The sequence below is a fragment of the Indicator indicator genome, chromosome 14, assembly GCF_027791375.1.
Source record: "Indicator indicator isolate 239-I01 chromosome 14, UM_Iind_1.1, whole genome shotgun sequence".
Lineage (NCBI taxonomy): Eukaryota > Metazoa > Chordata > Aves > Piciformes > Indicatoridae > Indicator > Indicator indicator.
Window position 1 is genome coordinate 2,735,871 of NC_072023.1, and position 140,482 is coordinate 2,876,352.

Genomic DNA, 140,482 nt, shown 5'->3' on the forward strand with positions numbered 1-140,482 from the left:
TTGTGGAGCTGCCTGTTGCTCCTTCCCTTTGGGACAGCTTTTATCCACCTCTATGATCACTTGGCATTTGTGCCTCCTCTCTTCTCCTCCCTCTCTACTCTGCCCTGGTGAGGCCACAGCTGGAGTATTGTGTCCTGATCTGGGCTCCCCAGCTCAAGAAGGACAGGGAACTACTGCTGAAAGAAAGGTGGGAGGGGACCCTTTAGGGTGTCAGGTAGTGACAGGACAGGGGGGAACGGAAAAAACTAGAAATGGGGAGATTCAGATTCGATGTTAGGAAGAAGTTTTTCACCAAAATTTGCTGGTGAGACACTGGCACAGGTTGCCCAGGGAGGTGGTGGAAGCCTCATCTCTGGAGGTGTTTAAGGCCAGGCTGCATGTGGCTCTGGGCAACCTGATCTAGTGTGAGGTGTCCCTGCCCACGGCAGGGGGGTTGGAACTGGATGATCCTTGAGGTCCCTTCCAACCCTACAAATCTATGATTCTACTGGAGAGAGTCCAGTGAAGGCTGTGAGGATGCTGAAGGGACTGGAACATCCAGGGTGCTGATTAAAAGCAAATCAAGTGTTTTTTCCCTCTAATTATGCAGCTGCAGAAAAGCAATAAATTCTCAAGAACTAAACTACTGACCTGGAGGGATTGTAAGAAGCAAGATCAAGAAGACTGTTGCTGTTCTTATTTATTTCCAAGCTGAGATCATCACATACTTCCATGATGATAAGCTGCTCAGGGCAGAGGCCACATCTCCTAGTGGTGTTGCACAGAGCACTGCAACTGATCCTGTCCCAAGAACTGGATTGGTGCCTAAGATTTATTTTGTCGCTGCCCTAAAGTGTAGCACAACTGATACTAGGATTAGAAGGAAGACTAAATGCAAGATGGAAGTATAGAACAATGCTATCTGAGTTCATCCTTATCTGTAGAGCAGCTGGGTTTGATAGAATCAAGATCCTCTTGAGACCTTGTTCCAGCTTAGCTTGTTGACTCTACCCTCTGCTCCTCCTTTTAACAAGACAATTTCCAAGAGGTCAGCTATAAAGATAAGAGCTTTCACCTCTGAAGAGACCCTGGAAACATAGAATCAGAAACTTTTCCAACTTTTGGGTTGGAAAAGACTTCTAAGATCATCAACTCCAACAATTAACACCACCATGGCCATCAGACCATGTCCCAGAGTGCCATGGCCACAGGTTTCTTGAACACCTCCAGGGATGGGGACTCCACCACCTCCCTGGGCAGCCTGTTTCTATCCCTGACCACTCTTGCAGCAAAGACATTTCTTCTCTTCTCCAACCAACCCTCCCCTGGCACAATTTCAGGCCATTTCCTCTCCTATCACCTGATACTAAGGAGAAGAGACCAAGCCCCACCTCACTGCAACCTCCTCTCAGGGAGCTGTAGAGAGCAATGAGGTCTCCCCTCAGCCTCCTCTTCTCCAGGCTGAACACCCCCAGTTGCCTCAGCTGCTCCTCCCCAGCACTGTTCTCCAGACCCTTCCCCAGCTTTGTTGCCCATCTCTGGACCTGCTCCAGCTCCTCAATGTCCTCCTTGTACTGAGTGGCCCAAAACTGAACCCAGGATTCGAGGTGTGGCCTCCCCAGTGCTGAGTACAGGGAGCTGGGTGAAACACTGCAAAAGAAATGAAGGTGAGTGCATGCTCAAGGTGGTGTTTTAAAAATGAAGATTTATGCCTTCTACTTTTGGTTAAGACATCCTGCCATTGTTGCATTTTCCTCCTCCACCTACTCTCATTGTGCCTGGATGAATACACATCCAATTAAAAATATCTCTCTCTGTGTATTTAAAAAAGACAATCCCCTGGTAATTGCACCTAAGGAACAAACACAGATGCTGGGGAGGTGGAGAAAAAACCTCCACAACATGCTGGGTTTTAATGCTCACTTCTACCTGCAATCCTTCAAGGCTCCACATTCCTGATAACAGTGTTGAAAAGGCAGAGAATTCATAACCTCACCTAAAGCCTGGTGTAGATGGTAAGAACAAGTTGTTTACAAGCCTGGCCTTGAACACCTACCTCCAGGGAGAGGACATCCACAACCTCCCTGGGCAACCTGTTCCAGTGTCTCACCACCCACACTGGAAAGAATTTCTTCCTAATCTCCAGTCTAAATCATAGAATCAAGAAGGTTGTAAGAGACCTCAAGGATCATCGAGTCCAACCTGTCACCCTACACATCTGCCCTCCTCAAGCTTCAGTCCATTCCCCCTCATTTTATACTCCAAGCCCTTGTAAAAAGTCCCTCCCCAGCTTTCTTGTAGCCCCCTTCAGGTAGTGGAAGGCTGCTCTAAGGTCTCCCCAGAGCCTTCTTTTCTCCAGGCTTAACAACCTCAACTTTCCCCAGTCTGTCCTCATAGGAGAGATGCTCCAGCCCTCTGATCATCTTTGTGACCTCCTCTAGACCCTCTCCAACAGATCCATGTCCTTCTCATCATGCAAGTTAAAGCTTCTATGAAGGTCACACCCCAACTATTTAACCTCCAAGCACCCAATCTAGCCACAAAGAAGATTAGACAGTAATTTTCAAGCTGTGCCCACCAGATTCTTCACCAGAAGCAGCACTTAAAACATGTGTATGAAGACCAGAGGCACACCACATACCTGGTCTTGCCTGCAGCTTTTAAACCATGTCTTAAAACCCACTTTTTCTTCCACACACCACACACACACCCCCCCTCCACTTATTGCCATGCAAGCAATTGTTGTGGTAACCTTTACAAATGATCCATAATAAAGAAGAGGTCCATGCAAGGCCTTCAACCATGGAAGATCTCTCCCAGAGATAAATACCACATCTTATGAGCTGGCTCACTGCCCAAGGTAGAAAGTGGAGCAGAGAGGATTAAGTTTAAACAGCAGAGTTGCTAAGGAATAGTTCCACAGCGTGAAATGAGAGAAAACAGAGTCAGGTTTAATGCTCCATTAAATTATTATTCAACCCAGCTCCTGTATTTCTTTTTTTTTTGTCCCTATCTCTTTCTTTCCCATAATTAAGAACAAAAATTTGGTTTAGGTGGTAGATTGAAACAAAAAAATAAAGGCACTGCGTGGATAAAAGCAAGAGTAGAACTGCAAAGGTTTTCATTCTGTGTCAGAGACTAAAATGTGGAAAAGGAAATATTTAAGTAGACAAAATAAATATTTAATAAAACCCACACACCCGTGACAAAGGATCAAACCAGCAGTGTCTGAAGGATGTCATCCACAGTTCCCTGGCTTAAACATGGCTAAACTCATGGAATGATAGAATGGCAGGGGATGGAAGGGACCTCTGGGGATCACTCAGTCCAATCCCCTTCCAAAGCAGGGTCACCTAGAGCAGGCTACTCACAGGAACACATCCAGGTGGGTTTGGAAAGTCTCCAGAGAAGGAGATTCTACAACCTCTCTGGGCAGCCTGCTCCAGGGCTCCAGCAGCCTCACAGCAAAATTTCTCCTCATACTGAGGTGGAGTTTCCTGGGTTCCAGTTTGTGTCCATTGTCCCTTGTCCTAGCACAGGACACCACTGCAAAGAGCCTGGCCCCTTCTTGACACCCACCCCTCAGATAGTTATGAACATTGCTCAGATCTCCTCTCAGCCTTCTCCTCTCCAGGCTAAGCAGCCCCAGGGCTCTCAGCCTGCCTTCATAGGTGAGATATTCACATCTCTTCATCAAGCTGACACCCTCCATTGGACTCTCTCCAGCAGATCCCTGTCCCTCTTGAACTGAGTAACCCAAAGCTGGGCTCAGTATTCCAGGTGTGGTCTCACACAAGAGAACCTCCCTGGACCTTCTGGACAGACTTTCCTTGATGCACCCCAGGATGCCATTGGCCTCCTTGGCCACAAGAGACACATTGGATAACTTGCTGTTCACCAGGACTCTAAGGTCCTTCTCTTTGGAGCTGCTTTTCCAGCAGGAGGACTCCTAACCTGTACTGCTGCATGGGGTTGTTCCTCCCCAGCTGCAGGACTCTGCACTTGTCCTTATTCAGGAGGTTCATCATCACAATGATTTCAGCAACAGCTGCTTGTAGTGGTGGTGTAAAAAGGCATGGGAAGAGAAATTCTATGGTTTTGACAGAAAGAGTAAAGCCACTTTGCTACAAACAAAGACTTTACTACACCAAGGGCTCAATCCAGATACAAAGTGAGTAAGGACCACTGCATAGCATACTGGTTACTGTGCCAAAAGTGCCTTGATCAGCATTCAATGAGCTGGGGAATGGGGGGAACCAAAAGAGTGAGAAAAGAAGTCTTCTGGACATCAGCTTTTAAAGTAACCAGAGGAATGACAGGTGAATGAAAAAACAAAACAAACCACACAATTCCTTTAAAATAAAAGCAGGAAGATCTTAAGAGCACCATAAGATTTCTAGCAGGTCAAACTACAAACTATTAGGACTGTGAGTAACAAACAATTAAAAGGGTTTTGTATCCAGCTTTAGAAGATAGCTAGTTCCACCTTTAGAACATTCAGTTCCACCTTTAGAACATTCAATTCCACCTTTAGAACATAGTTAGTTCCACCTTTAGAACATAGTTAGTTCCACCTTTAGAACATAGTTAGTTCCACCCTTAATTCCATTCTTTCAACATCTTTAGCTCCATCTTTAGAACACCTGAAAACATAAGTGTAGTGTTGCCTCCTCCTAGTCTACAACCAGTGGCATTTTGATGACTTTTTGATAAGTTCTGCAACCAAACAATGTAAAGAAAGTTGTTTTCTACAAAGATATCAAGGGATGATGTGTAAACTGAAATCACAGAGTGCATCAGGCTGGAAAGGACCCTCAAAGGTCATCTTGGCCAACCCCTCTGCAGTCAGCAGAGACATCTTCAACTAGAGCAGGTTGCTCAAGGCCACATCAAGTTTGATCTGGAATATCTCAAGGGATGGGAACTCCACCTCCTCTCTGGGTAACCTGTTCCAGTGTTTCACCACTCTCATTGTGAAAAGCTTCCTCCTAATGTCCAATCTCAATCCACGAAACATTGATAGCATTAGCATTATCAAGAGGAGTGTGGCCAGCAGGGCAAGAGAGAGGATTCTGCCCCTTGACTCCGCTCTGCTGAGACCCCACCTCAAATACTGCCTCCAGTGCTGGTGTCCCCAGCAGAAGGACACAGAGCTGTTGGAGTGAGTCCAGAGGAGGACCACAAGGTGATGCAAGGGCTGGAGAACCTCTGCTATGGGGACAAGCTGAGGGAGCTGGGGGTGTTCATTCTGGAGAAGGGAATGCTCCAGGAAGACATTGCAGTGGCCTTCCAGTACCTGAAGGGGGCTACAGGAGAGCTGGGGAGGGACTTTTGACTAGGGCTAGGAGTGGCAGGACAGAGGGAATGGATTGAAACTGAAAGAGGGCAGACTTAGACTGGAGATTAGGAAGAAAGTCTTTCCAGTGAGGGTGGTGAAGCACTGGAACAGGTTGCCCAGGGAGGCTGTGGATGTCCTCTCCCTGGAGGTGTTCAAGGCCAGGCTGGATGAGGCCTTGAGCAACTTGGGCTGGAGGAAGGCCCATGGCAGGGGGTTGGAACTGTATGGTCTTTGGGGTCCCTTCCAGCCCAAGCACTGTATGAATCCTGTTGAAAACCTGCACTTTTCTCACACCAAGCACTGCAATGCCTCTTGCTGCTTGCTCAGTGATATGCAGTCAGTTATTTCTCAGACCACTTTCCAGCTGCATCACACATTCCTAATCAAAACCAGCCTCCTGCCCTGGTCCTGCTGGCAGCTGATGAAGACTATTCACCATTCAATATCCTCTCAATCTCCTCCAGTCTTTTCAGAGCAGCAACCCTCTTTTTCTCAATATCTTTGATTTCTTTTGAGGACTTTTTAGGGGTCTCCTCTTTGTCCATATTGGCTTTCTCTGTTCGTTTCTTACTTTTGGAGTGTCCTTTATTGTCCTCAGCTGTTGCTTGAGTAGCTTTCTGCTCATTTTTGACTTTGTTCAAGTTTTGAAATGAGGTTTTTTTTCCTTCTGCTGCTGCAGTTGCAGTCCCTGTCCCAGTTCCACCTGCTGGAGGTGCTGATTGTTCTGTAGCACTGGATGATGCAATTTTACTTCTAACTATGCTTAGGTGACGTTGGATGTACTCCTCATGAGGTGCCAGTGCCAGTGTTTCAACCAAACACCTTTCTGCTTTTATTAAGTCTCTTTCTTCAAAGTAAACCACACACAGATTATGTTTGCCTTGGACATTGTTGGGATCCAGCTCCAAAATCCTTTCAAAACACCTTTTTGCTCCAACAATATCCTTCTTTTGGTTCATAAGGATGTCTCCTTTCAAAATCAAACCTTTGGTATGATCTGGGTAGTATCTCAGTAGGTCTTCTAGGACAGGCAAAGCCATCAACTCCTTTGCTGTCTGTGAGTAAAGCAGTGCCAGATTGAACAGAGCACTGCGGAAGTTTGCTTGTAACTTGATGGCTTTCTTCATCCAGGCTTCTGCTTCTGTGTCCTTTTTGTCATCCATGGCCAGCATTCCCAAATTGAAGTAGCCATTTGCATCCTGGGGTTCCTCTTTCACATAATGCAGCAGCCTCTGCCTAGCTTCAGGTCTGAGCCGAGCATCACCTAAAACGACAGAAAACAGATGGCAGTCAAGAGCTGCTCTGAAGGAGCTTCAGACCAGGCCTCTAAAATGCTCATTTCTAACACAAAATAAAAATGTAACATCTTGAAACACAACTGTGACAGGGAGAGAGGTTTAAATGCCACTTCTCATCACTGCTGTGTAAGAGCAGAACACCTAGAACCAGAGAACCTTGCTCACACAACGAAATGACTGCATCCATGGGCTGGGCTCAGTGGGATGAGTCTGAACAAAGCCAAGGGTTGGGTTCTGCACTTGGGTCACAACAACCCCATGAATGCTCCAGGCATGGGGCAGAGTGGCTGGAAATTGCCCAGCAGAAAAGGACATGGGGGTGCTGGTTGACAGCAGCTGAACCTGAGCCAGCAGTGTGCTCAGGTGGCCAAGAAGGCCACCAGCATAGTGGCAGTGGTGTGGCCAGCAGGACCAGGGAAGTGATCATGCCCCTGTGCTGGGCACTGGTGAGGCCACAGCTTAAGTACTGGGTTCAGTTTTGGGCCACCTCACTGCAAGAAGGACACTGAGGGGCTGGAGTGTGCCCAGAGAAGGGCAAAAAAGCTGGGGAAGGGTCTGGAGAACAGGGCTGGGGAAGAGCAGCTGAGGGACCTGGGGGTGTTTAGTGTGGAGAAAAGAAGGGTGAGGGGAGACCTCATTGCTCTCTACAGCTCCCTGAGAGGAGGCTGAAGTGAGGTGGGGATTGGTCTTTTCCCCCTAGTCTCAGGTGATAGAAGGAAAGGAAATGGCCTGAAATTGTGCCAGGGGAGGGTTAGGCTGGAGATTAGGAAGAATTTCTTTGCTGCAAGAGTGGTCAGAGATTGGAACAGGCTGCCCAGGGAGGTGGTGGAGTCCCCATCCCTGGAGGTGTTCAAGAAACCTGTGGCCATGGCACTCTGGGACATGGTCTGATGGCCATGGTGGTGTTGGGTTGACATTTGGACTCAGTGATCTTAGAGAGCTTTTCCAGCCCAAACAATTCTCTGATTCTACTTACAGTTGATTTGTAGCCAAAGTCAGCACCATTATTGCATTACCTGCTGAATTCTATTTAGGTACAAAAGGTGTCTCTACAGGTTTCAGAGAAGCTATTTTCCTGTATGGGTGAGCAAATGGAATGCAGGGCAGATGCCACTTCTGACAAAGCAGCTCTTAAAGGCACAAACTTGAGTGGAAGATCTCATTCTTTTAAAGACAGATTGAAAGAATTGAAAGAGACCACACAGGGTGACTTCAGGTCTTGCCAGGCTAAAATACCTTCTTACCAACACCCCCAGGTCCTTCTTCACTGAGCAGCTCTCCAGCCACTCTGCCCCAAGCCTGCAACGTTGTTGTGGCCCAAGGGCAGCACTCAACAACTGACCTCACTGAACCTCACACCGCTGATGATGCTATGAATTTCTGCTTCCCAAAGATAAAACAGCTGGTTAAAAACATTCAAATGCACTAAAATAAACTAGCCTGGATCCTATAAAAGCAAAGACAGAGAATGTACAGAAGGGACAAGCCACCAACCAGACTCCTGCATCAGCAGTGCTGAGTTGAAGAGGGCCAGCTTATGCGCTGGGTTGAGCTCAAGCGCTCGGTTGAAGTTCCTCAGGGCTTCTGCTGGGTCCTTCAGCTCAATGTAGACTATTGCCAGGTTGTACCACAGGTCTGCATTGCTTCTGTCTAGCTCCAGAGCTCTAAGATAAGCTTCCTTAGCTTTCAGAGGTTTGTTCATTTTCAGAAGCAGCTCTCCCCTGTTGAAGAATTAAGAGTTAACAGGTTCACAGATTGCATCGGGTTGGGAAGGGACCCCTCAAAGGGCATCTTGTGCAACCTCCCTGCAGGCACCAGGGACATCCCCAACTAGATCAGGCTGCCCAGGGCCACATTGAGTCTGATCTTGAATGTCTCCAGGGACAGGGCCTCAGCCACATCTCTGAGCAACCTGTTGCAGTGTCTCACCACTCTCACTGTAAAGAACTTTCTCCTGATGCCCAACTTAAATCTCCCCTGCTCCAGTTTCAAAACCATTGCCCCTCATCCTGTTACCACAGGCCCTTCTAAACAGTCCCTCCTCAGCCTTCCTGTAGGTCTCCTTCAGATATCAAAGTGTAGTTATAAGGTGTCCCTGGAGCTTACTAGACTGAACAGCCCCAACCCTCTCAGCCTGTCCCTGTAAGAGAGGTTCTCCAGCCCTCTGATCATCTTCATGGCCCTCCTCTGGACCCACTCCAGCAGGTCCACGTCCTAACCTTCAAGTTTTTTTTAGACTTCTGGTTTTTCTATAGTTTGCCCTCCTACAGACAGCAGATGTCAGCACAGTGTGGGTTTCTGTTTGGAACACAGAAGAGGTCCCTTCCAACTATTCTGTGGTTCTGTGACATTTAGTTCAAAACGATCAACCTCTAAAAATGACAGAAAGATACCTGCTGATGTAAGCCTGCTTGAAATCTGGCCTCATGCTGATCGCTTGGCGATACAACTGATCTGCTTCCTCCAGGCGAGATTCGTTGGCTCTGATTAAGTTTGCCAGGTTGATGTAAACATTCAGATGGTTAGGAGCAACCCTTGCTGCATATTTTTTACCTGGAATGATCTGTCAAAAAGAACGGGTGTAGCAAGTGAGTTAAAAAAAAGAGTAAAGAGATGAAAGGCATTCAGTAGAGATCTATTAAGTCGGCCCTGACTGTACACAACCTCCCCTTTTAAACACAGGCTTAGGAAAAAGGCTAACAACTTGAAAGGGTAGAGGAGGAAAAAAGAGGAGAAAACAGCAGGAATCTAGGTCTGAGGGAGTTCCCTCCTGTAGTGGTTGATAAAATGAAGTCACCAATTACCTGTGGCATCAGTGATTTAGCAATCATGTATGATTCTTCAGCTTCTTTAGTTTTGTTTAAGTTCTTGTAAGTTCTTCCTACGTTCATGTGGGCACCAATATCATCTGAAAAAAAAGAAAGCAATGACAGAATCTTTTTGCTTGGAAAAGACCTTTAAGGTCACTGAGTCCAACCATTATTTGACTCTGCTCCTAAACCATTTCCCTCAGAGCACACAGTTTATCATTAAGGCTGGAAAAGACCTCTAAAAATCATTAAGGTTGAGAAAAACCTCTAAGATCATCAAGTCCAACCTTCTACCCAACCCCTCCATGACCGTCAAATATCCAAACTTCCACCCAACCCCTCTACAACCACTTTCAAATGTCTAACCTTCTATCCAACCCCTCCATGACCACTTTCAAATATCAAACCTTCTACCCAACCCCTCTGCGACCGCTTTCAAATGTCCAACCTTCTACCCAACCCCTCTACGACCGCTTTCAAATGTCCAACCTTCTACCCAACACCTTCCAGAGAAGGGCAACAACGCTGGGGAAGGATCTAGAAAAAAAAACTCTTATGAGGAGCAGCTGAGGGAACTGGGGTGTTTAGTCTGGAGAAGAGAAGGCTATGGGGAGACCTCATTGCTCTCTACAACTCCCAGACAGGAGGTTGCAGTAAGGTAGAGCTTGGTCTCTTCTACCTAGGATCAGGTGATAGAAGGAGAAGAAACGGCCTGAAATTGTGCCAGGGAAGGGTTAGGTTGGAGATGAGGAAACATTTCTTTGCTGAAGGAGTGGTCAAGGATTGGAAGAGGCTGCCCAGGGAGGTGGTGGAGTCCCCATCCCTGGAGGTGTTCCAGAAGCGTGTGGCCATGGCACTTTGGGACATGATTTATTGGCCAGGGTGGTGTTGGGTTGATGGTTGGACTCTATGACCTTGGAGATCTTTCCCAACCCACACAATTCTATCATTCAATACTAGGAATGAGTAGAAGACCTTCAATAGCAACTAGTCCAAGCTGCTACCTGGTTGCACTTGTGTGGCTTGTATGAAGAACTGCAGAGCTCTTTCAAAATTCTTCTCGTTTTCTAGTGCATGCCCCACATTGTTCCACAGCTTGGCATTGTTCTTATTTACCTAAAACCAGCAAAAAAAGGCACCAAGTCACAAGGGATTAAGCTGAAATTACACAAGAGCTGCTTTCCACCCTGTCTTAAAGGTACAGGACAGATTTCACAGTCTCACAGTATATCAGAGGTTGGAAGGGACCTCAAGAGATCATCAGGTCCAACTCCCCTGCCAGAGCAGGAGCACTTAGGGTGATCCTAACCCCCTGGGCAGCCTGTTCCAGGGCTCTGTCACCCTCAGTGTAAAGAAGTTTCTCCTCATGCTGAGGTGAAATCTTCTTTGTTCAAGTTTGTACCCATTGTTCCTTGGCTTATCACTGTGAACCACCCAAAAGAGCCTGGCCCCCTCCACTTGACACCCACCCCTCACATATTGATAGACATTGATCAGATCCCCTCTCAGTCTGCTCTTCTCTTCATGCAAAGAGAAACATAACCTTGCATCCAGAATGATGACACTGAACTTGTTGCTGAGCATCTCTTTATTTTAGTTCTTTGGCCCTAAAAATACCAAAATGTTTTAACATCCATGAGGGGCTGTTGTACAAACTCTCCTAGCAGGCCATATGCACGTTGAAGAAATTCTTCTGTGCAGCAAAAATTTGGGTGATTTTTGTACTGAAGCATATTGTGCTTTCCTCCAGAACAGGGAAGACATTCAGCTGCTCTAAGACAAGATAAAGTGATCATTGTTTCTTGCACATTAATTCCCATCTGTGCATCAAAATACTTTTAAAGTGTTCCCCAGAGCAACTGATCAGATGGCACTGCTGCCAAGAGGGAGATGAAAGTGGCAGAACAAGCAAAACTTGGGGATCTGTGTGGCCAGCAGATGGACAGAGGAGATTCTGCCCCTCTGCTCTGCTCAGACCTCACCTGGAATAAAGTGTCCAGCTATGAGACCCCAACACAAGAAAGACATGGACCTGCTGGAGGGCCACAGAGATGATCAGAGGGCTGGAGCACCTCTGCTACAAGGACAGGCTGAAGGAGTTGGGTCTGTTCAGCCTGGAGAAGAGAAGGCTCTGGGGAGACCTTCTAACTACATTTCAGTGTCTGAAAAGTGCCCAAAGGAAGGCTGGGGAGGGACTGTGGAGAAGGACTTGTGGTGATGAGGTGAGGGACAATGGTTCGAAGCTGGAGCAGGGAAGATTGAGGTTGGACTTCAGGAAGAAGTTCTTCACAGTGAGAGTGGTGAGATACTGGAACAGGTTGCCCAGGGATGTGGTTGAGGCCCCATCCCTGGAGACATTCATGGTCAAACTTGATGGAACTCTGAGCAACCTGATCTAGTTGGAGGTGTTCCTGCTGACTGCAGAGGGGTTGGACAAGGTGATGTTTGATGATCCCTTCCAATCTGATGTAATCTGTGATTCTGTGACTTCTCTCCATATTTATCATGCTATTCTACAGCTTTCTGAGATGCTCAGCAACACCAACCTTCCCTTATCCTTCTCATGCAGAAATTACCTTTAGAGCTGACATAAACAGGGTGTACTCCGACTCCCAATCCCAGTTTCTGTGCAGTGTTTTTAAGGCATGAGTGAAGAGCACCACAGTCAAACAGACCCAGGAAAGTTTTCTTAGCACACTGTAAAATGAAAGAAAGATTTGTTATAAGCACACAAAGGAATTTGGATTTATACTGGAATAGACCTGCATCTGGGAAAGAACAACCCCAGGTACCACTACAGTCAAAGGGTTGTCCTGCCAGCGAGCAGCTCCATGAAGGAAGACCTTAGTGGGCAACCTATTCCAGACCAAAAATGGTTCTCTTCTATGAAGTGAAGACATCTGAGTTAAAGCAGTCATAGGCAACACCACCTTACCTTTTGTTGGATAACTTCTTCCATCCATGTGCTACCAAAATGCAGAATCCCATGCTAGGAACATAAAGCACTCGTTCTGCCACCACAAACCCCACAGGAAAGAAGAGGTTTGATGCAGGAATGAACGGCAGCACTATTAAGCAGAGTGCCTACAAAAGAGAGACAAATGAATTAGTAACCAAGGGTAGACTGAGAGGTCCCAAAACTGAACCCAGTATTTGAGGAAGGAGGCAGGCAGGGAGGGAGGTAGGGGGGCAAAAAGGGAGAGAGGGAGGGAGGAAAAAAAAAGGAGGGAGAAAGGGAGGAAAAGAGGGAGAGAGGAAGGAAAAAAAAGGAGGGAGGGAGCTTGGCTGAAAAATCTTAGTTTTTCCTTAGACTATATAAAACTACAGAAGAAAAGGCCTATGGAAGTCTTTTCTTTGTTCGTTCCAGCCCCAAAGGAGATGCATGCAGTACCTCTGTGACCAACCCACCTCACCCACTTCCACAAACCAAAAAGGCAAAGAGCAAACCACTGCAGCATTCATACCATCAACACAGTCTTGGAGGAATCCCCAGGATATCGGAGACTGAAGACAATCAAAGATCCCAGGAAGCAAAAGAAGGTAAGGGTGGCAACATTTCTAACATCTAACAAAGACTCCACCAGAGGAATAGTTCCCATTGTCCAGTCACAGCATAATTCTGAGGGGTTGAGTAGAAGCCAAGCATTCACAGGGAGGAGGTAGTTGAAAGTCAGCTGCCTTGCTGGGGATGGACTAACAGCAGCTGGGTTATCAAACCTAAAGCAAAGGAAAGGAGAAGGAGGAGCTTAATGGAAAAAAAAAAATACATGGTCTTGATCCACGCTGTGTTCAGAAACCAGCAAATTTCAGACTCATGGCTGGAACTGTCAGACATGTACAATATCCCAATGCTCCAGTGTTTGTCAGGTGTGAAACTTGGGAGCCATGCACCACGACTCAGCTGAGCCCAGGGCGGATGCTCCTCCAAGTGAACATCCCAAACCAGCTTCTTCATCAAGATCAGTCTGAAGAAACAGGATGGTTAACACCTGAAGTTGGATTCAGTGCTCAGGGCAAGTATTTATTTCTTGTATTTTTCCACTGCTCAAGATAAATTTTCACCTCTAACATTATTCATATACACTTCTCTTCAAACCTTTGCTTATCTTCAAATCAATGCTCTCTACACAGGACATGCCTAACACTAAGAAAACATTTTATATGTAGAAGAGGAAATATTGAGATGTTTGGAGTAGTCAGTCAAGGTTCCAACATATAGCCAATAAAAATACTTGAGCAATAAATCAATTTCTGAATTCCTAAGACAAACTAACAACCAGAAGCTTAAAACACAAATAAGGCCTACTCAGATAACTGAGTATTTGGCACATTGTTGTCAGCAAGTACTGAATGACAGCATTTGCCAACGGAATTGCTACACTCATTGCTTATCAATGTTCAATCAATAAACACTAAAGTTGACGCTTTATTCATTCAGACATCGTTTCAGAATCACAGAATGGTAGGGGTTGGAAGGGACATTTGAAGATTATCCAAGTCCAACTCCCCTGCCAATGGAAATTCACCTACAGAAGGTCACACAGGAACACTTCCAGCTGGGTTTGGAAAGTCTCCAGAGGTGGAGATTCCACCACCTCTTTGGGCAGCCTGCTCCTGTGCTCTGTCATCCTCATGTTTAGGTGGAACTTCTGATGTCCGAGTTTCTGCCCTTTGTCCTGTCCACTGGCATCACTGAGAAAAGCCTGGCCCCATCCTCCTGACCCCCACCCTGTAAGTATTGATCACCACTGATGAGATCCCTGCTCAGGCTGCTCTTTCCCAGACTTAACAACCCCAATTCTCTGTCTTTCCTCATCACAGAGATGTTCCAGTCCCCTCAGCATCTTTGTAGCCCTTTGCTGTACCCTCTCCAGTAAGTCCCTGTCTTTCTTGAACTGGGCAGCCCAGAACTGGACACAATACTCCAGATGTGGCCTCATGAGGGCAGAATAGAGAGGGAGGAAACTTTCTTTGTCCTGCTGGCAACACTCTTCTTGAGACCCTGGAATGCCAGGGTTGGCAGAAGGACATTAAGCCACATTTTACTTAGCAGTGCCTATAAACAAGAGACATTTGAGTATTACCTTGTAAACACTGGAAGCTGAGACTGGATAACCTGGACTCTGACAACAACAAGCAGCAGTGTGCTGAACATTAGGACTATGAGCTTCAAGAGTGTTTGGAGCATGGAGAAAGGAATACTGCCCTTGCCTCGAAGAATCTGTACAGCTGTGTCCAACAGCACTGGCAAAGTGTACTGCAAAAGAGAAAAGGGTTTGTAATCAGAGAGGGCACTCATTAATCCCTCAGAAAAATAGGAGCAGTCAAGCTTTTTTCTCTTGGTTTTCTGCAGATGCATGCTCCCATAGTTACAGAACTCAAGCTTCTCAGAGCCTTCATGACAACCCCCAATCATAGAATCATAGAATTGTTTTGGTTAGGAAAGACCTCTTGAGATCATAGAGTCCAACCACCAACCCAACACCTGAAGTAACAAAAAAAAAAATCAGTGCTGAAGTATGACATTTCCAAGTACTTCATGTCTCATTACAGGATTCTTGAGAAGAAATTTGTCTCATTACAGGATTCCTGAGGAAAAATTCAAAATTTTCAGCAGCTTACCCCTTGAGCAATAAAAACTTCATACACACAGCATATGCCCACCACTGTTATTCCTTGTTCCTTACACAGTGTTGCAACAGCTACCAGAAGCACAGTCACTGCAATTGGAGTCCACACTGCAAATGAAGGAGACATCACTGAAATATGTTCCATCTGACAGCAAAGCCAAAGATATATGAAGTAGAGGGTTTGGGCTCTTCATGTCTGAACATGCTGTGTTAGAGCATCACAGGATGGTAGGGGCTTGAAGGGACCTCTGAAGATCACTGAGTCCAGCCCCTCCCTCCATACCATATGAAGTCATATACAGGATCTAAAGTTGAGGAGAAAAGGGGCTGGGAGCTGCTGCTCCATAATTAGCTGGGTATCAGTTGGTGAGTGGTGAGAAAATGTGTTGTGCATCACCTGCTTTTTATTGTCTAATTCTGTAATAATGATAATAACAATAATAACAAAATGTAATAATAATAGTAACAATAATAATAGTATCAGTAATACTAGCAATATTAATATTAGTAACATTTATATTATTAATAATAATATTAATAATAATAACATTAATAATAATAATATCATAATCTTCCTTTTCTGTCGTATTAAATGTCTTTATGTCAACCCACAAGTTTGATTCTCCTCTCCATCCTGCTGGGGCTGAGAGGGAATGAGCAGCTTAATAGCTGGCTTGGCTTTAACCCATGGCACCAATGGGACCATTTTAAGAGATCAATAATCAGTGATACAGCAATTAACTGATGCTGTGTTTGACAATTATTTACCTATGGTATTATCTGGTCCTTTAGATTTTGTGTATGACAAAAAAGCAGCTAGAAAAAAGATAGATGATAAAAGCTCTGCTCTGCCCACAACTCCAGTGACCTGAGAAAGAAGGAAAAGCAAGATTATTTCAGTGACTGCTGCAGCCCTAGAATAATTCATGACAGGTACTCTCAGAACATGCATACACATCATCTGTAAACCAAGCTTCCAGCTCAATCTGTATTGAATTCAAGAACAGGATGACCCAGGTGGCTAATGTGCTCCTATCTATCACTATTCAAGACACTGAGAAATGCTGTACTTAGGAGACTAATTGGAAAGACTTAGAATTAAATACATTTTAATTATAAAAGATACAAAAAGTACCATCAAATGATACAGAAACTCAGAATGAGACCTGTTCTGGAGTTTTCACTCCAGTCTGAATCAGTTACTCAGCATCCAGGTCCCCAGTTCTAAAACCACAGAATGGCTCAGGTTGGAAGAGACCATCTACTGCAGCCCCCCATCACGGGCAGGGATGCCTCTAAACTAGACTCAGCTGCTCAAGGCTTCATCCAACCCAGCCTTGAACACTCCCAGGGAGGAAGCATCCACAGCCTCCTCGGGCAACCTGTTTCAGAGTCTCACCACCCTCATACTGAACAGCTTTCTAAATCCAGTCCAAACCTACTCTCCCTCAGCTTAAAACCATTCCCCCTTGGCTTATTGCTAGACACCCTTATGAAAAGTCCCTCTGCAGCCTTCCTGTAGGATCCCTTCAGGTACTGGAAGGCAGTCAGCAGGTCCCCCTGGAGTTTCCTCTACCCTGAACAACCCCAACAACCCCACCTCTCTCATTCTATTCTCATAGCAGCTGATTACTACCTTCTCTTTTCCACGTATAGAAACTTGCAGCTGTTTTGCCTTTTATCCATGTGCACAAGTGTCAGCTGCCAACTCTAGGAATTCTTTCTTGGTTGCACGTCAGGCAGAATTCTCAATACAAAGAGGATAGACTGCATTATTTCTCAAAAGGAGAAAGCTTAAACTGGAAAATGTGGGCTGAGAAGGAAGAAAACCCCTTGAGTGAGTCTTCACTGAGTAGCTAAGTCCAACAGCAAGGGGATTCCACTACAGCTGCACTTAAATCTCAGTCCCGAAGGGTTTGAAGTTCAGCACCAAGTTGTAGCACTCGCACAGTCCTCTGGCGCCCTCCTGTGGCTGTGTCAGACATTACAGACAACTACTGCGCAACTCACTGCCTTACACATGAAAGCTTTCAGTACACAAGGGTTTGTAAGATTTCCACAAGACCTTTTCTAACTCTGTTGCACAGTACTGAAAGCCACTGTGCAGCTGTTAATTCATGAGCAATCTGACAGTCCCAGTGTAAAATATTGAAATGAATGTGATAAAATTACCATTAACCACTAAGGTGAAGTCACCAGCAACTTGCTAATCCTCCTGTAAAGGTACTAACACATTTACTACAGAGAGCCAAAGCTAAACTTCAAAATTTAAACCATGGTTTTCCAAAGAAAGAGAAAAATAACTTAATTTCATTGGATTTTCTAACTCAATTTTACCCCCTCTTTTTTTTTTTTTTTGGGGGGAGGGGGTAGAAGGAATTGTGCTTTTGAGCACAAAAGAGAAGGAAAATGTTTAGATGTTCAACTTGTGCATTTTTACACATCACCAACTTCCAGCAAGGACATGTTAGCAGCTCAAATAATAGCCAGCTTGAAATCCCATGTTAGTTGTATTCTGCTCTTAAGAATCATGATGTTCCCCCTTGCTGATTTAATTCTAATCTGCTAAATCAGATAAATTAGATTGGTGATTAGGAAAAAATTCTTTCCAGTGAGGATGGTGAGACACTGGAACAGGCTGCACAAGGAGGTTGTGGATGTCCCCTCCCTGGAGGTGCCCAAGGCCAGGTTGGATGAGGCTTGAGCAGCCTGGGCTGGTGGGAGGTGTCCCTGCCCATGGCAGAAGGATTGGAACTGGATGAGCTTTAAGGTCCCTTCCAACCCAAACTATTCTATGAATCTATGAAATTGCAGGCTACTAAATTGCTACTGCCAAAGATTTGGCTGAAGAGAACCAGACAGAAAGATGAAAACTTTCTACTTAAACACAAGAGGAAAACAAGGAGAAAAAAAAAAAAACAAACAAAACATAAGAGCAAACCCTTCTAATTTTCTTAGTATCAAAAGACATCCTCCTTCTCCCCTCCCAAAAAAAATAATACCAACCCACATTAAAAGAACACCCACAAAACAAAACAAAAATAAAATGTGATTAACACCTCCAAAGATGACAAGGGTTTAAAGATTTTCTGGAAATCCTCTAGTATTTTAAGAATAAAAGAGACTGAGTGGGCTTTGTAACATGTGTGAGCTGGAACCTAGGAAATTTCATCTATGTGCTGCAGAAATAACAGCAGAGAATTCCACAGGGCTGCTTTATCAGTGTTTCTGAGCTAATGAATTGTGATCACAGGACTCATCTACTCCACAACAGTACAGGCCTGGTTGACTAGGCCAGAGCAGACTTGGGTGATTAGCTAGAGGGGAGTGCTCCCTGATTCTGGCAATGAATTAAAGGGGATTTGTTGTTATTTGCAAAACATGATACTGCATGAATCATCACTCAACACAAAAACCTACGTAAGCTAAAGGAGCTATCATGATAAAAGCCAATGTTGACAGCAGAGACCTAGGTTATTAAATAACTAAAGTAATGTTTCTCTAACTATTTTTCAGTAGCTGCATGGAATACCGAACTGCAACCACTAAAACCATACAAATGTAGGGGTGGGAAGGAACCTCTGGAGATTACTGAGTCCAACCCCCCTGGCCAAGACAGGATCACCTAGGGCAGCTCACACAATACATCCAGATGGGCCTTGAAAGCCTCAAGAGAAGAAGACTCCACAACCTCTCTGGGCAGCCTGCTCCAGGGCTCCAGCACCCTCACACCAAAGAAGTTTCTCCTCGTGGTGAGGTGGAACTTCCTGTGTGCAAGTTTGTGTCTATTGCTCCTTTCCCTATCACAGGACACCACTGAAAAGAGCCTGGTACCCACTCTTAAGGTATTTATAAATATTAACAAGATCTCCTCTCAGTCATCTCTTTAACCATTTTTCAGTAGCTGCATGGAACACCAAACAACTCCAAGCATTAAAAAAAAAAAAAAAAATCTATCACCACCACCACTCGTTGCAAAGGGCAGAGTAAACACAAATAAAACCTCCAAACCCCCCCCCCTGAAGTTTAAGGTTAATTCATACAGCTTGAAGACATTCAGCACATCGGAGCTATACCTACCGCTTCCGTATGTATTGGGTGCACTGCAAAGAGCAAGGATGCAATGACACTGCTCCTCTTGTCCAGAAAAAGCTTGCAGACCTTGAGGAAGACTATGCAAACCACCCCATGAAAGACCAGATTTAGGAAGTGGTAAGAAACTGCATTTAACTCGCTGAACAGGTAGTTTAAGCGGAAGGTGAGGACTGTAAGGGGACGGTAAGATTTATGGCTCCTCTCCTAAAAGAAAAGAAAAGATATCAGTCAGCCAGCATCAACTTCTAAAGGGATTTTTACTCAAAAAAATACCTTTCTGAAAAGATTCTTCCCCTCTCTTCTCAAGCATCTACCTTCAAAATACCTAAAAAGTCAGTAACAGGTAAGAAAACCCCAAAACTAATCTAGTCATGGATGTCCCCTCCCTGGAGGTGTTCAAGGCCAGGCTGGATGAGGCTTGGAGCAATCCGATCTAGTGGGAGGTGTCCCTGCCCACGGCATGGTGGTTGAAGTTGGATGATCTTTAAGGTCCCTTCCAACCCAAACCATTCTGTGACTGTGTGAAATGAAAATTCAATTTAAAATTAAAACGTTAGGCAGAGAAGTTAATTCTGACTGTGCTCTGTGATAGGACAAGAGGCAATAAACACAAATGGAACACAGGAAGTTCCACCTCAACATGAGGGGAAACTTCTTTGGTGTGAGGGTGCTGGAGCCCTGGAGCAGGCTGCCCAGAGAGGTTGTGGAGTCTCTCTCTGGAGAGATTCCAAACCCACCTGGACCTGCCCTAGGTGATCCTGCTTTGGCAGGGGGGCTGGACTCGATATTCAGAGGTCCCTTCCAACCCCTACCATTCTATGATTCTATTTTTCCTACTTCCACATAACATTAATGAATTGTTCAAGCATTTTGATTTCAATATTTGGGTCAGTATTTTATGAAATAAAAATCTGGTGTGCTCAGCTAAATGCATTATCTGCATCTTTCAGTGTATCTCTGTTGCTAGTTACTCTAGGCCAAAACTTCCTCACCCCTAAACTAACCTCCTCACCCCTAAAACTAACCTACTCACCCCTAAATAGTTCCTAAATCCTTTAGCCACTGCCATTCAATGATGTTTATGAACAACTTCAATGCCAGTGCAGCTTTTCACACAAAAACACAGCCACTCCACAAATATACTAAAACTGGATTCAACACCCATTCTCTAGCACCTAGCTTTGCTGTTTGAGCATCAGCTTTTCTTCCAGCAGTGAGAAACACAATCAGTGTCTGGTGTTAGGGGCAGACAATGGTCAGTTGTCCAATTTTGATATGGGAATTGGATAACACAGTGTCTTAAAGTGCAATACATGACTTCATTTTCTTACAAGTTGCTTCATTGAACAAAGGGAAAGAATATAAGCAACATCTGCCCTTGATATTATAGTACAAAACACTAACATCAGCAAATTTCATCAGAAACAAACTATCCTCTTGAAACCACGTTAGGGAAAAGTAAAAACCTCTCTGCAAAGTTTCTTCTACTATTTCCTAAATGCCTCAGCATTTCAGGAAGGTTACCTCAGACATTGGTGTGCCCCAGAAGTCATTCTGAAACAGATTTTTTAACGGAGTAGAAGGATGCAGATCTTTATTGTCCAAAATTGCTGAAACATCATCAAAAACAAAGCCACAAAAGAGACTGTTCCAGTAGCAGGCTGCCACCACACCAACTATTAGTGCTGCTTCCTTCAGGCTAACATCAGCCATCTTCTCTAAGAGTTTTCATGGACAAAAGCTGAAATAGGGAGGCAGAAACTTGAGTAGTGAAAAACTAAATTTGATGAATAAAGTTAAATTAAGACATTAAATACTTTAAAAGTTAATGACACTACCTATCTGTCCTCAAGTCTCACCCATCTTAAGACATTCTAGTGTTGAAACAAAATACTCTCCTTAAAGATTCTTTCCTTAGAGCCTTTACTTAAAGAGCCCTCATAGAAGCTGCCACATTCCATGTTTTACTAAATAAAGAAGGCTGGTGAGAAACTGCAGTGTAGTTTTTAGCAGAGAGTTATGCAAACTGGAAAACTAAGTTCTCTAGAACCCTGAATAATTTAACATAGTGACACTGAATGCTAAGTTGTCAAAATGTTAATTATTCATGGGTTTAAAGCTGGTTCTTAAAGCAAATAAAACAAATTTCAAACATTCTGAAGAATAAACAGGAAACTTTAAAGAATTTCATAAATCTAGGTGCTCAAGAACAGCTAAAGAAGGGCATTGGTGATAATAAAGAGCTGAACCTACCATTGAAGCTCACACTTTGCTCATTTGCATTCTTCAGAGTTTATGAAAAAGCCATTTTTTGCCTCAATTTTGCCCAGTTGCTCCAATGTCACTGAATGTTGATGAGATTCCTGTCTAAAGAAAACAAAGCATACAAAAAACGACACAAATCAACTTCAGTTTGCATTACTTTCTCTCATCTTCCATAAACATTCCTAAGCCATTGATGATTTCTTCAATAATACTGCATGGGTAACCTGATCAAAAGGTTTAATTACTATGCACTAGGTTTGAAAACACTCATTAGCCTTGGAAGAATAAAAAGGTAACTGCAGGCATTTCTTTTGAGCACTAGTTGACAGATTACTGCCAATTGTTGGGATTAAAGATACTGGAAAGCTGCAGAGAGCTGAACACTGACTCAGCTTTGAAGAAACCAGCTTTTAATGCTTGCTCTTCAATTAGATTTTGTAGGTTTTTATTTTTGCCTACACAGAATAGATGTCGAGGCAGCTACTAATCCTTTAATCCTAGGTAATTCTGATGCTTTCACAAGCCTCTCTTTGAATTTCTAGTCCTTCTTCCACCCAAAACTGTAATCTTACATCACCACTAACTGCGCTGTTCTCTGGCGGTCACATCTACCTACATGCCAACTGTTGGGCAAAAGCTGCTCTCACCTGAATGAAAGGGAACTCTTAGGCATAAAGAAATTAAGATTTTAGCCACATTTAAAATCAGGTTTAAGTAGTTACCTCACCAAGAGAGAAATCTGCTTGAGAGCTACAAGGGCTTGTAGTGACAGCACAAGGGGCAATGGCTTTGGGCTGGAAGAGGGGAGATTTCCACTGGAGACTAGGAAGGAATTCTTTCCAGTGAGGATGGTAAGACAATGGAACAGGTTGCCCAGGGAGGTTGTGGTTCCCCCTCCCTGGAAGTCTTCAAGCCCAGGCTGGAGGAGTCCCTGACTATGGCAGAGGGGTTGGAACTGGATGATCTTGAAAGGTCCCTTCCAACTCAACCCATCCTATGAATCACAATTTCTGTATTTAACCATTCACCTTCTCCTTTATGTGCACATTTCCGTCACAGGTATGGCTGCAAACACACAGCTGTAATTGGTTTTTTTCAAGAGCCACAGACAATCCAGGCAATTCTGAACAGCTTATTAATATTCTCATATTAAGAAGCTGATTAGTATTAATTATAAATGCACTGTAAGGAACAAACATAGGCAGCAAAGTGCATTTTTCTGGGTTTAGCAGCAAGTCACACAACGCTCTGCTTGAACTGTGTGAAGCTTGGTCACCTCAAACGCATCACACAACACCCTTCCCAAACTGTTGTGTGTAAAGGCACCATGAGGTCTTGGCAACAGGTGAGCAAAAAAGAAAATCTGGGAGATTTGCAGCAATCTGCTTCCAGGGCAAGCACAAAGAGAAAACTGGGAAAAGGCCATACACAATCTGTACCTCACACAAAACTGTAGCAGAGAAACTTTACTACTTCTGACTTCATTCTGGCATTCTAAGGTCTTACTTTCCCGCAGTATACTGTAAAAATACATGGAGTCATTTACCACCAAGGCAGTTAATGTTCTGCTGAATTGAACCGTAAGTGTGGCTTTGCAGTCCCTCATGACAGCATAAGAAGTCAGATTTTGAGGAAGGCTCATCATCAGAACTTCTATTTCCTACCTACTACTACAGCTGGGTCCACCACCAAACTACAAGCTTTGGACCTGGAATGATGATCAACGTGCTGAAAATGCAAGACTAAAGCAGGAGGCTTATAAAAGCTCATCTGCAGTTGGTAAGCCAGGAATAAGTGGCTGCCATTAATCTCAGAGGAAAACAGTAATTGCTGTTTGACAGCCAATACTCTTCTCACGCCAGCTAATCTGTTATGTCTGAGGTTTGCAAGTACTGCAGAAGCCATATAAGGACTGTGCAAGAGTGAGAATATCACAGATCACAGATGTGCAAGAGGCTGCTGAGGCACTGGTATGATTTGGCTGCTCAAATGAGTTGGATAGATTCCCCTTCTTGCCCAACAGACGTGTTGAAATTTGCTATCCAACCAAGTATGGTCTTGCAAGTGCCAGTGCCTCACCACTCCCAGGGCTGATGTAGTGATAAATAACCTGTCCAAGGCTGCTTAACAACTTGTTTGCCTGCTGGGATGGAGAACCACATCACTGACTGCTCCAACACATGTAAGCAGATTGATCAGCCCTCCAGGTATTTTTTCATCTCACCTACCAGCTACCTTGACAACTGCCCATCAGACAGCTCAGCTGCCCCTTGGGCTGCATCACTGCCAGCTCCTGGTCTAGGGAACAGCCACAGTGCCCCAGGTGCATGGGTGGAATCAGGACAGACACATACTTTAGCACCAAGGCTTCTGTTGGATGATTTAATTTACAACAGTATCTAACCACATCATGAAAAACGTACAGCTGAAGACAATAAGCAGACAAGAGGAGCCTTATGAAACAGGAACTGCATGATTGTGAGAGCTGGTTTTGGAGAAACAATGCCTATCTGATTGTTAGTCTGATGTTCTCAAGTTGTTTGGCACAGAAATCTGCATCTGGCATTCCACTGATGCAGAGACATTCAGTGGAAAGGACAGGCAAGAACCAGAGCTCTCAAGCAGGTTTGGTTTGTAAGGCATGTAGATGTCCTCTTCTAACTTCTTGAGAATCCTCTACCAGCTCAACCAGTCTTCTACAAGAATTACAGATAAAAGATAGAACAAACCAAACCCAAGAACAACAACAAAAAGAAACAACTGAAAGCCCAACTCACTTTGAGAAAAGCAGCAAAGCAAAGCATCTCGCTACAGTCACTACCAAATCCATCACACTACAGATGGTTTAACAACACATACTGAAAAATAGAGTAGCCTGCACACACACAAAAATAAATTCAACACTAATAGAAAAACGTGCAATTAGGTTCTGAAAGTATCCTCAGCTGGGAGACTTGGAAGTGTGGAAACCATCTTCTGCCCACATGAACTTTAGGGAAAATTAGGAAGGATGAATTTATTCCAACAGCTGTTTAGCACTCCATAATTAGCTAGCACCTAATAACCAAGCTATCTGCCACCTTACATCAGCAACAGAGCCTTTGCAGGAGGAAATCTATTTGTGTTGGTCAGACACATCTCACTACCTAACTTTAGAAGCTCAAAACATACATTTTTTTTTTTATTCTTCTACTGGGTAGTGGCACTTAGATAGCCTAACAACAATTCCTGACCAATCCTTCTTCAAAGATGATATTCTATGCAAGACACTTTGCAATTCTTTAGAATAAAAAGACATGAGGATGTGGCAATAACAGAGAATTTGAGAACCATGGCATTACCCAAAATGGATCATCAGTTGTTACAACTTACAGACTGATTCAGGTTTTTTTAACCTCACATTTGAGATAGTGAATATTTTCATTCAGGCTTTATTGAATGTTTGTATATCTCCAAATTCCACATGGAATTTTTCAGTCATAGCAGGATGTCTGCATGTTCAACCATAATCAAAGTGTTCTCTGGAGAAGACGATGTAAGCATCAGTAAGGCAACTGTCTTCAACTCCACAGTGTCATTTTGATCATCAGTGCCTTGTGTGTGCAATGTGAAGCATAATTATTACATAAATCTCAAGGAACTTAATTTTCTTCTATTAATCAGGCTGCTGGAAAGGGAAAAAGGCAAAACAAAAAACAGGCAATTTCCATAAGGATCAGGCAGATTCTGGAAAAGCTCTGAAAACAAAGAAGAAATTATACACATAAATAAATCACTCCTAGATTTATTTTTAGATAGGTGAGCAAAAAGTGGTGGCTGAACTGATGAACATCAGCAGAGAAACACACAATAGGTTACCAAATCCAGTAGTGCAGTCACTTAAAATGGCGTTTTAATTCAGCTCTTGAGGCTCTGTCAATCTCCTGATTTGTCTTGCTTACTTGCTGCTTTTCCTGGACTTTTATTTTTGGCTAAAATGCCTATTGTTTCTCCTGACTTGATGAGTGTTCAAAGACAGAAAGAGATCATAATTTTGTTTCTGTTGTTTCTTTCCAACACAGCATTTAGAGTTACCTTCTCCTAAAAATGTCACTTGAGGTGTAACCTCCAATAAACCAACTGAGATGCACAGTTAAAATTGAAATTACTTGGTTTGAATCTCATATAGGAGAAGCCAAGCAGTATTTGGGAAGATGGAAGAATGTAAACCATGTCTGGATTCCTCTTTCATCTTGCTGATATCCTAGAGCAGAATAAATGTAATAAGGAAAGCTTTATTGCAGTGAATTTCCTCTGCAAATACTACAGGATCAAGAGGAATGGAATTAATCTGAAATCCTCTTCATTCCCCAGCAAGGCAATGGCCCCCAGCCTTCTCTTCATACAGTTCTGAGAGATCAGCCAGATGAGGAATTGCAGCTCTGACATGGAGTCAGAACACATGTTGCAGCCCAGATGAGAGATTTCCCAGGAGGAAGTCTGTGAAGAGCTTGCTGGCAACCAAGCAGCTGAACTAACACTCAGGACATGTAAGGCACTCTGCTACAAACAAGGAACAAAACAACCTAAACCCACACTGGCTGAGCTGGTGGTTTACCAAGGCCAGGTTGGATGGAGCCCTGAGAAACCTGACCTAGTGAAAGATGTCCCTGCCCATGGCAAGGGGTTTGGAAGTAGATGATCTTGAAGGGCCCTTCCAACCCAAGCCACTCTGTGATTATCTTCAGTTTGCTGCATGCAACTGGTGCAACAGTCAGCTGGAACACAAACCACCTGAGTATGATATGTATTTGAAGGTATTTTATAGCTTCAGATGATCTTCAGAACCTCACACTTTAAAGCCAAAAATTCAGGCTTTTGGGGGTTTCTTTTGTTGCTTTGTTTTTCTACATTCACCCAGTAACAAAGTAATACCTATTATATTTGTTGTAATTCTATAGAAGATGATCAGTTTCCTCACAAGACACTGATGCAAAAATACTATCTCTAAAATACTCTCAGTGTTCTAGAAACACCACAGCAGAAACTTCATGTTTGTTAGCAGTAAAAATGAAAAGAAAATAAATAAAATAAAGGAACAAAAGCTACATGGGTGGCATCAGCTGAGAAGACAGCCTTTAGATTCTGCTCTGCATGTCCTTTTTTAGTATGCTCAGGCTGTTTGCCACTTCTTGCAGTGTTTGTAATAACATTCCAGGAATTTAGTTTTGGGGTTTTTTTTCATCTTACAGGTTTTGGGTTAGAATCTTAGAAATGCACACTGTTATCAAAACTCTGGTTGAACCATGGCTGCCTCAATCTTCTCTCAGGGTAGGTCAAGCTGTGTACTATGGAACCAAAATGCTCTTCACCTCCAGAACTACAAGCAGGGATTCCCACTAAAAGGTGACTGACTTACACAATTAGATGTGATGCAGAACAAAAGCAAAACTAATTAATTTGTTCCCACCCATTCTGTATTTTAAACCTCTTCTCATTTTCTGTTAATACTGCCACTTTTTTCAGTCCTTTTCTTTTTCACTTGTGGAAGTTTTCATGCCCATCTCAAAATCCCTTAGAGTTCTACATCAATATTCCTCACGTCCTGCACTACACAATTCTAACCTAAATGTGATTTCACTACTAGTGCATGCAGTCACAATTTTCTCTTGATTCTGTAACAGAAGACCACTCAAGAAAAAGATGGAAAACCACTCAGAAAATGCTGAAGCACACTAAACAACACACATCAAATAGCTGTACTGGCCTTACTAGCTTGTTAACCTGATGATGAGGATAAAAGAAAGAGTTCCTATTCCGAAGCATCTTACCATCAATTGATTATTTTCTGTGTCACAGGAGGATCAATTTCCTGAAAGCTCAGCAGCATTATTCTCTGTGGATCATCTGCTTCACCTCTAAAAGCCCTCCTGCTAAGAAATCATTGTTTTTCACTTAACTACCATGAAGTTTTGCTTTTATTTCCTTTTTATGAAGAACAATTCACTCTCTTCCCCTTCCCTAATTAAACAATTAGCTTGTGGTACCCAACACAGAGCTGCAATTAACCCATCTCTGGCTGAAGTATACAAAGTCTTTCAATCAAGAATTAAGAGTTATGCCACGACCTAAACAAGTTACATAACTACAACCAGTGCCAAGTATCTTGTGCCTTGTCAGCCTTCATTATCAATGCTAATTAAGAGACAGCAAAGAAAGTAATGTATAAGCCAGGAAAAGGCAAAGCTCTCAAGATGCCTTTATGATCACCTTTCTATTCTCGTTAAAAAAAACAAAAAAACAAACAAACAAACAAAAAACCCAAATCCTCTTCAGCTCTCCACAGCTGACGAATAAATACACACCCCTCAAACGGTTGCTGGTTTTCCCCTTGTATCTGGAACAGATGTTTTCACACCTATTCAGCTAAAACGCAGGACCTCCAACTTATTTTGGGTCATCAGACCACTGCCAGAGCTCAGACCTCTTCGCTGACCACCAGTACAAAAGGGATGAAAAGTTTCCAGGCGTGATCTTTATCCTGAAAAGGCCCGCATAGTTCACACGTCGTTGTTTTCCTGTACTGCTCTGCAAACTACCTGCCAGGCCCCCACTCTTCCACGCTCACACGTCAGGCACAGGTGTACCTGGGCAGTGCTGCAGCCCTCCAGCCAGCCGGCAAGGCGGGCACCACTGCCCGCTGCCCTGCAGCAAGCCCAGGGCGACTGGCGGACGGGACCAGGCGAGCGGCCGCCGACAGCAAGCCTGAGGAAGGCAGCGGGGCCGTGCCCCGCTTAAGCGGCCGGGGAACGCGGGTAGAGACCGAGGCCCTCGGCAGAGCGCGGAGGGCTCACGTATGCGGCCTGCCAGGCAGACGACCACCCTTGGCTACATGGAGCTATCAGGGGCAACGGCAGGCGTTGGGGGGGGCAGGAAGAGACCCGAGCAGCCAACCCTCCTACCCGCCAAATCCTTCTGTGAGCTCTGCGCTGCCCACCCTACCTGAGGCCAGGGAGAGAACGGCCTGAGCGCTACCGGCACCGCCGCCCACGGCTTGCTTACTGCCGCCAGGCACCGCGCGTGCGCCCCGAACCCCGCTCCCCTCTCGAAGGCTGCCGGGAAGCGCCGGGGCCGCGCGTCCCGAGGCATGCTGGGAGCTGTGGTCCCGCCGGGGCCGTTAAACGGTTCTGCTCGAGCGGGCTCCCAGCCGTTTTTCTGTTGCATAGGCTGGAGAGCCGGGCTGGCACCGTGGGTCCTTTCGTGACGTGGGAGGCTTGGCTTTCCCCTCGCCTGTTGGGGTCCTCGGGAGCGGAGCCGGCGGGAGAGTTTGATGGCGTCGCCTAGCAGCGGCCGGCGCCGTCCTGGGGCCGCGGTGAGCTCAAGGGGCCTGAGGCCCTCTGGGAAAAGAGGCCCGAAGCGCGGCGGGGCTGCCCGAAGCGCGGCGGGGCTGCCCGCAGCTTCTCCGGCGGCAAAATGGACAGCGGGCGGGCAGCCGGGCCGGGAGCGGCAGCAGGGCCAGGGGTCCCAGCCAGAAGAGCCCCGACGGGGGCTTGGCCCCAGCAGATCCCAGCCTCTTGTGTCTTCCCTCCGCTGATGCCTCCTCAGCTGTGCCCTGTCGTGAAGGTGGCCGCTTAATAAGGGAATTTGTCTATGGAGGGACAAAAAAGGCAAACTAAGGGAATTTCACCAGCTGAGACGGGTGAAAAAGAGGCAAAATTGGCCCTTAGCAGCATCCCGGAGGCATTATGGCTTGTCAGCACAACATTCTTGGGGCTGGAATACAGAAATTGGAAAAAACCAGGAACGTTGTGCAAGTTCCCATTGTGGGTGCTGCTTTGTAGTCTAGATCTCTGCAGGCCGGTAGGTGAGAATTAGTCTGGGTAGTGCAGTTTGAAAATCAGCAGCAGCCTAAGCTTGCTTATCTGGACTTCAGTAAAGCCTTTGACACCGTTTCTCACATCATCCTCCTGCAGAAACTGTCTGCTGATGCCTTGGATGGGTGGACACTTTGCTGGGTTAAGAACTAGCTGATGGCCATGCCCAGAAAGTGGTGGAGAATGGAGTTAACTCCAGTTGCTGGCTGGTCACCAGTGGTGATCTCTAGGGATCAGTGCTGGGGCCAGTTCTCTTTAACATCTTTATCAATGATGGTGAAGGGATCAAGGCACCCTCAGTAAGTTTGCAGATGACACTAAATTGGATGGGATGTTGATCTGCTGGAGGGTAGGAAGCCTCTGCTTCAGAGGAATCTGGCCAGGCTGGATCGAAGAGCTGAGGTCATTGGTATGAGATTTAACAAAGCCAAGTGTTGGGTCTTGCACTTGGGTCACAACAATCCCCTGAATGCTCCAGGCTTGGGGCAGAGTGGCTGAAAACTGCCTGAGAAAGACCTGAGGGTGCTGGTTGACAGCTGGCTGAAGATGAGCCAGCAGTGTGCTGGGGCAATAAGTAGATTCAAAAATGTTTTGGTTTAAAGTTGGCAGAATTTTGAATTCTTTTTGATTTTTGCAACATTGATAATAAAGGCTGGAGTGAGCTCCAGAGAACGGAATAATCCAGTATTTACAATCCTTTCTGCCTTTTTTCAGGTGCTGCATTGACATTCAGGTGTATGAAACATCAGTGTGGCCCATAGCAACCAGTAAGTAAACAGTGGACTGAAATTGCATCACTTTGTGAGATTTTTCTCATTTTCCAAGTTGTCTACTGTCTTTTATCAATTCAAGTAACCTTTCTACTCTTTTATCAATTCAAGTAACCTTTCTACTCTTTTATCAATTCAAGTAACCTTTCTACTCTTTTATCAATTCAAGTAACCTTTCTACTCTTTTATCAGTTCAAGTGATCTTTCTACTCTTTCCTCAAGGCTTCCAGTCAACTGGAAATGGTATTGAATACACGAATTTAGTATCTTAGAAATGAATGCCAAGAAATGGATGCTTATTGTGTCAAACTGGAGCAAGTGTTGGTTGTTTGAAATATTTGAAGTAATGACTTGTCCTATAAGACCTCCAATGAATTCCAACCTACAAGGTTCAGCCAGCTTCCATTTGAGATTGTTCATGAACAAAACCTCTCCATTGAGAGGTGGGGAGGAAAAGAAGGATGTTAAAGTGGAGGTTGGTGTGGTGTGCTGGTCTTCTCTGTGCCACATATTCATTGAGTAAGCATGATGTAATTTTTAACTAAAAGGGAAAAAAAAAGCTTTTACTACAAACTCCAGTGTCCACAGGAAACCAAAATGTGAACACAGTGTAGCGTCAATTAGTGTTACAAAATCAACACAATCATTAGAATCACCCTGTGTGGTTCAGTGGCCTGCCTCCTTTATATCAAATGACATAAAATTCAGTAGCACTGATAATGCCTGATGATTATTGTTTTCATTTTATGTCCAGGATAAAAATTGTAAGCTCAACATGGCACCCATCTTAGACTGGAAGAAACTTATGAAAGTTGATCCAGATGCTCTGCCTAATCAAGAGAAACTAGCAAAAAAACTGCTGGAGACCATGTCCAAGGTATTTAAGGGGAAAACCAGAACATTAGGGTTTTGTTCATTCCTCCCTGAACTGTCTCTAGCCTTTCACATACAAAGATTATTTATTTGGTGGATTTCATTGATATTTGTATAAAAACACTATTGTCTCTTTCCTTAGGTTGATGGAAAAGACTTAAAAATGGAAACTCCAGAACAGCTAATACAGCTTTTTAAAATTACTCAGTCACTACTGAAGGTATTAAGCTTCACTTTCTAACATTTAGCAGATGCTTTTTTTTTTTTTAATAAAAGCATCATACTCTTTTTTTTTTTTTCCTTCTTCCCCTAGGAGCATTTAGATGCTAAATAGTTGCTTGCTCTAGAGTATCTACTTGAAGCTGTTGAAATCATGGCAATGGCAGTGGGAAGTGACTAGGGCTAATGCAGAGGAACATTAATTATGGTTAGAAATGTTAAGGAACATTAACTTTTATAGACCAAAAATGCAAATGCCTATAAATATGAGGAGTGAGTGTCAAGATGAAGGTGCCAGGCTCTTTTTACTGGTGCCCAGTAATAGGACAAGGAACAATGGGTATAAGCTTGGGCACAAAAGGTTCACCCGAACATAAGAAACTTCTTTACTGTGGGGGTGCAGCACCACTAGAACAGGATGCCCAAAGAGGTGGTGGATTCTCCTTGCTTGGAGGCATTCAAAACCCACATGGGTGTGTTCCTGTGTGACCTGTGTGATCCTGCTTTGGCAGGGGGGTTGGAACTGGATGATCCCCAGAAGTCCTTTCCCACCCCTAACATTCTGTGATTCTGTAAAATGAGTATGTCAAGAACTATTTGGATATGGTAAGCTATTGGTAAGGATTTAAACATTAATGCAAGTTTTTGTGCTAGATGTTTTAGACTAAATAAAAATGTTACTGTAAATGAAGAAAAACTGCCGTCCTAAAACTGATCCTGTAAATCTCTCATACTTTCTTGTATTTCATAGATGCATTGAAAGGATTCATAGAATGGTTTGGGTTAGAAGAGACCTTAAAGATCTACCCCCAAGTCCCAGCACTAACAATCTTAATGTATGTTAGTAGTAAATAATTCTTCTTTCTTTACTATACCTTTTTTTTTCCCCAGATGAAAGCTGAAGAGGTAGAGTTGGCACTAGAAGAAGTTGAAAAAGCTGGAGAAGAACAAGCCAAATGTGGTAAGCAAGCTAATTTATGATTTGTTGCTTGTATTTTTCACTTGGTTTTTAAGTTAGAGAGTTGAATAAAATAAAAACTGCTCTGGAGTCAGTCATTTCAGTGAAGCCCAATATTTGAAGGCTTAGGTTAACCATTGCTTTTTCATGTATTTTTGCATTCATAGATTCAGGGAATGGTTTTGGGTTGGAAAGGACCTTAAGGATCATTTAGTTCCAACTCCCCTGCGCAGGGGCACCTCCCACTAGAGGCTCAAGGCCTCATCCAACGTGCCCTTGAGCACCTCCAGGGAGGGGGCATCCACAGCCTCCCTGAGCAACCTGTTCCAGTCTCTCATCACCACCACTGTAAAGAATTTCTTCTTAATCTCCAGTCTAACTTAGCTATTTCTGTTCTATTTTAACAGAAAATCGGTTTCAAACAAAACTGATGAAGCTTGAAAATGAACTACAGGTATGTTTTAAAACTTTGTTAGTACAGAGAATGCTGTTTGATTATTTTAGAATGCATTTTTCTAAACTAGTATTTTATTCTAGCAGAGAGATGTAATAGCTCTGCATCAGCTAATAATTTTTATTGGCTTTTGAATATTCACCAGCTTCAGATTTCTGAAGCGCTCTCTGCACAATGAAAATTTTATATCTGAATAAACTGATTTATTGTTTGAGATTTCTGGTTTTTGTTGAAAGGAGATAGTGATCCCTTCCTGTTCCTTTTCCTGAACAGGATGAATGTTAGTCTTACCATCTGCTTTGCATTTTTAATTCTATTTTTAAGAACTGTCTTATGTTTCATAGCTTCATAGAAAGGTTTGGGTTGGAAGGGACTTTAAAGATCATCCAGTTCCAACCCCCCTGCCATTGGCAGGGATACCTCCCACTAAACTGTGTCGCTCAAGGCCTCATCCAGCCTGGCCTTGAACACCTTCAGGGAGGGAGCATTCACAACCTTGTAATGTTATTACTGATAGCATTATTTGATGGTTCTTCAGGTGGCACAAAGATCTGCTGGTGGTAATGACACTCGTTTTCTGCGTGATGAGATCTGCCAACTGGAAAAGCGATTGGAACAAAAAGAGAGACAGTTAACAGATACAGAAAAAGAATTGGAGAAAGAGAAGAAAGTGAATGAACAGGTGAGAAGGACCCCAGCCTGACATCTCTAATAGGTGTTCTGAAAAGAGCTTCTGACATTAAAAATCACTGATGAGATAGGACTGCTGTGCATTCATGTTCTGTTTGTTTCTGGACTTCATCTTTTCCATAGTTTACTCTGTTAGGGATCCATGTCAAGGTTTTCCATCTTTTTCCAGCTTGCTCTTCAGAATGAAGATGCTGAAAATGAAAACATCAAGTTAAGGAGGGAGGTTAGTAAAGAATTGCTGCCCATGTACTGTATTTTTAACTTTATTTATAAATATATTATTAGCTTGCTACATTTATAATATTTGGGGAGTCAGGATTCTGTCTTAGAACATTTCTTTCTTACTGGTAGAAAGGAAATATGTTATTTTATTCACATTTAGAAAATACATAGTGCTCCAGTGAACAATCTTGCCTGGAGCAATCTGGTCTAGTGGGAGGTGCCCCTGCCCATGGCAGGGGGGTTGGAACTAGGTGATCTTCAAGGTGCCCTCCAACCCAAACCATTCCTTGAATCAATAAAGAGTTGATTGAGATTAGGAGATGTCAACATCTGAATTTACAGACTCCTACAGTGCTGTAATTTTGTTTGGATTTTGTGTTTTGAGTCTTTACTATTTTTCTGAAATGCTATTGGCAAATAGATTTGGCTATTAGATAGGATTTGGTTTAAGCATGATGGTTTTGCTCAGATTGATTGTTTCAAATAAAATTACCAACATTTAGTTTGACAATAACAGTAAAGGCAGAGTTAACATTTTTTTCCTTACTAGAATTTTTTCAGTCATTCACACCTGGCATATCTGGAATACTGTATCCAGTTCTGGGCTCCCCAGTTCGAGAGGGACAGGAATCAACTGGAAAGAGTCCAACAAGGGCTACAGGGATGATGAAGGGACTGAACCATCTGACTAATGAGGAAAGGCTGAGAGACCTGGGGCTGTTAGCCCTTGAGAGGAGAAGGCTGAGAGGGGATCTTATTCATGTCTATAAATACCTTAAGGGTTTATGTCATGAAAAAGAGGCTAGTCTGGTTTTGGTGGTGCCCAGTGATAGGACAAGGGTCAATGGACACAAACTGGAACCCAGGAAGTTCCACCTCAACATGAGAAGAAAGTTCTTTACTGTGGGGGTGCTGGAACCCTGGAGCAGGCTGCCCAGAGAGGTTGTGGAGTCTCCTTCTCTGGAGACTTTCAAAACCCATCTGGATGTGTTCCAGTATGGCCTGCCCTAGGTGATCCTGCTTTGCAGGGGGATTGGACTGGATGATCTCTGGAGGTCCCCTCCAACCCCTACCATTCTATGATTTTCTTGAGACACTTTTTTAAGATCCCTCCCAGCCCAAACCATTCCATCATTCTATGGTGTATGTGTTTGGATGGCAGTACGTGCTCAGGTATATAGAAAACTCTTATTTTGTCTCTATTAATTCCTGTTTAGCCTTCCTAAAGCAAAGATCATTTCTAATCTTTTTCATGCTTTGTTTTCTTGCTCTTGTTCTCTCCTTTTTAATCTGAAGAAAAAACGCATAATGAAAAAGGTGAGGCTTCTAAGTTGTTGGTTTTAAAAGTAGATTGTAGGAATTTGGATGAGTTTGGACTGCTTTAGCTTTTTGTGTTAGCTTAGTAGAAGAGCAACAACTTTGTCTTCACCTCTTGCAAAGAGGTTTAAGCTTGGATTGCTTCCTGTGCAGAACGAACAGTTGCGCCAGGATGTAGCTGACTATCAGAGGGAAATAGATTCCCAGAAAGAAGCAATTCTGTCACGAAGAGGAGAGGATTCTGATTACAGATCACAGCTGTCCAAAAATAAATTTGAGCTTGCCCAGTATCTGGATAAAATTCAGGTAAAAATCTATGCCTGCCATTGAGTATTTATTAAACTGTTACTGACAGCAGTGTTTTTCACAGAGCTACAGGCTGGGTGCAGAGTGGCTTGAGAGTAGCTCTAAAGAAAGAGTCTTGGGGTGTTGATTGAGGAGAAGCTCAACAGGAGCCAGCAGTACCCTCATGCACCTCAGAAGGCAAATTGTGTCCTGGGCTCCATCAAGAGGAGTGTGGCCAGCAGGGCAAAAGAGGGGAATTCTCCCCCTTGACTCTGCTGAGACCCCACCTCCAATCCTGCCTCCCCAGTATAATAAGGGCATGAAACCTTTGGAGTGAGTCCAGAGGAGGGCCACAAAGATGATCCAAGGACTGGAGCACCTCTGCTCTGAGGAGAGGCTGAGGGAGCTCAGGGTGTTCAGTCTGGACAAGAGAAGACTTTGGGGGTCCTTAGAGCTGCCTTCAATAGCTGAAGGCATCCTACAGGAAGGCTGCAGAGGGACTTTTCATGAGGGTGTCTAGAGACAGGCCAAGTGGGAATGGTTTTAAAGCTGAGGGGTTTAGAATGGATCTTAGGAAGAAGTTCTTCAGTTATGAGGGACTGTGGAATCCAGAGAGGTTGTGGATGCCCCCTCCCTGGATGTGTTCAAGGACAAGTTGGATGAGGCCTTGGGCAACCTGGGCTAGTGGATCGTGTCCCTACCCATGGCAGGAGTGTTGGGAGTAGATGATCTCTAAGGTCCCTTCCAACCTAAGCCATTCTGTGATATATCAATTCATGTGGAATTTATAATGGATACTGTTGAAATTTCACATCCATATGAGATAAAACTTACTTACTTTGAGAGTGATAGGTTGTGGTTCTCCTTCTCTGGAGATACTTAAAACCTGCCTGGATGTATTTCTATGCAGCTTGCTGTACGTGAATCTGCTTTAGCAGAAGGGTTGAACTAGATGATCTCCATGAGTCTATTCCAACCCCTACCATTCTTTCATTTGGGATATGTTTTGCAAATAATTTGCATGTGTGAATCTGGCTGAGGTGTTGAAGCTACTGCTAATGGGAGATGTCTTTGACTTGCTGTTAGGATTTGTTTGAATGGATCATCTGCAGGTGAAATACTACTCTGCCCGTTTCATGTGAGACTTTCAAGTCTTACATTTGAGGTAGCTAGCAGTTTGTGCTGATTCAGGTATTAAGATGTGCACTTCTAAAAAGCAGCTTTTTCTTTGATTTCACAGAATTTGACTGAAGCTAATGAGAAGTTGGACATTCAGAACCAGGAAATGAGGAAGAATCTGTGGGAATCAGTGCAAGAAATGGAGAAGATGACTGATGAATACAACAAAATGAAACTCATTGTGCAACAATCAGATATTGCTATGGACCAGTTAAGAAAAGAGAAAGAGCAATACAAATTTCAGGTAAGAGCTGACTTGTGTTACTGAATGTTTTTTTTTTTCTTTCCTTGTTAGGTTTATACTGGATTTTCATGACTTAGCTCAAATTAAAACACATGCAGCATACCCAGTTAAAAGCACAGGGGTCTACTGAAATGCTCTCATTTTTAGTGCAAATTTTAAAACCTGACTGCAGATCACAAGATTTTTGTGCAAAATGTTAGTCATACCCTGTTCTTAAGAGTTATGACCTTCCCTTGCTGCTGTAATTCTAATTGTTAAATTAGGCAAAGTAGGTAAATTAGACTAGATAAATTTAACTGATATTGGGAAGAAATTCTTTCCAGTGAGGGTGGTGAGACACTGGAACTGGTTGCCCAGGGAGGTAGTAGATACCCCCTCCCTGGAGGTGTTGTTCAAGGCTAAACTGGATGGGTCCTTGAGCAATCTGGGCTGGTGGAAGGTGTCCCTGACCATGGCAGGGGGGTTGGAGCTAGATGATTTTTAAGGTCTTTCCAACCCAAACCATTTTATGAATCTATGAAATGATACCTGTTTGATGGAGTGTTTTGGTAGATATATTCCGGAATGATGCTCATTCAGATCTCATTTCTAGGTTCAGGAACTTTCAGATGAACTGAAAGCAAGGAATGAGGAAGATGATCCACTCATGGCAGCTGTGAATGAAAAAGTTGAAGAATGGAAGGTACCTTTTCCTACTTCTTTTTTTTTGGTGTTATTAGGAACTGTTTCAAGAGTTCTGATGGTATTTTGTCTTCTTTTCAGAAAATCTTAGCTTCAAAAGATGATGAACTGCTAGAGTATCAGCAAATGGTGTTGAACTTGAAAGAGAAAATGAAAATGGCCCAACTTGATGTAGACAGAAACATTATCATGGCCCTTCAGCAGGTATGGTATAGTCTATGTGAGACATCACACACCTAAAAATCATCATTCACTAAATATGCTACAGAGCAAATAATTATTTAGTCTTCATAGTTTGCCAACAGCAGAATATGTATTAAGTATTCTTCCTAATATATCCTAATTATTACTTGAGAATTATGAGACGAGTTCATTCATTCCACTACAGAATTAGCTTAACAGACAATACACAAAGGAAACTTCTCTTGATGTGTTTATGAACTGGGCCCTTGATGGATGGTTGGTTTTGTTACTTCCATATTTATTTTATCTACTAGTGGAGTGATTGCTTGAGCATCTAAGTATCCATAATTTAATGTTTGTTAAATGATAGATTAGTTTCTTTTCTTTAAAGCTATTAGTCAAGGAAGAGTCTTACCTGATGTCTAATTTTCTGTCTTCCTGTGTCTCACCTGATGCCATACTGTTAAGTCTTTTTTTCAGCCTGTGGACAAGCTAGGTAGGATTTAAATATCTCTCACATTCATGCAAAAAAACCTTGAAAAAATGAAAAAGAATAAATATCTAAATCCCACAGGCCAATAGGAATGCTGATATTATAGAAAGTATAGCATATGACAGCAGGATGATTTCCTGTCTTGCTTCAAGGTTTGTAAATAAATGTGCTGTGACATTTGTGAGCCCTTGTAGCCTGAGAAGTATGGTGAGATACAGAAGTTTCATGGGTTTCCTTTTTCCATTCATCAAATTAATCTCCCTGTGAGAGCTCTGAAGTTCATGTATAAGCACAGAAATAGCTCAATAGAAGTTACTTTCCCAGTCACTGTGTACTTCTGGATGTACATGCAAGCAAAACAAAGCATGATGTGGATTTTGAGAAGCTGGATGAGGAAGCTGTGAGAAACCTGAATTTTTTCAGGAACCTCTTGAAATACTGCTTTTATTTTGTGTGTGTGTGTGTTTGAATGCTCTATTTTTACTCTTTCTTTTATTTTTCCTGCTTTGCCTTTATATCCCAAACTTCTAGATAATATCTGATCTCTATGTTGTAAGTACAGCATATTTGATATTCTGTAAGATGTTTTATTAGCTACTTTGGATTTCTTCACTTGCTGTTTTAGCTGCTTTGAATTCCTTCGTTTCTTGTGTGGTGGGTTCTCTTGGTAGCTTGCCTGTTGGTAAAGAAGAATTCTTTAATGGAGGCTCTTTTTGTGTGTGTGTTTATGTAGGGTGTACAAGACAGAGATGCTCAGATCAGATTGCTCACTGAGCAAGTTGAACAGTACACCAAAGAAATGGAGCAAAATGCATTTATTTTCGAGGAGTTAAAAAATGGTCTCCAAAAAGATAAAGGTAATGTGACCTTTTTAATGTCTATAATGACATTCTGTCTAGAGACATTGATTTCTGTAATGCCTATAGAAAGAAAAATAAGAAACCCACAATTTTCTGTGCATTCTTTATTCCTAGAAACATAGGGGAAAAATTTTACAGCATCTGATTAATATTAGTCTCTAATTTTTCTGTTCATTTCCATTTTAGTAAACATTTGTAAAGAGTTTACATTTATTTATGACCAGTAACTGTATTTAGATAGCAGTTTAGATGCCAGACCTTACCTGGAGTACTTCATCCAGCTCTGGAACCCTCAGCAAAGCAAGGACATGGACCTGCTGGAGTGGGTCCAGAGGAGGACCGTGAAAATGATCACGGGGCTGGAGCACCTCTTCTACAAGGACAGGCTGAGGGAGCTTGAGTTGTTCAGCCTGGAAAAGAGCAGGTTCAGGAGACCTAATAGTGGCCTTCTAGTACCTGAACAAGGCTTACAAGAAGGCTGCAGAGGAACTGTTTCCAAAGGTCTGCAGTGATAGGATGAGGGACAATGGTTTGAAATTAGAGTGGAGGAGATTTGGGTTGGATGTTAGGAACAAGTTCTGCACCATGAGGTTAGTGGAACACTGGAACAGGTTGCCCAGGGAAGTGGTTGAGGTCCCATCCCTGGAGATATTCAAGATGAGGCTTAACAAGGCTCTGAACAACCTGATCTAGTGGAGGATGTCCCTGCTGCCTGGTGGGGGTTTGGAGTAGATGACCTTTGGGGGTCCCTTCCAACCAAACAGTTCAATGATTCTATGAATAACATCATCTGAGGAGTTCCTTACTTGATGCATGGCTGACAGCAAGAACTCCTAGTTGAACTGTAAACAGATCAAGGTGTTTCGTTATTGTGGTTTTTTTTTTTCCAGGTCACTCATCTCTTGCTCAGCAGAATCATATTAAGGATATGCAAGAAAAAATAAAAATGCTGGAAGAGAGAACGAAGGAGGCTGAGAAATCAGCAGAATTAGCAGAAGCAGATGCTAGAGAAAAGGATAAAGAACTTGTTGAGACCCTGAAACGAATGAGAGACTACGAGCTGGTAACCAATTCGTCAGAGTGGACAGCATATTGTGTCAGATTTTTAGATCTAACAGTTTGGTCTTCCATTTTTATTTGACTGTGTTCTAATTACAAATTAAGCTGATGAGTTTTGATGCTAATGGGTTGGGGTTTTTTTCTCCCACACGCATGTCATTTGTTAGCCGTACTTAGCAATTTTTACATCTCAGGTTTAACATTCACGTGGGCTTCTGAGGTCTGTTGAACAGTAATTGAACATTCAAGATTCTCTGAAGAGTCTTGTGGTAAGAGGACTCATTTTTTAATCAAAAGACAGTTTTGTGGGATCTGCTTTTTATTCCCTGACTTACTATGGATAGCGCAGAATACAAGCTGAACAAAACTCTTTTCTCACCTGTTTAAAGATTCATCCTTTCTTTTCTTACCTCTTTTCTCATCTTATTAAGGATGAAAGACAGATTCATCCTTTATTTTCTTGCCTCTTTTCTCTCCTTTTTAAGGATGAAAGGCAGATTCATCCTTTCTTTTCTTACATCTCCTGTCAGTTGTTTTTTTGGTTTTCACTTTCCATTTGGGTTTTTACAGGGAATATATGGTTTGGAAGAGGCTGTTGCTGAAATAAAAGCTTTAAAAAGGCAAATCAAAATACAAGATCATGAGATTGAAACATTGATTCAGGAAGTCAATAAACTTGAACTTAAAATAAATGATGTTCTTGATGAAAATGAAGAACTCAGGGAGTGTTTAGGTATGAGACATCCATTCTGTTCTCAGTTATTGTGAAGGAATTGAAGTAACATTGTCATGGATATCTACTAACCAGTTGGAAATAATTTTATATATTCTGCTAATATTTGCAAGTATTTTTAGCTAGTTAGGGCAAACTGCCTGACCAAAGGTGAATGGACATGACTAAATATGGCTTACAGGTTGCATTGAGGGAAGAAAGTAGGAGAAGAGGTTTTGCTGAGGTTTTTTTGTTTGGATTCCTCTTGGATTGTTTAATTTCATAGTATGGAGTTTGGAAACCATATCATGCTGAAGTTGTAATTCTAGATTGAAAAAAAAACAAGGAAAAAATTTGGACAGGCTGAATTTGACACAAAAGAATCTAAACATAAATATTTTGGGTGGCACTTTTTTGACTTTGAGTAACTGAAGTAAAATTATGCTTTCTTCTGGTATTACTACATATCATGCAGCCCAGAAGGCAAATTGTGTCCTGGACTGCATCCAGAGGAGTGTGGCCAGCAGGGCAAGAGAGAGGATTCTGCCCTTTGACTCTGCTCTGCTGAGACCCCACCTCCAATCCTGCCTCCAGTTCTGGTGTCCCCAGCAGAAGGACGCAGAGCTGTTGGAGTGAGTTCAGAGGAGGCCACAAAGATGATCCAAGGGCTGAAGCACCTCTGCTCTGAGGGAGAGGCTGAAGGAGCTGGGCTTGTTCAGCCTGGAGAACACTTTGGGGGGACCTTAGAGCTGCCTTCCAATACCTGAAGGGATCCTACAGGAATGCTGCAGAGAGACTTTTCCCAAGGGTGTCTAGCAATAGGACAAGGGTAAATGGTTTGAAGCTGAGGGAGAGTAGATTTAGACTGGATCTTAGGCAGAAGTTCTTCAGTATGAGAGTGGTGAGACCGGAACAGGTTGCCTGGGGAGGTTGTGGATTCTTTCTCACTTGGGGTGCTCAAGGCCAGGTTGGATGAAGCCTTGAGCAGCTGAGTCTAGTTGAGAGGTGTCCCTGCCCATGGCAGAGAGATGGGAGTAGGTGATCTCTGAGGTCTCTTCCAAGCTAAGCCATTCTGTGATTTTTGTGTATATGTAAATGTGTTTATAGAATACTTACCTATATTCAACTACCAACATTATTCTTTTAATTCATTGATTTGTAGAATGGTTTGGGTTGGAAGGGACTTCAAAGATCATCTAGTTCCAACCCCCTACCATGGTCATGGACACCTTCCACTAGTTATGTTCTAATTTAAATCAACAGCATTCTAATAATTATATATCTTCCTCTATATTGAATACTTAGACACCATCTAATGTGTTATAGGTCTTGAGCCAAAGACAATGATTGATTTAAATGAGTTCAGAAACAGCAAAACACTGAAGCAGCAACAATACAGAGCTGAAAACCAGATTCCTTTGCAAGAGGCAAGTGACAAATCTAGTTTTTGCTACAGAATACCAATGTGTTTGAACAAAATGAAAACCCTGATCTGTGAATCATCCTTTGCAGATTGAAAGGCTGGAAGAGGAAAGAACTGAACTGAAAAAACAGGTTCGGAAGTTGGCTCAGGAGAAAGTGAGAAAAGTTGCAACAGCAGGTAGGATTTTTTCATTATAAATTGTTCTTTCCAGAGCTTGCTGTCTGTACTAACTAATATGAGTAGGTATAACATAGTCACATGTTTAAATTACAAGGCCAGATACATTTCATTCAGTCTGTAAGAAGAGGTGAGTGATTTTGGATTTCCATAGTCTTACAGCCCAGTAGCTTTTTGACTTGTGATGGCTTTTAATGCATGACTGAGAGTTGTGTCACTGACTAGATGGTTGATCTTGCCATGATTTCCAGTAAATCTATATAATCCTTTTCCACTAAATCTAATGTGTGTGCTTCAAAAAAACCTTAACACTTCAATTCTGAGCGACCCAGGGAAGCATAATGTGCTCAAAAGGAAAGGTTTGCAGCTCTTTCCCTTGCAGGCAGAAAAGTAGAACTTAGGTATCCTAAAGGGAATATGTTCCCTTGTTTGCAGACCAATTAAAACTTCCTAACAAGGCTAATTAAAAATTCATAATAAATTATTGCATGAACATTTCCTTCCAATTAGGATTGAGTGGTGCTGATGTGCAGATAACTGATGGCTTGACTGAAGAGGAGGAAAGAGATAAGAAGTTGGATTTCATGCACAGACATGATATTGCTGAAGTAAAAGCAAAGGTAGGTGCTGTGTGTACTCTATAACCTCAGACCACATCTTCCCAGGGTGGCTGCTGCATCTTCTCTCCTCTCAGCCAGCTGAGGGCCTGCCAGCAGCTGACATGGCCCTGTCTGGGGTGCAGCTCACTCCCCAAAGTCACTCGAAGCAAGGAAATGCCCACACAATATCTGAAGGGCCTGCAGGACCTACCCTGCCTGCCAGCTCTCCTTCCTGGAAGCAGGGGAAGGAAGCTGCTCCCTTCCCAAGTGCTGATACTGGCAGCTCTGCTTTGCCTGCCCTGGGACAGCTTCCTCTTCCTGGGACAGCCAGCACAGGATGGGGCTGTCTTCTGTCTGTAGCTGTCTTCAAACCCCAGGGAGCTGGGGCATGTACCCTGGAGAGGTTGGCTTCTCTCTGCTCCATGGCTCTACCTCAGATACTGGGGTGTGACCCACATAAGCATCAGGATCAAACCTTTCAGAGCCCTAAGCACTGGGGAAACACCTGGGTGCTTGAGGCCCAAAATGAGATGGGATGCTCCCTGCCTTCTCTCTTGAGAACTTGGGGAAGGACAGAAGTGAGCAGAGCCAGCAGCTCTGGGCATTTTCCTTTGGCCAGGAAGATCCCAAGTCTCAACCTCACAGGGCAGGTTTAAGTTGGACATTAGAAGAAAATTCTTCACTGAAAGGGTTCTCCAAGGCTGGAACAGGCTCCCCAGGGAGGTGGTTGAATCCCCATCCCTGGAGGGGTTTAGAAGAGGCAGAGATGTGGTGCTGAGAGCCATGGTTTAGCCCCAGATGTGGTAATGTTAAAGAAAGGTTGGACTTGATGATCTTAAAGGTCTCTCCCAACCAAAATGATTCTGTGACTCTGTGATAAAGCAAGGTCCCAAACTTAACTGGATTTCTCTTTCCAAGTAAAAACAATGTTCTCTTTTCTTGCTGTGAAGGTGAGGTTCTTTCTTTGCTTAATTCTATAGAACATTTCATTTGGCTTTAGATACTGTGGGATTTCCCTGGTGAATATATGTAGATGAGCAAGATTTGCAAGCATTTATTCTCCTTTAACCACACAGTCTCGATGAAAAATCTAACATGAAAATTCCTAAATTCCCATTTTTTTGTGTTTTCTTTGCTTGTGTCTTTAGAATGAGTATCTTGCAAATGAGTTAAGTATGAGAGAGAAAGATTTGGAGACGAACAGGATTGTCATAGCCAAATTTCAATCTCAATGTAAGTTGCAAAGTGTTTTAAAGGTAGGGAATATTATATTTGCAGATAACTTGCTTATTTAGTTGTTGTGTGGTCACAATCATTTCCTTGTTACACCCAAACATTTCCAAGGCAGTCACATTTCTGCATGTGTGAAAGGCAGGCAGACAGGCTGCTAAAGAAGAGAAAGATGTGGCAGGAAACATTGAAAACTGGAAGATTCAATAAAGGAAAATGTGTTCCCATGAAGCATTTCACTATTGTTTTAGGGAGGAATGTTGTTTGGGGAGGAATAACCCCAGGGACCAGTGCAGCTCCATGGAGAAAGACCTTGGAGTATTGGTGGACAGCAAGTTATCCATGGAACACCAATGTGCCCTTGTGGCCAAGAAGGCAAATGACATCCTGGGGTGCATCAGGAAAAGTGTGGCCACCAGGTCAAGGGAGGTTCTCCTCCTTCTCTCCTCAGCTCTGGAGAGACCCCACCTGGAATAGTGTGTCCAGTTCTGGGCTCCCCAATTCAAGAGAGACAGGGAACTGCTGGAGAGAATCCAATGGAGGCTGTGAGAATGCTGAAGGGACTGGAACATGTGTCTGATGAGGAAAGGTTGAGAGCCCTGGGGCTGGTTAGTCTGGAGAAGAGAAAGCTGAGAGGAGATCTTATTAATGTCTGTAAATATCTGAGGGGGGAGTGTCAAGAAGAAGGGACCAGGCTCTTTTTGGTGGTGCCCAGTGATAGGATGAGGGTCAGTGGACACAGACTGGAACAGAGGAAGTTCCACCTCAACATGAGGAGAAACAGCTTTCATGGGACAGTGCTGGAGCCCTGGAGCAGGCTGCCCAGAGAGATTGCAGTCTCCTTCTCTGGAGACTTCCAAGACCCGTCTGGATATGTTCTTGGGTGACCTGCCCTGGGTGGTCCTGCTTTGGCAGAGGGACTGGACTCCATGACCTCCAGAGGTCATTTCAGCCCCTACCTTTTTGTGACTGTTTTCTTGGTACATCTCCAGGAAAACACTCTCTGGATGTTCCTAGCAGCTCTGCCTTTAAGTTCCTAATTGGTAATGTCTATACATGATAGGAACATTCTTTGTATATATCAAAACCAGAAGCAAAAGACAGTCATTCATTCTTTCAGTGCTTTTTAGAGACACATTTACCATTTCTCTTACAGTAAAAGAGCTGTCAGAAGAGAATAAAGACCTAGAACAAGGAATGAAAGAAATACTGCAAGCTGTGAAGGAAATGCAAAAGGATCCTGGTGTGAAGGGAGGAGAAACAGTATTAATAATCTCCAGTCTGGATCGTTTGGTTAACGTGAGCTTCCTGTTTCAAGTATTATTTAGCTTTATAGGATTTACAGCCTTTTTTTCCTCCTTCCTCAGTTCCTGGGTTATTGCTTAATTAAATACTAGCTTTCTTAGTTACAAGTAGGAGTCCATAGTGTGATATGGCCTCTTGCAAAATGCACATTAAAAATGTGAATAGAGATAGCCAAAAAAGATTTGTTTTTTTAAAACAAGAAATCTTCAGCTGCATAGCATAAAAGTCTTAGGTAAAATTGTTGTCCCAGCCAAAATGTTTAGGCAAGATTTCATTTGCCTGTCTTTTATCTGTAGGCGGTGTTTAAGGAAAAAAACAAACCTCTTTATTCAAGCATATTTGCAGAAAAAAAAAATTAATCTATGTCAATGGCAAACACAGCATCAGGAAATGGAGAAGCAGATTTAAAACCATGAAGATTTCATACTTGTTGCTAATTTCACTATTCTGAACTTGAGGCCTCCAGTTGATTATGAAAAATAAAGCTGTTCTGCACCTTTTTTTCTCTGTTTTGTTAATTGTTTAGGCCATGGAATCAAGGAATTCAGAGGGAATGTGTGATGTGGGTGTGCACTTGAAAGCTCAGGTTGACCAACTTACAGGACAAAATGAAGAACTGAGACAAGAACTGGAAGAGGCTCAGAAGGAGGCAACAAATTTCTCTAACCAGCTGGCAAGTGCAAATGAAAAGGTATCAGACAAACCCACACAGTCTGTAAGATGCTGAATGTAGCTTATGAAAACAGTTTAATTATACAAATGGTAATCAAATTTATGTGTTGGATTTACCAGTTTGTCTGTTTTCCATCCAAGTCTTCCTCTTCTAAATGTTGCTTTGCTTTTGGAATATGGCCAGGCCCAAAGAGTGGTTGGGGAATGGAGTTAACTCCAGTTGGTGCGTGGTCACCAGTGATGTTCCCCAGGGCTCAGTGCTGGAGCCAGTTCTCTTTAACTTCTTTATCAATGATCTGGATGAAGGGGTTGAGGCACCCTCAGTAAGTTTGCAGGTGACACTAAATTGGATGGGATGTTGATCTGCTGGAGGGTAGGAAGCCTCTGCTTCAGAGGGATCTGGCCAGGCTGGATTGATGAGCTGAGGTCATTGGTATGAGGTTTAACAAAGCCAAGTGCTGAGTCCTGCACTTGGGTCACAACAACCCCATGAACACTGCAGGCTTTGAGCAGGGTGCCTGGAAACTGGACAGGACAAGGGGGAGGGAGAGTAGGTTTAGACTGCATCTTAGGATCTCTTCTAGGGACCTCCAAAGGTCATCTTAGTTCAACCCCCCTGCAGTGAGCAGGGGTATCCTGCACTAGATCAGGTTGCTCAGAGCATTTGTTTAACCTGACCTTGAATATCTCCAGGGATAGGGCCTCAACTACTTCCCTGGGCAATCTGTTCCAGTATCCCACAACCCAGAGAACTTGTTCCTAACACCCATTAGTTGTTGGGTCTTTTTAATTGAATTCAATTCAATTTTACTTGACTAGCAAGAGCTACTTCTTTGGGGTTTTTTTCTTTCTTTTCTTTAGATTGAACAACTGAACCATGAAATAAGTTCATTACGTCAGGCAGAAGGTGCCAGTGTTGTCTTCCAAACAGTGCCTTATCCAGAGGGAATGGTTCCTTCAAGTGCTAATGCCATTAATTCTCTGAATGAATATTTAATCCATCTTGTACAGGTAACTCATTTACTCCTTGATGTCATGGAGATTTGTGATACACAGCTAATTCTTTCCAAGTCCAGTACCATGCCAACTATGGGCATGACAGAGCTCTTCAAAATTCTTTTGAAGTTCATAGATCCATGGAATGGTTTGGGTTGGAAAGACCTTAAAGATCATCTAGTTCTAACCCCCCTGCCATGGGCAGGGACACTTCCCACTAGCCCAGGTTGCTCAAGGCCTCATCTAACCTGGCCTTGAAGACCTCCAGTGAGGGAGCATCCACAATCTCCCTGGGCAACCTGTTCCAGCATCTCACTAAGTTGTGACATCCAATTAATCTATTTAGGCCATTTTTAAATCTCATAAATACTTTGCTGTGCTGTAAGCCTGGAAGGTAACTATTGCACTCACGTTTTTTTGTTGGAAATCTGAATTTTGATCTAGAGATTTGCACTCCCTTCCTTCTACTTCGGCACTTGTTCAGAGCATCTTTCATTGCTCTGTGGATTCCACTCCTCAGTCTGCATCTGCAAATCCTGCTCTGAACAGTTTTTCTCAGTACAGCAAAGGTCTCTATTTACCAGCTTGAATTTTCATCCCACTGTTTATCCGAAATATGCTTTTTATCATTCCATCTTTGATCACTTTTGTTGATTTAAAGACTATTTTTCAACTGCGTATGATTATAAAGTAGAAGATTAGTTGGGAATGTGAGAAGAAAACATCACTTTGCTGTTCAGCGTTCCTTGTCATGGTGTTTTGAACATTGAGGGCTCTAATCCACAGTGTCTTCCTGCCCTGTTTACACTTTTTAATAAGAATGCCAAAGTTTATTGGACTTCTTTTCATCTGGCCTTCCAAAGACAATGGGTTTTTAATACCTGCAGCTCACACTGTTCATGACAAAAGCATCTATCATGAAAAGCCCAAGGGATTTCAATTAATCCTTCCATGTTGAAAACCTCTTTCCAGCTTCAAGTCTTTTCATGTTTAAAATCTATATTAATCAATCTTTTTATTTGGCAAATAATCATTAGGAACTGGAAAATAAAGAGCAGTTACTGAAGCAATTTGAAGATGCAGTAGAAGGCTACAAGAGAAAATTTGCAGTGATTCGTCATCAGCAAGGGTTGCTGTATAAAGAATATCAAAGGTATTGTTCCCTCCTCTGAACTGTGGAAGTTCAACCATCTAAATGGGTAGGAATTTGGAATACAAGGCTTGCTGCTGTTTGCTTAGTGTCATAAAAGCTGCTGCTCTTGGATATGTATTCCATGTGTCATAGAAACATAGAAAGGTAGGGGTTGGAAGGAACCTTGAGTGATCATCCAGCCTAACGCCCCTGCCAAAGCAGGATCAGCTAGGGCAGGACTCACAGGAATGCATCCAGGTGGGTTCTGAATGCCATTGGCCTTCTGGCCTGCAAGTGCCCATTGCTGGCTCATCAGCTTCTCACCACCAGCACTCCCAAGTCCTTTCCTGCAGGGCTGCTCTCAATCTCATCATCCCCCCAGCTGGGATGGTATCAAGGAATGCCCCAACCTAGATTCAAGACCTTGCACATTGCTTTATTCTCTCATTCTATACGAAAATATCTAATTGCTGTGTTTTAGTCAAAAGGAAAGCTGGCAGAAAGAATCAGAAGAAATGAAAGAAGAAAAGAAAAAGCTAGAAGAGCAAGAAGAACGGGATGCTATCAAACTAAAGGCATATTCTGTAAGTAATTCTGTTGCTTTCATGTTTCAGAAAGGCTTTTAAGACACAGAACAGAGGGGTTTATAAAATATTACAAATTGCCAGCTGGGGAATATTTTGCTGAATTCAAATCAGAAGGGGATTGATTGATTGATTTCTTAATGGAATGTAACTAGCAGTTTGTATCCACACATAGATGTATGGCAGCATGGAATTTGGATTAGGATCTGGTGAACGTTTTCACATTAAACATTTCTCTGAATTAATTACTGTGAATGATCAATGAAAACGTGGCTTAGGTTGGAGATTAGGAAAGATTTCTTTGCTGCAAGAGTGGTCAGGCATTGGAAGAGGCTGCCCAGGGAGGTGGTGGAGTCCCCATACCTGGAAATGTTGGAGAAATGTGTGGCCATGGCACTTTGGGACATGGTTTGATGGCCATGGAGGTGTTGGGTTGATGGTTGGACTGGATGATCTTAGAGTTCTTTTCCAACCTTGATGGTTTTATGATTCCAAGATTCTTACTCCAAAAAATCTGTTTCACAGAATTTACTCAGTGCACTTCAGCTGGATCCTGATGAAACAAAAAAAGTCCTGGCAGAAAATAATAGGAAAATAACTGTTCTACAAGTTAATGAGAGGTCCCTGACAAGGCGTTACACCACTGTGCTTGAAGCAGAAAGGCATCTTAGGAAGGAAAATGAAAAACTCAAGGCTGAGATAACACAGATGGAGGCTGCAGTTATGGGCAGGATTGGAAACCTGCAACGATTCAAGGTATAGTTTATAGCAGAAACCTGACACCTTTTTATTTCTACAAGTTGGCAATCAATACATTTGTTTTTTTGTTTGTTTTTTTTTTAATGGAAGCAGTATTCATTTCTTGAATTTGTTACCCAAATGCTTGTTAAATGCTGGTAGAAATTCTGTTCAAATACTCTGTATTTAAATCAGCATCTCAAGGGCTGGCTTCAGTCCATTTTGGGGCTTGAATCCTGGGTTCAGTTTTGTGCCCCTCATTCCCAAGAAGGACCTTGAGGGGCTGGAGCCTGTCCAGAGAAGGGCAACAAAGCTAGGGAAGGGTCTGGAGAGCAGGTCTGGGGAGGAACAGCTGAGGGAACTGGGGTTTTTACTGTGTAGAAGAGGAGGTTGAGGGGAGACCTCATTGCTCTTTACAGCTCCCCAAGAGGAGGTTGGGGTGAGGTGAAGGTTGGTTTCTTTCCTATCACAACTGATTTGAAAAGAGGAAATGGCATCAAGTTACACCAGGGGAAGTTTAGGTTGGACGTTAGGAGTCCAGAGGGGGGCCACAAAGATGATCCAAGGGCTGGGGCACCTCTGTTTTGAGGATAGGATAGGCTGAGAGATCTGGGAGTGTTCAATCTAGAGAAGACTCGACTCAGGGGGACCTTCTAGCTGCCTGAAGGAAGGCTGGAGACAGACTTTTCATCAGGATGCCTAGCAGTAGGACAAAGGGGAATAGATTTAAGCTGAGGGAGAGTGGGTTTAGACTGGATCTTAGGAAGAAGTTCTTCTGTATGAGGGTGGTGAGGCTCAGGAAGGTTGTGGATGCCTCTTCCCTGAGCTTGTTCAAGGCCAGGTTGGATGAGGCCTTAAGCAGCCAAGTCTAGTTGAGAGGTGTCCTTGCCCATGGCAGGAGGGTTGATCTCTGAGGTCCCTTCCAACCTAAGCCGTTCTGTGATTCCATGAACAGCCATGCTGTTGATTAACTAACACTTGCTGTTGATTATTTTCATAGGAAATGGCCAGCTTTAAGGTTGCAGCTCTGCAAAAAGCTTTGGATGGCAGTGTCCCACTGTCTGAGCTAGAACTGGCTAATAAGCAGTACAATGCCCTAACTGCCAAATACAGAGACATGCTGCAGAAAGACAACTTACTGGTCCAAAGGACAACAAATATGGATCACATGGAGGTAATATTTGTCTTGTGTTTGAACCCTAAGGGAAGGGAAAAACTTCTTTATACATTCAGTCTGCATTGTTGTGTTTCATTTAATGGGAAGATAGAAGGTAAGTCCCAGTGCTGGAACTGCCTGAATTTGTGCCAGGGCAGGTTTATGTTGGATATGAGGAACAGTTTCTTTCCTGCAAGAGTGGTCAGGCATAGAACAGGCTGCCACTGGAGTCACCATCCCTGGAGGCATTCAAGACGTGTATGGACATGGTTTAATGGCCATGGTGGTCAAAGGCTGAAGGTTGGACTTGATAATCTTAAAGGACTCCTCCAAGCAGAACATTTCTATGATTCTATGAGATACTGGAGTCAGTCTGGCTGTTGCTGTCAAATTTTCATAGAATTGTAGAATGGTTTGGGTTGGAAGGGACCTTCAAGACCATCTAGTTCCAACCCCTGCCATGGGCAGGGACACCTCCCACCAGCCCAGGTTGCTCAAGGGCTCATCCAGCCTGGCCTTGAACACTTCCAGGGAGGGGACATCCACAGCCTCCCTTCACAACCTGTTCCAGTGTCTCACCACCTTCATTGGAAAGAATTTTTTCCTCATCTCCAGTCTCCATCTCCTTTCTTCCATTTTAAATCCATTCCCCCTTGTCTTATTATTACAAGCCCTGTTAAAAAAACCTTTCTTTCCCATTCTTAATAAGGTATTTAATGAAGTATTTAGTGGGACAAACAGTGGCTCACAAATTTTAATTTCATTTAATTTTCATTTTAATTCTAAACACTGGAGAAATCAGTCAGTGATGATCAACATTCATGGCAAGACGCCATGACACTAAGGCAGTTAGATACAATACAGAGAGGCAAGATTAGCATTTTTACACTTAGGAGGGAACTTTAAGCCCTTCTGTTGTCATGTGTGTAGATTATGGGTTGTGCACAGGTAAAGGTAATTTAAATGTTAAATTAAATGTTCGTTTAAAACATTAACTCTGCTGCAGTTCAATAGTTTCTTGTTCTGTTTTTGTCATGCAGCGTGAGAATGAGTCCTTGAGGTCGCAGATAAATTCATTGAGTAAGGAACTGGAGATCACAAAGGAGAAGCTTCACACTGTAGAACAGGCTTGGGAACAGATGGTTAAACTGGGCAAGTATGAAAGTTCTGTTACAACATGAAAAATGAAATGGTGTGTCCTGTGGAAAAGTAATCACAGAATCATTAAGGTTGGAGAAGACCTCTAAGATGATCTTGAAGGCCTTTTCCAACCCAAACAATTCCATGATGCTCTCATTCTGTGATATTTGATTCAAATTGGATACTTTTCTGATATGTAGTAAGGCAAGATAAGCACACCTCCAGTCTGGCAATTGAATATAGATAAGTATTATTCTATATATATATTTATATATACACAAAAATCATAGAACGGCTTAGGTTGGAAGGGACCTCAGAGATCATCTACTCCAATCTCCCTGCCATGGGCTGGGACAACTCGCAACTAGACTCAGCTGCTCAAGGCCTCATCCAACCTGGCCTTGAGCACCCCAAGGGAGGAGGCATCCACAACCTCCCTGGGTGACCTGTTCCAGACTCTCACCACCTTCATACTGAAGAACTTCTTCCTAAGACCCAGTCTAAATCTACTCTCCCTCAGCTTCAAACCATTCCCCCTTGGCCTGTTGCTAGACATCCTCATGAAAAGTTCCTCTGCAGCCTTTCTGTGGGATCCCTTCTAGTACTGGCAGGCAGCTAGAGTTTTCTCTTCTCTAGGCTGAACAACCCTAAAAAATTACTAGAGGAACTCTGATGGAGTCATCCAAGAAAGATAAAGCAAAACTCATGTTCAGTTTCATGGTGCAAGTAGTTTTCACAGCCAACCAGCTTATGTATGCCTTAACTTACATACCTTTTTTTTTTTTTTAATGTAGGGGATGACAATGCCATGGACAAGGCCACAGAAGCAATAACCAGCAGTGAGATTTTGTCCATATCTAAGAAGATCACAATGCTGGAAATGAAGGAGCTGAATGAAAGGCAGAGAGCAGAACATTCCCAACGCATGTATGAGCACCTAAGGAACACTGTAAAGCAGCTAGAGGAACGTAATTTTGACTTGGAAACCAAGTTTGCTGAGGTAAATCGGTTGAGATCTCATTTGGCACATCTTCAAAGCCTGTTTGTGGATGCTGCAAACATCCACAAGGAAAGGAGAAAGGAGATTGGGTTTTGAACAAAGCTGAATAGTTTTTGTGATGACTGAAAAAGGTACTTTTGGAGGTGCTGTTTTTTCTTTCCAGGTTTGGGAGCAGTTGTGAGCTTAGGATACCGTTTGGTTTTGCTTTTATGGTTTATTGGTTTTGGTTTGTTTGTTGTTTTTATTTTTTAAGCTCACCAAAATCAACCTGGAGGCACAGAAAGTGGAAGAAGAATTAAGAGATGAACTGTCCAAGAGCGTAAGTAAGGCAGTAAGTGATGCAGACAGACGGCAAATCATGGAGCTGGAGAAGCATGAGGTGGAGCTCAAGACTGAAGTGTCAAAGTAAGTGTTGAAGTGACAAATTTCTGGTGCAGCATGTTTGGAAGCATGCAAAAATTTAGGCTTCCTAGGCTTATCCTACTTAGATATTACCTAGCACCTAATTTTTTTTTTTTTTTTTTGTCATATGTGTGCCAAATTTGGAATTTAAATTTGAAAATTAAGCTTTTTGAGTCATGACTATAAAGTAAGTAATTTGCTTATTGTGGTTTGAGCAAGGAATTAAGTGCTGGCCTGGAAAGACATGGGTAAGTGTGGACTGAAATACTTTTTAGTAGGGTTTTATAAACAAATTGATCAAAGTTGATTTTGTTTCTGTGCCAGAGCCTCCTTTAAATGTATGAAAATCTCAGTTCTTGTTTTGACAGGCAGAGATACCTCAAAGATTAAATTGCAGGGAGGGAGCTGTTATTAACTAAAAATTTTGAGGTGGGCTTTGGATCATAAATTGAAAAGCCAACCTTTTTACGTCGGTTGACATGGACATTTGTCTTGGAGTAAATAATGTAAATCTTGTTGTGTTCCTGAAACAACAACGACTGAGGATGTTTTCAGTGAAAATGAGGGATTAGATTAGAGGAAGCAGAGAAGGGAATTGAGAATGAAACTTTTGGAGCATTTATCATAGAATCACAGAATGGTTTGCATTGGAAGGGACCTCAGAGATCATCTATTCCAACCTCCCTGCCATGGGAGGTTGGAATAGACTCAGCTGTTCAAGGGATCATCCAACCTGGCCTTAAACACCCCCAGGGAAGAAGGCATCCACAACCTCCCTGGGCAGCCTATTCCAAAGTCTCACCACCCTCAAACCAAAGAACTTCTTCCTAAGATCCAGTCTAAACCTACTCTCCCTCAGCTTCAAACCACTCCCCCTTGTCCTGTCTCTAGACACTGTTGTGAAAAGTCCCTCTGCAGCCTTTCTGTAGGATACCTTCAGCTATTGGAAGGCAGCTACTAGGTCCCTCAAGAGTCTTGTCTGGGCTCACCACCCCCAGCTCCCTCAGCCTATCCTCACAGCAGAGGTGCTCCAGTCCTTGGATCCTCTTTGTGGCCTCCTCTGGACTCACTCCAACAGCTCTGTGTCCTTCTTCTGCTGGGGACAGCAGCACTGGAGGCAGTATTTGAGGTGGGGTCTCACCACAACAGTCAAGGGGCAGAATCTCCTCTCTTGCCCTGCTGGCCACACTCTTCTTGATGCAGCCCAGCACACAGCTGCCTTCTGGGCTGCATGAGGGCACTGCTGGCTCCTGTTGAGCTTCTCCTCAGTCAAGACCCCCAAGTCTTTTTCTTCTACAGTTTACTAAATGTCCTAAAGTTAAGAGAGAAATAAAGGATGGAGATGCTTAGCTCTGCTAGGAACCATGGCATTGTGTTCCTGGAATAAGTTACTGCTATCAGACCTGTAGATAACTTGCAGGAACATGTCCTGTGAAGAAGTTGAGAGGCAATATAGAAGAATTATCATAACAAGGACCCTGAGTAGTAGAGAAGAGTTTGCTGAAAAGAACAGAGGTGTCAAATATATTCAACATCATTTCTTAGTCTGGTAAGATACTCAGTGGTTTGGGGTGACACTATACTCTTGTTTTCTCTGCAAGGTTAAGAGAAGTGTCTGATATAGCCCAAATGCAAGTTGAAGCTCTGGAGGCACGCCAGCAATACAGAGATAAGGAAGTGGAATCTCTTAGAATGCAAATTTTGGACTACCAGGTAAAATTCAGCCATTATTAAACAACACTTTGGATTTTATTTTCCCCTGGAGTGAAAACAAAATAATTTTATATTGAATTAGGGAATTACAAAAGCATTTCAGAAGGATCTCAGCAAGCTGGTCCTTGTAGATCAGTTTTCTATGACATTAATTATTCCCTTCTCCATTTCTTTTCCATTCCTATCTATACAGCTCTTACACATCCTGAGCATTTTTCTGTTATTTAGGCAATATTTATTCCTATTTTATTCATAGCTCATGGCCAATGTCAGGATATTCTGATTATCTTTTACAAGACTTGTCCATTTGCAAGATATGCAGTAGACCTCATATAGCTTTGTGATTAGCAGAAAGAATCTCTTGGGATACAGGCTGGGTGCAGAGTGGGGTGAAAGCAGCTCTGAAGAAAGAGACTTGGGGGTGTTGATAGATGAGAAGCTCAACAGGAGCCAGCAGTGCCCTCATGCAACCCAGAAGGCAAATTGTGTCCTGGGCTCCATCAAGAGGAGTGTGGCCAGCAGGGAAAGAGAAGGGATTCTCCCCCTTTACTCTGCTCTGCTGAGACCTCACCTCCAAACCTGTCTACAGTTCTGGTGTCCCCAGCTGAAGGAGGACACAGAGCTGTTGGAGTGAGTCCAGAGGAGGCCACAAAGATGATGCAAGGGCTGGAGCACCTCTGCTATGAGGACAGGTTGAGGGAATTGGGGTTGTTCAGCCTGGAGAAGACTCTGGAGAGACCTAGTAGCTGCCTTCCAATAGCTGAAGGTATCCTATAGAAAGGCTGCAGAAGGACTTTTCATAAGGGTGTCTAGAGACAGGACAAGGGGGAGTGGTTTGAAGCTGAGGGAGAGTAGTTTTAGACTGGATCTTAGGAAGAAGCTCTTCAGTATGAGGATGATGAGGCTCTGGAATAGGTTGCCCAGAGAGGTTGTAGAAGCCCCCTCCCTTGGAGGTGTTCCAGGCCAGGTTGGATGAGGCCTTAAGCAACCTGGGCTAGTTGAGAGGCTTCCCTAACCACGGCAGGGAGGTTGGAGTAGACAATCTCCAAGGTCCCTTCCAACTTGAGCCATTCTCTGATTTTATGATTTACATATACAATGCATAAATAAAATACAAACAATAATAGCTTGTTTCTATTTGCATACACAATGCATAGGTATCAAATACAATACAAAAGATGTTTGTATTTCCATACACTATATATATATATACATATCAAATAAAGAAAAGATGTTCCTATTTCCATGCACAGTGCATATATAGATCAAAAAGAGAAGAGATGTTGCTGTGTAGATGCACAATGCATGACCATGTTGCAAGTGAAAAATCCATTTGTTCTCTGAACCTCTTCTCAGGCACAGTCAGATGAAAAAGCAACCACTGCAAAACTGCACCAACATATCCTAGCCCTTCAAAGCAGTGAATCTGTTGCTGCAGGCAAATTGGAGACACTCCAACTGAAACTGCAGAAGATGGAGATCCATAACCTACGTTTAGAGCAGAAGCTTGATGAGAGGGAGCAAGCCTTGTACTTTGCCAGGCTGGAAGGAAGGAACAGAGCCAAATATCTCCAGCAGACAGTTCAGGCTTTGAGACGACAGTTCAGTGGTGCTTTGCCTTTAGCACAGCAAGAAAAATTCTCTAAAACAATGATTCAGCTGCAGAATGACAAATTGAAGGCGCTGGAAGAAGTTCAGCATGCCCAAGAGGAACGTCGGAATGCAGAGAACAGAGCCCTGGAGCTGGAGTTAAAACTGAAGGGCTTAGAAGAGTTAATCAGTGCACTGAAGGACCCAAGAGGAGCTCAAAAGGTTTGCTGCTTTACAGCTTGGAATTAGCTTTACACTGAGGGTGGGGAGACACTGGGACAGGTTGCCCAGGGATGTTGTGGATGTCCTGTCCCTGGAGGTGTTCAAGGGCAGGTTGGATGAGGCCTTGAGCAACCTGGGCTGGTGGGAGGTGTCCCTGCCCATGGCAGGGGACTTGGATCCAGATAATCTTCAAGGTACTTCCCAATTGAAACCATTCTATGATGACACTTCTGTCAGTGCTGGGGGAAATCTGTTGCTCTCCAGTTGTCTGTGGCACTTTTCAGACATTCCTCTTGCAGTTCCATACTCTTGCCAGGCCTTCTCACTCCAGGGAAGAGTAAAAGCTTAAAGAGGCAGAATATCTTTGTTCTGTTGGGCTGATAAATGACATCCTGCCTCAAAGGCAGAGGGCAGCTGCTGGGGAATGGCTAAGAGACCTGGGGTTGTTTTAATCTGGAGGAGAGGAGGCTGAGGGGAAACCTCACTGCTCTCTACAACTACCTGAAAGGAGGTTGCAGTGATGTGGGCTTTGGTTTCTTCTCCCTAGTATCAGAGGAAATGTCCTGAAATTGCGCCAGGGGAGGGTTAGCCTGGAGAAGAGGAAAAATTTCTTTGCTGCAAGAGTGGTCAGGGATTGGAAGAGGCTGCTCAAGGAAGTGGTGGAGTCCCCATCCCAGGAGGTGTTCAAGAAACCTCTGGCCATGGCACTTGGGGCCATGGTTTCAGGGCCATGGTGGTGTTAGGTTGAATGCTGAACTTGATGATCTTGGAGGTCTTTTCCAACCCAGACATGAAGATGATTCCATCTAGCTGGCCTTTGGCCTTGGTAAATGATAGTACTGTGTGTCATTGACTTTTAGGTGATCGAATGGCATATGAAGATGGAGGAACTCCATCTGCGGGAGCTGAAACTCAAACGAGAGGTAGTTGAGCAGAAGGAAGAGGTGAAGTACTTGCGTAACATCATCTCTGAATATGAGAGTACAATCAATAATCTGGAAGAAGAAATCGTGCAGCAGAACAAGGTATGTCTTTCTGCAGGCTGGTAGAGAATTAGGAGCTTTGGTTGGACATTAGGAGAAACTTCTCTACCAAAGAAGGTTCTCAAAGGCTGAAACAGGGAAGTGGTTGAATCACCATTCCTGGAGGTATCTAAAAGCCATCTAGATATGGTGCTCAAGGAGATGGTGTTGGTAGGGTTGGACTTGCTGATCTTAGAGGTCTTTCCTAGCCACAGTGATTCTGTGAAGCAGCTTATTCTTTATTTCACAACTTCTCAAAAGGAAGATCCTTCCCGGTAAGTTTTTAACACAGACATTTTTGTCTTGGCTCCCTAATTCTTTTTAATGTCACATTTGAGTATTTTACACTTGGGTATCTTCTTTTTTCCTGCTGTTTAAATTGGTTATAAATTTTCCAAATACCTTTTTCAAACATTTGTTGCAGTTCCATGAAGAAAGACAGATGGCTTGGGACCAGAGGGAGGTAGAACTCCAGCACCAGCTAGACCTGCATGATCAGCAGCAGCATGAAGTGCTTAACACAGCTCTGACGGTACCTGCACTGAACTAACCAAAGATAGCTCTGAAAAGGGTGCTGCTGAGCCTATCAGGTCACAGGAATATGATTTTTTTCTCTGCAGTTAGAAGAGGCTACAGGATCAGTTCCAGACCCTGCTTTGCCACTCTCCCAACAGCTTGAGTTGGCTTTAAGAAACATTCAAGAACATACTCGAACAATCCTGGAAACCAGGGCAACCTGCAGATCACTGGAAGAGGTAACTCAATGTATCGCTTAACAGAAAGGGACAAAGTTTGTGTTTCTGTGCACTTGAGGGTTTATTATGTAAAGAATATCCTTTGATAAATGTCACTCAGGTGTGTTCAATCCCTTAGAAGTATTTAACACAGATAAAATGTCAGTAATAGAATCACATTTTGCTGATGACACCAAGCTGTGTGGTGCACTGGACTCACTTGAGGGCAGGGATCCATCCAGAAGGATCTTGACAGACTTGAGAAGTGGGCCAGTGACAACCGCATGAGGTTCAACAAGTTAAAGTGCAAGGTCCTGCATTCTAGGTCAGGCCAGTCCCAAGCACAAATCCAGGCTGGGTGCAGAGTGGGTTGAGAGTAGCTCTGAAGAAAGAGTCTTGGGGGTGTTGATAGATGAGAAGCTCAATGGGAGCCAGCAGTGCCCTCGTGCAGCCCAGAAGGCAGCTGTGTGCTGGGCTGCATCCAGAGGAGTGTGGCCAGCAGGGCAAGAGAGAGGATTCTGCCCCTTGACTCTGCTCTGCTGAGACACCACCTCCAGTCCTGCCTCCAGCGCTGGTGTCCCCAGCAGAAGGAGGACACAGAAGAAGGCCTCTGTTGGAGTGAGTCCAGATGAGGCTACAAAGATGATCCAAGGACTGGAACACCTCTGCTCTGAGGAGAGGCTGAAGGAGCTGGGGTTGTTCAGCCTGGAGAAGAGAAGACTCTTGGGGAACCTTCTAGCTGCCTTCCAATACCTGAAGGTATCCTAGAGGAAGGCTGCAGAGGGACTTTTCCTAAGGATGTCTAGCAATAGGACAAGTGGGAATGGTTTGAAGCTGAAGGAGAGGAGGTTTCGATTGGATCTTAAGTTCTTCAGTATGAGGGTAGTGAGACCCTGGAATAGCCTGCCCAGGGAGGTTATGGATTTATGTTTGTAAGTCTACTTAGATCCATTTTTGTAATGGAATGAGTTTCATATAGACAATTACATTCATTAAAAGGTAAAAACTTTTTGCAGTGGTTTGAATTCTGAAAATGCAAAATTTGCCTTTTTGTTGCAGAAATTAAAAGAGAAGGAAACCGCTCTGTGGAAAGCTGAACAAAATGTTTTATCCAGAGACAAAGTTATAAATGAACTAAGGCTTCAAATACCTCCAACATCAGAAAGAGAGAAAATCCTGGCTGAGCTGGGGAAACCAGAGGATGATTCAGACTACCATCGTGCCATGGAAATTACTCGCCAAGTCATTGCAAGCCTGCAAGCAAGATTAAATCAGAAGGAGGAGCTGTTAAAGAGATACCAATGTTTGCTTGATAAAGCAAGAGAGGTACTGAATTCTTTTTTGCACAAGCTTTCTTCCATTTTTAAGTTGGTTTTGTTGCTTGGTTATCTCATTGTCCCTCCCTGGGAGGTGGTCAAGGCCAGGTTGGATGAGGCCATGAGCAATCTGGGCTAGGAGGAGGTGTCCCTGCTTATGGCAGGGGGTTGGAACTAGATGATCTTTAAGGTCCCTTCCAACCCAAACAATTCTATTAACAGGTTTGTAGCCTCCAGAGGTAGCAGAATACAGACATTTTGTTAATTATTTTTATGTAGAAAGTTCATGTAGAATTTTTTTTAACTCTAAATAGGCTGCTTACTCAGTCTAAAGGTGATGCACATGATGTCTGTCTGGGAATTATATCAACATGACAGGAAAAAAAATATTTTGCTGTGAGGAGTGAGCTCAGTCCATTGTATATTCACAGATTGCATCGGGCTGGAAGGGACCCTCAAAGGTCATCTCATCCAACCCCTTGCAGTGAGCAGGGACACCTCCAACTAGATCAAGCTGCCCAGGGCCACATCAGGTCTGCTCTTGAATGTCTCCAAGGATGAGGCCTCAACCACATCCCTGGGCAACCTGTTCCAGTCTTTCACCACTCTCATTGTGCAGAACTTCCTCCTGATGTCCAACCTAAATCTCCCCTGCTCCAGTTTCAAACCTTTGCCTCTCATCCTATCCCCACAGCCTCTTCTGAACAGTCCCTCCTCAGCCTTCCTGGAGGTCCACTCCAGATACTGAAAAGCAGCTCTAAGGTCTCCCTGGGGCCTTCTCTTTTCCAGGCTGAACAGCCCCAACTCATTCAGCCTGTCCCCTTAAGGAGGTGCTCCAGCCCTTGATTCATACATTAGACATTAGGAGAAAGTTGTTAGGGATTTGGGTTTGGGTTTTTTGCGTGTTAAAAATACTAAAAAAAAATAAAATAAAAAATCAAGCAAGAGGTAAATAATTTCCAAATCTGCTAGAATTGAAGGAAAACATAGCTTAAAACTGCAATGGTAGGTTGTTGGTTTTTTTTTCCCTGTGGTGTTAAAAAGGATAAAAATTAAAACAATCAATTAAAAAAAAAAAACATTACCAGAAGTGGAGGAAAAAAATGGGAAAAATCCTGAGCAACCAACATGAAGATACTGTGGTTTCTTGGGCTCTTGGAAGTGTGCATCAGTAAAGTTCTGTTTTTATTCTGAATTAACAGGAACAAGAGGAAATAATAAAGAAGCATATGGAAGACCTCAGTGCTCTACACCAGAACTTAAATTTACATGCTGACAATTCCCTTCATAAATTCAAAGAGGTGAGTTTTGGGTAGTGTTGTAATTGGGGAAGTTGTTCCCAAACTCTTGCTAAGAAGAAGAGAAAGTCAAAAGGAAGTAATAAATGATGGTGAGAAGGCAACTGGGTTGGATGATACAGGATTTCTGTACAATTCTGGAGAGAAGTCACAAGAGTAAGGATTAGAACTCAAGTGTAAAATAACCCCAATGTTATTTGGATTAAAGCTGGGGCTCAGTGTGCATGAGCATTTTTTAATTTAGGGAGGCTTCTAGAGAGGAATATTTTGGGTTTTGTTCTTGTCCTTCCATCTGTGGTTGTGTTAAACTAAAGCATTTCAACACAAATTTTCTCTCTATACATTGTGATAAAACCTGGACTTAACCTGGTTATTCTGTGGTGCACTAAGCTCCTTTCATAGAATCATAGAATCATAGAACTTTTTGGGTTGGAAAAGACAGAGGCTCTAAGATCATCCAGTCCAACTATCAACCCAACACTATCATGGCCATCAAACCATGCCCCAGAGTGCCATGGCCACACATTTCGTGAACACCTCCAGGGATGGGGACTTCATCATGCCCCTGAGCAGCCTGTTCCAATCCCTGACCACTCTTGCAGCAACGAAGTTTTTCCTCATCTCATGTCATGCACAGACATGATATTGTTGAAGTAAAAGCAAAGGTAGGTGCTGTGTGTACTCTATAACCTCAGACCACATCTTCCCAGGGTGGCTGCTGCATCTCCTCTCCTCTCAGCCAGCTGAGGGCCTGCCAGCAGCTGACATGGCCCTGTCTGGGGTGCAGCTCACTCCCCAAAGTCACTCGAAGCAAGGAAATGCCCACACAATATCTGAAGGGCCTGCAGGACCTACCCTGCCTGCCAGCTCTCCTTCCTGGAAGCAGGGGACGGAAGCTGCTCCCTTCCCAAGTGCTGATACTGGCAGCTCTGCTTTGCCTGCCCTGGGACAGCTTCCTCTTCCTGGGACAGCCAGCACAGGATGGGGCTGTCTTCTGTCTGTAGCTGTCTTCAAACCCCAGGGGGCTGGGGCATGTACCCTGGAGAGGTTGGCTTCTCTCTGCTCCATGGCTCTACCTCAGATACTGGGGTGTGACCCACATAAGCATCAGGATCAAACCTTTCAGAGCCCTAAGCACTGGGGAAACACCTGGGTGCTTGAGGCCCAAAATGAGATGGGATGCTCCCTGCCTTCTCTCTTGAGAACTTGGGGAAGGACAGAAGTGAGCAGAGCCAGCAGCTCTGGGCATTTTCCTTTGGCCAGGAAGATCCCAAGTCTCAACCTCACAGGGCAGGTTTAAGTTGGACATTAGAAGAAAATTCTTCACTGAAAGGGTTCTCCAAGGCTGGAACAGGCTCCCCAGGGAGGTGGTTGAATCCCCATCCCTGGAGGGGTTTAGAAGAGGCAGAGATGTGGTGCTGAGAGCCATGGTTTAGCCCCAGATGTGGTAATGTTAAAGAAAGGTTGGACTTGATGATCTTAAAGGTCTCTCCCAACCAAAATGATTCTGTGACTCTGTGATAAAGCAAGGTCCCAAACTTAACTGGATTTCTCTTTCCAAGTAAAAACAATGTTCTCTTTTCTTGCTGTGAAGGTGAGGTTCTTTCTTTGCTTAATTCTATAGAACATTTCATTTGGCTTTAGATACTGTGGGATTTCCCTGGTGAATATATGTAGATGAGCAAGATTTGCAAGCATTTATTCTCCTTTAACCACACAGTCTCGATGAAAAATCTAACATGAAAATTCCTAAATTCCCATTTTTTTGTGTTTTCTTTGCTTGTGTCTTTAGAATGAGTATCTTGCAAATGAGTTAAGTATGAGAGAGAAAGATTTGGAGACGAACAGGATTGTCATAGCCAAATTTCAATCTCAATGTAAGTTGCAAAGTGTTTTAAAGGTAGGGAATATTATATTTGCAGATAACTTGCTTATTTAGTTGTTGTGTGGTCACAATCATTTCCTTGTTACACCCAAACATTTCCAAGGCAGTCACATTTCTGCATGTGTGAAAGGCAGGCAGACAGGCTGCTAAAGAAGAGAAAGATGTGGCAGGAAACATTGAAAACTGGAAGATTCAATAAAGGAAAATGTGTTCCCATGAAGCATTTCACTATTGTTTTAGGGAGGAATGTTGTTTGGGGAGGAATAACCCCAGGGACCAGTGCAGCTCCATGGAGAAAGACCTTGGAGTATTGGTGGACAGCAAGTTATCCATGGAACACCAATGTGCCCTTGTGGCCAAGAAGGCAAATGACATCCTGGGGTGCATCAGGAAAAGTGTGGCCACCAGGTCAAGGGAGGTTCTCCTCCTTCTCTCCTCAGCTCTGGAGAGACCCCACCTGGAATAGTGTGTCCAGTTCTGGGCTCCCCAATTCAAGAGAGACAGGGAACTGCTGGAGAGAATCCAATGGAGGCTGTGAGAATGCTGAAGGGACTGGAACATGTGTCTGATGAGGAAAGGTTGAGAGCCCTGGGGCTGGTTAGTCTGGAGAAGAGAAAGCTGAGAGGAGATCTTATTAATGTCTGTAAATATCTGAGGGGGGAGTGTCAAGAAGAAGGGACCAGGCTCTTTTTGGTGGTGCCCAGTGATAGGATGAGGGTCAGTGGACACAGACTGGAACAGAGGAAGTTCCACCTCAACATGAGGAGAAACAGCTTTCATGGGACAGTGCTGGAGCCCTGGAGCAGGCTGCCCAGAGAGATTGCAGTCTCCTTCTCTGGAGACTTCCAAGACCCGTCTGGATATCTTCTTGGGTGACCTGCCCTGGGTGGTCCTGCTTTGGCAGGGGGACTGGACTCAATGACCTCCAGAGGTCATTTCAGCCCCTACCTTTTTGTGACTGTTTTCTTGGTACATCTCCAGGAAAACACTCTCTGGATGTTCCTAGCAGCTCTGCCTTTAAGTTCCTAATTGGTAATGTCTATACATGATAGGAACATTCTTTGTATATATCAAAACCAGAAGCAAAAGACAGTCATTCATTCTTTCAGTGCTTTTTAGAGACACATTTACCATTTCTCTTACAGTAAAAGAGCTGTCAGAAGAGAATAAAGACCTAGAACAAGGAATGAAAGAAATACTGCAAGCTGTGAAGGAAATGCAAAAGGATCCTGGTGTGAAGGGAGGAGAAACAGTATTAATAATCTCCAGTCTGGATCGTTTGGTTAACGTGAGCTTCCTGTTTCAAGTATTATTTAGCTTTATAGGATTTACAGCCTTTTTTTCCTCCTTCCTCAGTTCCTGGGTTATTGCTTACTTAAATACTAGCTTTCTTAGTTACAAGTAGGAGTCCATAGTGTGATATGGCCTCTTGCAAAATGCACATTAAAAATGTGAATAGAGATAGCCAAAAAAGATTTGTTTTTTTAAAACAAGAAATCTTCAGCTGCATAGCATAAAAGTCTTAGGTAAAATTGTTGTCCCAGCCAAAATGTTTAGGCAAGATTTCATTTGCCTGTCTTTTATCTGTAGGCGGTGTTTAAGGAAAACAAAAACCCTCCCCTGGCACAGTTTCAGGCCATTTCCTCTCTATCACCTGAGACTAGGGAGAAGAGACCAACCCCCATGTGGCTTCAACCTCCTCTCAGGGAGCTGCAGAGAGCAATGAAGTCTCCCCTCAGCCTCCTCTTCTCCACATTAAACACCCCCAGTTCCCTCAGCTGCTCTTCCCCAGCCCTGTTCTCCAGACCTTTCACCAGCTTGGTTGCCCTTCTCTGGACACAAGCAGCTCCTCAATGCTCTTCTTGGGGTGAGGGGCCCAGAACTGTACCCAGGATTCAAAGTGTGGCCTCACCTGTGCCCTGACGGGGCACAATCACTGCCCTGGTCCTGCTGGCCACACAGTTCCTGATCCAGGCCAGGATGCATGGAGGATATTAATGCTTGGTTGTATTCAAGGTTGAGTTTGAAGCACATCAGTCATGCTTAACTTTTGGATTTAAAGCTTTGAATGTTTCCACATGCATTTGTTGTGTCTCACAGGAGTTAATGAGAAAGGCTTCTTCAGCACTTTCCAACAGCCAACATCTTCTGCATTTTGCTGAGATGGAGCAGACTGTAGCAGAAGAGGACAATTCTCTTGCTTCACTTGTTGAGAAACTGAAAAAAACGTCAGCTGATTTGGAGAAGCAAAAGGAAATCAGTGTCATGAAAAGCAAAGAGTTTGAGATTATCAGAGCCCGGTAAGTTTTCAGGCTGTTAAGAGCTTAAGTCACAAGTGGGTTGGATCAAGTCACTTCTGACATCTGCTCTGGCAAAATGAACTCAAAGGGTTACTCTGCTTCTTAATTTTGAATCAGTTTTAATCTTCAGCCCTTCCTCAGGGCTCATATTCAAAAACTTGTGGCTTGGAAAAATGCCTTTCAGTTCATAGATCCATAGAATGGGTTGGGTTGGAAGGGACCTTGAAGATCATACAGTTCCAACCCCCTGCCATGGGCAGGGACACCTCCCACCAGCCCAGGTTGCTCAAGGTCTCATCCAGCCTGGCCTTGAACACCTCCAGGTAGGTGGCAACCACAACCTCACTGGGCAACCTGTTCCAGTGGCTCACCACCCTTACTATAAAAAAAGAATCTATTCAAGGGGTCTTGGTGTGAGAGTTGTCTTTAATCTGCTGAGTTACTTCCTTGTTTAGTTTTTTTTTCTCTTTTTTTCCCCTCATTTTTCCCCTTTTTCTCGGTTTTTTTCTTTTCTTTCTCTCTTTTGTATTTTCCTCTCTTTTTTGCTTTTCCTCTCTTTTTTGCTTTTCCTCTCTTTTTTTGCTTTTCCTCTCTTTTTTGCTTTTCCTCTCTTTTTTGCTTTTCCTCTCTTTTTTGCAGGGTTTTTTCCCTCTTTTTCTCTATTTTTTTTTCTCTTTTTTTCTCTTTCCTCTTCTCCATCCATTTGGACTTCCTGCTTACCAATATTAAACTCATGAAAATTCAAGCCTTGTTTGAAATAAGAAAACTATGATGCTTTCTTTTTCTGTAAAGGTCAAGAATTAGATAGGACCATAGTCCAGTCTTACTTTTCTTACCTTCCTAATTATTTTATTAAATGAAGTCATTCTTTGTTGAGTCAGCCTTTTTTATTGCTCTTTCCACACCTATGTGTCATTTACTTTAACAGTAATAAAAAACACAACATCGTGGCCTTCATTTATTGGGAATTTCCTAAGTGAGTTATTCCAATGCAACCCATTAATGTTTCTTTTGTTTTTTTTAATTAGCCTTCAGCAACAACACGCAGTTGATGTGGAACAACTAAAAGAGGAAGCAAATGAATTGAGGAATGTGTTGTCTCAGATGGAGAAGGAATTAGCAAATGTAAAAGCTGAACTAGAGGTCCAAAAAGAAGCAAACAATAGAGCACCCACAACAAAACTGAAGAACCTGGTGGCACAGGTGAAGAGCGAGTTAGCCATAAAAGAGAAGCAGCAGAAGGTTGGTCAAGAAAAATTAATCCCTGTGTCACATCAATTGTAAATGGTGTTTCATGTTCATAGATGTGTAATACAGCAGGAGGTAGAAGAGGATTGCAAGTATGGGCTTGAGGGGTGGAACACCTCTGATGTGAGGATAGGCTGAGGGAGCTGAGGTTGCTCAGCCTGGAGAAGGCTCCAGGGGGACCTTCTAGCTGCCTTCCAGTACTTGAAGGGATCCTACAGGAAGGCTGCAGAGAGGCTTTTCTTAAGGTTGTCTAGCAACAGGACAAGGGGGAATGGTTTGAAGCTGAGGGAGAGTAGGTTCAGACTGCATCTTAGGAAGAAGTTCTTCAGTACAAGGGTGGTGAGACTCTGGAATGGTTGTCTGAGGAGATTGTGGATTCTTCCTCCCTGGGAGAGTTCAAGGCCAGGTTGAATGAGGCCTTGAGCAACCTGATTTAGTTGGGTATTGTTCCTGCCCATGGCAAGAACATTGGAACTAGATGATCTTTAAGGTCCCTTCCAACCCAAACCCTTCTATGATTCTATGAATATAATAGGGTAAAACAGCATTGGCTTTTTGTTGATTGGCAGTGTTCACTCCTAGCTGTAGCTTCATCACTTAGAAGCATTTGAATTTATTCTTTTCAGGCTTTGAGCAAAGCCATTCTGGAGCTCCGGGCAGAGATGACTGCTAATGCAGAACAGCAGATCATTGCTGCTGCCTCACAAAAAGAGGCAGAGATGAATGTCCAGGAGCTTATTGACAGACAAACCAAGGGGCTTGCGGTGAGTACCAGGGCATAGCCATTGCATTGTTGGGCTGTTGAGAGTCTTGACTTTGAAGGTTTGCTGGTTTATTTGTTTGCTTTCTTCTAGACACAGATAGAGGAGTTAAACAATCAGATTACCAAACTGACAGATAACCTGAAAATAAGTAAAACCAGGGAAAGTTCATTGTCTGATGAAAAGGAGGAGTTGAACCAAGAACTTCAGAGACAACAAAAAGCATTTGCTGACGTGTTGAGAGAAAAGAGAGAAGCGGACAAAGAAAATGAAGAACTGAAGAAGCAGATTAGGAGACTGAACAACAGCATTCAGGTAGGAGTGGTGTGGAGAAATATGTTTGATCCTGGTCAAGTTTCTTCACAGATATGCTGGGCTTTGGGGTAAAAATGAAGTACTTTTGGCAGGCATTGAGACTTACACTTGATTAAAAAACTTTTTTGCTCATCAGTTGGTTTCTGTGTGAGCTGTTGCCTTCTGCTGCTGGAAGCATGCCTCAAATAAAAGCAAGAGACTGAAACAATATTTGCTCCTTAAAATAAGTTTGAAAGAGTCTGAGGACTTGAATTACCACTTTCAGAATTCTTTGAAAGGTGGAATTTTGTGATGTTTTTCCTGACTGTCTTTGTTTCCTCTTTCAGAAGGAAAGGATTCATAGTAGAATTGTCTCATTTATTTATCTCATCATTTCAGCTATTTGCTGCTCATTGTTCAGTTTAGAATGCAAGGTATATTCAAATACTTGTATTTATATTTATAAATACAATCTGAATAGAGGCTTGAGAAGTGGGCCAGTGACAACTGCATGAGGTTTAACAAGTCAAAGTGCAGGGTCCTGCATCTGAGTCAGGCCTATCCAAAGCACAAATCCAGGCTGGGAGCAGTGTGGGTTGAGAGTAGCTCTGAAGAAAGACACTTGGGGGTGTTGATAGATGAGAAGCTCAGCAGGAGCCAGCAGTGCCCTCATGCAGCCCAGAAAGCAGCTGTGTGCTGGGCTGCATCCAGAGGAGTATGGCCAGAGGAGTGTGTCCCTTGGTTCTGCTCTGCTGAGATCCTACCTCCAATCCTGCCTCCAGTTCTGGTGTCTTCAGCATAAGAAGGACACAGAGCTGTTGGAGTGAGTCCAGAGGAGGCCACAAAGGTGATCTAAGGGCTGGAACAGTTCTGCAATGAGGATAGGCTGAGGGAATTGGGGTTGTTCAAGTTGGAGAAGACAAGACTCTTGGGGGCCCTTCTAGCTGCCTTCCAATACCTGAAGGTATCCTAGAGGAAGGCTGCAGAGGGACTTTTCCTAAGGGTGTCTAGCAATAGGACAAGTGGGAATGGTTTTAAGCTGAGGGAGAGTAGGTTCAGGCTGGATCTTAGGAAGTTCTTCAGTACAAGGGTGGTGAGACGCTGGAATAGGCTGCCCAGAGTAGGTGTGGATGGCTCTTCCCTGGGGGTGTTTAAGGCCAAGTTGGATGAAGCCTTGAGCAGCTGAGTCTAGTTGGGAGATCTCTGTGAGATCTCAACCAAAGCCATTCTATGATTCTATAAAAATAAATAACTACAAACACAGATTAAAGTCCTTGGGTTTTGAGTGGAGAAAAATCTGTCATGATTATTAAACTTTTAAGTGCTGATGGTGATGAAACTTTGAAGTGATTAAAAGTTTGTAATTTTTCAGAGCAAAGCTGAGGAACAAAATCTCATAGATGGGCTTCAAAAAAAAGTTAAAAAGTTGGAGAGCGAACTTGAGAAGTGTGAAAAAACAGGAAAAAAAGCTGTAAGAGAAGACAAGGTATGAAATCCTGAGCCTGTGGCTTTGGAAGACATCATCAGCCTAGATCTAGGCAGTTCACCACCCCACACCAGTTCCCTCACCACCCCACACCAGTTCCCTCACCACCCCACACCAGCTCCCTAACCAGAAAAGCAATTTGATGTCTCTTCTTGTTTTCCATGATCTTTGCTACAGCTCTGTTGCTTGCTTATTTTGCTTAAAGGAAAAAAAAAAAAACCACAAACCCCAAAAATCTCAAATAGGTAATTTCTGTGCTTCACAGACCTCCAAAGAGGAAGTAATTCGATGGGAAGAAGGTAAGAAATGGCAAATCAGAATGGAAGGCTTGAGGAACAAGCTAAAGGAAAAGGAGAAAGATGCAGATGCTTTAGCCAAGCAGCTGAATACATTGAAGGAAATTTATACCAAGTAAGTTGGTTTGAATAGGGTCAGCTACAGATTGATCACAGAATCACAGAATGCTAGGGATTGGAAGGGACTTATGGAGATCATCCAGTACAACCCCCCTGCCAAGGCTGGGGGACCTAGGGCAGGTCACATATGAACACATCCAGGCAGGTTTGGAATGTCTCCAGAGATGTCTCTCTGGATATCCTCTTCCAGTGCTCTGATATCCTCTCCTGAGTTCCTCCTCATGTTTAGATGGAACTTCATGTGTTCAAGTCTGTGCCCATTACCCCTTGTCCTGTCACTGGGCACCACTGAACAAAGCTTGGTCCCATCCTCCTGACCCCCACCCTTTCAGTATCCATCAGCATTGATGAGATCCCACTCAGGCTGCTCTTTTCCAGACAAAACAGTCCCAATTCTCTCAGTCTCTCCTCATCAGAGAGATGATGATAGACACCATAAGGGAACTCAGCTGTGTTTGCCATGTAATGAATTTGTGATGTTTTGAAAAGTGATGTCTATAATTTGACACTGCAATTCAAAGGATTAGTTAATTTTCAAGCATCAAGCTACACCTCCAGTATCTTTTCCCTTGTAGAAGCCAAACCTGAAGAGGGGCTATAAGAAAGCTGGGGAGGGACATTTTACAATGGCTTGTAGTGATAGAACGAGGGGCAATGGATTGAAGCTGGAAGAGGGCAGATTTAAACTGGAGATTAGGAAGAAATTCTTTACAGTGAGGGTTGTGAGACTCTGGAGCAGGTTGCCCAGGGAGTCTGTGGATGTCCCCTCCCTGGAGGTGTTCAAGGCCAGGCTGGATGAGGCCTTGAGCAACCTGGGCTGGTGGAAAGTATCCCTGCCCATAGCAGGACAGTTTCAACTGGGTGATCTTTAAGGCCTTTTCCAGCCCAAACCCTGATACTGACTTAATAATATTGTTTTTTCAAGGACTGGTTTTCAATTTGGTTTTGTTTTGGTTTTTTTTTTTATGGTAAAGCTGTGCTGACTATAAATTAACCTTATATAAAAATCATAGAATGGATTAGGTTGGAAGGTTCATGGAGCAAACAGCAAACGTGGATTCTTTGAGAGAGGAAGTAGTCTCCAAAAGAAAGCAAGTTAGCAAATAAAGTGTTAATTGTGAATTTATTGCTTGTATTTAAATTTGTTTGAAATACCAATATTTATTATTTACTGGCTGTTGCAGGACTGAAAAAGAGAAAACTGCTCTGCAGAAGAAACTGAAATCTACTGGTGTCACTGTGGACCGGGTGGTTGGAGTAAGAGCCTCAGGGACTGAAGAAGAACTGGAAGAGCTGAGGAAACGGAACCTGGAGTTAGAAAATGAAATTGCTCACATGAGGTGAGAGGCATTTGGAAGGAATCTGTATCAAGATCTGTGGAAAGAGATAGGCTCTGTTAGCCCAATTAATTCAATGAGTCAAAAACAACCCCAGGAATTTCTAAATTCCTTCTTTGAGTCTCTGACAAGTGAAATCTCCTTGGGAGCAATAGTGCGTGGACAGAGAATGTGCAGCATTGCTTTATAGTTCTAAAAAGCTACATAATTTTAAAGATGTTTTTTCCTATTATCAGAGAATCATAGAATGGTTGGGGTTGGAAGAGATCTCTAGAGAGCAGCCAGTCTAACCCCCCTGCCAAAGAAGGAGCACCCAGGGCAGGTCACACAAGAACACATCCAGATGCACCTTGAAGGTCTCCAGAGGAGATTCCACAACCTCTCTAGGCAGCCTGCTCCAGGGCTCCAGCACCCTTACAGGAAAGCAGTTTTTCCTCCTGTTGAGGTGGAACTTCCTCTGTTCCAGTTTGTGTCCCTTGTTCCTTTCCTTATCACTGGGCACCACCAAAAAGAGCCTGGCCCCTTCATCTTGATACCCATCCTCAGGTATTTATAGACATTAATAAGATCTGCGCTCAGCCTTCTCTTCTCCAGACTAAACACCCCCAGGTCTCTCAGATTTTCTTCATCAGACAGATTTTCCAGTCCCTTCATCATCCTCATAGCATCTATTGGATTGTCTCCAGTAGATCCTTGTCCCTCTTTAACTGGGGAGCCAGACCTGGACACAGTATCCCAGCTGTGGTCTCACCAGGACAGAGTAGAGGAGGAGGAGGAGAACCTCCGTAGACTTTCTGGACACACTTTTCTTGATGCACCCCAGGATACCTTTGGCCTTCTTGGCCACAAGGGCACATTGCTGACCCATGGATAATTTATTGTCTGCCAGGACGTAAAGGTCCTTCTCCTTGGGACTGCTTTCCAGGAGGACAACCCCTAGTCTGCACTGGTGCCTGGTTTTACTCCTCCCCAGCTGCAGGACTTTGCACTTGTCCTTATGGAACTGCATGAGGTTTCCTTTTGCCCAGCTCTCCAGCCTGTCCAGATCTCTTTTTGAGCAGGTGGTGTACCTGAAGGAAGCTCTGCATGTCTCAAAAGAGGAGATGCCTTTGGATTGCCAAAGTCCTTTTGATTCATAGGGAGTAGTTGAAATAGGCTAGATCCATAGATTCATGGAATGGTTTGGCTTGGAAGGGACCTTGAAGATCATCTCTGGCTAATGTCTGCCTACCATTGGTTTAGAATAACTGGCCCAGTAATCCAGAAGTTCAGGTTTTTTTTCCTCAAGGGATGTTTTTCACAGAATCTGCATTAACAGCCATTTCTTTGGTTTGGCTCCTTTTGTTTTGTTTTTTATGTAGAACCCAGCAAGCAATCCCAAGAGATTCTGTTGTGGAAGAATTGCGTTTCAAAAATCAGTACCTGCAGGAAAAGCTTCATGTGTTAGAAAGACAATGCTCAAGAGAGACCTATTCTAGACCCTCGGTGAGTTGATTCCCAGAGGAATTCATGGATTCATGGAATGGGTTGGGTTGGAAGGGACCTTTTAAAGATCATCCAGTTCCAACCCCCCTGCCATGGGCAGGGACACCTCCCACCAGCCCAGGTTGCTCAAGGCCTCATCCAACCTGGCCTGGAACACCTCCAGACAGGGAGAATCCACAACCTCCCTGGGCAACCTGTTCCAGTGTCTCACCACCCTCACTGGAAAGAATTTCTTCCTCATCTCCAGTCTAAACCTGCCCTCTTCCAGCTCAAAACCATTGCTTCTAATCCTATCACTCTCAGTCCTTGCATAAAGTCCCTCCCCAGCTCTCCTATAGCCTCCTTCAGATACTAAAAGGCTGCTCTAAGGTCTCCCTGAAGCCTCCTTTTCTCCAGGCTCAACAGCCCCAAGTCTCTCAGCCTGTCCCCATAGGGAAAGTGCTCCACCCTCTGATCATCTTCATCACCCTCCTCTGGACCCTCTCCAGCAGGTCCACCTCTTTCTTGTGTGTGTTTTATTTTCACAAGGTTCATTATATTGCAAAAGCTGCATGATTAGTTTATTTTAATCTTTCAATTATTATATTTAACAGTACATTCTAGCTTTCTTTTATTTCTTGTTTTCTTTCACTGTCATTCCTTTGCTTGTTTTGGTTTATTTTCTCTTCCTTGTTTTGGTTTATTTTCTTCCATTTGTTTGGGTTCATTTTCTCCTCCTTGTTTTGGTTCATTTTCTTCTGCTTTCTATGTTTTGGTTTACCATCTTCTGCTTTTCTTGGTTTAATTTCTTCTGCTTTCCTGGTATTGTTTTACCATCTTCTGCTTTTCTTTCATGCTTCATTCTGTCTTCAACCTGAATCAGAGTACCTGTGACCAAACTGAACTGCCCAAGTCTGTTCCTATCAGTACCACTAAACAAAAGTATTTGAAATTCCTTCAAAAGAAACCTCTTTCAAATAGAGATGGAATCAAACTTCAAAGTGATCCGAGCATCCCCAGGGGCAGTGAAATAGGTGAGGAAGTAGACTTGAAAGTGTGCATCAGGCATAATGAAGACCATGAAGCTGCTGTGGATGCAAGCCCAGAGGTGTCTCCTGAAGCTAGTGAGATGTGCAGGGACACAGATATTTCTAGGGAAGGACTGGAAACCAAAAACAGAGCTGGAGCTGATGAAGAGAACTGCAGTGAGAAAGAAGAAAATACAATCCAACCTGGAAATGGAAAACTTTGTGAGGAACTTGAAGTGGAGGAGAAGAAGCAAGAAATACTCAGGCAGCCAAATGTTGATGAGGAAGAAAGCCTGGAGCTGCCTGGTACTGACAGAATCAGCTCCAATCAGCCTGATTCAGGGGAACCTTCTAATCAAGCTGCTGCTGATGAAGCAGAAAAAATAAATGTGAATGGTGAAATGAATCAACACACTGCTCAGACTCACCAGAGTGCTACAGAGGGACATGAAACGACCCCAGAATTGGGTGAAATGCCCAAGGTTTGATGCTGTAGCAGTCCTCTAGCATTTCTGTTGTGGGGATGGTATAGAAATGAAATAGTTTGGTCTTGCTAGTGCAGTGGTGGTTTCCTGTGCATCATCTGCAGGGATACTGAAAGAGTCACTAAGTGATCCCTAAAGCTGACCTTATGCTTGATGCTAGGCAAGCTTGCCAGCTCCCAAGGGAGCTGCTGGCAGTTCTGCAGTTTTGATCCAGAAAGTTTGCAAATAGTCATAGAATCACAGAAGTGTTTGGGTTGGAAGGGACCTCAAAGATCATCCAGTTCCAATCCACCTGCCAGTGGCAGGGACACCTCCCACTAGCCCAAGTTGCTCAAGGCCTCATCCAACCTGGCCTTGAACACCTCCAGGAAGGAGGCATCCACAGCCTCCCTGGGCAACCTGTTCCAGAGTCTCACTACCCTCACTGGAAAGAAAAGTTGTATTAGGTGGTTTTAATCATAGAATCATTAAGGTTGGAAAAGAACATCTAAGAACATCAAGTCCAACCTTCTATCCAGCACCTCCATGACCACTAGACCATGTCTCAGGTGCCACATCTATTCAATTTTCAAGCATCTCCAGGGATGGTGACTCCACCTCCCTGGGCAGCCTGTCTCAATTCCAGACCACTCTTGCAGGAAGGAAATTCTTCCTCATATTGTAGAGGATTGGTTTTGTCTTTTAGACTTTGAGATTCAGTTCTCCCTAGTTTGATTTATTTATTTCTACCTAGTTTGATCTATTTATTTTTACTTGATGTATTAACTTCTACCTAAGTTGATTTATTTAATTTCTTTCTTTCTACCTAGTTGGATTTATTTATTTTTATTCTAGTTTAAGAGTTAATTTTGGTTGGACAAAATATTTTTTAGAGGTATATACTCCTTTATAAACTCTTAAAGATTAGACAAGTTTAGAAAATGCTGAGAGGAATTAAAGTCAGAGCAGATTAGATCTAAAGTGGGTGATAGATCTGTCACCCATTTTATTTCTGTCAAAACTCCTAATTCTCTGGTGCTTTTTAACTGATACAATGATTAGGGCATCACCACTTAATAATATTTTTGCCCCTCTTGTTTTCTCAAGACGTCAGGAGTAGCCTCAGATGATCAACGCAGAAGAGAACAAGAGCTTCTCAAAGAGAATTTAAGGTTGTCGTCTGAAAACGTTGAGCTGAGGTTCCAGCTAGAACAGGCCAATAAAGATCTGCCAAGACTAAAGGTAACATCTTTTTACCTTTAATCCCTTTGTTTGACCCTGACACAGGTTAGGGGTTGCTGGAAAAGGACTTGGGAATCCTTTCTGTCAGCTTTTCAGGGTTGTGTGGCAGCTGACAAGATTGAAATGCTGCTAGGAATGGTGAAAAATGTCATGGGGATGGGAAGTTGCTTTCCCTTTACATCTGTCAGAGGGAACTCACTGTAATTTTGTTGCTGTCACCTCAATGTGAAATCTGGTTTGTATTTTTAGGACCAAGTAGGTGACTTAAAAGAACTGTGTGAACTTCTCAAAAAGGAGAAAGCAGATGTTGAACGAAAGCTGGACAGTATTAGAGGGGTGAGTCTTGTAAGAGCATTTGTCACAGAGTCACTCTGAGGCAGTGGGAGGTTTTGGATAGGAGGCAGCAAATTCTGAGTCTTCCTTTTCAGGCACAAAGCTTCATAGGTTGGTTTGGGCTGGAGGCAACCTTGGAGGTCATCCAGTTCCAACCCCCCCTGCCATGGGCAGAGACACCTCCCACTAGCTCAAGAACTCATCCAACCTGGCCTTGAACACCTCCAGGGATGGGGCATCCACAACCTCCCTGGGCAACTCTTGGCCACAAGAGCATATTGCTGTCCCATGGAGAACTTATTGTCCACCAGGACTCCAAGGTCCTTCTCCATGGAGCTACTGTCCAGCAGGACAACCCCTGGTCTGTACTGGTGCCTGGAGTTATTCCTCCTCAGCTGCAGGACTCTGTACTTGTCCACATTGAACTTCATGAGTTTCCCCTTTTCCCAGCCCTCCACCCTGTCCAGATCTCTTAGGATGGCAGCACAGCCTGATGGTGCATCAGCCATCCTCCCAGTTTGGTATCATCAGCCTTGGGACAGGAAGATTTACTCCTGCTTTAAAATGCAGCTCTTCTGTCAGTGGAATCCAGCAGAAGCCTGGTTGCTACCAAGGGCCCTTCTTTTCCTCCCTTAAGAAACTTTAGGGTTCAAGTCACAAAACATTCTAGCATCTCTTTTTATCAATATAAATTGCAATGGGAAAATGAGTGATAAATCAGATTTGGAGTATCTCAGAATATTAACATGAACTTTTTCATATTTTTTTCCCCTCTCTTTAGGCTAGTAGAAGTGGAAAGACAGTCCCAGAATTGGAAAAAATAATTGGTTTGATGAAAAAGGTTGTAGAGAAAGTTCAAAGAGAAAATGAAGATCTGAAAAAAGCTCCAGCTGTGGTTTCTAATGAGAAATTACTTGGTCTTGAACAGGAAAATGAGAGGCTAAAGGTAATGATTCATGGCCAGTAACTGTGTTTAGCTGCAAGTTGGTAGAGAAATGGAGCAGCCAGCCTGGTGTTTAACATTGGTTGGCACAAAAGGGTTTGAAAAATACCAAATATGAGATGTGTAGAGCAGAAAAACAAAACTGGACTTTAGCATAATAATGATGAAGGGACTGGAACATCTCTGTGATGAGAAAAGGCTGAGAGAATTGGGGCTGTTTAGTCTGGAGAAGAGCAGCCTGAGGGGGATCTCATCAATGCTGATCAATACTTACAGGGTGGGGGTCAGGAGGATGGGGCCAGGCTTTTCTCAGTGATGCCAGTGGACAGGACAAAGGGCAGAAACTTGGACATCAGAAGTTCCATCTAAACATGAGGAGGAACTTCCTTAATTTAAGGGTGCTGGAGCCCCGGAGCAGGCTGCCCAGAGAGGTGGTGGAGTCTCCTTCCTGGAGACATTCCAAACCTGCCTGGATGTGTTCGTATGTGATCTGCCCTAGGTGACCCTGCTTGGGCAGGGGCTTTGGACTGGATTATCTCCAGAAGTCCCTTCCAACCCCTACCATTCTGTGATATCATCTCACATGGTTTATGTAAAGATTCTCTGCACCTTAAGGCTGTCTTTAAATAAGTGATGAAATGTTCACTCTTCTGGGCAGCTGTTACTGTGCTGTGCTTTACAAATGGCACTCAGTTTTTCTCATGAGCAATGGAGAGATGTTTTAACCAACTGTTTGATAATTTAGTCTGAGCTGGAGAAAATGAAACTTGACCTGGGGGAGCAGCTGAGTATGAGGCATGAGTCGAAAACCAAAGGAATGGAGAAAGTCATAGCTGAAAACGAGAGACTGCGGAAAGTGCTGAAAAAGGTATGGGCCTTGTAATGCATCCCTTCATTCCTTGCAGCTCCTGGATGGGGCTCCCTGTCCTTTCTTCTTCTTGTTTCTTTTTTTTTTCCTTCTTTTTAAGAATGGTTGATCTGAAATGGCCACTTCACTAAGCACTGATACTGCTGCAATAAAGTTTTTAGCTCTGTGCGGAGAGAAAGTGTCCAAGGAGCAGGCCAGGAGGAAGTTTGCAAGCTGTAGAGCTAATGAGCTATAGGATTTTAAACTGTGTGGAAAGAAGACCTCCAATCAGAGAATGGCTCAGGTTGGAAGGGACCTTAGAGATCATCTACTCCAACCTCCCTGCCATGGGCAGGGATGCCTCTCAACTGGACTTGGTTGCTCAAGGCTTCTTCCAACCTGGCCTTCAACATCCCCAAGGAGAAGGCATCCACAGCCTCCCTGGGCAGGCTATTCCAAAAATCTCACCACCCTCATACTGCAGAATTTCTTCCTAAGATGCAGTCTGAACCTACTCTTCCTCAGCTTCAAACATTTCCCCTTGTCCAGTCTTTAGACACCCTTATGAAAAGTTCCTCTGCAGCCTTCCTGTAGGATCCCTTCAGGTATTGGAAGGCAGCTACTAGGTCTTCCCAGAGTCTTGTCTTCTCCAGGCTGAACAATCTCAGCTCCCTCAACCTGTCTTCAGTGTAGAGGTGCTCCAGCCCCTGGATCATCTTTGTGGCCCTCCTCTGGGTTCATTCCAACAGGTCTGTGTCCTTCTTGTGCTGGAGACACCAGAACTGGAGGCAGTATTTGAGGTGGGGTCTCAGCTGAGCAGAGTCTTGCCCTGCTGGCCACACTCCTCTTGATGCAGCCTAAAATAAGGTCCAAGGAGCAGCCCTGGAGTTAATTTTGCAAGTTGTGCTAGTGATCTTGGATGCTCTGTGTTCCTCCCAATCAACACTGATCTCACCAGCACTTCAGCTGGCCCTGTGCTTCTTGTGAGGTTAAGTGTTCCACATGCCTTTGTTTTTACTGAACAATAGGAAGCTGACAATGGAGAGAAGCTCCGAATAGCAAAGAGTAACCTGGAGATATTGAACAAGAAGCTAACTGTGCAGCTGGAGGAAACCTTGGAGAGGCTGAATTTGGCTGAGAGGCAACTTGATGGAGCTGACAGCAAAAGCTGGAAGTCCATTGTCACAAGGTAGGAATGGAGAATCATCGAATTATAGAACAGCTGGGGTTAGAAAGAACCTCAAAGATCTACTCCAACCTCCCTACCACAGGCAGGGATGTCTCTCATCTAGACTTGGTTGCTCAAGACCTCATCCAGCCTGGCCTTAAACACCCCCGGGGAGAAGGAAACCACAGCCTCCCTGGGCAGCCTGTTCCAGAGTCTCACCACCCTCATACTGAAGAACTTCTTAAGAAGTCTAACCCTGCTCTCCCTCAGCTTAAAGCCATTCTACCTTGTCCTGTCTCTAGACACCCTGATGAAAAGTCCCTCTGCAGCCTTCCTGTAGGATCCTTTCAGGGACTGGAGGGCAGCTAGAAGGTCCCTCAAGAGTCTTGTCTGGGCTGAAGAACCCCAGCTCCCTCAGCCTATCCTCAAGGCAGAGGTGCTCCAGCCTTTGGATCATCTTTGTGGCCTGCTCTGGACTCTCTCCAATAGCTCTGTGTCCTTTTTCTGCTGGGGACAGCAGAACTGGAGGCAGGATTGGAGGTTGGATCTCACAAGAATGAAATAACAAATAGAAACACAAACACAAATGTTAATTCCTCTTTAAATATTAGCAAACAGATTTGAATTTTCATGGTTTTATTTCCTCTTTTCCATATAAATATTTCACATCTGTTTTAAGGTTTACTTCATGTCATTCAACTTTCAGCTTCAGATACTTAACTTTCTGATACTTTAGCTCTTATTTCTGCAAAAGTCTTAGCCTTGCGTTAATGTTTGTTGGGTTTTGGGTTTTTTTTCCCCTAAATAAAATTCCTAGCAGGATGCAGGAAACGAAAATGAAGGAAATGGAAATGGATATTGCTAAAAAAAATCAAAGCATTGCTGACCTTAAAAGGCTGCTTCAGGAAGCAACCAAACGTGAGCACAACGCTGACAAAAACTTAGAAGATCTGAAAAAGCAGGTAAGTCAAATTTAGCCAACTAAGTCACATTTAGCCAGATGGTTCTAAGAATAGATTCTTTCAGATTAAGTTCTTTCTCATCTTTCAATTGGTAGAGTCTGGGGGGATTTTTCCTCTAATTCCTAGGGTTTTTTCAGTCCTACTTGCCATAGTTATAAGTGGTTTAGCCAGTTGGCCTTCACCACATAGTGTCCACTTATGTTCTTCACTTCAGGTCTTAGAGGGAAATTCATTTTTTTATGCTGTATTCTGGCATTAGTTTTTACTATTACTATTATGATTCATAGAATCATATCTTTTTACTATTATTATGGTTCATAGAATTGTTAGGATTGGAAGGGACCTCAAGGATCATCCAGTTCCAACCCCCCTGCCATGGGCAGGGACACCTCACATTAGAGCAGGATGCTCAGAGCCACTCTTCGTAGAACAGTGAGGGTTCAGAGGGATCTCTGGAGATCATCCAACCCAACCCCCTGCCAAAGCAGGAGCACCCAGGGCAGGTCACACAGGAACACATCCAGGTGGGTCTTGAAGGTCTCCAGAAGAGACTCCACAACCTCTCTGGGCAGCCTGCTCCAGGGCTCCAGCACCCTCACAGCAAAGAAATTTTTCCTCATGTTGAGGTGGAACTTCCTGTGTTGCAGTTTGTGTCCATTGCCCCTTGTCCTATCACTGAGCACCACTGAAAAGAGATTCCTAAATTTCATCAGTCTCTAATTGTGGAAACTCAGTAGATGGAACACTTATTTTTCCCTGTGATAACCTGGATTACATCCTTAGTATTATTTTCATTCATTTTTTTAAATCCTAAATCAAAAAGATTTCCATCTGAACTGCATCCTCCATAGAAACTATTTTCAACAGTAAAAATACCTTAATTTTCCTTTTAAGGTTGAGCTCCTCAAACACCTTCCAGAAGATGCAAGCACAGACCAAAGCCTCCTCAAGGAGCTTCAGCTTTTAAGGTAACCTCTTTTAAATAAATAAACAACTCAGCCACTAGGACATGCAAGAAGAAAGATCAGGAAATGGCCACTGCTGGTTTCAGGTCTGTATTTTGTATTATTATTTTTTTAAAATGTCATTCTGAAATTATTTTGTTTTTCAGATTAACTAATCACCAGTTGCAGAAAGAAAAAGCAGAGCTAGCTCAGCAGCTGGAGGTTCATAATCACCACATACACACAGATAGAAGGGAAAGTCCTGCTGCTGGTAAGCGTTTTCAATACCTACTGCCCTGCTTTTTACTTAATGTGTGATGCAGAAAAATAATAAATCTGCAGAATTAATTGAATTATACCAATGCCAGTGAAATACTACAAAATCCAGAATGGCAGGGGTTGGAAGGGACCTCTGGAGATCATCCAGTCCAACCCCCCTACCAAGATGGTCACCTAGAGAAGGTCACGCAAGAACATGTCCAGGTGGGTTTGGAAAGTCTCCAGAAATGGAGACTCCACCACCTCTCCGGGCAGCCTGGTCCTGGGCTTCAGCACCCTTGAAATATAGAAGTTCCTTCTCATGTTTAGATGGAACTACTGATGCTCAAGTTTGTGCCCATTACCCCTTGTCCTGTCACTGGGCACCAGTGAAAACAGCCTGGTCCCATCCTCCTGACCTCCACCCTTTAAGAATTGCTCAGCACTGATGAGATCCCCCTCAGGCTGCTCTTCTCCAGACTAAACAGCCCCAATTCTCTCAGCCTTTCCTCACCAGAGAGATGTTCCAGTCCCCTCAGCATTTTTGCTGCTCTTTTCTCCACCCTCTCCATAATAACATCATCAGATGTTACAAACATCTGATCAATGTTCATAACTATCTGAAGGGTGGGTGTCAAGAAGAAAGGGCCAGGCTCTCTTCAGGGGTGTCCTGTGATAGGACAAAGGGCAATGGACACAAACTGCAACCCAGGAGGTTCCACCTCAACATGAGGAGAAACTTCTTTGCTGTGAGGGTGCTGGAGCCCTGGAGGAGGCTGCCCAGAGAGGTTGTGGAGTCTCCTCTGGAGACTTTCAAGATCCACTTGGGTGTGTTCCTGTGTGGCCTGCCCTAGGTCCAGCTTTGGCAGAGGGGTTGGACAGGATGATCTCCAGAGGTCCCTTCCAACCTCTACCATTCTGTGATTCTATGAAAAGTTCTGAAAAATGATCTGCAGTGAATTCTTGAAAGAAAATGCCCAAGCTGGCAGCCAATGAGTCTCCATTTCCCAAGCCCTGCTCTGTGAGTGATTTAAGACTTGAGAGGCACCAGTCCCATGGCAAAAGCAGAGCAATGGAGTAGCACCTTGCCATGTAACTGGGGGAAAATAATAAAACCTCTTAAAATCATGAATGCAGTTAACATGAATGCTAATCCTGTGCCATTTCCTAATTGCCTGCATTTAATTCAGTGCTTACTGTGTAGCTGCATTGCTCAGAAGTGTGCCAGCAGACTGCCCATGGGAGCACTGCACTCAGTCACAGGAACTCATTTGTCCAGGATGAATTTGTGGTGGATTTTGATCCCAGCTGGGTTACACACTTGACTGTTTTAGCTTTCTGGAAATGCAAAATTCCTCTAACAGGAAATTGATTTCCATTACCTTAAATTTCCTAAGAAATTGTCTTTTCTTTTTAGAACATAATGGAATTCTAGAGAAGGAACAAAATGAGAAGTGAATGACAGAAGTAGCTGAGCTCCAGATATGCCTGAAAGCCTCAGAGTTGGAAAACCAGCAACTAAAGGTGATGGGGAGATTTTTCAGTCCCTAGTGAAGGTGGTGATCATTTGCTCAGCATTTAGCCCCTTAAAAAAGGAGGAGAAAGGAAAAAGTGAGATTATTTCATCCAGACTAATGGTATTTTGTTGTAGATAAATTATTCTTCATTGTTTATATTTTATATAGCTGGCTGTACACTATTATAGCACAGATGAAATAAAGACAACTCAAACAATCCTGCATTCTCCCCTTATTTCTACACCATCTTGCTTAATATCCCCTTGATGAACATTCCTGATTGAGCTGCAACCTGAAAACAGTTAATAAGCCTCTAATTACTAAGGATCTCCAAAGCAGAACTAAAATACTTTCTATTATTTACTCTTTTGGGGCAAAAAAAAAAAATAATAGTAGGGCTGTAGCTCAATTAAATTTTCAACTCATGGCATAATGCTGCAGCTCAAATAATAGCAGGGGAAAAGCTGTCCCACCAAAAGAAATTGTTAGAACTAATACAAAAGTTTCTGGTCCCACCTGAAAGATTCAGATGGCATCTGGTTGGAAGGGACCCTCAAAGGTCATCTTGTCCAAGCCCAGACCATAACTCTGAATCCTACAAATAGCAGTGTTACAATAATTCTGTTTATGGGAGTGCAAGCTGTGAACTTTAAGTTGACATTCATCAGCCAAGCTATTAAGACAACAGGTTTCTGACACTCAATTCTAACAGTTTCCAGGAAAAGGCTTCAGAAGTTAAGGATTTTTCAGAACAAAATTATTCATTTAGGAAAACCTGAAAAGTCTGACAAGACCTAACCTAGCCTGCTGCCTAAGCTAGGAGATAACCTGCAGAGAGAGTTCCATGGTAGACAGAAGTGAGAGGAATGCAGCACATCAAACAGGTGACTCCAAAGAGGAAAATTATTTCAAGCATCAAACTTGATAGAGAATCATAGAATTGGGTTGGAAGGGACCTCCAAAGCTCATCCAGTCCAACCCTACTGCAGTCAGCAGGGACATCCTCCTCTAGATCAGGTTGCTCAGAGCCCTGTCAAGCATGGCCTTGAGTATCTCCAGGGATGGGGCCTCAACCACCTCCCTGGGCAACCTGTTCCAGTGTTCTACCACCCTCATGGTGCAGAACTTGTTCCTAACAGCCAACCTAAATCTCCTCTGATTTCAAACCATTGCTCATCATCCTGCCACTCCAGGCCTTTGTAAACAGTCCCTCTGCAGCTGCCTTGTAGCCCCCTTCAGATACTGGCAGGCTGCTCTAAGGTCTCCCTGGAGCCTTTTCTTCTCCAGGCTGAACACCCCCAGCTCCCTCAGCTTGTCCTTACAGCAGAGGTGCTCCAGCCCCTGATATCTTTGTGGCCCACCTCTGGACCTTCTCCATCAGGTCCATGTCCTTCTTGTGTTGAGGGCTCCAGAGCTGGATACAGCACTGCAGGTGAGGTCTCACCAGAGCAGAGCAGAGTGGCAGAATCACCTCTCTCCATCTCTGGCCATGATTCCTTTGATGCAGCTCAGGCTGCCATTGGCCTTCTGGGCTGCAAGTGCCCATTGCTGACTCATGTCCAGGGGCTTCATTCAGTACCCCTCAGCTGGCTGCATCAGGGTGAATTATACCTACCTCCGAGTGGGTTGTCAATGCACTTCAGTCTTCTGTCTGTTAGACCAGAGAATTCTAGATAAATTACAGATAATTGATATTTGATTTAACCATATCAATAGCCATTATTAATATGGTTACATGTTAATATTTAACCATCATTTCTGAGGGTGTTGTAGCTGTACCTATAGAGTAAATAAGGGATGTAAGGTGGTAGGGATTAAATCACCAAGGATTTAAATAATAAAGGAAATGAGCCAGAATTAAAAAGGCAGAAATAGGAAGCTAAGTACATTAAATAACTGTCCTTTGGGCCAGACCTACAAGAGGTGGATGCTGGCATAAATCCACTGGAGTTTAATCTCCAGAAGTTATTCTTTGATCACTCTGGCATTGCACTTAGCCCACTTAAAAGGAAATAAACTTTGGAAGGGTATTTTATGGGAAAGATCATCCATTCCAGAGCTGGCAGAGCCAATCCTGCCTTTAAAGGGCCTTCCTAAGATGCAGTCCTGTAGGAGTTGGGGCATACCCAATCCTTCTACCTGGGGAAGAGCCCCAGCCTGCAGCAGTGACAGAGACAAGCAGTCTAAACAGTCCCTCCCCAGCCTTTCTGTAGGTTCCCATCAGATGGGCCCAGCTCTGGTAGCTACAAAGCAGTCAGAAACTTTTGATGGACTTCCATAGAAATTGGATCATGCCTGTTTTGGACATGTCCAAAGGAAAAATGAGGAATTGCTCTTTTATATTTCCCAGCTCAAGAAAAGAGTCTTCCAAGATGCTTCCAGCAGGGAAGATGTGTCTCTGATTTATTGAAATTCTGAATTACAACAGTTCCAGGCAGCTTGGCTTTTTCTTCTTCTGTTTCAGTATTTGAAGGGGACCTCCAGGAAGGCTGGGGAGGGGACTGTTCAGAAGGGTCTGTGGTGATAGGATGAGAGGCAATGGTTTGAAACTGGAGCAGGGGAGATTTAGGATGGACATCAGGAGGAAGTTCTGCACAATGAGAGTGGTGAAAGACTGGTACAAGTTGCCCAGGGATGTGGGTGAGGCCCCATCCTTGGAGACATTCAAGATCAGACTTGATGTGGCCCTGGACAGCCTGATTTAGTAGGCAGTGTCCCTGCTGACTGCAGGGGTGTTGGACAAGATGACCTCCGAGGGTCCTTTCCAAGCCAGTGCAATCTGTGAATATTATTTGTGCTATACCTGGCTGCCACACTTGCCATCCCGAGGCCATTTCCATTCTCTGACCATTTCTTCACCTTGATTAGTCACCAGAACTCCTTCCTGATTAACACTGCCACAGAGTTGCAGAGTTGCTGTAAACAAGCAGAAGCACAAAACCTGTTTTTCCTGGTGTATCTCAGCAATCCAAAAATCTGAGCAATCCAAGAAGCTCTCTTTGATCTATGAGTCTTTAATTGAAAAGCCACTTTGCATATCCACTCCTTCAGTGAGCTTTTTGTCCATGCTACAGGCCTGTGAGACAGGTATGAGCTCTTAAGCCTGCAATACAGACCAAAGACTCAAGTCCTTGTGTTAATAATTCAAATTAAACTGGTGTCAAGTGGTGGCATTTTAATGTCATTTCCACTTATTAGTACATTCAAGGGAGGTGATTCTGCCCCTCTTACCCTGCTCTTGTGAGACCTCACCTGGACTACCTGAAGGGGGCTACAAGTAAGCTGGGGAGGGACTTTTTACAAGGGCTTGTAGTGATAGGATGAGAGGCAATGGATTGAAGCTGGAAGAGGGCAGATTTAGACTGGAGATTGGGAAGGAATTATTTACAGTGAGGGTGGTATAATATTTTGGACTCCTAGACTTTTTGTTTGTTTGTTTTAACAAACAATGGCCATCTCCTTCCACTAGCTGTAAGGGCACTGAACTCCTTTTAAAGTCCTTTTGTCCAAGAGCTGAACAATCCTGCTCTGCACATTTCCCAGGAGCTCATTCAAGTTGGTTAGCCAATGAACTTGACCTTTAAAAGTCAAGGTAGTTGCAAGCTAATGTTTCCTTCGTTTTCAGCTACTGTTCCCCTCTTTGTGAGTGATAGAACAAGAGGCAAGGGCCTGAAATTGTGCCAGGGGAGAGCTTTAGGCTGGGTATTAGGAAAAATTTCTTTGCTGCAAGAATGGTCAGGCACTGGAACAGACTGCCCAGGGGGGTGGTGGAGTCACCATCCCTGGAGGTGTTCAAGAAACACTTTGGCACATGGTTTAATGGCCATGGTGGTCTTAGGTTGATGACTCAATTATCTTAGAGGTCTTTTGCAACCAAAACAATTCTGTGATTCTATAAGAAATGGTTATAGACACAGAGTACTAGAGAATAGGCCAAGAAACTGTTAGAATGAAGGCAGGGAAGCTCAGTTTGCCTGGATTTCCCTTTTCTCTGTGAACAACTTGAAAGGCAGGTTAGCCAGAAACAAGAACTTGGGAGGTTAGAAATGCACTCACAGAAATGCATGACCTGCTGCTGGGCATTTCTTTCAGCAGCTAAAAAAACCCAAACCTGTGACAGCAGACCAAGCAAATGGGAACTTCCAAGAGATAGGAAAGGGCAGGGGCAATGTAGTGGAAGCTGGATGTCTTAAGCTGGTTGTCTTGACCTATAGATGGCCATCTGTGATTAAGCAGCTGGACTGGCAGAACCACTGGTGGAAAGCAGAAGGGGGAAGTGTGTTATGAGGTGGAGATCCCTGAGACAGGAGAATAAAGAAGCTGCCTACCAGCACAGGAGGTAAAGGTCAAATCAATACTTCACAAACTTAGTAGCTTAGAGACAGCAAGAGCAGCAGCTCTCCACAAAGTCTTTCAGAAGTGGTGTTGCTTTGTTACAAGCAGAAGAAGCTGGATTCCACATTTTCAGCAAAGGAGAAAAGCAGGTATCATTCCCTTCAGTGTCTATAGCTTTGTTTTTGAAGCTCCATAAATACCACACTAGGAAGCTGGGTGTTAAAAGTGTCTCTGCAGCACTTTTAACCTTCACCAGCCAAGGCATTTCAGTTCTGCAGTCCTGGTGGCACCTGACCAACTTCATGGCCAAGATCAGGAAGAAATTGCATAAATGCCCTTTTTTTTTTTACCTTCCCCATATGTCAATGTTCTTAAAGAAATCCAAAAGAGGTGCAGAGTAAGCAGTTCTTCCCTTCAGCTCATCAACTTTGTCCACATTTTAAGGCAGAACTGATTTCATGCCTTCTGAAGAGCTTTTCAGTTAGTGCATTAATGCTCCCATTCACAGCCAAAGTTAGGGAGTCAAACATATGTGATTAGAGGGTTTCCAGCAGAGAAAGGCTTAAAATAATAGCCCAAAGCAGTTATTTACCCTGTGTTCTGCTGCTACCCTGTGTTGGCAGCTGATCAGAGATCATCAGGACCACCAGATGGTATCCAAAAAGCAGGGGGGTTATTGCTTAACAATTATTCCCCTCTGAGCTAACCCATGGTTCAGTGAATTCAGGCATTCAGAACAGCTGTTCAGGTGCTGCATGATTCTAAGCACCTCTGCTAAGCACCAGCCAGCCAGCCCAGCTGCCTGCTCCTCTTAACTCTTTCCTCACAAATCATCATAGACAGGCTTAGGTTGGAAGGGACCTCAGAGGTCATCTACTCCAACCTCTCTGCCATGGTCAGGGACACCTCTCAATTAGACTTGGCTGCTCAAGGCCTCATCCAACCTGGCCTTGAGCACCCCCAGAGAAGAAGGCATCAACAGCCTCTCTGGGCAACCTATTCCAGAGTCTCATCATCCTCATACTGAAGAACTTCTTCCTAAGATCCAGTCTAAACCTACTCTCCCTCAGCCTCAAACCACTCCCCCTTGTCCTGTCTCTAGACACCCTTATGAAAAGTCCTTCTGCAGCCTTTCTGTAGGATACCTTCAGCTATTGGAAGGCAGCTACTAGGTCTCTCCAGAGTCTTCTCCAGGCTGAACAACCCCAGTTCCCTCAACCTCTCCTCACAGCAAAGGTGCTCCAGCCCTTGGATCGTCTTTGTGGCCTCCTCTAGACTCACTCCAACAGCTCTGTGTCCTTCTGCTGCTGGGGACAGCAGAACTGGAGGCAGGATTGGAGGTGGGGTCTCACCAGACCAGAGTCAAGGGGCAGAATCTCCTCTCTTGCCCTGCTGGCCACACTCCTCTGGATGCAGCCCAGCACACAGCTGCCTTCTGGGCTGCATGAGGGCACTGCTGGCTCCTGCTGAGCTTCTCCTCAATCAATACACCCAAGTCTCTTTCTTCAGAGCTACTCTCAACCCACTCTGCTCCCAGCCTGGATTTTTTGCATGGGTGAGATGTTGGATGAGAGCAAGAAACTGGTAGTGTTGACTGGCTGGCATCATTTTACACAAGAGGAGCTAGAGAGGAATCAAGCTTATGATCATACCTGCAAGGGCAAGTCAGCTTGCAAAACAGAACCCCAAAGATTTATTTAGTAATTGTTTTAAAAAGGAAGACTGCAGTACCCCTTAGAGAGAGCTGGGACAGGTTTGCCCCCAACCTGTGGTTCTGCACTGAGGGTTTAGTGACACTTGCTGAGTGAAATGCTCCGGTTTTGACTGGCGCAATGTGTTATGACTCTATCACTCACCTTGAAAGAGGAGGCTACAAATGCTTTGATAAATGGTTTGAAACATTGCCCAGTTTCACTGGCTTTGTTCTTCTAAGTGTTTGTACCTCTTGGTTCAGCTGCAAAGCTATTTCATCATGTCCTAAAAGGATGCTTTGCAGCGAGCTGCAGGATAAGAAGCTGTAAAGTAGAGCACGTTTACCTCCCCGGCCAACAGAGAGTATAATCTTGACAGAACATGGGGGTTCCCCTGTTGCAGTAAACCAGCACAGCCTCACCTCTACTTCCTAGAGATATCTTTGGTCTGCTGTCTCAGCTGTTCTTTCCTTTGCTGTGCAGGCTGGGAGAGGAAAGCTTTCCTAGTACTGTTCTTTTCTGATGGCACATTTGGAACCTGGAGCACCACTCTTAACTTCCTCTGAGGCTTGGCTTTTCCTGGATCTCACCTTTTTGTATGCCAGGAACTTCTGGTGCCATTCACAGTTATTAACCCCCTCAGTGAGCTCTCTCTAGCTACAGCTGCCACATTCACAAGTGCCTGAGGGAAACAAGTTTCATATCTAGCAAGGAGCTGCAACTTGTCTCCAAGATCTTGTAACTTGTTGGCAGCCACAAACTTATTCAACACGTTCAGTGGTGAGTCCTTACCAGCCTGTGGGATCAAAGGTGTTTGGCTTGGAGTCCTTCATAGTGGTTCTACAGAGGGAATGACAAGAGACTTGTTGCAAAACCAGATCTTTTTCTTCTTGTTTCATCACTGAAGAAACCATCCTCATGCCTTTCTGTGTGCTCACCTCTACAGATGGCACTCCTGCCTTCAGCAGGGCTGAGAAGGGAAAAACAAACCTGTATCCTTAAGTGAGAGGAGTAACAGCTGGAGAACACAGAAAAGAGACCTGTTAGCTTTGCTGCCTCAAACACCTATGGACAGGATGGCAGTGCCCTTGTCCTATAGGTACCCTTGTGCTGAAGAATTTCTTCCTAAGATCCAGTCTAACCCTGCTCTCCCTCACCTTCAAACCATTTCCCTTTGTCCTGTTGCTAGACACCCTTATGAAAAGTCCCTCTGCAGCCTTCCTGTAGGATCCCCTCAGGTATTGGAAGGCAGCTCTAAGGTCCCTCTGGAGCCTTCTCCTCTCCAGGTTGAACAAGCCCAGCTCCCTCAGCCTCTCCTCACAGCAGAGGCGCTCCAGCCCTTGGATTATCTTTGTGACCCTCCTCTGGACTCACTCCACCAGCTCTGTGTCCTTCTTATGCTGGGGACACCAGAATTAGATGCAATATTCGAGGCAGGGTCTCAGCAAAGCAGAGCAAAGGGAGAATCCCCTCTCTTGCCCTGCTGGCCACACTCCTCCTGATGCATCCCAGGATAGCAATATGCTGTTGTTCAGTCCACCCCAAAGCAGCAGCAGAAGGGTGTTATGTGGCATCCTTTAACTAACTGGCTCAAGGTTTGTCTGATAAATATATTACACTCATGAAATGCTGACAGCAGAAATGAACATTAGGTGCTACACCTCGAGGAGCTGTGGCTAGGTACAGGACGCTGTCACCTTTCCACTTATCTCTCTGCCCATGCTGCATGGCAGGGTGCCAGTTCTGGTCATGTGCCTCTCTCATCTCTCTCCTTCTGCCTTGGCCACATCTACCTTGGGACTCCTTTTTGTGTCTTCCCTGAAAAACTAGTTGACAGAAACTTCCCTGCTTCCATCACTCCTGGTGTCATGCTGTTATCTGGGAGTAAAGCCAGGGGAAAAGATCTGTAGTGAAATATGAGGACAGGTCTGGTATCTTCTTGCCCCTCTCTTTCACTCTAGTTTTTCTCCACAACAAAATGAAAGTCTGGAGAAGGTGTGAAGCGGAAGTAGAAGAATATCCTGGATAGAAAATAAAATACCTGATGAAAGGAAATACCCAGATCCTGCCTCCAGCACTGCAGCTGGTTCCATTGCTCCCTAAAATGGAGTGGAGCACCCCAGAGGAAAATAGTTCTGTCAGCAAGCTGTGAGAAAGAAACTGTTTGTGTTTTTTATACTAAGAGTGAAGCTGAGGAATTCCTTTGTGTGAGAGGCCTTCAAAATCTGCTTCAGATAACACAGGAACCCCCCCCCCCTGTATGAATGGGCATACACTCATGAGTCAGTGGATTAAATGACATGAAGCTGATTACAAAACTGAACATCAGACTCTCAGGTTTTGACAAACTGAGGTGGATTACACTCCAGTGTTTCCATGAGACATGACCTACCATTACTTCTGAGGATAGGCAACGTCTGAGTTGGGTGTCTGAGTTGGGTATCCCACTGGCACCTGCAGTTCTAACTCAGTGAACATGCCAATAAATAGGTTTTCATTTAAAAAAGGGGGTTGTGACTCTATCATGAATACACAAACATTTATTTGAAGGACACCAATGTGGGCACCCTTGACTCTGTGCAGCTTTCCAGCCCCTAGCACGACTGTACACAAACCCAGAGGTGTGCCAGGGAGACTTTCACAGTAGTACATCCTAACACACACCCCCCTGCATGCACACTTCATGCAGTGGCTGCTTATCACAGAAATGTAAGGAGGCTTCTTGAGGCACTGGTCCAGAGAATGGATTGGTTCATCCATGTGAATCTTGCCACTTAAAAGCAAGTTTAATGATGAGCTTCAGCAAGCAATAAAGTGACTTATTTTTCTGTTTCACAGCATGCATCTGTTCATGCAAACTGGAAAGTGTTTGCTGTCTCCCAGTCTGAGTGCACAAGCAGCAGTCTGTGCCTCTCAAGGGCACTTGCAGCAGTAAAGCAGATTAAATTTATTTCTTTTTAGAAGAAGGATGTCCTCCAAAGGCTGTTGATGTTGTGACACTAGCTGATGCACGCCAGGATGTTTGGGTTAGGACTGACAGGCTGTAATCAAACTGGTGTTTGGTAGACAGAAAAAGAAAATGCAAAGGAATCATAGAATCACAGGGGCTGGAAGGGATCTCTGGAGATCATTGAATCCAACCCCACTGCTGGAGCAAGATCACCTAGGGCAGGTCCCCCAGGAATGTGTCCAGATGGCTCTTGAAAGTCTCCAGAGAAGGAGACTCCACAACCTCTCTGGGCAGTCTGCTCCAGGGCTCCAGCACCCTCACAGCAGAGAAGTTTTTCCTCCTGGAACGTGGAAGGAAAGTTCACAATGAACAATGTGAAATGTGAAGTTTTTTTGGCTGCTTTTGTCACTGTTAACTTTGGTTTAGCTACTTCATCCAGGTTTTAGGTCAAATCTTAGAGAAGTGGTTTCAGAACTAAGAAAGGCCTTTATCTTGCTTATGCTAAGGGAGGCCCTTTGGTGACAGCTGTCATTCTCATAGGAAGTGCTATGGATGATGATGGCTGAGGAAGTACAAATGTCTTTTGTCCTCAGCAGTTAGTGAGGTGGAAAATCTTTTCTTCTAGAGTTCATAGCACACATTTGCTCTCATGCAAGAAACCTTTTCTTTCTCTACATCCAGCCTTTAGGCCTGATATTAAGCCTCTGGTCATAAAAATTGACCTCAGTGGATTTTTAGAGCTGAGTAAGGACTATAAGTTTGGCCTCAAGCCAGGAAAAAGAGTATTAAAGCAACATAAACACATAAATAATGACATCAGTCCCAGAAATACTAAGAGAAACAAATAAAGCATCCCTCTGTTCAACTCTTCTTGGCCACTCCCTAGTCCTTCCTCCCTCTCTTCCCAGGATTAAACTGCACACAATTTCCTGCCTTTTCTTGACACTTAAATACAGCTTGAAAAGAAAGCATAACATACCCTGAAAGAAAAAGAAAATGCAAAGGAATCATAGAATCCTTATCCTGAAGATCATAACTTCTTTTGCTAGGAAAATAGTGCAATGGGAGCTGCCTCCTTGGAAGAAAAAAATAAAAGGTGAGTCTCTGTGTTGTCTTTCAGAAAGGGGTTTCAAGTTCTTGCTGCTTAGTGACCATATGTTTTGGACTGCATTCAGCCCTTCCCTTATCTCCCTAGCCACTGCCTGCCTTTTCCAGGGACTGATTAAGAGGGGGAAAAAAAAAAAAAAGCTATTGTGAGAAAATAAAAAAAATCCAAACCAGTCTCTTTCTCCACCTAAAAATGGTTTTCACCTCTGTCTTCTGGCCTATGGCGTGTTTGATGTTGTCTGCTCATCATGCTGCCTAGTATAGCATGAAATTGGAAAATGCAGCAGCATTCATGAATAGAATGTGTATTAAATGCTAGAACAGCTGGCTGGCAGTAACAGAAGGACAAAAAGATCTGAGCTGGTAAGGGCAATGCTGCAGGATGTGGCTCACTCTGTAACGAACACAGCTAAGGGAGTGCTCCTGGATCCAGTAACAGCACTGGAAGTGCAGCATCACCTCCAGCTGTACAGACACGTTGGTGACAGCAGATCCAGAGGTGATTCTGCCCTTCTGCTCTGGTGAAACCTCACTTGGAGTAATGTACCCAGCTCTGGGGCCCCCAGCACAAGGACATGGAACTGCTGGAGCAGGTCTGAGCAGAGGGTTGGAGCACCTCTGCCATTGGGGACAGGCTGGGATAGCTGGGGCTGTTCAGCATGGAGAAGGCTCCAAGGAGATCTAGTAACAGCGTTTCAATATCTGAAGGGGATCTCCAGGAAGGCTGAGGAGGGACTGTTCAGAAGGGTCTGTGGTGATAGGATGAAGGGCAGTGGTTTGAAAGTGGGGCAGGGTAGATTTAGGTTGGACATCAGGAGGAAGTTCTGCACAATGAGGGTGGTGAAATACTGGAACAGGTTGCCCAGGGATGCGGCTGAAGTCCCATCCTTGGAGACATTCAAGATCAGACTCGATGTGGCCCTGGGCAGCCTGATCTAATTGGAGGTGTCCTGATGACGGCAGGGGGGGGCTGGACAAGGACAGAAGCTAACAACAAAGGGACAACAAAGGTGGTGATGCCACAGGTCGGTGACGTGGGGCCAGGCTGCAGCGGACAGCAGGAGCACTGGACCGCAGCATTCCAAGAGCATGGCCACAGCCTCAGGCAGGAAGGCTCAGGCACTGCACAGCTCCTCAGACTCCCTAGAGTTCCCCAGACTCCTTTAGGCTCCTCACAGACCCCTCGCAGCCCCCCAAGGCTCCTCCCAGCCCTTCAGGCTCCCACAGAGCACTGCAGGCTCCCCACAGCCCCGCAAGGAATCTCAGCCCCCCGGACGCCTCCCAGCCTCCTCCCGAGCGCACTGGCAACGGGGGAAGGCGCGTGCGCGCCGGAAACGCACTGTGCGCGGAGGCCTCCTCCCCCCGCCCCAGCGGACCGCGGAGTCCTCCACCCTTCCCGGCGTGCCCCGCGCTCACCATAGAGCGGAGCGCCGGCCCCGCCGCTCCCTGCTCGTTCTCTCTTTCCCTTCCTCTCCCCGTGTGTGGCTGGCGGCGCGGCCGCGGCGACATGGCGGCCGTGAGGCAGGCGGGCGGCGCTGCCTCCGAGGAGGAGGAGAAGCACCTTAACGGCGAGCTGCCGCCGGAGCCTGAAGACAAGGACGGCGCGGAGGGCGGCGCGGCGGGGCTTGGCGGGGAGGATGGCGCTAAGAAGAAGCGCAAGAAGAAGAAGAAGGGCAAAGCGGGGCCCGCGGGTAGGGGCCGCGCCGGGATCCTCCCCTGACAGGCCGGCGGCGTGGCCTGGGGGGGGGCCGCGACCCGGTAGACCGGCCCGGCCTTGTACGCGGCAGCGGGCGGCTGTGGGTGTTTGAAGGGTCCTGCCATGCGGGGCGCGGGGAGGGTGCTGGGCGACGCCGAGGCCGCTGTCCCGGCCCGTGCCGCCCGTGTGGGCTGAGGGAGATCCCCTCGAGGAGGAGGGGGCTGGCGAGTGCCGGGAGGATGCTGCTGCCGTCCAGCACCAGGGGAGCAAGGGCGAGGGAAATCCTCCCTGCTCGGATAAGCACAGGAGAAGCCACCCCTTCCTTCATCGGCCATCCGATGCCCTGAGGGGGGAAAGGCGTAAGGCTGCCGCTGTAAGAGTCATCCCGTATGATGGAGCCTCTGTACCCCTTCCAAGTTCTCTGAGTGAGCCGGAGCAAGTCTGGGCAAATAGCGTAAGGTTTAGGTTTGTTTTAGCAGGCAAGCAGTTAATAATGATAATGCTGTGCGTTTATAATTATCTATTTCACGCCCATATTATCTCACAAGAGCAGGCTGCTGCTATGGCAAGAAGATTTAGTTTGCCCCGGGCAGAAAAAGAGTAGTGAGAAGTGTCTGACTAATGCTGCCTTTACACATAAGTTTCAGTAACAGTTGACACTGTAGTGCCCTACAAGCTTGCATATTGGGTCTGTTTTAAAAAACAAGGCATGGTTTGCTCCGGTGCCTATGGGATGAGTACAGTATAATATTTTTATAAAGTTTTGGGGGTTATTTTTCACTGTTGTGGAGCTGGCATTTTGCTCTAAGTCATACTTTACTTTTACAAGCAGGACAAGAAACAGAGAAAGAAATAGAAGGTGCTCTTGATGATGTAGCAAAACAATTGGATAAGCAATCACTGGAGGAGAAAGAAAAAGATGATGATGATGAAGGCAAGTGTAACTTTATCTTCTAACGTTTCCAGTTTCAGCTTCTTCCCAGACTCCTGTTTTAACAAACCTCTGCAGATGCATTTTGGCTTTGGGGTTTTGTGGTTGGTTTTATTTGGGAGAGCTGAGATGCAACTGTGTATTCTTTTACCTTTTGGCAAGAATTTGGCTGTTGTGCATATATATAAAACAACAAGGATAACAAGTTTGTTGAAACTTCTTGTTTTCGAGGCTCTTATTGCTGCAAGGCAATGGTCAGTTAAGATAAAGTAAGCTATAAATCATTCTCACTTGCATTACCATGGCTGGTATAAATTTTCCAAATGATGCTTCTTATTCTTGGCTTAGAATAAAAAAGTGCAGAAAGAAATTAATGGAGATTTTTAATTAATAGAAAGTGTTAGGGTCTTTGCCAGTGACTTGAAAGCTGCTCATATATAACCCTGATTTTTTTTTTATTAAGGCTGAACTGGGGAGAGATTAATACACAAGCAAGGCACATACCTTGTGTGTTGCTTGAGCTATGCAGCTGATGCACTATAAGGAAGTGCCTTATACTGAAACCCAGGCTGGCTGCATCTTTTTTGTAGGAATATCAAGGGGGGGAAAAAAATGCTGTCTTTCCTTTGTTTTGATGAGTGGCTCTTAATAAAAATGGACATTCAGGAAAATACATTTCCCAAGTTAGTGATTGAGTTTCTTTCTTGTGAATTCACATTTAAAGCAAGCTCAGCACCTGAAAATGGGTCTTGCTGTCCTGCTTGGAAATCTTCATAGCTGACTGTTGCTGGAATTTGTCATTCCAGAATTTAATTTAATAAATTAGATACAGAAGTTATTAAAAAAAAAAAGAATGAAACGTGTACTGAGATGTAAAATTGCAAATAAATTAATCTTTGAATACCATTAATCTATATATAGCATTCACTTTATGCAATTACCTTCTGTAGAAGGATTTTTTTTTCATGGATTATTTGGTTTAAAATATATTTCAGGTTATGAAGTTGAAAGCTATTCATACAGTACTGTGCTTTACCATGGTTGTAACTGAAGTAAGAAGTATTGAGGAGAATAGTGAAGACTTTATACAATGAAAAACATTCTTTGAGCATTATTATAGTAGTTACAGTTCTGTCTCAGGAGAAATTATATTGTTAATTGCAGAGCAGGCGCTGGGTTTATGCTCTTTATGGTGTTAATAATTAGCATTACAGTATAAAAATATTTAAAAGGTTCTCTCTCTTAATCTTCCTTTTCCCACGTTAGATTTGTATGTGTTTTTAGAGAAAAACAGAATTTTTTTGAGGGGAAAAAATAATTGCTGTAAGTTTTTTTGAAGACAACTGCGTGTTCTTGCTTGTACAGCTCCTCACTATTTGTGTACTTCCAGAGGTGTTACTTAAGACATGATGCTGCATTAGATTAAAAAAACAACAAAATCTCTACCTCCCTTGATAAACTGAATGGCCTCAGAAATAAGACTGTATACCTTTGAAAATCTAGGAGTTGAGGAAGTGCTTTTCAAATTTCCATTGCAGTATTAAAACATGCTGATGGGTAGCATTTTGGCATTCTATTAAGCTAAATTAATAAACAGCAGTGCCAAAATGGCATTAAGTGGGCTCCAGTTTTGCAAAGACCTTAAATTGCTTTCACTACCAGCTAAATAACCTGGAGACAAACAGGGTATTGGTCAGATGCAGTAGTTATGTTTCTGGCAGCACAGTTAGTCTGCTGCAGCCTTCAAGGACATGAAGGCGTAGGTTGGGTTAGTTGGGCTTGCAGTTGGCAGACTCACGTGCAGTGATGTATGAAAATGCCACAATAAGCAGATAGCAGCACTGGCAACCTTTAAATGCTGTACTTCTTTTGCACTTTAGGCCTGATGTTTAAAAATAAAACAGAAAAAAAATAAGAGAGTGAAGGAAACTGGAGTCAAATCTGATTCAATTTGGTTTTGGTGAATGGCTTGAGCACAGCTCAAGGTCAAGAGAAATGTTGCAGAAAGACCACATTTTAAAGAAATCTATAGCACTGTTAAGGATTTTTGGCTGCCTGTGAAATATGGATTGATGGAGAATCTGGTAAACTGGTTTGGATTGTAGTTACACACTACTAGTAGTTACACTAGTAATAAAAGTTATGCTTGCAGTTCTTCACTGCTTAAAATAAGATACTTAATGCCTAAACGAGCTGGGGACAGGTGGGGGTGACACATTACTGAGATTTGCTCCAGCTGCAGGATTGTAGCAGTCACTACCACATAAAAATGTGGCTGACACTGACCATCATGAGAAGCTTGAAGTCCAGTGACTGGAACAGCTAGTCAGTGGCTTGGTTTTTAAATAAATGAGCAAATACAAGTTTCTGTATAAATACATTCCAAATGACAAATGCTTTGACTTGATTCTAAAAGTTCTTTTTACTATTAATTTTTGATGAAAAACAAACATTCTAAATACAGATCACTAGTAGTTGCCCATTTTGAAATGAGCTTGTGATTAGATCCAGAACGTTTAGTTAGATGGTATCACATTACACAAATTGAGGATGAAGTAACCAAGCTTTAGATGTTGCCAGACATGAAGCTGTTGTTAACTCCCCAATGTGACTGTAAGGTGGTGTGGCCAGGCCTTGGTGCATGCCTAATGAAAACCTCCCACTGGTGCCTCCCACATGCAGTGCTGCTTGTGACTTTCCCTTTTGTCTCCAGATTAAATTCATCCTGACCTAAGTGCTGTCACCTTTGCTTGTTTGGTTTTTTTCTCTTTCCAGATGCACAAAGTTCTTTAGCTGAAACATCAAAAGATGAGTTTGAAGCAGAAGTTCCTAGCTTTTTGTTAGCTGTTGTGTCTAATATAGTTCTCCCTTAACACCCTCCCCCAACCCCAGGCATCTTTTTGGGTGAATTGAGAACAGAGGAATTTGAAGTAGGACTTTCTGAAAATTCTTTCCCTGAGCTGCTTTTTGAGTTTTGTTGGCTTTGGTTTGTTTTTTTTCCTTCTCTGTTTGGTGATATGTTTAAGTCAACAGCTTCAGAAAATACTTTCTTTAGGTCTGTGTTTGGTATGGGGATTGAGAATGCTAATAGCTTAGTGGAAGGTTCTAGCTGTCATCTTTTAGTTCATTAAATTCTGCTCTGAAGGAAGTGTTCCCAGGTAGTCCAGGCGGTCTTGTGTCTCATGCAAAATTCTGTGGTTCTTGAAGATTGTTTTATATTCACCTGAGCACTTTTTTTCCTGTAGATGGAGAGGGTGAAGGAGATGGAGCAACAGGGAAAAAGAAGAAGAAGAAGAAAAAGAAGAAAGGACGTAGGTATCAAGCACAAAAATAGAGATAAGCTGAATGAATATTTGTTACAACCATTTGTGAGAGCTGTTCTTGGCAGTTGAAACAAACTTTGGGGTGCAGCTTGGGTTTGTAGGCTAAGTCTCTCTTGATTTCTTTCTTTCTGGTATCCCTGAATGTCACATTGAGCCAAATAAAGTCAGAAGAGGGCATTGTGACATGATGTGATCTTGGTAGAAGCCAGAAGTCTAGTAAGAGGATCTTAAATAACTTGTGCTGTTTAACTTTTAAGGTTGAAGATACTTAATATTTGGAGCGTACCACATGTAAAACTTTCTTCACTTGTACTCAACAGCTAAAGTCCAGACAGATCCACCTTCTATTCCAATATGTGATCTATTTCCTAGCTACGTATTCCCAAAGGGAGAAGAATGTGAATATCCACCAACACAAGATGGGTGAGTTTTTCTGAGCTTAAAAAATAAATGTTAGTAGCTGGATGTGTTGAATTGCAAAACTGTTAATGTGCAACTAAATGGACTGACTGAATTTTGATGTGCTTCTCCCTCCCACCCCCTCAGTCACCCCTCTTTCTATTTTTTTTTTTTAAACTGGATCATCTCAGAACTTCCTGAATAGAAGTCTTCAGGCCAGAAATGTTTCTTCTTCTGTACATATTAAGTATATCCTGTATGAACAGAATTGCCCTGGTGCATGGGATCCTAAGACCCAGGGAACCAACAGTATTTCAACAGGCAGCTTGTAAGAAAAATGCAATCTGAATTGGAACTGAGTGCATGTTTAAAACTTAAGGAGATGACTCTGTTATGTAGCTGTTTTGGAGGCATTTAGGTGTCAGCTTCTTATTTTCTGCTGGAGACATGTCAGTCTCGGAGTATGTGCCAGTTTATTTTGCACTGTGCATCTCTCTGTATGAATACATATCATTATAATATAAACTGCTTTTCTAAATCATGGTGACATGGGAATAATGTGCAGTTCTACTAAGCATAGATAGATAGTGGGTTACTGGAATAGAGATTTGCAGTCTCAGGGATCTGTACTGAGATTCCACCTCCAATCCTGCCTCCAGTTCTGCTGTCCCCAGCAGAAGGAGGACACAGAGCTGTTGGAGTGAGTCCAGAGGAGGGCCACAAAGAGGATCAAAGGGCTGGAGCACCTCTGCTCTGAAGAGAGGCTGAGGGAGCTGGGGGTGTTCAGTCTGGAGAAGACTCCAGGGAGACCTTCTAGCTGCCTTCCAATAACTGAAGGGATCCTACAGGAAAGCTGCAGAGGGACTTTTCATAAAGGTGTCTGGCAATAGGACAAGGGGGAATGGTTTTAATCTGGTTATCATTTTTGAGGAAGCTTTTAAGGAAGCCTTTTCTCCTTCAGTTTGATCAAAAGGTGTGAAATTTTTCCTTTCCAACCTAAACCTCCCCTAGCACAACAATTTCAGGCTGTTGCCTCTTGTTCTATCACCCAGTACTGGGGAGAAGAGCCAACCCCCACCTCTCAAGTGGAACAAATGTTTTGGAGCAGGAGGTGAACTTCTTAAGCTGACATATGCTAGCCAGCACACTAGGAATCTGTCCTCAGAAAAGCTCGTGTGGGTGTTGGAAGACTTCATGTGTCTTTTATCTGATGTGACCTGTTATCTGATCAGTTGACCTTTCACATGTCCTGGAGTGCTCAGGCCTTAGCAGGATTTCTTGCTGCCTCCTTCCCTGAGCTCCCAGGTGGCAGTGGCGCAGCTTTGGCAGCAAAATGCTTTGGGTCTGATACAGTATTTTTAAATCTAGAGGCCACTTTGTCCCCCAGCTGTCCTGCATGCAGTGACCATATGCTGCAGTACAGTAGATAGAGTGAGGAAAGCTTCCTGCCAGCTTGCAGGAGTTTGCACTTAAGTCTGTGAGTGACGACAGAGCAGCTGCCCAGACTCTGTCAGCAGCTCCAGATCGCTCTGTTGGAATCCAGAGAAATCTGAAAAGGTCCTCCAGTCCCTCTTCCCTGATGCTTTGGTGCAGCACACCTTTTCCATCTTTTGTGCTGGGACTGCTGTGCTGGCAGTCGACCAAGTGCAGTGAGGGAGTTGCTGCTTCTTGCCTTTGGATTTTTTTGCTTGCATTTGCTAGTGTTAAGGCAAATCCTAAGAGTGGGATTCATCTGTAATGTTTGCTACTGCAGCAAGAAAACTGCTCAGGGAATTAAGCTTGGGATTTTTCCTTTGCACTGTTGTTAATTTATCTGACAAGGAGCAGGAGGTTCAAGAAAACAAGCAGAAGGGTCTCAATATATGGATCCTGTGATCATCCTGATAAAAATTGTGTAGAATGGCTTCTCTATCTTTTCAACTCTGCTTTAGGATTGCAGGATTACTCTTAACGCTGTAAAAACAGTTCAAAAAGCAGCAAAATTGCAGGGCATAGTCTCTTGGCTCACTCGTACCCAGTTTTTGGCTGTGGAGTGGACTCCTTAGAGTAAAGCCAAGTTCCATGTCTATGAACCAAGTAAGTAGCTACACCTGGGTTTCAAAAAGTAATCTTTAGTTGTTTAGAATCAATTCACTTAAAGGTAGAAGTAAATTTTTGAGTTTGGAGGCTGGTGTAGTTCAGTGTCTGTGGTCTATCCTCATGGATTTATAGAGTGGTTTGGGTTGGAAGGGACCTTAAAAATCATCTAGTTTCAACCTCCCCTGCCATGGGTAGAGACACCTTCCACTAGAACAAGCTGCCCAAGGCCTCATCCAGCCTGGCCTTGAACACCTTCGGGGAGGGGCATCCACAGCCTCCCTGACCAACCTGTTCCAGTGTCTCACCACCTTCATTGGAAAGAATTTTTTTCTGTCACCTGCCAGGGTCTGCAGCTATGTATTGGTCCTGCATGGCATGAACAAAGTTCTTTGAGTTACCACTAAGTTTTTTGTGGCATTCCTACAGGGCTTCAGCTTCACCGTTTGAAGGGTATCTCCACTTTGGTGTCAGAAGAGTTGTCTTTTATTTCTCATTCTGGCAGTTGCCGGAGTGTTGGCTTCATTTGTCTGCTTTCTTGGAATCTTTCTTGTGTGGTTTCTTGCATAATAAAAGAAAAAATATATTCACAACTGATTTTATATATTCTTTTATTGAAAGTTACTTTTGCATTTGTTTTTTTTTTTTTTAACCTACCAGAGAGCCAAAGTGAGTGGTGTTCAGGAACAAATGTTAATTCCTCCTCCAATACATTTGGAAATTAACTTCCTGACATGTGTCATAGTTGCTTTGCACTGTGTTAGGTGTTACTACCTAAAGATTCTGAGGATCAGCAGATGTAACGCTGGAACTGCAAGCCCTTAAATTCTGGAGGAGTTTGTTGTCCCTGTGTCAGGAACAGTTCCTGGGCCAAGCAGCTACACTAGAGTGCTGAGATTCTTCTCCAGACAGGAAGAGCACTATGTGAATGAGTGAGATCATGCATTGCTTGAGCAGAGCATGTTGCAGTGATTTTTTTTTTTTTCTGTTTTGTTTTTGTTTTTTATTTCCCTGCCCAACACAAGGTAGAATTGCAGGCATTGATCTGGGTTTTATACCACTGTTTGGAAAGTGGTTTATGTCCTTCAAGCACACTGCTGCTCTGGGAGGGTTAGGAGGTAAGGCTGGTGAAAATGTGTATGGAATAATATGGTTTGTGGTCTAACTGAGTTCAGTTTCTATGTATAGATGATTAATTCTTTTTCCTGCAGTGTTTTTGCCCTTCCCAGGTGCCAGTCTGTGGTGCTGATTATTGTTTTTAATGAACTTTATTTACTCTGTTACAAATCAGGATCTTTCCTGTCGCACAGGGGAACGTAGACCTGAGTGGTTAACAAACACTTGGCAGGCTTTAGGCAGAAGTTGTGCTGTGATGCTGTGATGATAGGAACTTCTCATGACACACCTCCTTTCTTCTGAAGGAGATCTGCTGCCTGGAGAACAACTCATGAAGAAAAGAAAGCACTAGACCAAGCCAGTGAGGAAATCTGGAATGCTTTTCGGGAGGCTGCAGAAGCACACAGACAAGTGAGGAAATATGTTATGAGCTGGATAAAACCTGGAATGACAATGATAGAAATCTGGTGAGGACACAGATCTGTTTAAAGACCTCTGCTCTACTTTTTCCTTCATTCTCTAGAAGGGGGACAGATTTAGTCTCACCTTTTGTGTGCTTCTTTCACTGTGTCACAGGCATTGAGGGGATTTCTGTTTGATGGACACAACCAATATCCCAAATTACTGCCTTTAAGTTTCCCCTTACAACATACTCTTAGCTTATGCAGCTTTGCAGGGCCTGGGATCAGACTGAGCTGGATTTCAAACTGAGCTTTGAGCTATGTTTACTTATTTTGAGCACATGCTTGATTTTAATGTTGAGTGTTTTGGCTACTCTTGGACGTAAGTTCTGCAGCAGCACTGAGAGGAGCAGCAATAATGTTCTGGCCTTTAAAACTGCCAGTGAAATGCTGTGTGGACACAGCATGGTTGTGCAGTCAGTCCAGGGCAGGAAAGTTTTCTATATGTTTAGTCTTCAGTGTCTGATATTTCTGGAGAAACACCATGTTTGTTATTCTCAGCTGATAAGAAATAACAGAGCAAATGGGTTAAGGTAAATCATGAGCTTGGTTAAGCTGAAGTTGAAAGAAATCATTGCCCTGAACTGATTCTCCTGACTTCCAACTGTTCCTTTTTCTATCCTGTTGTTTATCTAGAGTGAATGTCTACTGCCCAAGTAATGCACTGAACCAGGATAGTTTAGCTTCCAAAATCAGTTGCTTTCAGCCTGGTATGACTGAGGACTGCTGGCAAGAGTAGGATAGTAAGAAAGCTGCTCAGAGCTGATCCCCAAGATAACTCTGCAAGGATCAGGGAAAGAAGCCAGGGAAAGACAGACATCTGTTTAAAAATTACTACTCTGATGGAAACAAATCAGAGAATTGTTTGGGTTGGAAAATACCTTCCAAGATCATCAGCTCCAACCATCAGTCTGTGACCACCATAGCCATTAAGCATGTCCCCAAGTGCTGTGACCACAGGTTTCTTGAACACCTCCAGGGATGGGGATTCCCACCTCCCTGGTAGCCTCTTCCAATCCCTGACCACACTTGCAGCAAAAAAAATTTTTCCTCATCTCCAGCCTAACCCTCCCCTGGCACAATTTCAGGCCATTTCCTCTTCTTCTCTCAAGAAGAACCTAACAAATCTGTCATACTGAATGACACAGTTCAGTGTAACAGTTCTGAGCAATAATTCTCTCAAAACATGGCTTTTCTTCCAAAAGTACCTCAGGCTGTAGGGACTTGCCTGTTCAGAGGAGCTCTCTTCATTTCTCAGAGCACTCTGAGTGAGCAGCTTTCTTAAATATAACCAGAGGATGGTGCACTGCTGTGTGCTGTGCTTCAGGTCATGCCCCACTGCTACAGGAGCCAGCCCTGCAGCTTTTCAAGTAGCTAACAGCCTGAGACTAGTCAAAGACCAACAATAAATACTAGGCTCAGAAGGTTTTATTCTATCAAAGTTAGTGCTTAAATTAAAAAAGTATTATTATCCTTTTTTTAATTAGTACTGCTTTTAAAAAATGAGAGGACTAGACTATTGTCTTTTTTTTCCTCCTCTGTCTCTTTTCCTCTCTTTTTTTCTCCTCTCTTTTATCCTCTCAGACTTTTTTCCCTTCTCTTCTCTCCTCTCTTTCTTTCCCCTCTCCTCTCTTTCTTTCCCCCTTCCTCTCTCCTCTGGCTTTCCCCCCTCCTCTCTCCTCTCTCCTCTGGCTTTCCCCCCCTCCTCTCTCCTCTCTCCTCTGGCTTTCCCCCCTCCTCTCTCCTCTCTCCTCTGGCTTTCCCCCCCTCCTCTCTCCTCTCTCCTCTGGCTTTCCCCCCCTCCTCTCTCCTCTCTCCTCTGGCTTTCCCCCCCTCCTCTCTCCTCTCTCCTCTGGCTTTCCCCCCTCCTCTCTCCTCTCTCCTCTCACTTTCCCCCCTCCTCTCTCCTCTCTCTCTCGCTTTCCCCCCTCCTCTCTCCTCTCCTCTGGCTTTCCCCCCTCCTCTCTCCTCTCACTTTCCCCCCTCCTCTCTCCTCTCTCCTCTCACTTTCCCCCCTCCTCTCTCCTCTCTCCTCTCACTTTCCCCCCCTCCTCTCTCCTCTCTCCTCTCACTTTCCCCCCCTCCTCTCTCCTCTCTCCTCTCACTTTCCCCCCTCCTCTCTCCTCTCTCCTCTGGCTTTCCCCCTCCTCTCTCCTCTCTCCTCTGGCTTTCCCCCCTCTCTCCTCTCTCCTCTGGCTTTCCCCCTCCTCTCTCCTCTCTCCTCTGGCTTTCCCCCCTCCTCTCTCCTCTGGCTTTCCCCCCTCCTCTCTCCTCCTCTGGCTTTCCCCCCTCCTCTCCTCTCTCCTCTGGCTTTCCCCCCCTCCTCTCTCCTCTCTCCTCTGGCTTTCCCCCCCTCCTCTCTCCTCTGGCTTTCCCCCCCTCCTCTCTCCTCTGGCTTTCCCCCCCCTCCTCTCTCCTCTGGCTTTCCCCCCCTCCTCTCTCCTCTGGCTCTCCCCCCTCCTCTCTCCTCTGTCTTTCCCCCCTCCTCTCTCCTCTGGCTTTCCCCCCTCCTCTCTCCTCTGGCTTTCCCCCCTCCTCTCTCCTCTCTCCTCTGGCTTTCCCCCCTCCTCTCTCCTCTCTCCTCTGGCTTTCCCCCCTCCTCTCTCCTCTCTCCTCTGGCTTTCCCCCCCTCCTCTCTCCTCTCTCCTCTGGCTTTCCCCCCTCCTCTCTCCTCTCTCCTCTGGCTTTCCCCCCTCCTCTCTCCTCTCTCCTCTGGCTTTCCCCCCCTCCTCTCTCCTCTCTCCTCTGGCTTTCCCCCCCTCCTCTCTCCTCTCTCCTCTGGCTTTCCCCCCTCCTCTCTCCTCTCTCCTCTGGCTTTCCCCCCTCCTCTCTCCTCTCTCCTCTGGCTTTCCCCCCTCCTCTCTCCTCTCTCCTCTGGCTTTCCCCCCTCCTCTCTCCTCTCTCCTCTGGCTTTCCCCCCTCCTCTCTCCTCTCTCCTCTGGCTTTCCCCCCTCCTCTCTCCTCTCTCCTCTGGCTTTCCCCCCTCCTCTCTCCTCTCTCCTCTGGCTTTCCCCCCTCCTCTCTCCTCTCTCCTCTGGCTTTCCCCCCCTCCTCTCTCCTCTCTCCTCTGGCTTTCCCCCCTCCTCTCTCCTCTCTCCTCTGGCTTTCCCCCCTCCTCTCTCCTCTCTCCTCTGGCTTTCCCCCCTCCTCTCTCCTCTCTCCTCTGGCTTTCCCCCCTCCTCTCTCCTCTCTCCTCTGGCTTTCCCCCCCTCCTCTCTCCTCTCTCCTCTGGCTTTCCCCCCCTCCTCTCCTCTCTCCTCTGGCTTTCCCCCCTCCTCTCTCCTCTCTCCTCTGGCTTTCCCCCCTCCTCTCTCCTCTCTCCTCTGGCTTTCCCCCCTCCTCTCTCCTCTCTCTGGCTTTCCCCCCTCCTCTCTCCTCTCTCTGGCTTTCCCCCCTCCTCTCTCCTCTCTCCTCTGGCTTTCCCCCCCTCCTCTCTCCTCTCTCCTCTGGCTTTCCCCCCCTCCTCTCTCCTCTCTCCTCTGGCTTTCCCCCCCCTCCTCTCTCCTCTCTCCTCTGGCTTTCCCCCCCTCCTCTCTCCTCTCTCCTCTGGCTTTCCCCCCCCTCCTCTCTCCTCTCTCCTCTGGCTTTCCCCCCCTCCTCTCTCCTCTCTCCTCTGGCTTTCCCCCCCTCCTCTCTCCTCTCTCCTCTGGCTTTCCCCCCCCTCCTCTCTCCTCTCTCCTCTGGCTTTCCCCCCCTCCTCTCTCCTCTCTCCTCTCTCCTCTGGCTTTCCCCCCCTCCTCTCTCCTCTCTCCTCTGGCTTTCCCCCCCTCCTCTCTCCTCTCTCCTCTGGCTTTCCCCCCCTCCTCTCTCCTCTCTCCTCTGGCTTTCCCCCCCCTCCTCTCTCCTCTCTCCTCTGGCTTTCCCCCCCTCCTCTCTCCTCTCTCCTCTGGCTTTCCCCCCCTCCTCTCTCCTCTCTCCTCTGGCTTTCCCCCGTCCTCTCTCCTCTCTCCTCTGCCTTCCCCCCTCCTCTCTCCTCTGGCTTTCCCCCCTCCTCTCTCCTCTGGCTTTCCCCCCTCCTCTCTCCTCTGGCTTTCCCCCCTCCTCTCTCCTCTCTCCTCTGGCTTTCCCCCCCCTCCTCTCTCCTCTCTCCTCTGGCTTTCCCCCCCTCCTCTCTCCTCTCTCCTCTGGCTTTCCCCCCCTCCTCTCTCCTCTCTCCTCTGGCTTTCCCCCCCTCCTCTCTCCTCTCTCCTCTGGCTTTCCCCCCTCCTCTCTCCTCTCTCCTCTGGCTTTCCCCCCCTCCTCTCTCCTCTCTCCTCTGGCTTTCCCCCCCTCCTCTCTCCTCTCTCCTCTGGCTTTCCCCCCCCTCCTCTCTCCTCTGGCTTTCCCCCCCCTCCTCTCTCCTCTGGCTTTCCCCCCTCTCTCTCCTCTGGCTTTCCCCCCCTCCTCTCTCCTCTCTCCTCTGGCTTTCCCCCCCTCCTCTCTCCTCTCTCCTCTGGCTTTCCCCCCTCCTCTCTCTCTCCTCTGGCTTTCCCCCCTCCTCTCTCCTCTCTCCTCTGGCTTTCCCCCCCCTCCTCTCTCCTCTCTCCTCTGGCTTTCCCCCCCTCCTCTCTCCTCTCTCCTCTGGCTTTCCCCCCCCTCCTCTCTCCTCTCTCCTCTGGCTTTCCCCCCCTCCTCTCTCCTCTCTCCTCTGGCTTTCCCCCCCTCCTCTCTCCTCTCTCCTCTGGCTTTCCCCCCCCTCCTCTCTCCCCTCTCTCCTCTGGCTTTCCCCCCCTCCTCTCTCCTCTCTCCTCTGGCTTTCCCCCCCTCCTCTCTCCTCTCTCCTCTGGCTTTCCCCCCCCTCCTCTCTCCTCTCTCCTCTGGCTTTCCCCCCCCTCCTCTCTCCTCTCTCCTCTGGCTTTCCCCCCCCTCCTCTCTCCTCTCTCCTCTGGCTTTCCCCCCCCTCCTCTCTCCTCTCTCCTCTGGCTTTCCCCCCCTCCTCTCTCCTCTCTCCTCTGGCTTTCCCCCCCCTCCTCTCTCCTCTCTCCTCTGGCTTTCCCCCCCCTCCTCTCTCCTCTCTCCTCTGGCTTTCCCCCCCCCTCCTCTCTCCTCTCTCCTCTGGCTTTCCCCCCCCTCCTCTCTCCTCTCTCCTCTGGCTTTCCCCCCCCCTCCTCTCTCCTCTCTCCTCTGGCTTTCCCCCCCCTCCTCTCTCCTCTCTCCTCTGGCTTTCCCCCCCCTCCTCTCTCCTCTCTCCTCTGGCTTTCCCCCCCTCCTCTCTCCTCTCTCCTCTGGCTTTCCCCCCTCCTCTCTCCTCTCTCCTCTGGCTTTCCCCCCCCTCCTCTCAGTATCAGTAATTGTAAAGAATGCATTTAGTTTTCATGACTGTGTTGCTCAGGAAGAGTGATTTAAATGTAGCTGGTGACAGGATGGCTCTTTCAAACTTAGAGTAGAAACACCTGTGAAGTACTGAATTGTGCTCAAGAACAGACAAAGAGTTGAAGACGGCTACATATTTCCAATCTAGAGTCTACTGGTTAGCATACAAGTAATTTCAGATACCATATTAAATTATCTGCTTGCTTTTTCTGAAGTTGTGTTCTTGCATTGGTTTGTTTGAAGTCCTCATAAGAAATGTTAATGACAACTGTCATGTTCTTTTGTTTTGTTTGTTTGTGGTTTTTGTTTGTTTGGTTTTTGTTTGGTTTTTTTGTGGGTGTTTTTGTTTGTTTGTTTGTTTTTCCTTCTCTCTGCCTTCCAGTGAAAAACTAGAAGACTGCTCCCGGAAGCTGATCAAGGAAAATGGTTTAAATGCAGGCCTTGCATTTCCTACTGGGTGCTCCCTGAACAATTGTGCTGCCCACTACACTCCCAACGCTGGAGACCCAACGGTCCTGCAGTACAACGATGTTTGCAAAATAGACTTTGGGACCCACGTTAGTGGTTAGTTTTCATTCATTTTTATCCATTACAACTTTGAGAGCTTTCTTCAGTGCCCAGACTTAAGGAAGCTAATTCACTTCTGCTGGTTTCAGGTCATATTATTGACTGTGCTTTTACAGTCACATTCAATCCCAAATACGACAGACTATTACAAGCTGTAAAGGATGCCACAAATACTGGAATAAAGGTATGGTCATTATGTGATAGTTATCAAGTCTTTTCCACTCAACTTTGCTGTTTGTCTTCCACTGATGTTGGCACTTTGTTTTCAGTGTGCTGGAATAGATGTACGCCTCTGTGATGTGGGGGAGGCCATACAAGAAGTTATGGAGTCCTATGAGGTTGAAATTGATGGCAAAACGTACCAAGGCAAGTGCTTTTCTTTGGACAAGGGCAGTTGTTCTGGCAGCGTGGTACAGATAGTTCATTATACCCTGTGGTACTAGTCTTGCATAAATATGTTTTTGGCTGGCTTCTCATTCCTCTGGAGGAAGCATAGAATTGTTGAGGTGGGAAGAGAGCTTTGAGATCATCAAGTCCAACGGCTTGCCTAGAGCTCACAATCTCACCACTACTGCTATGCCACTGCCACTAAACCATGTCACCAGGCACCACATTCCACCACCTCCAGGGGTGGTTGCTCAGCCTCCCTGGGCAGCCAGTTCCAGTGCTTGAGAACCATTTCTGTGAAGAAATTTTTCCTAATATCCAATCCTTGGCATAACTTGAGGCCATAAATCCTTCCAGGTCTTCTGTCTTTGACAGATAAGATGAAGGCTAAACAGTTGTGTCAAAATGTACAAATAATTTGAGACCTGCTGTTTGGCTTTATTAATCAATCTTTGTTACTCTTGGCCTTGTTAGTCTCCAGCACAAGAAGGACAGGAGCAGGTCTGAAGCAGGCCACAGAGATGAGCAGAGGGTTGGAGACTCCTCCCCTATGGGGACAGGCTGAGGGAGCTGGGGCTGCTGAGCCTGGAGAAGGCTCCAGGGAGACCTTGGAGCAGCCTTCCAGTACCTGAAGGGGGCTATAGAAGAGGTGTAGAGGGACTTTTGACAAGGGCTTGCAGTCACAGGATGAGAGGCAATGGATTGAAACTTGAGGAGGGCAGGTTCAGACTGGATATTGGGAAGAAATTCTTTCCAGCGAGGGTAGCGAGATGCTGGAACAGGTTGCCCAAGGAGGTTGTGGATGCCTCCTCCCTGGAGGTGTTCAAGGCCAGGGTGGATGAGGCCTTGAGGAGCCTGGGCTGGTGGGAGGTGTCCCTGCCCATGGCAGGGGGTTGGAACTAGATGAGCTTTAGGGTCCCTTCCAACCCAACTCATTCTACAAATACCAAAGTTTTGCTATAACCTACAAAAGTAACTCCTTGGCTGGAGTTTGTACAGGATAGGTACATCTTTTAAGATCAGTCCCTGTGGGATATGATGAGTCAGTGTTGCATGTTCAGCATGGGCTGACAGAGCAAATTGCTTTGAAAGGTTTAAGGTGTTAGGAACCTGCCTGTAACATTCCTGTTCTCTTCCAAAGTGAAACCCATCCGCAATTTGAACGGACACTCGATCGGGCCCTACAGGATACACGCTGGGAAAACAGTGCCCATTGTGAAAGGAGGAGATGCCACAAGAATGGAGGTAAAGGAAGTTCTGCCATCTTTCTTTCTCTGAAGTTCCCCCACACACACACACTGTCATTAGAAGAGTATTTCCTGCCTAGCCCTGATGTGTAGTGCTTGTGATGCTGGTGGGTACCAGCAGCAGAGGAAAATGCTTGCTGGACATTGGCAGTGCTCCTCTCTCCAGGAGCCATCATTCCCCACCAAACAGCAGAAGAAAATCTTTGAAATCTGAAGGGCTTTAGTGATGCTCTTGGGAGCTCTTGCATATTTATTTCTCACTGTGTATACCTTACTTAAATGGAATGTTGCCCTTAGGAGCAGGGGAAAGGATAGGAATTCAGATTTTTGGGGTGAACTGGAGGGACCAGAGGTTTCCTGAAAGGTGTTTGACCTTGCCCAGGCACTCACACTTTCTGTTCACACACTAGTTGGTAATTCTTGAGAAACATTTCTGTCCTGTTGTAGCTCTGGCTGACTTTTTTTCAAGCACAGTTACATCTGATACCTTTCTTGAAAAGCTTCTGCTGCAGTTTCTCTTTGCAGATACAGAACAATGCAGCATATTTCTGGTGTATAACATGAGAGGGTAGGTGAAAGATGTTGTTTGAGTGGTGTTTTGGAGCAGGGGAAGAGAAACTGCTGTATGTAATGTGACAAACTACCAATTGGAAATCACAGAATGGTAGGGGTTGGGAGGGACCTCTGGAGATCATTGAGTCCAACCATTCTGCAAAGCAGGATCACTTAGGGCAGGTGACACAGGAACACATTCAGGCAGGTTTGGAATGTCTCCAGAGATGGAGACTCCACCACCTCTCTAGGCAGCCTGTTCCAGTGCTCTGTCTGCCACCCTTAAATTCTTGAATTTAAGTTCCTCCTGATCTCCTGATGTTGAGATGGAACTTCTGATGTTCCAGTTTGTGCCCATTACCTCTTGTCCTGTCACTGGGCACCACTGAACAAAGCCTGGCCCCATCCTCCTGACCCCCACCCTTTAAGTATTGATCAGCATTGATGAGATCCCCCTCAGGCTGCTCTTTTCTGCACTAAACAGCCCCAATTCTCTCAGCCTTTCCTCATCACAGAGATGTTCCAGTCCCCTCAGCATCTTTGCAGCCCTTTTCTGTACCCTCTCCAGCAAACCTCTGCCCTTGAACCAGGGAGCTCAGAACTGGACACAATGCTCCAGATGTCACCTCACCAGGGCAGAGTAGAAAGGCAGCATTAAAATCTCTAAGCTGATCTTTAGCCCCCATTCTGCTGTAAACCTGTGTTCTAACAAGACAGGAAGGCTGATTTCAAAGACTGCTAATGAGATGAGAAGATTTTCCTTTCATTCCCTGAGCACCAATGATCATTTGTATACTTATCAGAGTAAGACTTGTAAGAGCTGAGTAGGGAACTGAGTGGTCTGGACAGGATTGAGTTTTGAGGTAGGCTCACTCTCATCACCCAAAGCTTTTATCATACTCATTGATCACCTTGTTAATGTTGTGAGCAAAAAGGGCATACTTCTGGCTGTCATCTTATCTACAGGAGTTTGCAAAGGGATTAAAGGAGGGAAAAGGAAGGCAGGGAAAGCTGCTTGGTTTTAGCTTAGGGAATGGTTAGGTCTTGTTCATCGTCCAGCAGTGTCTTCCTAGTATGAAACTCAAGTTTATAACTGAAGCATAAAACTTCAGCACATCTTACTTAAAGATTTCAGAGCTTTTGAGGGTGCTTTAATTGACTATACAGGCTCTGAGGAGAAGACTTTTAATTTCTGCAGCTCCTGTAGGTTACTTAGGACACAATCCTCACAGTGAGTTCTGCTGCTGAAGTGCATGGAGCATAGCCAAGCTGTGCTGTGCTAATTATAGCAGCAAACTGCAATCCAATGAGAGAAGTACAGCCTCTGATGATCCTCCTGCTGAAAAAAGTGGGTGTAAAGTGATTTCTTTTATTGATTTGGGTGGCATTGTGTGTGGGCTTTGGGTGTTGGGGTTTGGGAGGGGGGTTGGTGTTTTATTTATTTATTTTCAACTTCTATTAGCTTAATACTCAGGGGCATCTTGGATTTGGAGCCTGTGGTACTGCTTTTCATCTGCCTTCTTATTTTTGAGTTATGACTTTCAAAGTAGCTTAATAAACTGAAAATCCCAGGTCCTGCTGTCCATTGGTGTTTGATGCCCCCTCTTAAGTCCCTTTCACAGTCCTACAGTTAAGGCTTGGCAGAGAGGAGTTTCCATAATGGCATTTTCAGTATGGTCTGGGCTGGAACTGTGGTAATGTCCTTGCAGATAGAGATCACCTTCATCTCTTGAAGAAATTCATCTTGTGGAGTGGAAATGAGCAGGGTCAGGGTTTATACTAGCAGCTGTTAGCAGAAAATTCTGGCAGGAATCAAGCACTTGAGGAAGTCTCCAATCAAGAACTTCAATAAGACTTCTGAAATTTCACATCCAGCTTTCTCTGATTTTTTTTTTTTTTGGATGGTTTGGGTTGTTGTTGCTTTTTCCTTTATGTTAAGGATTCAATTCCATCTTTGGTTACTCCAGTGTGTATCTGGAAAAGCTGCATCAATGAAATTGAGGTAGTGGACTGTGAACTCATTCTGAGTCTACAATGGCATCAATTAGTACAGGCTAATTGAGTTTTTCCAGGGGGCTGTTACTTTTTATGTATCATTTTGTCAAATTACTTCTGATTTTTCTTTTTTTTTCCTCTCCAATTCCTTGTTCATTAGTGCAGAAGAAAAGAGATTGTCTTTGAGATACCACCACATCATTCCAAGTAGACATGCTTAGATATCTCAGAGCTTTCCCTGCCCTAACAGGAACATTTGCTGCCTAAACTATTAATTTCCAAGAACTTTTCTGAATAGCAGAGGGGAATGACTTCATCAGCAAATGGTTTACAGCAGGATGCAGTTTCTTAGGTCCTGTTAGATACGTGCTTTGAGAATGTTTTGCCTGCAGTGACTTTGAGAAATTGTGGGTAGAAACATTCTGGGATTTATGGCTTGAAATAAGTAAAATGGTGTTAAAATTTCCAGACTGCATTGGGTTGGAAGGAGCCTTCAGAGGTCACCTTCTCCAACCTCTCTGCAGTCAGCAGGGACACCTCCAATTAGATCAATCTGCCCAGGGCCACAAGAAGTCAGAGCCCCCAGGGCTGGGGCCTCCACCACTTCTCTGGGTAACCTGTTCCAGTATTTCACCACTCTCATTGTGCAGAACTTCCTCCTGGTGTCCAACCTAACTCTCCCCTGCTCCAGCTTCAAACCATTGCCCTCATCCTATCACTCCAAGCCCTTCTGAACAGTCCCTCCCCAACATTCCTGTAGGTCCCCTTCAGATACTGAAATGCAGCAGCTCTGAGGTCTCCCCCAGAGTTTTCTCTGGACTGAACAGCCCCAGCTCTTTCAGGCTGTCTTCATAGGGGAGATTCTCCAGCTCTCTGATCATCTTTGTGGCCCTCCTCTGGACCTGCTCCATCAGGTCCATGTCTCTCCTGTGTTGGGGGTCCCATAGCTGGTCACAACCCTCCAGGTGAGGTCTCACCAGAGCAGGGCAGAGGAGCAGAATCATCTCTCTTGACTTGCTGACCACAATTCTTTTGCTGCAGCCCAGGCTGCCATTGGCCTTGTGGGCTGCAGATGCACATAGTTGGCTTATGTCCAGCTTCTCATCCACCAGCACCCCCGAGGCCTTTCCTGCAGATAGATAAGAAATCGCTGGAGATATTTGATACTTTCCTGTCTGAAGCCTCCACCTTGAATTTTCCTCTGCATTATTTTGGTGATTACTGCTGTTCACAGGTAATGGCATTCAGAAGTGGTTACACTGAGACCATGGTGTCAGGTTGGCCCCAGTGTCTCTTGTTTTCCTACTGTAACATGTTCCTTGTGTTCTCTCTCCTCAGGAAGGTGAAGTGTATGCCATAGAAACCTTTGGTAGCACAGGAAAAGGTGTTGTCCACGATGATATGGAGTGTTCTCATTATATGAAGAACTTTGATGTTGGGCACGTGCCAATAAGGTTGGATTGTGTTCTTGTGTCTTGCTGGTCTGTTGTGCTACAGCTACCACCCTCCTGGGGTTCAAGCCTCATAGATTTATAGAACGGTTTGGGTTGGAAGGGACCCTAAAGCTCATCCAGTTCCAACCCCCTGCCATGGACAGGGACACCTCCCACCAGCCCAGGTTGCTCAAGGTCTCATCCAGCCTGGCCTTGAACACCTCCAGGGAGGGGACATCCACAACCTCCCTGGGCAACCTGTGCCAGTGTTTGTGAAGAATGTCACAGAATTAACCAGGTTGGAAAAGACCTTCAAGATCATGAAGTCCAGCCTGTCACCCAACACCATCTAACCAACTAACCCATGGCACTAAGTGCCTCATCCAGTCTTAAACACTTCCAGGGCCGGTGACTCCACCTCCCTGGGCCTCGTCTGTTTCTAATACACTGGAAGCATTCTGCTGCCTGCCATGCGCATTTCATTGATATGCCCTCTTTCTGCAGGGAATGCTTGCTGGGGATAGCTCTTCTCAAACATGTTGTTGTTCTTCTTCCTCCTTCAGGCTTCCAAGAGCAAAGCACCTGCTGAATGTCATCAACGAAAACTTTGGTACTCTTGCCTTCTGCCGCCGCTGGCTGGATCGCCTGGGGGAGAGCAAATACCTGATGGCACTGAAGAACCTCTGTGACCTGGGTATAGTGGATCCATACCCTCCCTTGTGTGACATCAAAGGCTCCTACACAGCACAGTTTGAGCACACTATACTCTTACGCCCGACCTGCAAGGAGGTGGTCAGCAGAGGAGACGACTACTAAACTCAAAGCCACACCTCAGCACCTTGCATCCTCTCTAGGCTTGGTTGGAACATACTCTACCAGAATTAATTTACAACCTCTTTGTCTGTTTTAACAGTGGACTGCTGGCAGAACTTTCCATGTTTGGAAAGGAAGGGATTTCATCCAAGGCAAGTCTTCTAATGTAACTAACCACCACCAACAAAAAAAGCTTTCAGGCCTTTAGAAATACTTCAGAAGTTACCTTTTTGTTGGTTGGGGTTTTTTTTTCTGTTCAGGGAAATACATGCTAAAAAAAAAAACAAACAGCAGCTCAGTTTTTAGTTTGGAATGAGTTATCCATGTGGGGTTGAACATTTATGAGGAAAAGATGCTTTTCCAATATTTATATTTCCCATATTCCTCCTGGAATTGCTTTGAATGACTTGCACCTGAGCTCTGCACCCAAGCCCTCTATGATAATTGCCTTTTAAACTTCCTGGAAATCCATTTTGTAAAGAATAAAGAGAAATTTTCAGATCTAAACACATTAAAAAAATACTTTTTAGAAGCCTGGTTATGATTCTGGTCAGGACTCTGCTGGGAAACTGCTCTATTAAATATTTTACAAACTTCATTTGCCATTTCTTGTCTTGAAAGTGTGGCCAGCAGGCCTAGAGAGGTGACTCTGCTCCTGTGCTCTGGTGAGACTTCACCTCCAGTACTGCGTCCAGCTATGGACCAACAACACAAGAGAGATGTGGAGCTGCTGGAGCAGGTCCAGAGGAGGGCCATGAAGATGAGCAGAGGGCTGGAGCACCTCTGCTGTGAAGACAGGCTGAGTGAGTTGGGTCTCTTCAGCCTGGAGAAGAGAAAGCTCCAGGGAGACCTTAGAGCTGCATTTCAGGATCTGAAGGGGGCCTACAGGGAGTCTGGGGAGGGGCTGTGTAGAAAGGCTTGGAGTGATAGGATAGTGATACTGCAGCAGGGGAGAGTTAGGTTGGACAGCAGGAGGAAGTTCTGTGCAATAGCAGCAGTGAAATACTGGAGAGGTATTGCCCAGAGAGGTAGTGGAGGCTCCATCCCTGGAGACATTCACTGTCAAACACGATGTGGCCTGGGGCAGACTGATCCTGTTGGAGGTGTCCCTGCTGACTGTAGGGGGGCTGGATGACATGACCTTTGAGGGTCCCATCCAAGCCAGTGCAGTCTGAAACAGGATCTGTCTCTCCATTCATCTGAAACTTTGCCTTTCAGAGCTAATTAAAGAGTGCTGGGGTAACAGGGTAAGAGTCAGCAATTTTTTGCAGGACCAACTGTGCCAGCTCCAGTAAAGCTGTGTGGTGTGATTTGGAGTGTACCCATCTTCAGGTGCCACTTCAGCTGTATTGCAGCATGTCAGACACCTGTGGTGGCCTCTTGCTCTTCTCAGCACCATGCAACTTGGAGCTGAGGTCAGCTGTGAACATTGCTGTGCATCCCTACATCTTCTTTGACATCCTGTGTTGCATGCAGTAAAGTTGCCCTTAATGTGATTCCCATTCTCCTTAAAAGTTCACATCCAGTTGGAGAGGGTGTGGGGACAAAGAAAACATCACAAGGAACTTCTTTATTGTGAGGGTGGCAGAGCTCTGGAGACTTTCAAGGCCCACCTGGATGTGTTCCTGTGTGATCTGCTTCAGGTACTCCTGCTCTGGCAGGGGGGGTGGACTCAATCTTCAGAGGTCCTTTCCAACCCCTCCCATTCTATGATAATTTTGTTTAACCAGGAGTATTTGATGTTCTCTTGGGCCAGGAGGTCATGATCTGTCTTCTCAGTGAATTCTGCACTGAATCTGGCTGTTGAATAGGATTTGTGAAGGGAAATGAAATCCCTGGCTCCTCAGGCCCAGATGGCTTCCAGCCCCTCGAGATTTACCTCATGACTGGAATGCTGCATGGAGTTTCTGGTAACAGTGGAGAGCTGCTTTCACCACATCTGCTCCCTCTTTACCTACAGAGTTCATACGCAGTTAGAAGCACCACTTCTTGTGGTGGTGTCCCACTCTCTTTGGCCATGAGCTGCATTTTAGACCTTATAGAGGGAAGCAGTGTCCTGTGCTACCTACAGCTTAAAAATAATAGACCTGGGTGGGTGGGGTTTTGGTTTTTCCTCTGATTGTAAATATTGTTTGAACTTGGTTCTGGTTCAACTTGCAGAAGTGGGATAGCCTGGAATGTGTGCTGCTGGTGGTGGTGTTTGAGAGCCTTGGCATCCCAGCAATGACTCTGAAGTGATTAATGCAGCTGTGTGGGCACATGGCTGGGCTTCCAAACAGACTGCAGCTACTGGAAGGCCTTGCAAAGTGAAACCTGGCACCTGAAGCAATCTGGGGCAAGGATTGCTGGGTGCAGAGCCTGCTGATGTCATGGTGCTGCTGGTACACTTTGTGACATGGTCTGGTAGAGTGGCTGCCTTCTAGCTCTCCTTGGCTTTGTAATAATGCTGCTTATGCAGGTGCTGACAGAGACTTCTTCAGCACTGCTTCAGTTCTCAGCCTCTCATCTGCCAGTTCCGGGCTCTCCTCTCTAGAAAGACAGCCTCTGTAGCTAGGTGGCACTTGATAGCCTTCTGAAAAATTGAAGCATTTTTTATCTTTATTGATTTCTGGAACAGGTTGCTCAGGGAGGCTGAGGATGCCTCCTTTCTGGGGGTGTTCCAGGCCAGGTGGGATGAGGCCTTGAGTACCTGAGTCTAGTTGAGAGGCATCCCTGCCCATGGAGGAGCAGGTTGGAGGAGATGATGATCTCCAAGGTCCCTTCCAAGCTGAACCATTCTGTGGTTCTGATTGGATGGATTGAAGCTGGAAGAGGGGAGATTCAGACTGGAGATGAGGAAGAAATTCTTTCCAGTGAGGGTGGCGAGACACTGGAACAGGATGCCCAGGGAGCTTGTGGATGCCTTCTCCCTGGAGGTGTTCAAGGCTGGGTTGGATGAGACCAGGAGCAACCTGGACTGGTGTGAGGTGGCAGGGAGGTTGGAACTGGATGATCCTTAAGATCCTTTCCAACCCAAACCATTCTATGAATTTATGAAAACTGAATTACCATAGGCCTCAAAATACCTGCAGCACAGCAGCCTCCATGAAGCCAGTGCTAGAACTGCTGCAATCTTAAGCAGCAGAGCAGATCCCTAGGGATCTGCTTTAGAGCTGCTCCTTAGCACCAGGTTTATTTCCTTGCTGCTCTTGTGGCTTCCAGCTTCATTGTGTTGTGTTACCATCAGCACATCACAGTAACCTTCAGATTACAAAAACCAAGCTGGTATCAGGGAAGCTCAATGATGTGTAAGCATGACTGGAATTTGCTCATTTGAATTTTACAGCTGGTGTTTGTGGAGATGGAGAAACTTTGCCAAGCTCTATTTCTTCCAAACATCTTTTTTCTTGCAGGAAGGAAGATGAGAGAGAGAGGCTTGTTGTAGTTCATCATGAGCCAGGATTTTGCACTTCCAACTTATAGATTCATGGAATGGTACCTTAGAGATCATTCAGTTCCAACCCCTTGCCATGGGCAGGGACACCTCCCACCAGCCCAGGTTGCTCAAGGCCTTATCCAGCCTGGCCTTGAACACCTCCAGGGAGAAGGCATCCACAAGCTCCCTAGGCAACCTGTTCGTGTCTTCCCCACCCTCACTGGAAAGAATTTCTTCCCAATCTCCAGTCTAAATCTGCCCTCTTCTAGTTTCAATCCATCCCCTCTCATCCTATCACTCCAAGCCCTTGTAAAAAGTCCCTCCCCAGCTTTCTTTTCGACCCCTTCAGGTACTGGAAGGCCTCTCTAAGGACTCCCCAGAGCCTTCTTTTCTCCAGGCTGAACAGATGATCCTTCCCCCTCTGCTCAGCCCTGGTGAGACACAGCTGGAGAGCTGGGTCCAGGGTTCTGTTTCGCAGTAGAAGTTATGGGCTAGGTTTAAAAATAGTAATTTAAAAGAAAACCAAACCAGTAATGATAAAGTAGGAACCAACTGCAGCACACACACAGAGCCTTCTGTCCACATCAAGGCAGTTTATTGAGGTATAAACTTTGCAGAAGATGAGGTAACAACTTGCATAGGACTTATGCAAAAGTGATTTCACAATTAACATTCCCTTGGCATTAATTAACTGCAGGTGGAGAGAGGCTGAGAATTCCTGCTTGGGAGATGCTCCTGAAGGCACAGCTGTGTTAATGCCAGGAGGAGGCAGTACAGCAGTGGGAGCTAAGGAAGCAAGGCTGCTGGAAACTGCTTTCACCCAAAGGTTGCAGCTCCTCAGGGGTTTGTCTTAGGTCTTACCAAGACAAACAAGGTTTGCCACAGCTGGAGCTTGTCCCATGCAAGAAAGGAGGTGATGGCACCCTGGTAGCAGTTAGAGTGGGATGGGGTAGGGTGGCTGAGGTGTTTGTTGGGATTTTGTTGCTGCTGCTGTTGTTTTGTTGGTTTGTTTTTAAGGAAGCTTTAAATTATTGGCATGAAGAACCCCCTCAGTGTCAGAGTCAGTCCTCTGAATTTGGCACTTGAGTTGTTAAGGCTAAAAACATGGAAGTCTTGGGAATACAGATACATTCTTGTGCTATTAAACACTCCTCTGCCTTCCAGCACACATCCTTATTTTCATCTCTTTCTTCAGATTCCAAGACATTCTATCAAGGTATCTTTAGTGTAGTTCCACTGAAGCTTGCAGAAGAACCTGACTTCCAGCAGGGTTCAGTCACTGCTGGAGGTGTAGAACATCCCTTTGCTGCTGCATCTTAATATTCTAAGACCTAGTAGCAATTTCTGCACAGTAAGAATCGTGATCTCCTTAGAACTAGACTAGAAAAGGTACACAAGCATAGAGAGAAAATTAACCACTTGCCCATTTTAAGTCATTTTTCTAAACCAAAAAGATTATCAAAATACATTAAGAAAAAAAAGAAGAAAAAACCAGCCTGAGGTAAAATTTAAATGCAAATAGCATAATTTTTTTTCTTTTTATTTTCTTCATAAAAAAATAGCTGTATGGAAATTCTAGGGATGTAGAAAGTCACTGTCCATAAAAACTTTGCCTAACAATTGTAAAGAGGACTTGAAACTAATACCAAAAAAGGATAGAAAACCTTGTACACAAAGTTAAAAAAAGGACCAAAATTGTACTTTTTTTTCTTTCATTTAAAAATAGATAAGTTTTGACCATCCAGAAGTGGCTTTGGATTAGCTACTGCTGCTGTCCATGGCCCAGTCAGTTGATTCTGGCTGCTGCTGACTGTCAGCTGTGCTAGGAGCTGGGATTTTGACCCTGCCCTTTGCCTGAGGGAGTCGTTGGCTGTAGAACAAAATGTAGGCTTGAGCATTGCAGACCTCTTCCATAGTGCACATGTTGAGTTTGGAGTCGTTGCAGTGGACCCAAAAGCCTGCAGTGAAGAGACACACACACAGAAACAGCTGTGAGGGCACTGGTGTGAAGTAATTGTGTTAACTGATGATTAATTCTAGTGTTTGGTCCCACTTGATGAGTGGTGTAGTTGGCTGGTTCAGCTGTGAGGAGCAGCTGAAGGAGTTGGGGTTGCTCAGCCTGCAGAAGAGGAGGCTGAGGGGAGACCTCACTGCTCTCTACCACTCCCTGAAAGGAGGTTGGAGTGAATCAGAATCATAAAGGCTGGAAAAGACCTTTGAGTCCAACTATAACCTAACTATCCTGACCACTACACTATACCCTAAGTGCCACATCTACAGCTTCTTGAGCACCTCCAAGGATGGGGACTCCACCACCTCCCTGGGCAACCTGCTCCAATGCTTCACCACTCTTGCAGGAAAGAAATTGTTCCTAATATCCAAAGGGATGGGAGTTGGTCTCTTCTCCCAGGTAACAAGTGTTAGGATAAGGGAAATGGCCTCAAATTGCACCAGGGAAAGTTGAGGTTGGATATCAGAAGAAACTTCTTGATTGAAAGGGTTCTCAAACACTGGCACAGGCTGCCCAGGGAAGTGGCTGAATCCCCATGCCTGGAGGTGTTGAAAGAGGCAGAGACATGGTGCTGAGGGCCATGGTTTAGCAGCAGCTTTGGCAGAGTTAGAGAATGGTTGGATGATCTTAGAGGTCTGTTCCAACTGAAATGATTCTATGATTCAGTTACAGAATCACAGTCTAAGTTGTAGAATAGAGAGTTCTCTGATTCACTTATCAAATCATGGATTTGGGGGTGAGGGGGGAAAGACCTCCAAGATCAGAGTCCAACCATCAACCTAACATCACCTTGGCCATTAAACCACGTCCCAGAGTGCCATGGCCACACATCTGCCCACAGTTGATCTTGTGTATTTGCCTCTAGGTTTTAAAAGCCCAGCTTAGCTTCCTCAGATTTAAAGGAGGTGAACAGACAGCCAGAAGCCGTTTTAACAAGCCAAACAGAAATGTAACCCTTCTGGCCTACAGAACTGCAGTTCTCATTGCAGGCAGTTCAGCTCCAAGTGATTCCCTTTTGGATTCTGAGAGACAGTCACCAGTTGGGAATTGCTGACAGCCCTTTCTCCCACGCTCCTTCACCTCCCAGCTGGTTCCTACCTCCTTCTGAATTGTAGCAGTAGGCCGTGTAGTGCCCTGAGCCAAAGCCCTTGCCGTGGTGCATCACCACAGCAGAGAGGTCATAGATAAAGCAGTCAGGCAGGAGGGACTTGAGGGATTCCCTGCAGCAGTAGGGCTCCATGTTGAGCCTCTGCTCGAAGCTGACGTGCACGCCGATCTTCTCGCGGTGATTGCGTCCTGACCACCTGCAAAGCCAAGCCCGTGGTCAGCCTGCCCTTCTCTCCAAGCAACAACACAACACAAACTCTTCACTTGCATGCTGCCTTTTTTTTTTTTTTCCTCTGGGCTTCCTCTTTCACTTCTCCTTTATCTCAAGGCCTTTCAAAATGTGTCTGTGGTACCTACTATTGTCATCTTCTGCAATATCCATCTGCAGGTCTGTCTCAGGGCGAGTGGGAAGTATCTCCCACGTATGAATAGATCCATGGAATGGGTTGGGTTGGAAGGGAACCTAAAGATCATCCAGTTCCAACTCCCCTGCCATGGGCAGGGACACCTTGCACTAGACTAGGTTGCTCAAGGCCTTGTCCAACCTGGCCCTGAACATCCATGTGGACATGTTTCTGTGTGACCTGTCCTAGGTGATCCTGCTGTGGCAGGGGGGTTGGACTCAATCTTCAGAGGTCCCTTTCCAGCCCAGATCATTCTATGATTCTACGACCTCCAAGGAGGGGATATCCACAACCTCCCTAGGCAACCTGTTCCAGTGCCTCACCACCTTCTCTGTCAAGAATTTCTTCCTAATCTCTAATCTAAATCTCCCTTCCTCAAGCTTCAATTCATTCTTTTGGATTATATTCTTGGGGATCAAAAGATAAAGTTTAAATCTGACTATCAGAGGATCCCAGCATGGTGAGGCTTGGCATAGACCTCTGCAGATCTAGTCCAACCCCCCTGCCCTAGTCCTGCATGGATAAGCAAAGTGCTGTATCGGTTTCCAATGAAGTACTGTGACATCTTCTACAAAGCCACTAATGCACTTCAAATGTGTATTGATGGTTAAATGTTTGAATTAATTAAGAAACAGAACTTTCTAACAACTATTTCTCATCACACTGGTAACTGGAAGTGATGCTGAACCGCCCCCCCCCCAACAAAAGCACCGGATTGGCCTCTCCGCTACTCACCGGAACCGCTTGAGGTGCAACCTGAGGACCTGAGGTAGGCGACACACCATAAGCTGCTTCTGAGCTTCTGTGAGTATAACGGGTTTAGAAGAAAACTTCCTTCGTTTTGCTGAGGCCAAACACACAGTTACACAACACAAACCTTGGCAGCAACCTCCTGTGTCAACCCAGCGACCAGCCACCGCACTGCTGTGGCCCCAAGGAGCTAGTCCGTGTGCCTGCTGCAGGAGGATACCCTTGGAGAGTCATGATTGTCTGCTGCAAGCACACCATGGTCGCTTGGGTTGGTCACCTTAACTCCAGACAGCTGAGTTCTTCAGCTGGGAGGCTCAGAACCCCCTGTAGTGTGTGATCAGATCTTATCTAAGCCTTTATGGGCTGCCCAGGGAGGTGGTGGGGTCACCATCCCTGGATGTGTTTAAAGGTGGTTTTTGGATGTGGTGCTTGGGGATATGGTTTAGGGGTGAGCCTTGTAGAGTAGTGATCCTGGTGGTGGTGGTAGAGTGGTGATCCTGAGGTTTTTTTTCAAAGCTGAATGTTTCTGTGATTCTCTGATTTCTCACACTTGCACACATCCTCTGAACTATTCCATAACAGCTGTCAAGTGACCACACCTGGATGCAAGGACTTGGTTTGCAACATACTTTTAACACTTTTGGTGTTGTCCTCCTACACTTTCCCTGTCAGCCCACCCAGTTTTACCCAGAGAACGTATGCATGAGTACATACTGCCTTTACTCACTGTTGCACTGATCACATGCATAAATCTTTCCTTCCAAAGCTTCAGTTTCTGTAAACTTGGCCAGCATCTCTGTCAGCAGGCAGGGATACTGAGACGACATCTCCTTGCCATTGCAGTGATACCTCTCAGGAAACTCCAGGGACAGGTCCCAGAAAGGTTCTACAGTGTTGGATTTGTTGTCACAGGCAAGGCAGGTAACCTGTAAAACAGGATTGCACCAGTGGCTTACACTCAAACTTCACTTTGCTAAAGGTGCACCATAAGATAACTCTAAACCAGAACCAAACCCACAACATTTCTTTTTTACTTGCAAAGAAAGCCAAGAGAGTTAATGAAACAGAGAAATGACACAGCCACGTTCTGTCCTCCACAGAGGACATCCAATACTGTCAGCACAAATGGGTTAAGTGCTCTTAGGTTTAACTGAGAAAGAAAAGCTCTGTCCCAATGCTCTGCCTGGGACTGTCCAAGAGAAAGCAGCTGATGGGAGCTTCAGGAGTCTTTTCTCCCAAAAGGAAAACTTGAGATGGAAGAGAGAAACTTGAGTTTAGGTTAATTGGGGAAAAAAATAAAAGTAATAAACTCAACAGCTGGGGATATTAAAGTCCTATCCTTCTTACTTTTTAAGTCTTCCAGGGAAGCCTGGATTAGGAACCACACTTCTTCAAAGAAAAATTAACAGGGAGAAAGAATTTATTGCTCCTTTCAGTAAGCGGATCCAGCATCACACTAGGGAAAGGACAAGCAGTAAGACAACATAAATAAAATGTCAAGAAGGGAAGTCAGCCTGGAAAATGCAGATAAAACAGCAGGGGACAATCAATTCATGGCAACATTCAGAACTTAGGAAAGGAAGTTAAAAGCAGTGGCTCTTTTGTGCTGGAATGGCAACACAGGAGGTGCTGCTTTGCAATGAAGTCTTCTAAAAGCCAGCTCAAGGAGGGGTTCCTCACATCATTTGAGTCTTCCTTCAAAGGACCTCCACCCTTCCATGATCCATGTGGAGGAGTAACTTCTATCAGGGGCTGAACACAGGCAGTAGGGGAAAATCTCTTTAGACTGTACAAGCTTACTTCACAAAGCCTATAAAGCACCATAGCATCATTAAAGTTGGAAAAGACCTCTAAATCATCCAGTCCAACCACCCACCCAACACCACCACGGCCATTAAACCATGTGCCCAGGTGCTATGGCCACACCTTTCTCGAACACCTCCAGGGATGGGGACTCCACCACCTCCCTGGGCAGCCTCTGCCAATCCCTGACCACTCTTGCAGCAAAGAAATTGTTCCTAACCTCCAAACCTGAATCTCCCCTGACAGAGTTTCATTAAGCCAAGGATTCTCATGAAGGTTAGGACACCTTCTTCCTAGATGCCATTAGTTAGTGCACTCATTAGCTGCAACAGCTTCTGCATGATCCATGCTACCTCCTACATAATGATCTACATGTCCTATGAGCTACCTAGCTCATGGCTATTAGTGCACCAGCACACACATTTAGCAGGGGAATTAGGCAAGCTGTTAATTGCTTTAATTACCAAGAAGAAGAAACCACCACTCTCTTGTTCTTAGAAAACTAACCTTTGAACTTACATGGCAGAAAAGAGGAGAATCTTCTGTTTTAATTCACACTGACAGGAGCTTTTTTTTTTTTTTAAGTGCTAACATCTGGCAACCTTTCAAAGCCACAAACTATTAGTAATTCAGAGCTGGAATCTAGACTCAGGAGACAAAATGCTACATCTGGCCACAGTTCAAGCTAACTCCAGCATAAACACAGAATGACTAATAGATTTCTGCTGTACAAATGGGTGATTTTCTTCAAGCCAGAAGTTTATTTAACTGAGGAGTATAGTTCAGGATTTGCTGCACATGGATGCATGCTGCAGATTAAGAGGCTCAGGATGAAATAGATACATGGGCTCAGTACCAGTGATTCTGACGAGTTCTGAGGGTTGAATTTCGTGTGGAATGATGAATTGTAGAATCATAGAATCAGTCAGGGTTGCAAGGGACCACAAGGATCATCTAGTGCCAACCCCCTGCCATGGGCAGAGACACCTTACACTAGATCAGGCTGGCCAGAGCCAGATCTGCAAGATCTTTCCCAACTGGTTCATCCTGCCCCAAAGAAAAAGAAACAAATCACTGATCCAGCTTCCAATTTTGCCTCTCAAAACAACCCCAACCAAACAATAAAGCTAAACTGGTGAAATAGTCACAGAATGGTAGGATTGGAAGGGAACCTCTGGAGATCATCCAGTCCAAGCCCCCTGCCAAAGATGGGCCACCTAGGGCAGTTCACACATCCAGCCAGTGCTCCATCTCACCCTGATGTGCAGCTGTGAGCAAAGCTGATTTGTGGTGCCAAAATCCTGCACTGATACAGAGTTCCACTTCATTTCCTCAGATCCAAGGCAGGCCTCTCCAGGATGCTGCATCCTAAGAGTTATCTGGGACTTGCACACTTGCCAGCAGCCTTACCCCATGTATTTGGGTAACCATCATAGCATCACACAACATTAGGGGTTGGAATGGACCCCTGGAGATCATCCAGTCCAATCCACCTTCCAGGGCAGGATCACCTAAGCCAGGTCACACAGGAATGCATCCACGTCCAAGTGGGTTAAGAATCTCTCCTGAAACAGAAACCCCACAACCTCTCAGGGCAGCCTGCTCCAGGGCTCCAGCACCCTCACAGCAAAGAAGTTTCTCTTTGCATTGAGGTGGAACCTCCTGTGTTCCAGTTTATGTCCACTGTTCCTTGTCCTGTCACTGAGCACCACCAGAAAGAGCCTGGCCCCTTCTTCTTGACACCCACCCCTCAGGTATTTCCAGACATTGATCAGATCCCCTCTCAGCCTTCTCTTATCCAGACTAAACAGGCCCAGGTCTCTTAAGTCTCTCTTCATAGGAGAGATGTTACAGTTCCTTTCTCTCAGTTGGACTCTCTCCAGTAGACCCCTGTCTCATATCAGCCATTGTGTGCTAACTGTTCCTGTGCACACCCTCACTCAGTGGTAAATTAGAGGTAAACCAGGGCTGGGGTAAAAAAACAAAAAAAAAAGGGGAAGCATTTTTTCTTAGCCAGGCCTGAGCTTACAAATTGGATTACTCAACAAGTAGGAGGATCCCTACCCTTCTGTGGAATCCATCTGCAGTGGCCTGTCCATCAGCACAGGGTTCCCAGCACCCCCATCACTTTCTTTCTGTCCAGGACTCCCCTCTCTCATGCTCCACCACCACTCACACAATGCAACCCAGATTTGCCTTTTTTTTTTTTAACCCCATGGAAAGCACTGAAATGGTATAAACTGCACAGAAGTTGGACAAGATGTAAGGTTTTTATCAAAACAAAACTAGTCTCAAACTTAAACTCAAAAGGCCTGGCAAAAGTTTTCTGCATCTGTCCAGCGTGACTTTTTATGGGATAAGGAAGAAGGGAAGGGAGTCTGCTCTAGCTGGGGTTTTGTGTGCTTTTTTATGACTGTATTTTACAGATTTTTCCTACATTTTACAAAGTGTGAATTCAACTCCCCATTAGATTCTACAATTACTATTTTAGGAAGCCTTAATGATGTCATTTCTATCAAAGCTGCATGAGAAGTTTGCATTAGAGCAAAGAAAGTCAGTTACTGGTTTTAGCCAATCTGAAATCTCTACCTTTATGCTCTGCCCTGACCACCCTCTCATGCCTTGAACCCTGGGTACTATAAACAATTGCTTGGTTAAAACTTCAGTATTCAATCGTGGGCCAAAGGCCAGGCTGAAAAGAGCTGGATCAAATTGCTTGATTCAAGCTATGCAGGGAGGCCACTCAGACAAGCATCATTGTGCCCACAATAATTTGATGGACAGCCACTGCCCCAGATGGCATTCAGCCTAAACACAGCCAGAGAAAATAGTTAACATACTGCTGCAGAAGCAGCCAGCTCCATCCCAAGCTGCTTTGCCTATGTTCCCTGCACTCACGTGGAAGAAAGCCAACTGTTACCACCTCTTGGTTGGTTTTTAAGAGCAGTAAGGTGGCCAATCCCTCTTCTGTGCTTTCACTATTTAAGAGGCATCTAGAAAGAGCAATCATTTAATTTTCCCACAGCAATCAAAGCAGAAGGGGAATTTCTAGATTGCTGTTCTAACACACAATCCCATGCCAGCCCATACTGCATTTCTTCAGTTACGAAAGCAACTTTGAGCAAAAATGATCTGGACCCATTTAACAGAAGCATAACCAGAGCAACCTGGGGGCTGTGATTTAATAAATGAACTTAAAATGTCACCTTCACCCAGCTGCAAAACAATCTGGCAAACATTTTGTGACCCAAGTAACACAGGAAAGCAGAGAGTCCAGTATCAAAGACAGAAATGGATCAGTGTGAAGTGCAAATCCTCCTTCCTGAAGTTCTCATCATTCTCAATAGTCTGCTGATTTAATACCCAGCACTGCGTGACAGTCACCCTCAGCTTTCTCCCCCAAGCTTTAAAACAAGCACACTATCCACAACTGCAATGCTTCACCCACAGACTGCACATTTCCACTTCTCTCAGACAGTATCTTCCTGAAACACACTGATTGAGCAAGTAAATGAGGCAAGACTTACAAGGAGAGGCACTGCCTTCTACAACTGTAAACAGTTTACACACTAGACTGAGTAGAACTTGTTTCACTCTCTAGGTCTTGGTGTGTTCATTTCTCTGAGCACTGCAGACTTTTTCTGCTGTGCTGAGCAAGGCTGGGGGTGGCACTTCACTCTGATTGCATCTCAGACATGATTCAGGAAGTAATCAAACGGTCTGGGGGTGGTTTAAGCAGACTTAGAGATCCCACAGGTTAGTTCTTACCAGGCACTCTAATAGAAATGGTGAATTATTGGGGGGAAAAAAATCACCATCCAGGATAGAATCATAGAATGGTCTGAGTTGGAAGGGACCTTCAAGATCATCCAGTTCCAACCCCCCTGCTGTGGGCAGGGACACCTCCCACCAGCCCAGGTTGCTCAAGGCCTCATCCAGCCTGGCCTTGAACACCTCCAGGGAGGGGACAGCCACAGCCTCCCTGGGCAACCTGTGCCAGTGTCTCACCACCCTCACTGGAAAGAATTTCTTCCTAATCTCCAGTCTCAATCTGCCCTCTTCCAGCTTCAATACATTCTCTCTTGTCCTATCACTCCCAGCCCTTGTCAAAAGTCCCTCCCCAGCTCTCCTGTAGCCCCCCTTTCAGCTACTGGAAGGTTGCTCTAAGGTCTCCCCAGAGCCTTCTCTTCTCCAGGCTGAGCAGCCCCAACTCCCTCAGCCTGTTCCCATAGGGGTAGTGGCTCCAGCCCCCTGATCACCTTTGTGGCCCTCCTCTGGACCTGCTCCAACAGTTTGATGCCCTTCTTGTGATAAGGGCACCAGAACTGGGTGCAGTGCTGGAGGTGGGGGTCTCAGAAGAGCAGATCAGAGCAGGAGAAGCTGTGTCTTCCTAGATCAGCCTGACTGTTCAGCTACAGTTATCAGCTTTCATAAATACTTCAAAGTAGTTTCCCTGCCTCCCTTCCTCCCCAGTATAAACCATCCTGACAAACAATTTAATACCAGTGTAGCTACACACACCAGAGTTCCTGTGAACACATGGGACACAGCTTTCCCAAAGCAGTGCTGAAAAGGTGGATTTACTGTGAAAGCTGAAATTTGCTATTTCAGTTTCTGGATCTTTCAAGATGTACCTGCCCATCTCTTTGCTTCATATGGACAAATTTTGAAATAAAGGTAGTTAAAAAAAAAAAGCTGCATGCTGTGCTATTTAGCAGGGACCATTTAAAAACCACAAGTGAAGAACTCCTCAAGACAGCAGCTAACCTTCTTGAGCTCTTGAAGTGTCCTTCAAAGATCTGTGGATCAGTAATGTTCAGTTTACCACTGGCACCTAACTTCAGTGTGGTATCTTCTTTCCCACTGAAGGACAGAGTAGACAGTGGGTACCTTCCACAAGAGTACAAGCACTGAAGGATCAAAATCAACTGCAGCTTTAACAGAATCACAGAATGGTAGGGGCTGGAAGGGACCTCCAGTGATGCAATCCAACCTCCCTGCCAAAGCAGGATCACCTAGGGCAGGTCACACAAGAACTTGATTTCAAGATGGATCTTGAAAGCCTCCAGAGAAGGAGACTTCACAACCTCTCTGGGCAGCCTGCAGCACTGCAGAGTAAAAACCTGTAAGTCTACAAAGGATATTGGATTAAATAAAAAAAAAAAAAAGAAGAAAATCAATCCAAAAGTCAAGAAGAGGCAATCCACTCATGCTATTCCTGGAGTTACTGATTACATAGTTTACTGTTCCATCAAATAATAAAAGACTTCAAGTAGTATATGAGGAAGACTTATTTTAAGTCATCTGAAAACATAATAAACCAAACTCATAAAAGGTGCAAATGTTTTGACATCACCTAAAGCTTTTTCTAGTTATCAAAAAGTAATCTGCAGAAGATTCTCACTCATCAAATTTTCTCCTTTCTGAATCTTACATCCTAAATTCAGATGGTGCTGAACCAGGCAGCCAAACTGATGGGAAACTCAGGATTATGACTTCCCTTCAAGTTAAGAGTAGCTACAGGAAGAGGGGAAATGTTTTATTGCACATGTGAAAGTAACATGAAACCTAAGTAAACACAGAGCTGATCTGCATTGTAAGTGATCCTCTGTGTACTCTATCAAGAGCAGCTCCATAGTACTCCTGACATTTGAAGGTCAGGAAGATTGACTTCACTGCACTTGAGTATCTCAGGGAACCAAGTATTTTCAAGCAAGGGGTAATACTAACTTTTCTAATGATGCTAAACCAGAAAGCAACTGCACGCAGAAACAAGCTTCTGAATTCCCTTTATTCACTGAACTAAGCCATATTTGATCAAACAGACTAAAATCCCATCCTATTTTCAAGGAAGGCAGCAGGCTAGGGGCCCAAGTACTCCCAGAGAGGAAGTGTAATCATGTTCCAACATGTAGGAAGGTAAAGCTACAAAGTTAGTTTTCAGATTAGTCCAACAGTCCCCAAGATTTGTTAGCTCGGTCAGTTTATAGAATCGTAGAAGTTCGCTTAAGTTGGAAGGGACTTCAGAGATAATCTACTCCAACCTCCACATGCAGAGACAACTCTCAACTACACTTGTCTGCTCAAGGCCTCATCCAGCCTGGCTTGAACACATCCACAACCTCCCTGGGCAGCCTATTCCAGAGTCTCACCACCCTCATACTGAAGAGCTTCTTAAAATCCAGTCTGAACCTACTCTCCCTCAGCTTCAAACCATTCCTCCTTGTCCTATTTCTAGAAACCCTTATGAAGAGCCCTTCTGCAGCCTTCCTCTAGGATCCCTTCAAGTGCTAGAAAGCAACTATAAGGTCCTTCTGGAGTCTTTTCTTCTCCAGGCTGAACACCCCCAGCTTCCTCAGCCTCTCCTCAGAGCAGAGGTGCTCCAGCCCTTGGATCATCTTTGTGGCCTCCTCTGGACTCACTCCAACAGCTCTGTGTCCTTCTGCTGAGGATACAAGAAGTGGAGGCAATATAGGAACCTCAGCAGAGCAGAGTCAAGGGGCAGAATCCCCTCTCTTGCCCTGCTGGCCATACTCCTCTGGATGCAGCCTAGGATACCATTTGCCTTCTGGTCTGCAGTTGTCACTTTGTACACACACAGTTGGGATATGCATAGCAGGACATGGACATACTGAAGTACTTAACAGGAAGCCCAGAAAAAAAAGAGAAGAAAAAAAGGAATAGGCAGAAAAAAAAGGAAAACAACTGTTGCCTCCACCCCACAAATTGGATTCCTGTGTTGACAGAGCCTTCTCTATCTTTGTGCTTTAACAGGAATCCTGTACAACAGCACCATGACAGGCAGTTACTCTGCAGTAATGAATTTCAAATTCAAGCCATTTACTGAAATAATTTCCTGCTTGGCACCTATCAGCTAAGGTTTCTACTTAGAAGAGATTAACACCTTCCCGAACACCTTTTATCTAGTATCACTGTAGTGATAAGATAGATGCTTAAAAACTGTAAACGCTTTATTCCTGGTGCTTAGGAGCAAAGTCAGAGGTTTCTCAGTACTTGCAAAGGTGTGCTTTAAAATACCAAATGTAACACTTCCATCAGCTGGTTCTATTGAGAGCTTCAGCAGTACACAAATTACCTTCCTTTTGAAATTGTGGGTGTTATACCCTCCCCACCCCCCCCCCCCAGTAAATTAACCTTTGAAGTATGCTCATCCCTGACCTGTATAAATCCACAATTACAAATCATTACACACCTCAAAATGAAACCCCAACCAGAGTTACAAAAAACATACCTGACTCAACAGCTGTCCATGAAAAATGTTGTTAACCACATTCAAAACCTGTTTTATAAGCTTCCTTTGAGAAGCAGGAATGAGAGCTGGGTATCTAGCCCCCGTAGTCTCCAATTCCTGCTGCACTTTATCCAAAAGTTCACAGAGAAATTCCTGAGCATCTTGCTGGGCATATCCTCTGAAGGCTGGAATTAGTCTCCACACGGAATGAAGCATGGCAAAAGGAGACACCAGAGCCCATTTGCCAGACCACATGACTTGGAACAGAGTATGCAGCTCATGACAGAGAGAAATATGCTTTGAACTGGGCTCCCTGGGCTGAATAAGTTCCATATTTCTACTTTTTGATGCTCCTCCACTTAATCCAGAGGATAAACTAGGCCGCCTCACGGAAGATGATCCCTTCATTTTCTCTGGGTTCTCGTTCCCATGTAATGCTGAGGTAGCTGTGGACAGGTGTTTGGCTGAAGATCTTGTTTTGCCATTGGTCGCTGTCGCCAGCAGTTCCTGAGTTTGGTTGAGATCAAGCTTCAGAAAGCATTCTCTGAAGATAAGTAAGTGACTCAGTACCTGCAGGATGGAATTCATATAGCAGGTGTTGCCCAGGTTTCTCAGCCCTGTCACCCCAGGGGTCACCGTGGGCCTGCGTTTAACTGGAGAGTCACTGACCGTTTTCAACCGGACTTCATCTGAGGTATAAGTTTGTGACACAGACGCCACGGCCTGTGGTGAGCTCTGCAGGCAGAATGCTGCTTCTGAGGACATCCTGAGCTGCTTCTGCAAACGACTGCTCTTCCTGGGCGGCATCTTTTCCATCTCTGCTTTCAACGCACGCTTTCGCTCTTGCCTCCTCTTCCTAGCTCTGTCCCTTCTTTCCTCTGCTTCTTCCTGCCGCCTCTCCTCTTCCAACATCCTTTTCCCAGAAGGCGTCAACTCGAGCCAGGATCGGAATATTTTGCCCAGGAAGGCGCGCCGCCGGTGCCAGAGAGCCGTGAACATCCGATCCTCGTTGCGAAGCGAGGCCTGGGCACCACCGTGGGAGAGGTAAGAGTCGTCCCCCGCGGCCATGGCCCGCAGAGTCCTGCCGCTGCGGGTGGTGCACTCATAGTTCTGGCTCTTGATGGCGCTCAGCGTGCTCCGCAGCAGCTTCAGGTCGCCGGTGGCGTTATCGTTAAGGACGTAATCGTCGCAGAGGTAACAGAACACGTACAGCTCGTTGACTTCCAGCGCCACGGGGTGACTGCTCTCCTGAAAGTGCTTTAGTGCATGTTCTTCGATGTACCTCCCGCAGGCCACGTGGGAGCAGCTGAGGCATGCCCACACGGATTCCGTGGTGTTGCAGTCTGCACAGTGCCATTTCTGGGGGTTCAGGATGGAGTGGTCCTGGGCCAGGCGCAGGCGCCCTATGTGCTTGCACTTATCCATCCTCACAACTCAAACTGCAGAGGCACTCTGGCAAAACTCGTCATCCAAGCTGTCTGCTGCCCATGGTACTTCGGTCTGCAACTGAAAAACAAACACAAAAGGTGTCAGGTGATAAAAAGCTCAACCATGATCTGGGCTGCATCAAAAGCAGCATGAAAAGCTGGACAAGGGAGGGGATTCTGCCCCTCTGCTCTGCTCTGCCAAGAACCCCACCTGGAGCACTGCATCCAGATCTGGTGCCCCCAGCAAAGAACATGGAACTGCTGGAGTAGGTCCAGAAGAGGTCACGAAGATAATCAGAGGGCTAGAGAGAACCTCCCCTGCGGGGACGGGCTGAGAGAGCTGGGGCAAGCCTAGAGAACAGATGGCTCTAGGGAAACCTCAGAGCAGCCTTCCAGTACCTGAAGAAGGCTAGAAGAAAAACGGAGAGGAACTTTTTACAAGGGCTTGTAGTGATAGGACAAGAGGAAATGTATTGAAGCTGGAAAAGGGGAGATTTAGACTGGAGATTATAAAGAAAATCTTTAGTGAAGGTGGGGAGACACTGGAACAGATTGCCCAGGCAGGTCATGGATGCTCCCTTCTTGGAGGTATTCAGGGTCAGGTTGGATGAGGCCTTGAACAATCTGGACTAGTGGAAGGTGTCCCTGCCCATGGCAGGGGGCTTGGAACTAGATGATCTTTAAGATCCCTTCCAACCCAAACCATGCTATGCATCTGTACATACCCAACTGAATGTAAATACCCACTTCTACAGGTGCCAGCATACCAAATGCATACTTGAGGCTAAGATCATGATCGCCATCCAACTAAGCCCCACCAAGCACATAAAGGCAGTCAGTGGTGTGGAGCCACAATCAACGTCATCACCAGCAGCTTGACTTTCAGACTAAATGGTCTGAATCCCAGTGTTTATATTCCCAGTACCTTCTGGCTGAGGGCTTAAGCATATTAGTTACACTTTAGATTGGGCCTGGTTGGTTACTTTCTCAAAGGAGGACTGATTTGGTTAAAAGACAGTGTTGGGGAGTTTGGATACAAACACAACTTAAAATGGGACAGTTTGCCCAGAGAAGCTGTGGATGCCCTATCATAGTTCACTGCAGTGCAAGTAACATGTGGTGAGCAACAGGGAGGGCTGAGGGACACCAACATGCAGACTGTTTTCCAGGCACTGAAACAGGCTGCCCAGGGAGGTGGTAGAGTCACTGTCCCTGGAGCTGTTCATGAAACACATAGAGATGGCCCTCCAGGACATGGTTTAATGGCCACGGTGGTGTTAGGTTAACAGTTGGACTTGATCTTAGAGGTCTTTTTCAATCAAAACAATTCTATGATTGGACGCGTTCAAGGCCAGGCTGGACTGGGCTTTGAGCAACCTGATCTAGTGGAAGATAGCCCTGCCCATGGAGATCTTGGACTACATGATCTTTGAAGATCCCTTCCAACCCAACCCATTCTGTGATTCTAGGATCCCAAAATCCCCCCATTCATTCCATCCCTCAGCATACAGGTGTAGAAGTGCAAAGTTCACTCACATTTATTTTGTTTACACAGTGCCAACAGTTCAGACAAATGAGGCTTTATAAAACTCAAACCCTTAATTAAACCACACCTCTAATGAAATCACTGCCCCTTTGTGCTCAGGCAAGCCTATAATGCCAAAGCTTGCTTTAATAATGTATCTTCAACAAGTACATTTTAAAATGTCATCCTAACACCTCTGAAAGAAAACGGGTGAGTTGGAAAAGCAGAAGTGATTTCTTCATAAGGCAGAACTACCATTAAGTATCTTCCCCAGCTGCTGCAAACTTTATAAAACCCTGTATTTGATCTTTCTAATCCACATCTCAAAAAAAACAACTTAAAAATCTGGTTAACCTCCTTTACTGAGCTTGTATGGTGGCATTTATTTGTTCAAAGCTGCTGTATTTGCTTTCTCCTGTAAGACGCACTTATCTAAAACAAATAGGCAAGCTCAGACAAAAAAAAAATTAAAGAGACAGTGATTTATTCATTGTTTTCACCATCTATCTGTAGCTGAGACAAACAATGCATAAGGAAGTGACTGTATTTGATCTGGGGTGTTGTGCCATTCATGTCATTGCCTGGAAGGGTTTAAACAGCACAAAGCACCAGCACCATTATGGGCAGCACTTGCCAGAAGAAATGGTTCATTCACCTGAGGAGTACCAGGGGGCTGTCAAACATCCAGGCTCTGCATGCACACTGTGGACCTAGCCCAGGCTGTACATTACAAGCATCAAGGATTCTGTGTTTTGCAGGTATGTAAACCATGCTACAAAAATCATAGAATGGCTTATGTTGGAAGAACCTCAGAGATCATCTACTCCAACATCCCTACCATGGGCAAAGATGCCTCTCAGTTAGACTTCACTGCTCAAAGCTTCATCCAACCTGGCCTTGAACACCCCAAGGGAGGAGGCATCCACAACCTCCCTGGGCAACCTCTTCCAGAGTCTCACCACCTTCATACTGAAAAACTTCTTCCTAAGGTCCAGTCTGAACCTATTCTCCCTCAACTTAAAACCATTCCCCCTTGTCCTGTTGCTAGAAACCCTTACGAAAAGTCCCTCTGCAGCTTTCCTGTAGGATCCCTTCAGGTACTGGAAGGCATACAGATGTTTTTCAGCTTGCAGTCTATTTGCAGGCTGTTAATGAAAGTCTTTTACAGAACTGTGCAAACCGAGTTTGCTTTTTGTACTGTGTAAGTAAGACCACTTGTGCTATCCCAAGTTTTCTCCTGGTCTGACAACTTGTCCCCAGCACTAATCTGTATGAGCAGACTGGTTTGGAAAATCCAGGACACTAACACTAATAAAATTCACACAGATTTCAGAGTTAGTTCTATGTTATCTTAATTCTCCCTGGACTACTAACGTAATACCTCTGTAAAGTGTGCTGTAAGAATTAAATATGGATTTTTAAGGCAGGATTTTAAGAGACAAAACTCATCTTTGTGGTTTTGGACTAAGAGAAATATATTCTCCTGTGTAACATATTAGTCCTTGCCAGCAGGCCATCAATGAACACTAAACCCTGCCTTCCCACAGGGCTGTCACATCCAGCAATGCTGCCACAGTCAGAGGACTCTGACAGGTCAACCCTTTCTGGTTTTGTTAAAGTCACTGTGTAAACACCTTGCCTTATTTCCCCTTCTTTCTAATTATTATTATATGATCAGAAATTGTGTTGTTTTTTTTTTATCCTCCACTTAAAAACACATTCTCAAGAGCAGAGCTGCTTGCACACTTCAATCTAAGCAGATACTGGACTGAGGACAAAAGTAGGCTGCTGGTTTCAGGCCGACCACTGTGTAAGCCAGGGTTGCACAATCAAGCTCCTCATGCAAAAGCAACAGGATTCTACGAAAGCGCAAGATCAGCGCCTTGAACAGAGGGGAAAAAAAACCCTAAACCCCAGCTCCCCCACCAGCAACCAAGCCAGCACGACACTTTCCCACCTACCTCGATGTGACAGGGAGGAAAGGGGGAGGGGAAGGAAACCTCTTGGCGTGGGGGAGAAGTCTTTCTTTGAAGAAAACGTGAAGAAATCAAAATGCGGTGTGGTCAAAAAAAAAAAAAAAAAGTATCTGAAAAGGCTGTGGAAAAGCTAAGAGGAGGAAACAGCAAGAAAACTTCAGCAGCACAGTGGCAGGGTGAATGTTTTAGGCGTGCTGAGACTACACTGAGTCACAAAATTGTGGAAGTTTACCTTAGAACCAAGAATTGGCGAGACAGAATAAATAGCTTGGGGGAAAACAGGAGTTAAGTGACAGATAATGGTAAAAGAAATCTAAACTCATTCCCATGCCTGCTAGAAAGCTGCGACTGGAATAAAATGCTACAAGTCAGAGAATCAGAGAGTTATTAAGGTTGGAAAAGACCTCCAAGTAAGTGCTCCAACGTGAACATTCCTTAAAGAAATGTTATTCAGCGCTAGTTTCTGCATTCTTCTCTCCCGAGGTTCAGTTCTGTGCACACACACAAAGAAACCGTGAATGAGTCGACCAGCACTTCAGAGATCAAGCCCCCACTGTGTTCTTAGCACAGAAGTAGTCAGCAAAATAGCAAGACCTAAGACACAGAACAGCACTACTGCAGGCACTAAACTCTATGAGAAAAAAACAGCGATATAGAAAAAGTCTTATTTTGTGCCAAAGTTTCACGAACCAGAAATAAAGACATCAGGAGTTTGTTTTTTTTTTTTTCACTGAACCTTAATATTTCAATCTTACTGATGTGCTCATTTAGTTAGTTCCATTAACTAATGGCTGTCAAAAATCTATTTTAGGCTGAGTCCATGAGCTGGAAAAGTACTCAGTGTCAAAAAAGCAACAAAGAAAACAGATTTTTTTTTTCTCTCTTCCATTTGTGTTCTATGTAAACAAGAAATTAAGATTCGTCTTCACAAGCTGGTAATTTTTTTTCAATTGCAACACTAAATATAAACAAAAGGAAATATTTTTTCCCCTTGATCACTATTTTCATAATTAATTGGCTGGCATGTAAATGAAAAAAAAAAAAATCCAAGTTTATCACCTCAAGTGCTAGACTAGAAATGCAATACATAGTTTTACTAATAGATCTATATATACTTTTACAGTGTGTTTGTGTGCCCTGAACATCGTGGCTTTTAAATCAGATGAAAATTTCACAGAATCAGAATGTTGGGGGTTGGAAGGGACCTCGAAAGCTCATCTAGTCCAACCCCCCCTGCCAGAGCAGAATCACCTATACCAGATCACACAGGAATGCATCCAGTTTACCAACTGATTTTCAGAGTACCTGTTCACAATCTAAGAGAAACTGTGGGAACCTGAACAACTCTTAAGTTTTAGAAGGCAGACGTAGTGCTTTCTTACACTATTTTTCTCTTGTTTCAAAGAAAACAACCCAAGAAGACACCGATGTGATGAACTTCAAGCTGCCCTACAGTTCTGCCAGGCATACCATTAAGACTTACAAACCAAAGCAGAATCTCAAAGAGAATTTTTGTGAGTTGCTTCCGATTTTTAACAGCACAGCCTCTGGAAAGAAATCCTTCTCCCCGCTGCCTCCTTTCTCTGGAGCCTCTTGGCTACCTAAAGAAGAGATACGCTGCCTTGCAGCCACCATCGACACCAGGACAGCAGAGACACCGGCAACAACGTTTTCTTATTGCAAATAACCGCACATTTCCTGCCGTTGAGAGTTCGAGGTAAACAAATAGTTCAGATTGAAGCACTTTCACAGAAAGATTAAGAAAAAAAAACACCCATCGCGGTTCTTATTAGTCTGGATTTACACTTGACAGTTCTTCCCTCTTAGAAAATGGAACACTCTCCGACTGCTGACAGCTCCTCGGGCACCGCCGGGCTCCCCGCTCCGACCCCGTGCAAGCGCAGCCGCCGCAGCTAAGCTCCCTCACAGGCGCGCCCGCGGCTGTCTCCTAGGCAGGTCCAAGCGCTCCCCCGAGCCCCGCGACATGGCGCAACTCTCCGCCTCTCGCCAACAAGAAGCGGCACGTACGAGACCCAAGCGGCTTGGCCCGGTAGCCCCGCTACCCCGGCGCAGCGCACCGCCACCTCCTCTCGCTCTTCTATCTCACCTCAACGCCTTTCCCACCCCTCCGGGAAGGAAGGCTGAGGGGACCGGCGCGTTCCCCGCCACACACCGAGCGCAGCAGAGAGGCGGCAGGACGTCTCCCCCGAGCAGCCGACAGAGAAGGACGGTCTCGGCGGACCCTGATATTCGCCGGAGCTGTTAGGACGGCCAAACCCTCCTCACTCCTGCCCCAGCGGTTCCCCGGCCCCACGCCGTGCCCGGCTCGCTCCTGTGGCAACAAGCGCCCTCTCCTCAGGTGCTCCTCCGCGGGCACCGCGACGCCGCTACCACCCCTTCCCCGGGGGAAAGGCTGTGCCACCGTCCCCGCCCCGGTCCCCTCCGCCGGGCAACTGCCCCCCGCAGGAGTCTCCCGAGCGGAGGGGTGGCAGAGCCGTGGTTGCGCTGCCGCCCGCCGCCCCCGCACGCACCCGTCACCCGCCGCTGCCGCCATCTTGGGCGCCCCGAGCTGCAGCCTCCTCGGAGCGCCCCCTCCGCGACGTCAGCGCCGCGCAGAGGCCAAACACCACCACCACCACCCCCTCCCCACACGGCGCGGGGATCCCCGCTCCGGTCTCCCCTCCGCCGCCCCGGGCGGGCGGCGGGAGGGCAGGAAAAGCGACTTTGAGCTGGCGGGGAAGCGCCGCTAGGTACCCCCCAACGCGGCCACCCCGGGCTGGGCCGTGTCGCCACCCCACACCCACCTGCCGGGCGCGGGACGGGAAGCACCGATCGCCATGTGCCGGTGGCGGCTCTGTCACCAGATTTGTAGCGTCCTTCCCACGTCTCCTCCCACCTCCCCCGGCCTCCCCCGCCCACCACCGCCAGCCCCGCGGCCGGCCCAAGCGGGCTGGTCCCGTGGGGCCGGACGCAGGAAACCGGGCGGGGAGCGGCAGAGGCGCTGCGGGGCCGCTGCCCCGGTAAAGAGGTTGAGGCAGGCGGCGCGGGCGGGCGTTGGGAGCCGGTTCCCGAGGCGCGGAGGAGCTGCCTCTGCCCTCGGCCAGTGCCCGCAGGGCACCTGTTTATGCAAGGGCGGGTCTGTACCTGCCGGTGAGAAGTCTCTGGCATCCTCACAGAGGGTTTCGTCGTTTTCCTTCTTACGTTTCACTCATGTTCGGACTTCGTTGCATCGCCCTTCCTCAGCCAGAGTTAACACCTCCGCTTGCATTTCCCCAGGCGGACTCAGCATCAGCGCTGCTGCCCTGGGCTGGCCGCGCCCGGCGGCACCCCGGGCTCGCAGGTGCTGCCGGGAGCCATTTCTGGCCTCACCGCTGCCCTGTCTGCGGCTGTCGTCCGACACATTGTCCAGAGCATCTCCGCCAGGGTCAGTGTGCTGAGATGTGGCTGTGGTCGGACACATTGTCCAGAGCATCTCCGCCAGGGTCAGTGTGCCGAGATGTGGCTGTGGTCGGACACATTGTCCAGAGTATCTCTGCCGGTGAAACTGCTTCGCATCCCCTCTGTGCTTGTGGAAATTTCTTCAGGGCAGTTTGCACAAACACACACACGCAAAAAAACCCTCTTATCAGGGCCCTTTTACCTATCTATTCAGTACTTTTCATTACAGAAATTTAAAGAGGCAAAAAGTTGCAAATGTCCTGCTTTGTAAACGCAAAGTGTCTTTACACTGGTCCTTTTGAAACTAACATTTCTGAAATGCAAACAGCTCTTTTTTAGCTGCTTTCCAGTTCTGCTTGTCCGTGCCTTCTGCTCTGCCCTGGGATGTACCGGGCAGCTGTGCACAGGCTGCCTGTGCTTGGGGCAAAAGGTACCTGGCAAAAATTTCCTGGCTGGGCCAACATCACTTTTTGCATCTGTGCTCAAGCAGACTGGCTGTGACCCTGCCCTTGGTGCACAGTGCTGCTAGTGATTGCAAAACATAGTCATGGGGTGTGTGTGGTGCTTGCTTCTCAGCCGAGACTGCAGAACATGGGCATGGTGCATCTGCAGAACACGGGCATGGTGTGTGTGGTGATTGCTTCTCAGCCATGACTGCAGAACACGGGCATGGTGTGTGTGGTGATTGCTTCTCAGCCATGACTGCAGAACATGGGCATGGTGTGTGTGGTGATTGCTTCTCAGCCATGACTGCAGAACACGGGCATGGTGTGTGTGGTGATTGCTTCTCAGCCATGACTGCAGAACACGGGCATGGTGTGTGTGGTGATTGCTTCTCAGCCATGACTGCAGAACATGGGCATGGTGTGTGTGGTGATTGCTTCTCAGCCATGACTGCAGAACACGGGCATGGTGTGTGTGGTGCTTGCTTCTCAGCCATGACTGCGGAACATGGGCATGGTGCACCTGCAGAACATGGGCATGGTGCCTGTGTGGTGCTTCTCAACCACGATAAGCAAGGGTGGTTTGCTGCAGAGCAGCAGCACTTCAGATCCTCCCCACCCTCATTTTGGATCCATTCTGCGTCAGGATGTTTTCATGACAGCACCAAAATCCTGCACATCTGTTTCTGTGTTTCTGACTCTGTCATCGTAGAAAATGTGTTTCAGTTTAAAACTTGAAATCTATCG

General features: G+C 45.1%; 5 protein-coding genes across 6 annotated transcripts; 3 read left to right on the forward strand and 2 right to left on the reverse strand.

Moving 5' to 3' along the window:
• Window positions 1–5,625: 5,625 nt before the first annotated feature.
• On the reverse strand, window positions 5,626–20,869 carry TMTC3 (transmembrane O-mannosyltransferase targeting cadherins 3). Of its 2 annotated transcripts, XM_054386552.1 has the most exons (13): window positions 20,675–20,869; window positions 19,136–19,354; window positions 15,824–15,923; window positions 15,048–15,163; window positions 14,510–14,682; window positions 12,890–13,142; window positions 12,361–12,509; window positions 12,002–12,122; window positions 10,430–10,541; window positions 9,420–9,523; window positions 9,009–9,178; window positions 8,110–8,336; window positions 5,626–6,581 (listed from the first exon to the last, which is right to left on the reverse strand). In XM_054386552.1, exons 1-13 carry the CDS (start codon window positions 20,861–20,863, stop codon window positions 5,746–5,748), a joined length of 2,769 nt encoding a protein of 922 aa, XP_054242527.1. In that variant the 5' UTR covers window positions 20,864–20,869; the 3' UTR covers window positions 5,626–5,745. The 2 variants fall into 2 exon arrangements, with proteins under 2 accessions (XP_054242527.1, XP_054242526.1); XM_054386551.1 differs by lacking the exon at window positions 19,136–19,354 and having other exon boundaries at window positions 20,675–20,863.
• A 9,944-nt stretch (window positions 20,870–30,813) lies between these two features.
• On the forward strand, window positions 30,814–81,922 carry CEP290 (centrosomal protein 290). Its single transcript, XM_054386762.1, has 54 exons — window positions 30,814–30,915; window positions 31,054–31,131; window positions 32,022–32,091; window positions 32,496–32,542; window positions 33,081–33,224; window positions 33,402–33,455; window positions 34,751–34,771; window positions 34,925–35,077; window positions 36,297–36,479; window positions 37,072–37,161; window positions 37,242–37,364; window positions 38,570–38,693; window positions 39,587–39,759; window positions 40,326–40,488; window positions 41,794–41,894; window positions 41,980–42,067; window positions 42,578–42,687; window positions 43,815–43,899; window positions 45,053–45,195; window positions 45,728–45,892; window positions 46,735–46,884; window positions 47,907–48,022; window positions 48,483–48,585; window positions 49,111–49,341; window positions 50,324–50,497; window positions 51,520–51,631; window positions 52,414–52,619; window positions 52,873–53,024; window positions 54,623–54,734; window positions 56,091–56,546; window positions 57,407–57,571; window positions 57,993–58,100; window positions 58,189–58,323; window positions 59,362–59,628; window positions 60,821–60,919; window positions 62,709–62,793; window positions 63,947–64,089; window positions 64,902–65,101; window positions 66,130–66,343; window positions 66,976–67,113; window positions 67,204–67,436; window positions 68,779–68,890; window positions 69,156–69,301; window positions 70,491–70,646; window positions 72,005–72,128; window positions 74,707–74,841; window positions 75,091–75,177; window positions 75,956–76,120; window positions 76,863–76,985; window positions 77,993–78,153; window positions 78,950–79,094; window positions 79,989–80,062; window positions 80,206–80,309; window positions 81,714–81,922. Exons 1-54 carry the CDS (start codon window positions 30,814–30,816, stop codon window positions 81,752–81,754), a joined length of 7,389 nt encoding a protein of 2,462 aa, XP_054242737.1. The 3' UTR covers window positions 81,755–81,922.
• An 11,481-nt stretch (window positions 81,923–93,403) lies between these two features.
• Window positions 93,404–114,746, forward strand: METAP2 (methionyl aminopeptidase 2). Its single transcript, XM_054386763.1, has 11 exons — window positions 93,404–93,587; window positions 94,425–94,526; window positions 97,769–97,834; window positions 98,167–98,269; window positions 101,743–101,904; window positions 107,573–107,754; window positions 107,847–107,941; window positions 108,027–108,123; window positions 109,286–109,389; window positions 113,277–113,392; window positions 113,935–114,746. The coding sequence occupies exons 1-11, from the start codon at window positions 93,404–93,406 to the stop codon at window positions 114,185–114,187; spliced, it is 1,464 nt and encodes a 487-aa protein (XP_054242738.1). The 3' UTR covers window positions 114,188–114,746.
• A 4,605-nt stretch (window positions 114,747–119,351) lies between these two features.
• Window positions 119,352–132,396, reverse strand: USP44 (ubiquitin specific peptidase 44). The gene is made up of 5 exons (XM_054386562.1): window positions 130,927–132,396; window positions 122,599–122,797; window positions 121,857–121,965; window positions 120,709–120,914; window positions 119,352–119,557 (listed from the first exon to the last, which is right to left on the reverse strand). Exons 1-5 carry the CDS (start codon window positions 132,349–132,351, stop codon window positions 119,358–119,360), a joined length of 2,139 nt encoding a protein of 712 aa, XP_054242537.1. The 5' UTR covers window positions 132,352–132,396; the 3' UTR covers window positions 119,352–119,357.
• A 5,442-nt stretch (window positions 132,397–137,838) lies between these two features.
• Window positions 137,839–138,878, forward strand: LOC128971271 (uncharacterized). The gene is made up of 2 exons (XM_054386767.1): window positions 137,839–138,115; window positions 138,214–138,878. Exons 1-2 carry the CDS (start codon window positions 137,839–137,841, stop codon window positions 138,876–138,878), a joined length of 942 nt encoding a protein of 313 aa, XP_054242742.1.
• Window positions 138,879–140,482: the final 1,604 nt, after the last annotated feature.

What these genes read in the sequence shown, in the direction of transcription:
- TMTC3 (XM_054386552.1), bottom strand. Translation starts at nt 20,863, where the DNA reads ATGGCTGATGTTAGCCTGAAGGAAGCAGCACTAATAGTTGGTGTGGTG. An exon ending in TGTTTATGTCAGCTCTAAAG is followed by an intron (nt 10,542 to 12,001) that starts GTAATTTCTGCA and finishes TGCTGGTTTTAG; the next exon opens with GTAAATAAGAACAATGCCAA. An exon ending in AGCCACACAAGTGCAACCAG is followed by an intron (nt 9,524 to 10,429) that starts GTAGCAGCTTGG and finishes CTTTTTTTTCAG; the next exon opens with ATGATATTGGTGCCCACATG.
- CEP290 (XM_054386762.1), top strand. Translation starts at nt 30,814, where the DNA reads ATGGCACCCATCTTAGACTGGAAGAAACTTATGAAAGTTGATCCAGAT. An exon ending in CAAATATGGATCACATGGAG is followed by an intron (nt 50,498 to 51,519) that starts GTAATATTTGTC and finishes TTTGTCATGCAG; the next exon opens with CGTGAGAATGAGTCCTTGAG. An exon ending in TAAAAGAGAAGCAGCAGAAG is followed by an intron (nt 66,344 to 66,975) that starts GTTGGTCAAGAA and finishes TATTCTTTTCAG; the next exon opens with GCTTTGAGCAAAGCCATTCT.
- METAP2 (XM_054386763.1), top strand. Translation starts at nt 93,404, where the DNA reads ATGGCGGCCGTGAGGCAGGCGGGCGGCGCTGCCTCCGAGGAGGAGGAG. An exon ending in GGGCAAAGCGGGGCCCGCGG is followed by an intron (nt 93,588 to 94,424) that starts GTAGGGGCCGCG and finishes TTTTACAAGCAG; the next exon opens with GACAAGAAACAGAGAAAGAA. An exon ending in CTTTGGGACCCACGTTAGTG is followed by an intron (nt 107,755 to 107,846) that starts GTTAGTTTTCAT and finishes TGCTGGTTTCAG; the next exon opens with GTCATATTATTGACTGTGCT.
- USP44 (XM_054386562.1), bottom strand. Translation starts at nt 132,351, where the DNA reads ATGGATAAGTGCAAGCACATAGGGCGCCTGCGCCTGGCCCAGGACCAC. An exon ending in TTGCACCTCAAGCGGTTCCG is followed by an intron (nt 120,915 to 121,856) that starts GTGAGTAGCGGA and finishes TTGGCTTTGCAG; the next exon opens with GTGGTCAGGACGCAATCACC. An exon ending in CTGCTACAATTCAGAAGGAG is followed by an intron (nt 119,558 to 120,708) that starts GTAGGAACCAGC and finishes TCTTCACTGCAG; the next exon opens with GCTTTTGGGTCCACTGCAAC.
- LOC128971271 (XM_054386767.1), top strand. Translation starts at nt 137,839, where the DNA reads ATGGCGCAACTCTCCGCCTCTCGCCAACAAGAAGCGGCACGTACGAGA. An exon ending in CCCTGATATTCGCCGGAGCT is followed by an intron (nt 138,116 to 138,213) that starts GTTAGGACGGCC and finishes CCCTCTCCTCAG; the next exon opens with GTGCTCCTCCGCGGGCACCG.